General features: G+C 45.9%; 1 protein-coding gene across 1 annotated transcript; it reads left to right on the top strand.

Moving 5' to 3' along the window:
* The first annotated feature begins 30,633 nt into the window (after window positions 1-30,633).
* Window positions 30,634-136,630, top strand: SLC16A2 (solute carrier family 16 member 2). Its single transcript, XM_065411128.1, has 7 exons — window positions 30,634-31,090; window positions 116,008-116,152; window positions 129,307-129,769; window positions 131,196-131,339; window positions 134,278-134,506; window positions 135,990-136,166; window positions 136,584-136,630. Exons 1-7 carry the CDS (start codon window positions 30,634-30,636, stop codon window positions 136,628-136,630), a joined length of 1,662 nt encoding a protein of 553 aa, XP_065267200.1.
* The last annotated feature ends 7,549 nt before the right edge of the window (window positions 136,631-144,179 follow it).

The following is a 144,179-nucleotide window of genomic DNA, read 5'->3' as shown; positions in this document are numbered from 1 at the left end:
TAATGTTGCAAAGCGCTGCTGCTCTGGGACTGCTCATTTCATATGAGGAAAAAGGGAAAACAAAACCACCAAAAAGGAGGAGGAGATGGAACAAAACCAAAAGAAACAAAACTAACAAGGAAACAAAATAATTAAAATGAAACTAAAGCATTGTAGGTAAATTCACTTTCTTCTCCCAAAAAGAAACAACACACAGAGAGAAAAATTACAGCCAAATACTCCACCAACCCTCCCCAGCCACCACCTCCCCAAAGAAATTAGCGGATAATCATCAAACTGCAGAACCAACTCAACATGCTGATGATGATGTACAGATGGGGCTTCCTTGAGAGAGGAAAAGGGACATGGGGCGCATTTAGATATTCTACCCATTGCTTCATGCTTCCTTGTTCCCACCAGACAACAATTCACCTCTATGTATGGCCCCCACTACCAGAGTATCTGAGCACCTCACAATCTTTAATTTATCTCCACAATCCCTCTCTCAGGTAGGGAAGTAGTGTTATCCCCAGTTTACAGCTGCCACAAAGAGCCTAAGTGATTTGCCCAAGGTCATGCAGGAAGTCTGTGGTAGAATAAGGACTTGAATCTGGATCTCCCAGGGTACTAAACACTGGACTGTCTTTCCTCTTGGACTCATTTGGTTGTCATTTATTCTTCTAGAATGGTGCCTTCCAGTTTCTGCTGGGTTCTGTTCTGAACAACTCCAGCGATCGCCCCAGAATCCTTTGCAGTGGTTGCAGCAGGGCTTCAAAGGAGGTGTTATAGCACTCACCACAGCAAATGGCGTTGCACACCTGAGATCCCAAGGCACTCCCATCATATGACTGAGCAGAAAAAATAATACCCTTTTCTGAGGGGTCCTGGGGCTGAAGCACTACAGGTAGAGAGAATGGTTTGAGACTGGCCTGTTGGAGATTGACTGTCAAAGTCCCAGTGCTAATCCAGCACTAGCCCCTTACATATGGTACCAAAGTAGCCTGCACCTAAGCTCTTCCCTGACATGAGTGCTTAAAACAGGGGTGGGCAAACTTTTTGGCCTGAGGGCCACATCAGGGTTCCAAAACTGTATGGAGAGCTGGGTAGGGAAAGCTGTGCCTCCCCAAACAGCCTGGCCCCTGTACCCTATCTGCCCCCTCCCACTTCCCACCCTGACTGCCCCCCTCAGAGCCCCCCACCCATCCAATCCCCCCTGCTCCTTGTCCCCTGACCGCCCCCTCCCGGGACCCCACCCCCTATCCAACCCCCCTTTCTCTCTGTCCCCTGACTGCCCCAACCCCTATCCACACTCCCGCCCCCTGACAGGCCCCCCAGGACTCCCACACCTGTCCAACCCCCCCCCGTTCCCCGTCCCCTGACTGCCTCCCCCAAACCTCCGCCACATCCAACCGCCCCCTGCTCCCTGTCCCCTGACTGCCCCCCGGGACCCGCAGCCCCTTATCCAACCCCCCCACTCCCCGCCCCCTTAGCATGCCACTCAGAGCAGCATGTCTGGAAGCCATGCCGCTCGGCCGGAGCCAGCCACACTGCTGCGCTGCCCAGCAGGAGCTCATAGCCCCGCTGCCCACAGTGCTGGCGGCACGGCAAGCTGAGGCTGCGGGGGAGGGGGGACAGTAGGGGAGGGGCCGGGGGCTAACCTTCCCAGCCAGGAGCTCAAGGGCCGGGCAGGATGGTCCCGCGGGCCATAGTTTGCCCACCTCTGGCTTAAAACCATCCAAACCACAGCCATCTAAATCAGAGGAGAATCTCATTGCTAACCAGTTTCTCAGAATGACATTTGTCTACAGATTATAGGTAATAATAAGCCTTTTGCATTTCTCTAGCCCTTTTCATCTGAAAAGCTCAAAGTGCTGGCAAATTTTAATTAGTGAAACTTCACCACCTCCCGGTGAAGTAGATAAGACAGAGAAATCAGGCACAGTTCAGTTAAATGACTGACCACAACAGAGCTCAATATGGAGTCCAGGAGACATGACTCCCAGCTTCCTGCTCTAACCATTAGATGACATGACCTCTGACCAGAGGCTGAATTGATACAGTGGACCTGTTCTGTATTCCCTTTTTTCCTTTGCCCCACAAATAAATGTCTCATGGGCAGGAGCGGCGCCAGGGTTTTTGGCGCCCTAGGCGGGGGTCCTTCTGCGCTCCCAGTCGGCGGCGGCAATTCTGCGGTGGGGGGGTCCTTCCCCGCTCCCGGTCTTCGGGGCACTTCGGCGGCGGGTCCTGGAGCGAGTGAAGGACCCGCCGCAGAATTGCCGCCGAAGACCCGGAGCGCAGAAGGACCCCCCGCCGCCGAATTGCCACCAAGGGCGGCAAAATGCCGCCCCCCCCAAATCCTGGTGCCCTAGGCGACCGCCTAGGTCGCCTAAATGGAAGCGCCGGCCCTGCTAATGGGGACATCCTGACCAAGATGTATTGTATCGGCCAGGGGAATAGACCAGATAACTCAATAAGTTTTTGTTATCTTGGGCTATAAATCTGTGATATGTGCAACATGTTCTTTGCTTTAAAAGCTGCTGAGTTATCGTGAAACTATATTTTACATGAGGTTTGTAAAATTCAGTGTGATTTCTCTTCAGTTCAGTCCATTTAAAAATGGTTAGATACAGGATTCTAATTTTAAAAAATTCGATAATGTGAAGACAGCTAAAGGCATTAGCTTTCTAGATGTACAGGCCTCTGATGGACTGACGATGACAGCAGGAAAAGTGAAGTGCATAAACATTTGCAGCCTTGATTACAATCAAAAGCAAGCACAGTGATTTTCAGAGTTGCTTTGTATTCCAGAACATTCATTCTACTGCGTGTTCATTTGCTGCTACACCATAAACAAACTGTGGGTGATTTCTGCTGGAACCTTTCAGGGGAGGTGGCTATTGTTTGGTTGGTTGGGTTTGGGGTTTTGGGGGATGGGGGGGTCCTTTTTTTTTTTACCCTGTCACATCATCTGCAAAGGAGAGGTTACCCCACAAAATGAAGGGGCAGTCAATGTAGAAACAATGAAAGGAAACACTGTTTCATGCCAAGAGAGCTCAACCTGTGCAATTTGCAGATCAAATCAAGAATTGGGGCTGGATTTTATAAAAGGGTTGACTAATATGATGAGCAATAATATTATTCAGGGCATTAGCTTTATGAAATGCTTGGGAACATTTACCAACCTAGGCACATCCTTGCTGTATCAAGCTATGCTTGATAATTACGACAAATGCTTAAGGTATTTTACTCACTCATCAATAGTAAAATAAATTCTCACCCTGACCATGTGAAATTTTGTAATACTGCTTTAATAATGTTTATAGTGATGTAAACGCAGACAAAGGAAGAGTAATCAAAAGCTGATCGCCACAGGAAGGAATTTCTCTCTGTCAGGGCTGGCTCCAGGCACCAGCTTAACAAGCAGGTGCTTGGGGCGGCCAAGGGAGAGGGGCGGTACCTGCGGCAATTCGGGGGCGGCAGGTCCCTCACTCCCTCTAGGAGCGAAGGACCTGCCGCTGAACTGCCGCCGCCGATTGTGGCTTTTTTTTTTGCTTGGGGCAGCAGAAATGCTGGAGCCGGCCCTGCTCTCTGTAGTGTGCAGCATTGTACAATTAGCTAGATATATGGGACAGTGTTTTACACCTTCCTCTGAAGCATAAGGCATTTGGCCACTGCCAGAGGCAGGATGGTGGACTAGGACAAACGCCTGACTTTTGTACATAAAAAAGATGTTACAGCTCAATATATCTTACTAAATAAAGCAATAATGTGCAATGCACCCCTCATTTATAACCCCCTCTCCTGTGAATGACTAGGACTGTCATATGCCCATTGGCACAAAGAGGGGAGGAGAGCTAAGAAAGTGCAATGCTGCCATCCCTTTTTAGAATCCATCTCACCACATTCCTGAATCCAAAGAGAGGCTGCAAACAAAGGCAGCTTTTCAAAAATAAAACACAACCTCTCCCATGTTAATGACAAATCAATGTGAATGGCAAAGTGTGGCCTTTAGCCTTTATAACGGCCAGCACCAAAGTCTCCGTTTTCATCAAAACCTGCAGATGTTTGTTAGGAGAAAGCTCCTATCACATGTGGCCACTGGATTCAGGAACCAGGATTAAATTAGCACATAGATAAAAGGGGATATGAATGGCTTGCAGAGGGGAGGAAAGGTGCTGTCCTGAATAGGGATGATTTCTGGAATTGAGGCCAAAACATCTGAGCCTTGTCTGAATTACAGCATCCCACATTGCTAACACTCAGGAAGCTGTATTGATGGCGAGTTAGGAATTCAAATTTTGCTGGCACAAATAAGGTCCTTCTGTGGAACCAATTGCACTGTCTCATTCTCTAGCCTTGGCCCAGTGCTGCTGTGTGCCTTGGCTGCCCACCTTGCAGGTGAGGAGTTTTTAAACAAACCCAAATATTTTTGCTGATTTGTAATTTTATGAAAACATTTCTCTCCATGGCCATTGACGGAGAACCCCACTTTCTTGCACAAAAGCTAATTTTGAAGGCTTAACTATCTGACCAGGTCCATTTAAATCTGAAGAACTGGGGTTCCACATTTTAAATCCAGAGTAACTCAATTAAGACCTGGTTTACACTAGGAATTTTCTTCGGTTTAGTTGTGTCTCAGGGGTGAATCCCAACCTAGCCCCCAGTGTAGACCACTGCTAGATTGCTGGAAGAATTACACCAATGTGAGTAGGAGCAGAAACGGTGGTTCTTCTAATCTATTCTGGTTCTTATACCACCTTCATCACTGGGGTAGAAGGAAAACGTGTTCATTTTGTTGTAGAAAAGTGTGTGAGGTGATTTATACTGTAACAGTATTTTGATCTTCAAAGAAATGCTGTTTCATAGAGGGAGATCCAGGTGAGATGCCTTTTGATGTTAATTACAAACTTTGCTACTGTGGTGTTCTACTTGTGGGACAAACATTCTAACCAGCTCAAATGATTTTTTGGTGCATTTGAGAGAGGAAATATATTACACTACAGATAAACACTGTTTAGTGCTTCTTACGATGGAGCTATTAGTTACATAAAAATGGACATGTCGCCATAGCAGAAAAGAAGTACAGAAAACTGGGGACCCCTAATGACAACATATCAGCTTGCTTATACACAGATAAGTAACAGGATCATCGTCTAAGCCCAGTCTATCCAGGTAGCATAAGAAAGTAGACAGTATAAGGATGACTGGTGTGTGCCAAACTTCTTAATTCAATCACAGGATGTTTTGCCCCTTTGCTGTCTGTTGTTTGAATGTAGCTAACTGCAACAGGTCACCATATGTCCCCCTCCTGTGCTCCCTCTTCTTTGTGCTCCAGTTTGTGTCCCACTGTCACAGAATTCACCCTAACCACTGAATCATTGTTATGCATGCATAATATCCTGGCTTACTGTGTGTGTCATGTCTCCTGCTAGTAGCTGAGCCCAGGGACTGTAACAGCCTGACTGTTTTCTTACAGCTCTCCTTTAGTTCAAGTGAAGAGACCTGTGTCTGTGGTTTAGAAAGTCCAAGATCCTATCCCTATGGATAACTATGGTGCCTGGGTGCATGCACCACAGCTCACTCCATGTGGTCTCTTGCTCTCTCTTTTTCAGTCCCCTTGCTGTCTTCCTAGCATGACCTGGACTGCGATGCTTGTGGAGGCTGGGGCTTCATCACCATGATGCTCTGATGCCCAGCTGCTGGTCTCTTCCTTTGCCATGCTGTCTCCTCATTGTAATTCCTACCTCTTGCCCCTGCGTGCACTATAAGTGTGTATTACAGTTGCTTGGGACAGCTTTGGAGATGCATGTTTGCAGGGATGAGGACATGTGACCCAGTTTTAGCCTTCCCCTGCCCTTTTTAATGAGACCTCACCCGCTTTTCTGATTGCAGGCAATGCCCATGCACTTTCATTTATGTACTTCTCTCCACGCAGGCAGAGCATATCAGCACTGTATTTGCCATGTAGGATGTGATACTTTCCCCTGGGATGGAGGTCTCTATGCTGTTTGGACAATGGAACTGAGCCCACTTGTGCCAGGCCTGAATTTGGCACTTTGCTACCAGGATGCACTGAATGGATTGTTTGTCTTCTAAGATTTGATTAATCCCAGTGCAGATCTCAGTAATTCCCATGGTTTTCAATGGGAGTTATTGGTGTCCTGCCAATGGGAGAATCTGGCAGAGCCCAGAATTCAAGCAGTCTTAGGGCTCTGCCCCACCCTCATCTCTGTCCTCCCCGCCCCAAAGCCTCTGCACCCACACGAGCACACCCATTCAGTGCCAAACATTCAGCTTGTCTCTATTAATACACACTCTGCTGCCTGGATTACAGGCAACTACTTGCAGAGCTGGAGAAGGAGTAATACTGATAAATTGCTCAGAGGCATTTGACCAGAAATAGTGATGAAATTCTTCATTCCATTGCTCATCTACTTACTTGTACTAAATCTGTGGATCAGGCCCGGGCTTTGTGCTACATGAATGGAACAGGCTGCAGGTTCTAATATGTTCCCACCCACATTCCATCTGTGCACTTAGAATTGTTACTTCTTTCTTCGATGGGGAGTAAGGGATAGTTCTCTGCACACATGTTTGATTGAGACTCGTATTTATGGGGCTGTTCACATGTGCAGAGCAGAAATGTTATATACATGCTGCTGTGGAGTCAATAAGATGCTAGAGGACAAAATGAGTGACCTAGTGACACACTTCTCTGTTAGGCAAAAGCAGTACTCAGTGCTAAAGAGGTCTGGAAAGAAGTGTTGGGGGTCCTATCATAATCTGGGAGCAGCAGCTTTGGTAAGGGCTCAGAGTGCACCCCTCAGCAACCCAGCTTGACTTTTAATTATTATTATTTCTGAGTCTGTGCCCACTTCATACCCCACTTCCACTTTAAGCATGGGCTGTACTATCCCGTTTCTCTGTGCAAAAGGAATGGGAGTGGGGAAGATTCCTTTATGGATGTGGAGTCTAGAGAGGCAAATGCTGAATCACATCACTCAGAGGGGAAAAAAATTTCTAACTTGGTTTTATATTTAAACCTCACAAGACACCAATCTTGCCACCTTCGGCTTCGATCTCCCAAACTTAGCAAGGCTAGGATTGACATATAGTTAGAAAGAAGGCAAGCCCTGATGGCCCAGGCAGCGGTACTTCTCCCGCTAAACCAATGTCCCAGTGAGGGGCAAGGAGGTGCTGTGGTAGTGGTGCAATAACTTCTCAATGAGATCCAGAGGTCCCAACCATTGACCACAAAGATCCTGTGGCAGTTTATGCAAGAGTTGGCTCAGGAGTCCTGAGCATTTAGAGTCTGCTTGTAGTTTCAATAGGACACGGTGTCCTTCTCCCCCTGCCCTATACTGATACACAGTCCAGGAGAAGGAAGACACCATCTCCTACTGAAACTGTATCAGAGTACACTGTTGTACAGCGTAGCTGTGCACTATTAATCAGTCGTATCCACCCTCAAGGTTACTCATTTTAGTGACAAGTGATTTTATATATGCAGGACGTGATTTTCAGTTTAGTAACACTCAAAGGCATATGCAATGGTGCTAATTTGTGTTTACAGTTACTGGCACTGCATGCACAAGTCTGGTAATTGCACATGCAAATGCACCTCATTAGCTAATTGCTCTGACAGTGGTAATTGCATATATAAACTGAGTAGGGAATTGTCCATTCATTTTATGTGTGCAGTACCTAAACAATCTCATATTAAGCCCACCAACCATAAAGCCCTTTGGAATCCTTCAAGTGAAAAGGTAACATACACATGTAAAATTATTAATAATTATGATGATGATTATGGGATGTGTAGTAGAGCTTTTCAGCTCCAGGTCACTGGTATAGAACGTTGTGTGTCAGTTGCTACCTTTCTGCCTCCTGAATGATGTCCATTCCCCTCCTCCTCTTTTTGTTTCCTCTTTCTCTGATCACTCTGCCATCCCCACTGAGATAGATAGCTCCTTCCTACTTCTCTACCATCCTTGCTGACCTGCTAGATTAGATCTGTCACAGGTCTTGATATAAGGCTTTTATGGAAGTCAGTCAGGTCCCCATCATCCACTGTCTTTTGACTCTGACTTACTTCCTTTAAAAGGACTATCAAATTTGTAAGGCCTGGCTTTGCTTTTGCATGCGGTCCTGCTGGATGCCTTTGATCAAGCTCTAACTCTCTTTGCGCATCTAGATCCTCTCTCTGGGAAACATTTCTGATCCATTTGAAGCTATTGAAGTTGAACTTGTAGTTTCACAGATCTCTCTCCTTTAAAACATAAAGTTAGTGGGTAAAATCCTGGCCCCATTGAAGTCAGTGGCAAAGCTCCTATCGACTTCAATGGGCCCAGGATTTCACCCAGTGAGTGAAAAGTGCCAGAATTCAGTACTAGAGACTAAAGTCTTCCCTCCCCGCCCCCCCGCCCCCCAATAGAATTGACATAGCCAACAAGGGGCCATCTGGACACTAGGGAAATTACAACTCATAATTTACCACTGGTATAGCTCCAACTGTGGTTGAATGGTATAACTGTGGTTTAGATAGGCCTCCAAGAGGCATCCTTAGAAACACCTGAACTCCATATGCTTTACAGCTTCCACCATGCTCCACCGGAGGAGTAGTGCTGGTGGTGAAGTACGGCTCCTAACTCATGAGTGACCAGCAGACTCAGCAGGGAATAAATCAGCCTGAAATGGTGTGAAGGGAGCTCAAGATTTTTGTTACAAAACTGTTTGGGCCAGAGATGGCTTTGATTGGCCAGTTATTTTGAATCACAGCTACCTCTCGGACAGTTGAAATCAGAACTTAGCCGTCTCCTCTGATCCAACTAAATGTTGTCAGAAAAATAATTGACTCTGATCTTCCTCACCAGGTAATTTCTGGAGTGCAGTTTCTTGTGAACCTTGGCACATTCTGGAAGCACCCCGGAATAGATGGAAATGGTTGTGTCAGAACAGCACACATTGTCACAATCCGCCAGTACCACTACAGCCAGGTCAGTAGTTGCATGGTCACCGACCTGCCTGCAAAGGGGAATTGAAAAGCCTCTCTACCTTTTCACTGTGCTTTCTATTTGCCATTTGGGAAACCCACAACCACACAACAACAACAATATTAGGGGACAGATTCTCAGCTGATGTAAATTGTCATAGGTCCATATATATATGGCCACTATGTTCAAATTTGGGTGCTTAAAGTTAGGCACCTAAATCCATAGTTAAGTACTTAATCAAACAAGGCTTGATTTTCAGAGCTGCAGAGCACCCACAACTCTCACTGAAATCCATGGGATTCAGCACCCCTGAAAATCAAGCCATCACTTTGGGTATCTAAATATGAATATAGGTGCCTAATTTTATCCAACCGAGTTTGAGAATTTTGCCCATATGTTCATTATTTTAACAGTGGCTCCTTAACAAAAGTAGTGTCTTCTTTGCAGCTGGCCTGCAAAGGACCCATCATCTCTCCTGCCCTCTGATTCTGTTCAGTTCTGTTTTCATAGTGGAACTGCTGAAAGACCATTAGACTATTGAGGCAGTGCTTGGAGCCTGAGAAAGCCCCCCTGCAGGTTAGGCAAAAAGCCTCAGGTTGAGCAGGTTTGGTGATCACCTTCACTCGTAGTAGTGAAAAACATATATTGCAGCACCCACCTTATTTTACGTACATAAACCCTACATCTGTGTGTATTACACATTTCACAAAGCAGTGTCTCAAAGACATGTATCAACATTAATCTTGTCTCTTGCCAAATGTATGCGTCTTTGTTAGAACCATGAATGAGATCAGGGTCTGCCCATAGCACATTTGTACTTTTCTATTTGCATCAGCAAAAATAGCAAACTCTGACCCCTTGTCCAAAGGCCTAATGTCCTGTTTATGCATTTGAAAAACGCTTCCATGAAGGCCTTGTCCGCCTGAGCAGGGAATTTCCTGATTTTGGACTGGAACAATCCATTTCATTATTTGTTTGCTTGAGGAAGTGCTCTTGAGAAAAAGGCCCTCAGCGAAGTACACACTGAACTCTCTACCTTCCTCAGGGGAGACATTTCACTCCAGTAACTGTTTGGGAACACTCAGATTGCAGTGAAGTGCGTCACTTGCTAGCAGCCATTCAAAGAGACAAGATAAAATGTGCTCTCGGGAACATAGGAAATACCTGCATGGGAACAATCCCACTGGGCATCCAGTCCAGAATCCTGTCTCTGACAGGTCTATATCAGATGCTTCAGAGGAGAGTGTCCATACCACATCTTCCATGAAATCTTGGTCTTAAAAGAAATGGTGCTGCCATCTTGAATACCCAAGTCTGGGAGCCTCAGCATGAGTAGTGAAGATCTGCAAACCTCTTGTGCTAACCGTACATGGTTCTAGTTTCCAACCTCTTCCCTGCACTCAAATACCAGGCTGCTTGTTTCTCTACAGTGATCAACAGTGTACAAAGTCCAGTCTACATAGCACCATGTTTGTAACTAGACCAGGCCTGTTTCCGCTCCAGGAACATCTGTTTTATTAATTCTCTCTAAAACTAGGCTGTTAACTCTTATTCTGCTCACTGCCTCTGCCCACGGCATTTATAAATTACCTCCTGAAGTATACAGTATAACCACAGAGTTTACTTGAATTTGCAAGTCCAGCTTCATTAGCTGTGAAGTCCTCTGTGACACTATGTGCACCCAGATGCCACAGTGAGCAGAGCCTCATATATGCAAATAACAAGAATAATGAATGAATTACACTGTGCACCATTTCATACGGTATTATGTGATATTATTTAGCTTCATTTTTCCAATGTGTCTTGTTCTGGAAGCAAAATAATGGTCCATTATCAGATATACATAGAGGGCCAGGTTATCACAGATACATGCCTGATATAGGCATGCATCTGCCATGATTGCACACACAGTTCAGGTATTAGTTCATGCAGGTGGCTTCTAGGGCACCTAACTCACCACTAGTGCAGGCAAATGCTATTCACACCTGCACTCACAGCTGTTGCATGCACAAATTAGGCCACGTGCATAAACATTGAGTGCATGCAGCTTTGACCATCTAACCCATTATATATAGCCAATGTGAGACAATAAAAGGAACGTGGTCTTGATAAAAATTAAGACATATAAACAATTTTATAATAATACATATAAACACATATGTACATACAGATAATGCAATGATAGATGCACATGTAGATGTCGTTTACAGAGAGAAAGCGTGAGAAAGAGAGAGAGAGTCTCCTTTTTTGCTGCACGTTTTTGACTGAGTAAGAGCACAGTTTAGAAGGGTGGCTGGGCTGGGTTGTGGATATCTGTTTTGAAAAGGGATTTGCCAGAGGCAAAGATTGTAGTTTGCTGCGCTGGGATAAGAAGGCTCCATAAAGGTCTTATGAAAATAAAATCAATAATAATACCTACCCCTTTAAATCTGCAGATCTCGTTAGAAAGTGAGTGTAATTAGATAGTAAGTTTAATTTCCTTTGTTATAAGTTGAGAAAACTGAGGCACAGAGAGGATACCTGATTTGCCCAAAGTCTTACCGTAAGTCAGCGGGCTGGAAATAGAGCAGAGGACCTGATTCCCAGACTGATGTTCGCCTCCACTGCCTCCCAGAATGATGTGATTTTTGCGTACTTATGGCCTGATTGTACTGTCATATCAATTAGGCTAAATGTCTTCCTGTGTTTTGATCAGAAGCTTTTTTTTGGTTGTTATTCTAATGCCAATCGATTGTCTTCGCCCCACCATGGTACAAATAAAAATATTGCAAGGAAATGTTGTGTAAAATGTGCTCCAGGGCTGACAGCGTGTTTAAAAGTTTCACCCCCAAAGTGTCTTTCTATTGCTAAACGTCACATCCCTGAAGAATGGGATTGGCACTTAACTGGCAGTGGAGTCAATCCTTACACAGTGTCGTCAATTCTTATACAGTGTCACTAGGTGGCGCTACTGCAATATAATAAAAGCAGGCCTTGCACTTCAGCAACAGCAGTTGGAGTCCAAAAACACATACTGACGGGCCGGATTCTAATTTCATTTACACGGGTTTAAATGTGAAGGAACTTCACTGACGTCAGTAGCGATGCACCAGTGTAAGTGAGAATCAGGCTCTGTGGCCTGTTTTCTGCGATCATGCATTTCGTATAGCGAAGTGCAGCTACTCCTGCAGCAAAGATGTGAGTTTAGTTAGTAAATAACTGTAGGCATAGTAAGGACCTTGGTGCAGTGAGGTCAGTTTTTAGACCTGAAAGCACCCTTTGATGTATAGTTCTGCCACAAGAGATCTACTGCATAAATGAGATGTGTTGATCCTACATAGGGTGATCCGATAGCAAATGTGAAAAAGCAGGATGCTCTTTTTTGGGGGGGGAGGAGGGGGATAAGGGGGGGGGGAAGAGAGGAGATAGTTGCCTAAGTAAAAACAAAGCCTACCCTAACCCTAACCCTACATCACCGGGAAGCCAATCCCAGATGAAGTTTGTGTTTGTGGCCATGTTCTATCTAGCCACAAAGCTTACAGATCCCAGCCAGCGTCCTGATGTCACAAATGTCATGTTGCAAAGCATCCACATTCTGGGACCCCCAACCCTGGACCAAGGGCGGCCAAGGAAAGCCAGATCCAGCGGGAAGCACTTGCCAAAAACAGTCCTGCACTCCAGGAGAAATATTATCCATTATTATTGACAAATCCAAAGTCTCCTGACTCAGTTCACCAGACTTGAACTTACAGCCGGATCAGACGAGTTTCATGTCCTGTTACAGATGGACTGCTGTCTAAGGGGCTGGTACTGTGAGCTACTGAGCACCTCCTGCACGGTGATGGGTGCCCTCACCTCTCATTCAATTACTTCCCTGGGAGCTGGAGAACTCAGCACCTTGTGACACTGGGCTCTGATCTAGCTTTGGCTGCGGGGTAATTTCCGATCTCTTTGGCTTTTCCAGAAAACTTATGTGAGAGTGTAGACCCTATGTCACACATTCTAACTAGGGTTAGCTCTGCTATATGGACGGGTGGGCAGATACCTACAGGGGCAGCAAACTGCTGAAGGACTGTTCATCAGTGGCACAAGCTGGGACTGGATGACAGGGGATGGGTTACTCGATACATTGCCCTGTTCTGTTCATTCCTTCTGAAGCATCTGGCACCAATCACTGTCAGAATACAGGGGCTTGATCCACCATTGGTCTGATCCAGTATGGCTGTTTGTATGTTCTTATGCAAGGGACAGACATTTCCTAGTTTGCTTAGCACGGCAGAAAGTCCAGAGCCGGCGCTGACTGTACCAAGTCTGGTATATGTTTTCTTTGGCTGAATCATGTGCTCTTTACAGATATAAATCATGGTGATTTGCTTTTCCTCTCTGCCTAATCCCCAGGCCATAGGAGCAGATGCTCAGGATTCCCTTTGGAGTTCCAGAACAAGTGCATACACACAGCTCAACCCAGATCCTAAAGATACACTTTCTGTTAGTGTCAAGGAGATTTACATGTGTTAATTGCACCCAAGGGGTTACTTCTGGTCTCTTCTTCACAAGATAACAGGTCAATTATTCTTTTCCAACGTATTTAGTTTTACATTAATTATAAAGTGTGGGTGAGAAGAACTGGATTGACAGGCCTGCGTCCATGACTTATTATATAGCCCTGTGTGCCACCTATTCTCTAAGAAAGGGAGTTGACTAACGTCAGTACTGTGTATTATTACTCTGATTGACGAAGAAGCCATATTAACACGTGTGTGTAGATGTAGAACACACCTACCAAAGATGGGTGAGCAGATGTGACTCATCCAAGGTCATGCAGCAGATTAGTGGCAGAACCAGCTACAGAAGCCAGTTCTCCTGATGCCAAGCCTGGCACTCTATTCACCAATGTAGGAGTTGAACCTGGACTTCCCTACACGTTGGAAGGATAATGGATTTAGGTCCAGAAGGGAACACTATGATCATCTACTCTGACCTCCTGCATAACCCAAGCCACAGAACCTCATCTGGTAATTCTTGCATCAAACCCGTCACACTTGTTTGAGCTATAGCATATCTTTTTGTAAAATAGCCAGCCTTGATTTAATCCACACATTTGGAGATAAGTTGTTCCAGTGGTTAATTAACGACCTATAATGTGTAGGGGGAAAAGCTGCATGTTCACGGGGAGTTCAATTTGTGTGACATATACTGGAGGTCTCATACTGCCAGTACTAAAACATCCTTGGAATTTCTAAGTATTATAGATGACAATCTCCTACCTCAAAAAGTGTTTCATCTAACATGGGGGGATTCTATATTAAACCTCTTCTTGACCGACAAAGAGGAATTGATCACAGAAATAAAAATTAATGGCAACTTAGATACAAGTGATCATGGCTTGATCACATTTATAATGTGCAAACAAAATAAAACCCAAACCAGTGATATATATACTTGGTGCTTTAAAAGGGCCAGTTTCACAAAGCTGAAACAATTATGAGTTAGATCAGCTGGGAGGAAGAACTTAATAAGAAAAATGTGACTGGTAGTTGGGAATTGTTTAAGAACACTTTATTAGATGCCCCAAAATCCACAATCCAACAATTGAAGAAGGCTGATTTAGAAGTGAAGTGAAGGCAGCCATAACATTTTATATATATATAAAACAAATGGAAGAAACGGGAAATTGAAGGTAATGAATATAAATCAGAAGCTAGGAATTGCAGAAAATTGATAAGGGAAGCAAAGGGACACAAGAGGAAATCTATAGCCAGCAGAGTTAAGGACAATAAGAAGGAATTTTTAAAGTATATTAGGAACAAAAGAATCCTAATAAGGGTATTGGTCCATTACTAGATGGAAATGGTAAAATGATCAATAATAATACAGAAAAGGTAGACGTGTTCAATAAAATATTTCTGTTCTGTATTTGGGAAAAACAGATGATGTAGTCATAGTATATGATAACAGTCTTTCCATTCCACTAGTATATCAGCAGCTACTAAAGTTAGATATTTTTAAAGCAGCAGGTCCAGATAACTTGTATCTAAGAGTTTTAAAAGAGCTGGCTGAGGAGCTCGCTGAACCATTAATGCTGATTTTGCACTAAGTCTTGGAACACCAGGGAAGTTATAGAAGACTGGAAGAAATCTAATGTTGTGTTAATATTTGAAAAGTGTAAATGGGCTGACCTGGGTAATTATAGGCCTGTCAGTCTGACATTGATTTCAGGCAAGATAATGGAGTGGCTGATATGGGACTCGATTAACAAAGAATCAAAGGAGGGTAATATATTTAATGCAAATCAACATGGGTTTATGGAAAATAGATCCTGTCAAACTAACTTGATATCTGTTTTGATGAGATTACAAGTTTGGTTAATAACCGTAATAGTGTTGATTTAATATTGACTGATTTAAACTTTTTCAAGGCATTTGACTTGGTACCACATGCCGTTTTGATTAAAAAACTAGAAAGGTATAAAATTAACATGGCAGATATGAAATGGATTAAAAACTGGCTAAATAATAGGTCTCAAAATGTAATTGTAAATGGGGAATCAACATCAAACAGGTGTGTTATTAGTGGGACCCCACAGGAATTGGCTCTTAGCCCTATGCTATTTAAATTTTTATTAATGATTCCTTTATGGAGTGACTGGAAGAGTAAATACAATCCCAAGTAATTAATGATTTCCATTGAAATGCCTTGAGATTATCATCATTATCTCTATAATCTGATTTTTATTGTTGTTATATAAAATATTAATTTGTATTTTTCCCATGTCTCCTATGCTCTGTCATTAGAGGTCCTTCGACCTCTGGAGTAGCTGTGGTACCTAGATCTCATGGAGACACTATCTTATTATTAGAGAAATAAAATGTAGACACTTTGAATGGTTGCAATGATGAAAGAGTGTAGGGGCAGGGGATGGAATGAAACTGACCAGACTGCTCCTGCTCTAAACAAAACTTTGCACTCATGCATCTTTGTTAGAAAAAAAAAATCAAATTTCTGAAATACTGTCAGAAATTGCCCTTCCTAATGTATGGCATTGAAAATATTGCAGCACCTGTTAGAGAAGGGCTTCCTCTGGCTGATTAAGATTACATGATAACTCCACTACACACAGAGAGAGTTAATAGGCAGATGACATATTTATTCAAGAAATACAGCCAAGTTACTTTTCATTTGCTTTAATATTTATTTATTTTTACTTATTACTTTCCATTGCTCAGACACTGGAAAAATAACATTTCCGTCCCTCCCAGGCTTTGGCCCTTTGATTTTTGAACAGTGATGTTTTCCCCCATATGTTTCTTTTAATGGAGCCCAGACAGCCTGGCTCTGCTGCATTTACTTCTCTGTGTGTCAATATCCATCACTGAGGAGATTAGCACAGCTCCCCCTGCTGGCTATACATAGGAGAGCAGACAATATGGTGGCCTGTCTTTTAAACGTTTCAGAGTAGCAGCCGTGTTAGTCTGTATCCGCAAAAAGAACAGGAGTACTTGTGGCACCTTAGAGACTAACAAATTTATTTGAGCATAAGCTTTCGTGGGTTGCATCTGAAGAAGTGGGCTGTAGCCCACGAAAGCTTATGCTCAAATAAATTTGTTAGTCTCTAAGGTGCCACAAGTACTCCTGTTCTTTTTGTCTTTTAAAGGGGCCTCAACCTCATTTGATTAAAGCCAATTTAAAATTATAGCAAAATTAGAAGTTCTGTTTTTGAAAAGTTGGCCCTATAAGTCCTGCTGAACAGTGATTGCTTTTTCTATTTTGATTATTCGGTAATAGCTGTGGGTTAAATCTATATGAGCAAAATTCATCCTTGGGGTAACTCCATTGCCTTTAATTAATGTGGGAAAGACTGAATGAACCCAAGGCTATATAGGGTGCCATTTTCCAAAGTGTTCAGCATTGGCCTAGCTGAGCGCCTATCAAAGTCCAATAGCGGAGTGCTTTTGAATGTCACACCTTTAGAATCCATAGGACATTGCTTATCAGAATCAAACACTTTTAAGTTGTCAGTTTGTTTTGGCCAGATTACTTGGCAGGCTCCCTTTAAAGTTGCCTGTTTATCTGATAGTAAAGACAGTTGCATCAAAATATTACTGTATAATCTTGTGAAACCTGAATAAAATCAGTGCCATTTAGAATTTCTCAGGAAATGTAAATGTATTAGGGTATCATTAGTACACATTTTATTTATGGTATATGGATAGGGCAATACAGCAACACATTACCTTTCCTTTAAAAGTAAAGGCGATCTCTCGATATGTTCAGGCCTTCAGAGATCTAGTGTTCTTACTGGTATTTTTATTCCTGCAGCTCTTGCTCTCTGAACTCAGTGTTCCAATGCTCCTGCCAAGGAATGCTCTATCACTGTTTCTTCCCCCTCTGCCCCTGAAATCATTTACTCTACTGAGATCATGTATTTGTTGTCTTTGTCAGGCCAGATGTCGTGGCTGTTTTAAGGACAGCTGAAATCTAAAGAGAAAAGCATTGCTAATGACAGTCACGGGGGGGGGGGGGAGGGGGAAAGTAACCCCGTGCAAGCATGTAAATTTCTCTGCTGGTAGCCACTTGCTAACGTAATCAGTTTCCAAATGCTGACAACTTGTGCTGCTTGACCAAATGCAACATGCTGCTTTTGATGTCTGGTCAATGCAACTCTATTGCTGGGATAAAGTCGGAGTGCCAGGTCACAAGTCTCTGCTGCTTCAGTGAAAATGAATTCATGTGGCAAAATGCTGTTAGGCTTCCTAAGAGGTTTGCATAAGACGTTCCTATGCAGTCACTTTTCATTTCTGAAAAACAACCAACCAACCAATGTATTTTTGTGGCTGCCAGTAACTTGGTGTAAGAAGAGGTTCTAGTAACACGAGAAAAGGTGAAATTTCTGAAACCAACGACAGTGGATCCACAGCACTGCTCCACCCTAGTGACTGTAGAATGACTGGAGAACTGCTTGCCTTCTGCATGCCTCTGATAGCCACGATTTGCCACCATTCTTCAGGGACTTTTCCTGGGTCCGATCCAATTCTCACTGAATGCAATGGGAGTATTTCCATTGACGCTACCATGCAGGAGGCTGGCTCCGTAGCAGAGGGGTTCTTTTTCAGCACCACCCTTTCTCAAGTGATAAAACAAAGGAAGCCAGTAAGAGTCAACGTGTAGCTACTGGGCTTGCTTGGTAAAGCCTGAGTTCTGGAAGCTGCTGTCACTGGGAAATCCTAGTGAGACAATGGCTGATTTGCCTCAAGATGAATATCCACTATGCCGATAGGTGCCAGTACAAAAACCTGGATAGACAAACCCTCCACCAACACTTTTAGTTACATGTGGCATTTAATGATACAGCTCTTAAAGGGACACTGTCAGGCTAAAAACATGGGTAAAATCCTGGCCCCATTGAAGTCAGTGGCAATGAGGCCAGGATTTCACCCCATGTGTTTAAATAATGTTCTTTACTTGTGTTATTCATGACATATTATTAGATTATTAGAAGCAGAGAGCTTTCAAAGTCTCCTATCCTTTACGTAGTTCACTTAGCTTGGTCAAGGAAAATGGACTAGTTGGTTTCCCTTCTGTTTTTAGTCAGTTTAATTTTGTGATTCTAGCGCACTAGCTCAAGGCCAAATACTGTAGGGGGGTATTTAAATCCAAATAAAAACAGTTTTTAATTTTTAAAAAAATCTTGGAGACATGGAACTTTGCTGAAAATATCAGAGTCCTAGCTCTATGACCTGCTCTGTAGGCCCCTCCATGCAGGAGACAGCCCATCACCTCACCGTCAGGTTGACGTGATTCTGATCTTCAAAGTCTTCAGTGGGACCCAGCTACGTAAATGACTGCATTACTCTCCACCATCCACTAAGACAGCTGTCTCTGGGACAATGCAGCTCATGCCCATGAAAGCTGGAAATAAAAAATACTCCATTGAAAGGGTTTGGCTGTGAAATGAGCTTCCAGAGAAGATGAGGTTAACCCAGTGTCTGGCCACCCATAGGGCATGCAGCAAGACCTTCCCTTTTGATAAAGCCAGAAAGATTTAGACAAACAAAATATAAAACACATAAACCCCCCTAGGCTGAATCAGAGCCTTTTATAACCAGAGAAGGCTCCATGAAGTCAGCTTGGGAACCCTTTATGCAGAACTCATTTACCTGAGCAGGTGATGGGTGCTATAGAAAACCAATAGGTTATGGGTGGGTGTGGGGGGGGGGTGGGATTCCAAGGACAGCCACCAGTGGAAGAATTCCTGATTCAGATCTGGGGGAAGCTGCGGAAGTTAGATTACGACCAAGGGCACTTCACAGATGCCTTGATCTTCAGCAGATCCCTCTGCAACCCCCATGCCCCTTCCCTCACAAAATAAAGAATTTGGAGGATCTCCTCATGAAGTTTACCTTCCCCTGGGGGGGTCTTCTCCCACACTGCTTTTTACCAAACACAATTTTGGCCTAAATTAGCCTGCCCTCAAGGTCAGTGGAAAAGAAGAGTATGATGTTACTGGACATAATACCGTAATGAAGGAGAGCATCTATTTGTAGGAGCAACTTTTAATTTGCAGGATTTTTTTTTTTTTTTTTGGTTAACTTCAATTATAAAGAATTTAAGCAAGTTTCCCTTTTTGATTTGGAATCACCCGGGGAAAGAGCATGGTGGTTACTCTAGTATTGGTCTTCAGGGAACTCAATGTCACTCATATTTATTCTTGCTTTTCATTACATGCACTGTACAGCTGGAAAGTTTGTAGCATTATTCTAAAAATGTGGTGAGAGAATGTAACGGCAATTTTAACATCCATGGAGAAGATAATCATTTCTCCATGGAGCTACTAAGTGTCTGTACAGAACCTAGCACAAGGGAGCCCTGGCTGGTACTGTAATAAAAAATAATAAAAATGTATTCCTAATTCAAATGTGTTGGCACCCGTTGTCTCCAGCATCATCAACCCTTGCTTTGGGATGTTGCCTCTTTCAGGGTCTACCCTAATTTTAAAGCAACAGTATTTTTATATATAACACAATGGGAGGGGTTCCAGGCACAGCAGTAACTCCTTTGATGTGATATTGGCCAAAGAAGCTCACTGGTTATTTGGAAGCCTATTGGTGCAATAACATTGGCAAACAGCCCTGGTACCACTGTGGCAGGCCTCAGGAGAAATGATTCAAAAGCAGGTTGAACCTACTTTTGCAATGTGGCACCGAAACAATGGGATTGTTTGCAGCTTGAACTCTAAACAGAGCGCCTATTTTTATCATAAATTCTTTCCAGGCCAGCCACTTACAGTCAATTCTGAGCAGGTCCCATTCCATCCAGCGGAGGATGCACAAACCTTCTGTGCACAGACATGTTACAGTGCAAACATGGAGTTAAGAGCAGTCTACAAGTGGGAAGGGGATAAAACTGAAGATCCTAAAGCTGGGAGGCTGACAAAAGATGGGGTTCACCATGAGGATTCTACAGGGAGAAGGAATTCAGGAAAGGGAGAAGATTATCTTTGCTTTTAAATACATTTAAATATAAACTGTGGAGCAAAATGGGAGTCTGCAGAAGGGCTGTACTCCTGTCCTGGATGTCAGCAACAATGCCTTGGTGTGCTCTGTTCAAACTCAGTCTGATTGTCTCACACACAAGCATGGTTCAAGAGCAATGTAGGAACAGTCAGGAATCTACTTCTGACGTGTGGGAGAAAGCAGCCTGTAATGGAAAGTTTATAAGATCCAATAGTCACCGATTTGCAGGCTGGTGGAATGACAGCTCAGCAAGCAAGCAAACAAACAAACAACACAGCAACAACCAGAAAGAGAAGCTCTTTAAAAACCCAAATCAAGGCAAGGTCACATAAGCAAAACAAACATTTCCCCAGCTGGGGGATCATCCCACTCCTTAGAACCCAGTTAGTGCCCCATGTCTCCTCTCTCTTCTGTGGCCCTGCCTTTGACTATGCCTCTGCCAGGGAAGGAAACAGGGAAGCAGAGCTGACTCTGTGTGCACTGGAGCAGATAATGCCACTGCACCCTGCCCCAATTACTTTTCCAGACATCTTTACTTAATAATCCTGGAGGTAAAGAGAGATCATTATGGGGCTTGGACAGATATCATTTTAATCTGATAGCAGTCTGATACGGACACAAAAAGTAAGGCAAAGAAAGCATAAAGCTTGGCATACATTGAAATATAAATAACTTGAGGCAAGCGGGCCTGAAGACCTACTTTAATACTGACACCCTTTGTGTGTAATTATTTAATAAAGGATAGAAATGGGAGATACTTTTTAAAACTAAATAAATGTAATGCCAAGCACATCCCCAGCAGGTTTTAATCAGCTGTAATGAATCTGTGGTTGCACGCTGTGACAAAGTGGAAATGCTCTGAAATATTTGTATTATTCCTAGGCATGCCTCAGTTTCTCTCCATACTTTGCATTGCTACCCAGTGGGTGCAAAAGGGTTAAAAAGCTGCCCTTGAGGCAGAGCAAGAAACATGATAGGTGTTGTGTCTGGGGTGGACTGAATGGGTTGTTAAAAGACTGGCAGAAGCCGACCTATATCAAGGGAGGGTCTGCAAAGTCAATGGAAGCCCCAGTGGAAACTACTGACACTTACCCACGGGAATCTCCGGCAGGTGGAATCTATGAACTCAGCAAAGGTCTGCAGGAGTTGGACATGGGACAGAAAGTTTCAGCTGGCCAGGATAAGCGTTAGCTTTTCAAAGAGACTCAGCAGCTCTCACCTGGGACTGACAGAGAGATGGAGAGACAGAGCAAGAAATGGATTCCATGGTAGCTTGGCTAGGTGACGCACTGGCTTGGCTGGAATGGACTATATCTCAACCTGTATGTCTCTACGCTAACCTAACGACTTCCCGCTGCAGTGTCCCAGTTGAACAATAAATCCTACTCTGTACTGAAAGGCTGCCAGGTGTCACTGCAAATACTGAGGTGCATTGGTCCCTGAAGAGTGTAAAAGTCTCTGACCAAGAGTCTACCACAGTTGGGCTCACTGGGCAGAGCTCATGGTGTGAAGTAGGAATGCTGGAGCCCAGAGGCCCAGTCTCAGAGGTGTTGAGACCCTATGGATCCATGACACATGCATACGGCCATGGGAACACATCACATTGTTTGTGCTTAACAAATAAACGAATAATGTTAATAACTCAGGACCATAGGATCCCAAAAGCCCAAGCCCTTAGAACCAATACATAACTCCTTTAGCTCTGGTTAAGCATCAGGCTCTTAACCTTGCAAGGAGCCAGCCACTAGAGGGATACATGACCACATGCTCTCAGCTCATGTATTACACAAGTTCACAAAACTTTTCCATTTTAAAAGACGCTGACAAGTTAAAAATCATATTTTAAAAAACAACAAACAACTAAATCAACATCCTGTGTTACATTTTGCCCTCTGTTCTATTTCTTTACTTTCTGCTCTTCACTCATCTTGGACAGTGAAAATAGATGCAGAACTGCCACTTTTGTTTACAGTCAGTTTTGCTTTATGGCTCTCATCCATAGTCCAAGTCTGAAATGTTTTGGCTGCAAACACAGCAGGGGAATGCTTGAATCCAAACATAAATCTGTTTTCACTGATTTTTGTTTGTTTGTATTCTTTTCCTGGAAAATGTTTCTGGTAAGATTATGTATCCTAAAACTTTTGCCTAACAAAACATGAGTGTTTGCCTGTGTCTTATGGTGTCTCATAAAGATATGGAAAATAGTGTTATATCCTAAGTATACTCACAGCTATCTGTATTGATCATGAATGCAAGTACCTCTTCACTTGGAAAACTTAGCACCACATGGCTACCTTTCACTTAGGGTTGGGCTAGTTAGGCCCTGATCCTGCAAAGGGATATCCAATCCCATTGAAGCCAATGGGACTCTGTAAATGTCCATATTTGGGGATCCCTTTAAAATACTGGGATGGTAGGCCCCGATCTTGCAAATGGCTCCATGAGGGTGGACCATGTGGTACTGGGATCTGTACCTTTAAGTGGTTTAGCTTCTCAGATAGGAAGTGTGTAGGATCAGTGCTGCAGAACCCCATCTTCAGTGATACAGAGGCAACTGGAACTGCATGACAGAAGCCAGAGGATCTCTTTCAGGCTTCTTGGGCCCAGAGTGATTGCTGGACACTACATGGTACGAGGAATAAACAGAAATTAAAGAAAATAACTGGAGTGGAAGACTGGAACTGCTAACGGCTACATCAGAGCTGAAACTCTGGAAATAGGGCAGACAACTGGAAGACAGTTAAATAGCGCTTCACTCTGTATCTGCAAGCAATGGGTGCCAGTGAAAAGGAAGCCAATCAGAAGGCAGCCTTATTTCTGAGATAGCAGGTTCTGATGCACTTGATGTGTTTAAGAGTCTTCAGTTAACTCAGGAACAAGAGGCTAACCACGAAAACTTGTAGAGTACAGCACTCCAAGCAAAAATGAAACCTATTCAGAGCTCAAGTATCAGAGGGGTAGCCGTGTTAGTCTGAATCTGTAAAAAGCAACAGAGGGTCCTGTGGCACCTTTAAGACTAACAGGAGTATTGGGAGCATAAGCTTTCGTGGGTAAGAACCTCACTTCTTCAGATGCAAGTCAGAGCTGTGTTTTTAACAAAAAGGTACAAAAAGAAACTATAGACGATATTGTGACTGATCTAAGGCTAAAGACCCAAGACTACTGGGAAACCCAGATATAACTCTTGATAAGGCAATTAGAATTTGCCAAGCAATGTAAGACACCCAGTCCAGAATGAAGCTTATGGCGGGTGGACAGGATTGAGATACTAGATACTCTGATACTAGAGACAGGACTGAGAATCCAAACAGCACAAGAAAAGGGACCCAAGGCACAAAGACATGTGGTGCTCAAAGGCCATGTCTACACTAGCGAACTTACAGCAGCACAGCTGTACTGATGTAGCTGTAAAATCGCTCGTGTAGCTGCTCTGTGCCGATGGGGGAGAGCTCTCCCGTCAACATAATAAAACCACCTCAATGAGCGGCGGTAGCTATGTCAGCAGGAGAAGCTTCTTTTCACACCTCTGAGCGACGTAAGTTTTGCCGACATAAGTGGTAGTGTAATCATGGGCAAAGTCAAGGAAGAACAGCCCAGAGCACCGCACACACTGTGACAACCAGTACTAACCAGGGCGATGCCTGGCATATGAGAAAAGATGGAAGAACTGCAATGGATTACATCACTTTACAAGAGCTTGCGAGCACCAGCAGAGCCGGCACATAGTGGACAAAGAGGATGATGACAGCAGCTCAAGCTCAGATTAATTTTTTAGAGGGGCAATGAACAGACAACATTGCAACAGATGACTGGACTATCATGCTGAAAGCAAATGGGCCATTTATTGATTTTAAGTTGGACACAGGTGCACAAGCCAATGTGGTGCCAGAAACAGTGATATTGACACTGAAAGAAAAGTCACAGGTAGTGAAAGGTAAATGGGTAAAACTCAGGGCTTACAGTGGTGAGGTGATTCCCACTAAAGGAATATGTAAATTCAATGGAGGGGTAAATAAACTGGAAAAGATACAATCTGTAACAGTATCAGGGAAAAGAGCATCCAGTATTAGGTTAAAAGCGTGTCAAGTCCTTGCTCTCATCAAGAGAGAGCACTCATTGGTGGGGCAGGGGACCAAAACAATTGAGGAAGAGTTTGAGGACATCTTCAAGGGGATAAGGAAGCTCTCAGCAGAGTACAGAACAGAGCTCAAAGAGACCAACCGCCCCACCCTTCACACATGTGAGAAAGTTCCTCTCATCTTAATCCATTTATTCATGTCTGAATATTAGTGTCACTGTAGTTGAATTTTTGGAAGCCTTCATGATCCATCGCTAATTTTGAGCACTCAGCAGTGATCTGCTGCACACCATTATTCATCTCCTCGCTGGTCATCTCCTACTACGAAGACTCTCCATTCCTTCCATAATAACTTTCTCAAGGTTATTTCCATCTCTACATCTAATGTCACTAAAGTACATAAGTTTGCAGCTGCTGATTTCCGGCATTAGAGTCTGCTTCTTTCCAATAATATTTCTAACATAGACATTCATCTTTTTTTTTCTGTCCAGAAAATATGCAAGAGTCTTTGCCAGCACCATATTTCAAAAGCTTCAGTTTTCTTCTTGTCAGCATCATTAACTTCCCACAATTCACATCCATAAATTGCTATGGAAAAAAATCAGCTTTTCACCAGTTGCACCTTCATGCATTTTGAGATGTTTCGGTTTTCCACACTTTCCTAAGGGAAGGCCCTAGCTGAGCCAGCCATCCCTAAAAAAGAGGATGAAAAAGAGATGCCAGGTCATCTCTTTACGCTGGGAATCATAGAACCAATAGAGTGGGTATACTCGTTGGTCATTGTAAAAAAAAAAAAAAAAAAAAATGGCCCCCAAAGAATTAACTAATTATGTAAAAATGGAACATTTCCCACTCCCTACAAGGGGAGAAATTTTGGAGGAGACGGCTAATGCCAAATATTTTTCTATACTGGATGCTTAAGCAGGGTTCTGGGTGGCACCCTGAGAAAAACAGTGCCCACGTCCGTGCACACTCAGCACTCCCTGTTTCCACAGACTGCCATTTGGGTTGCTTCACCAGAAAACACAACAAATTTCTGATAGTAGAGAGGATACTGAAGTCTACACAGCTGCTGTTTTGTTCTGGAGAAAAAAAATGAAGCGCCTTACCAGAGGGTCCAGGCAGCTCTGGAAAGAGCAATAGCTGCTGGACTAAAGCTAAACAAACAAAAATGTACATTCCATTGAACAGAAATAATGTATGTGGGCGAGAAGCTAACACAGCATGGTATAAAGGTGGAGAACCGTAAGGCTGAAGCCACCAACAACACGCCTGCCCCAACAGACAAGGAAGGGGTACAAAGATTCCTCTGCATGGTGAACTATGTAGGGAAATTTGTGCCTAATCTAGCTGCTCAAACCAGCAACCTGAAAGTGCTACGGTGCAAAGACGTCCAATGAACATGGACTGCAAATTTTAATAAAGGATTTGAGAAACTGAAGGACTTAATTAAAGAGGCCCCAGTCCTGAGGTACTATAATGGGAAGTGCAAAACTAAGGCTACGTCTTCACTACCCACCTGAATCGGTGGGTAGAAATCGATCTCTCGGGGATCGAATTATCGCGTCTCGTCGGGATGCGACAATCGATCCCCGAATCGACGCTTGTACTCCCCCAGCGCAGGTAGGAGTAAGCGCCGTCGACGGGGGAGCCGCGGAGGTCGATTTGCCGCCGTCCTCACAGTGGGGTAAGTCGGCTCGGATACGTCGAATTCAGCTACGGTATTCGCATAGCTGAATTTGCGTATCTTAAATCGACCCTCCCCCGTAGTGAAGACGTAGCCTAAGTCGTCCACAGATGCCTCCAAGGAGGTATTAGCACGGTCCTCTTACAAACAGCATGGTCAAAACAGGAGACTAATGGGTGACGTATCACAAATGCTAACAAAAACTGAGTGTCATATGCTCAAACAGAGAAGGAGGCTTTGGACTCAGGCCATGGGTGTAAAGAGTTGAATGTCTTCATTTATGGCAGGCCTGTGTTAGCTGAAACTGACCATCAGTTACTTATTGCCATTGTCAAAAGAATACAGAGATTATTTTTTCTGCTACAAATGTATGTTTTCCAAATCAAATACATATCTGGGAGAGATTAGGGGGTGCAGATACACTCTCTAGAGCATTTGACAAAAGTGCAAGGGTGCAAAGTCCATAGCTAGATTTTGTACATGTCAATCTGATTAAAAAACCTGTCCAGTCTCAGACAAAATGTGGTCTGTGATTGCCAAAGCAACAGCTCAGGCTAAGACCCTGCATCAAGTGATTAAGGCTCTTAGCATAGGGTAGCCCCTATCACCAATTAAGGGGGGAACTCTCAGGCCTAGATGGGATTTTGTTGACACCATCTTTGTTTAAAGATGGTGATCCCTACGGTGTTACAGAAAAGTACAATAAAAAGGATACGTGAACATCATTTAGGGATTGACAAATCTAGGAGAAAGGCTAGAAACATTGTATATTACCCTGAAATAAACAGTGACACTGAGAAACCTGTCAAGGCTTGTTACATATGCCAAAAATAAGGCCAAGTCAAGCAAAAGAGCCCATTGTGGTAGCTCAGGAAAAACTGGCCCTCTGGGGAAAAGTAGATGTAGATTCGTTTACACTGATAGGAAAAAACTATGTACAGTACTTATTCTAGATTATTATTCTCACTTCTCTGAGATAGTTTTACTCAAAGACACTATAGCTAAATAAGTGATTGAGCATGTCAAGTCTGTTTTTATTAGACATGGTATACCTCACATAGTAACATCTGACAATGGGCCACAGTTCAGTGAGCATAAGTTTAAGTCAGGGGTTCTCAAACTGGGGGTCAGGACCCCTCAGGGAGTCGTGAGGTTATTACATGGGGGGTTGCAAGCTGTCCGCCTCCACCCCAAACCCCACTTTGCCTCCAGCATTTATAATGGTGTTAAATATATTAAAAAGTGGCTCAGAGGCTTGCTGTGTGAAAGGGGTCACCAGTACAAAGGTTTGAGAACCACTGGCTTAAGTAGTTTGCCGTGAGGTTTGGGTTTAGACATGTAAGCGCTAGCTCATCGTCCCAAGTCCATTGATTTGGTGGAAAGTGGTGTTAAAATAATAAAGCAACTACTGAAAACGATTGCAGAGTCCGAATGTGATCTGTACTTAGCACTGTGAAATGAAACACGGTTTGTCACCTGCAGACATTTGTTTAACAGAAAACTGAGAATGAGAATGCCTGTAATGATAGATGCAGTGTAGTTGTAGCCATGTTGGTCCAGGATATTTCGGAGACAAGGTGCGTGAGGTAATATCTTTTATTGGACCAACTTCTGTTGGTGAAAGAGACAAGCTTTCAAGTTACAGAGAAGAGCTCTGTGTAAGCTTGAAAGCTTGTCTCTCTCACCAACAGAAGTTGGTCCAATAAAAGATATTACCTCACCCAACTGCTATCTGTAATGATAGACACTGATAAAACCAAACAAAAAAAGCAATATGTTTTGAGATCCTGGGCGCTGCTACCACTTCATGAACATGACGCAATATCCATGATGTCACATGAGGTTGCCCTTCAGTCTTATGATTTTCACCCCAGACAGACATATGCTGAGGGGGAATGGGCAACACCTTCTCCTGCTTCCAGAAGGGAGGGAGGGAGAGAGGGGCCCTGAGTTTTCTGTTTTGCCTGAAGGGCTCAGTTAGGCAACAACCAGGTCATGACAACAAAGCTCCAGGACATAAAACTGCCTGAACAAATGGACTGGTATTTCAAAGGAGATCCACATGTCGAAGCAACAGTGCAAAGCACTTCAGAGATCAACTGAAAATTTAGTTAGTAGGTTGGATATAAGTATTTGAAATTGTGTATTACACAAGGTTTGTTAAGTGTTACTATTATCAAGTTTTGGCTGGGAAAGGAAGCTGTAATGTATTGGGGACTGTATCTTTAAAAGGTTTAGCTTATCAGACAGGAAGTCCGGGGGAGGAGCACTGCAGAGGGCCATGTCTGTGATGAAACAAAGGCAGTTGGAACTGTGTCTGTCACTGTATAAGGAAAAGGCTCTCACCCAAGCACTTTGGGCCCAGAGTGCTGAACACTAGAGACCTGTACACGTGCTCTGTGTCCAATGAAGTCTGTGCTGGTTCATGGAGCCCATATTCACTTGCAGGATTGGGGGCTTAGGTTGGTAAGCTCACTGGCTCAGCCACCTGTCAATTTAGGGATTTCTATGTCTACATTTGCCCTACTATCTAGGCATGGGAATGAAGATAGGGTCTGCTCCTGTGAATCCTTATACTGACTAGTAACTTTCCTGATGTGAGTAGTCCTACATCATGTGTGAAGCTGTTTGCTGTATCAGGCCTCTACAGGCCATGAACACCCATGTGGCACTGTATAGAAACAGGCAAAATAATAACAATCACTTGCTATGAATCCAGCAGCCAGTACCTTGTGCCTCAAACCCATCTCCTGGGCTGGCCCCTAACACACCTCACTTGCCCTCGGTGCTGCAGCCTCTCCGCCGGCCCCACGTGCCAGGGGTGGGAACTGGGGCTCTCAGGGAGGATTCAGCTGCACGTAGTGGGGAAGGCACAGTGCCCTGCCCTGGCAAGGCACGGGTCTCTTGTGGTGAGGTAGGGCATTTACCTAGCTGGCAGGAGCAGCGAGTTATATGGGCCCATGGTGCCCATGCTCCAGGAATATTCAGGGTCCGGGGGCCCAGCTCCACCAATGTTTGGGGCCTGGTCTCTTCCCCGGCCCCGCCTGCCGCCCCAATGCGATTCAAAAGGGTCCCCAGGCTAAGGCGGCTTCCTGCCCGTCCTCAGTCCACACCACGCCTGGAAGTGGCCAGCACGTCCCTGTGGCCCCGTGTGTGTGTGTCTCTGCATACTGTCCTCGCCCTGAGCGCCAACTCCGCAGCTCCCATTGGCCAGGAACTGCGGGAGCTCTGGGGCGGTGACTGCAGGCAGCAGCATGTGGAGACCCCTTGGCCCCACAGCCTAGGAGCTGCTGCCAGAGGGGTGTGCGGGTCGCTTTCGGGAGCTGCCCGAGATAAGCGCCACACCCCAGCCCAGAGCCCGCACCCAACTCCCTCCCAGAGCCCAACCCCTTACCCCTCCCAAACTCCCTCCCAGAGCCTGCACCCCACAGCCCCTCCTGCACCCCAACTCCTTGCCCCAACCCAGAGCCCGCACCCAAACTCGCTCCAACTCCCTCCCAGAGCCTGCACCCCTCCCACACCCAAACTCGCTCCCAGAGCCTTAGGCAGGTGTGGGGGGGGGCGGGACTTGGACCCCTTCTGGGCACCACCAAAAGTTACACAAACCTGCCGCCCCTGCCAGCTGGCTGCCCTGGGGTGGCGGGGGGAGTCTTGGCAGCCCGAGCGGTGGCTCCGGGCCCTACGCCGTGCAGCTCTGCGCTCCACCAACAATGCCCTGATTGACTTCCAAAGGGGGCGGCGCCGGGCGGGCGGGCACTGCCAATGAACTGCCCTAGGCAGGGCGCTCGGTCGGAGACGTTTGCGGGCCGGGGCAGCTGAATTACACTCTTGGGGAGGAAGGGGGCGACGGTTGTTTTTAAAGCCCGTCTCTTCCCCCGCCCCCCCCCCCCAGCAGGAGGTGGGCGGGCGCAGGGCTCCCCTCTGCAGCCTGGGGGAGGGGGAGCGGGCCCCTTTGCTTTCTGCGTGGGGATTCACCCGGCGGGCTGGGAACACGAGCGAGCGGATCCCGGGGCTCTGCGCGCGTGTGTCGGACGCAGGTCGCCCGCCGCAGGGACACGCCGACTCCTGCGTTGTTTACCGTGCGAGGGGAGGCAGGAAATCAGAGGTGGGGGAAGCTGGGTAGAAGACCCGCTTCCCCCTCCCACACCACGTGAAAAGCAAGGTCCAGGCGCAGAGTCGGATCCGCCCGGCGGGGGTCTGGACCCGGCCGGCTGCTGAGCCCGACCCTCTCTCCGCGCTGCGAGGGCGGGGAGCGCTGCGTCCGCGGGGGCGGAGGGCTTGTGCACCGCGGCTTTCCCCGCCCCCCTCCAGTTTGGGGCCGGTCCCCCTCACGCACTAACCCGCCTTGTCTCCCTGGCCTGCGGCAGCCGCCGGTGAAGGGCGCTGCGCGGCGGCGCCCGGGAGATGGAGGAGGATACAGCTGGGGGAGGAGAGGCGGGGAGGAGGCACCAGCCGGCGGCGGCGGGCGGAGGAGGAGCAGGCGAGCCGAGGGATGACAGGGGGAGCGGAGCGGGAGGAGGAGAGGGCATGTGGGACCAGCTGCTGGACGGGCTCCGCAGCCGGGATCAAAGAGGCAACGGCAACGGCGAGATGGCGCTGCACAAGCAGGAGCAGGCGGTGTCCGAGGCGAAGGGGCCCAAGGCGGAGGAGGATGGCGAGGCAGCCGGGGCCAGGGGGCTGCAGGGGCCCGGGTCGGGATTCCAGCCTCCCGAAGGCGGCTTCGGCTGGATCGTGGTCTTCGCCGCCACCTGGTGCAACGGGTCCATCTTCGGCATCCAGAACTCCTTCGGGATCCTCTACGTGATGCTGCAGAGCGACCTGGGCGGCGGCGAGAAGGACCCCACGCTGGAGTTCAAAACAGGTGAGAGGGCGGCGGGGTCCCCCTCCCCGAGACTGGCCTCTCCCCGGCCCCGCTGGGCTCTGAGCGGCGTCTGGGGTGGCAGAGCCGGGGAGGGGAACTGATGGAAGGTGGCTGACTGAGGGATAAGTGGCTTGCACAAAAATCACCCCGTAACCAGATCTAAGGTCTTCCTGGGCCTGGCACCGCAAAGGGAACTGTATGTAACTTTGTCTGGTGTCAGGGACACACACACGGCAGGGGCAGGGATGCCCTAGAAACGCCACTGTGAAAGTATCTTGTTTAAATAGGAGACATCAGATTGTCTGCTGTAGGAGCAAGTTCCAGTCCAGGCTGTCACTCCTGCAGTGCTTCTGCCAGCATCGGTGCATTGGGAACTCCCCTTTTTGCTGCTTGGCTTTGGTTGGTTTATATCAGAACCTGCATGCTGTTTAAATCTAGGTGTCTCCTTGCAGCAGATGTAACTTGGGGGAGAGGGAGGAAGTTTGGGTTATAACCTGTATATTGCAACAAAGAATCCTGTGGCACCTTATAGACTAACAGATGTATTGGAGCATAAGCTTTCTTGGGTGAATACCCACTTCATCAGACGCATGTATATTAAATGTCTTCCATTCCTGCAAAGATATCCCCAGGGAGAGAATCATGAAAACCAAATCAAATAAGAAAGCTCCATTGCTGTCCAGAGTGAAACAAACATTTCCAGAAAGAGGAAAGCTTGGAAATATTTTACTGGGGGGCATAGGCAACATATGAAGGTTGCATAAGTGTTTGCATTCTGACCCTTTGTTTTGTCACTGGTTTAGAACTTCCACCTTTGGACTGAATTACCAGGCTTGTTCCTTTCCCAAAGGTGAATCTTTTTGGAACGTTTCAGTGCAAAACAAAAAAAAATCCCCTGAACAGTTTAGGTTTTTTTGCAGCGTGGCGGAAATGTATATTTTCTGCATTTATATTAAAAATATTCTGACACTGTACAGTCAAATAGTTCCAAGTTATCACAGGAGCACAGGAATTATTACTAGCTTTCTTCTTTCTTAAAAAGGAAAACAAAAAACATAACACAAAACCCTGCCTAGGAAGTTTTATAAAAAAAAAAAACTGTTAAGAGACTATAGGATTGCACTAAAGCACAAAAAGGTCAAAATGATAAAGTTAAGATTGCACATGTAACATGCCTTGTGCATATCCACTATGTGACTGTAATTAAAGATGATTTCTCAAATATAACTGTATTTTACAATCTTATGTGCATCTGTGTAGAACAATGTGCATGCCAATTAAGCAGACTATTAAAACAATTTATATGAAGAGTGCACCATTAACTGTTCTTACACAACATACTACAGAGTAAAAGGGAAACTTAACTGACATATAGGCCATCTGATTTTTTCCCCCCCAGCTAAACAAGCTTTTTAACTGCCTCCTCTGAATTGCACCCCAGGCAGGCTGCTGACAAACTGCCTTGGTCCTGTAAAAATGCCTGTTAGTAATTTTAGTCACTTAAATTCAATAGGGATACTGACATAAGAAAAATTAGTAGCAGGATGAAATGTTTGCAGGATTGCGTCTTCTAAAGATAGAAAAGAGCCTGTACCTAAGTCAATGATTTATTTGTTTGTATTAGGGAAGCAGCTACAGGCCCCAGCTGAGATTGTGGTTGTATTGTGCTAGTGACAGTCCCTGTCCCAAAGATTATAATCAAATAGACAATACATACAAAGTGTGGGAGAGGAAACAGACTTAGAGAAGTGAAATGACTTGCCTGAAGTCACACAGCAGGTCAGTATCACAGCTGAGAATAGAACCAGATCTCCCGACTCTCAGTCTGGTGATCTATCCTCTAGAACCAGTGTTTCTCAAACTTTTTAATACCAGGGACTCGCTTGTTGCCTTCCTAAACTGTGTCAAGGAGATCTGAGGGACCGTCACTGGTCCATGGACTGGTCGTTGAGAAACTCTGCTCTACCACATTGCACTGATGTGCTAGATAGATTGACAATGAATGTACAGGAATGAAAGGAATTACAAGATGCTACACCTCTTAGATTCTAGAATTAACAGCATGATATTGTTGAGAAATAATATAATCATGTAATTAAAGATGGTAACATAGTGCATATCCACATGGCGGCAGAGTTAAAGATGTATGGACAATCTTAGCATTGTCACTTCTAGGCTATTAACAGTACAATGTTAACATGGGTTGTCTTTTAAATTGTAAGTGGTGGAATACACAATGCATCTCTGTGTTTATTCTTCAGGAAATCAACACTTAGTTATCCGTTTCCTTCTTGTGATCCTATCAACAAAACCCAAGGCACAGTTTTAAAAGAGATGATCTAACTAAGGATATTGAAAACTTACGTGATAAAGTGATAAAAACTCTGCCATGGGCATGCGGGAGTAGGCCCCTGTTTCTTCTAACATGTGAGAGAGGGAGAGGGGGAGAAAAAACAAACACCAACCTTACACAGGCATATAGAAAGAAAGAAAAGCCAACATAGGCGTCCGAGTCAATCCAGTGCTTTGTAATTAAATTGCCTATATGACAAATGTGAATTTTGGTCTGTGTGCTTAGCGAAGAGACCGTTACTAATGCATATGCTCTGACCTGCTAGCTAATGTTGCTGTTATATGTTAGTATGTCAGTTCTCACTTGCTTTCCGATCACTGGACATGTACGTGGTACACTACGTACTAAACGTGTGTACGAAATTCTAGCTTTCAGGTAGAAGGGAATGACTGCCCATGTGCAATGGAGGATTATTTATTTATTTATTCCTCTGTTTATTTAAGTCTTGGTATTTTGGCATTTAAATGTACAGGCTCAGAGAGTCCATACACCTGCAATTCCAGCAGCCTGCTGAGGTCCCTCTGTGCTCAGACCTGAAGCTGGGACTCCATGGGTCACGGGGAGGCACGTCTGGATAGGAGTGGAGATGGAGAGCAGCTACTCTGCTTGACATGTTCTACTCTATGCTTGGATTGCTTCGATGAATTACACCTGCTATCTAATGCTGCTAGAAGCAGCACTGAGTCTGGCCCATAGCTTCACTTCCCATCCCTTCTGACAAGGGAGCTGTATGGGACTACCTCCATGCCACCCCTCCTCCCCCATTCTTGGTTTCACAGACCACCTCCGCCCCTCCCCACTTACAATTACATACTATCCCTGTGGCAACATAATCAGGAAAGAATTTGTAGCTGCTTTTGGATTGCTAAGTGTTATGGCCTTCCTGAAAAGAATCACACTGTCTATTTATGCTCTGCATTTCATCTCCCTTCTCAGCTGGCATGGTGCTCGGAGCTGGAAACAGAGCCAAAAGTGTGCGACTTGACAGCTTCCCATAGACCACCAGCAAGTACTCCACAGACCACAGTGTGAGAACCCCCAATAGATTAAGTACAGAACTAAGAGTAACTCCTGCACTCTAATCCAGCTCTGACACCGTGTCACGTTGTGGCCATGAGCAAGTCACTTAACCTCTCTGCCTCAGTTTCTCCATCTGTAAAATGGGGGCTAATACACACCTATCTTGTAGGTTTTTATAAGAATGATGTAATATTTGGGGAGCACTTTTAAGTTGGAAAGGCAGAATAGTATTCCAGCCAAGTTATACTCCTGAAAAATAGGGCTTATATTTATATTTAAAAGGTGCTAACTCAAACTAAGCAATAGCAGCACAGGCACATGGCTGTATTTATCAAGGTTTATTTCTTGTTTGCATTGCATTCTCTTGTTTTTGATTTCATAAAATGTAGAATCCTTGGAGCTCAAATTTAGGGTCAGGCTGTAAAAACAACCTTCTTTCAACAACACAGTGAATGCATATCTCCTTTGTTTAAAGAAATATACTGTTGAGCATATGTAAACAAGCAATCCAATGATGATCAGCATGTACTGCTGTGAATATCCAGCACACCCCTTGGCTACGTGCAGCAGGAGACAGGACTTTATAATGAGCCACATTGGAGGTTTCATTTTGTGGAAGGGGAGGAGTATTGTAGAGAAAAATTGAAGCTAGAGTAAAATCTTTACCCAAGGGAAGAGCAAAAATCAGTCACTTCTAGCAGATGTGGCCTATAAGGAAGCATGGAGCAATAGTGTACCTTTGGGATACTTGAAAATGATAACGGTGATTAGACAATCTAGTAAAAAAAAAAGCCCTGGTCCTTATTGGGTTTATTAAAGACTCCCTAGCATGCATCATGGGAGTGACTGACTCCCATTGTGGCCTTGGCTGAGTCTCCTCTCAGTGCCTCGGTTTCTCCTCCTGTAAAAAGGGAACAGTATTCCTATATCTCTCACAGGTATTGTGAGAAGGATTAGTGAGTGGATGAAATGGGGATTCCTTTCCCATGGAAATGGATGTTGGGGCAGTGTCTTAATGCACTAGCTTTTCCCCTCTGGAGAAGCAAACCTAACCAGAAAAGCAGTTCTTCTAAAGGGTCAGTGTGCACTGGGTCTTCAGGAGCCCTGACTGACCCATTTTAGATTGGAGGCTCTTAAACAAGAAGGGAGGTGCCTAGCTTTATTTAAATCCGTGACCCATTTCAAAATGTGACAGCTAAGGAAAATTAGACTAAAAGCCCAGGCCAGTTCTGGGTTCTGCAGGTCAGACAGGGATGCCCCACCACCATGGGCACAGTTGAGGCCGCCAAGAGTTCCCAGCTGGTGGCAGCCAAGCACAAGCAGTGTCCCTGATATGTGGGGCAGCAGGGTGCATTGGGCAGGAGAGGCACCTGTTTCCGTTGCGTTTAATGAACACAGAATGTCAGTTGTGCGCATTGCTTGTGCTTAACTTCAGTTCAAACATCCACTGAGGATCTGTTGTGGAATAGCAGGGAACCTGCCTGTCTGCCTTTCTGAAAGTGTGTCTTGTTTCTATAAATCCATTGTAGGTGTTGCAGTTTCAGGGATTTAACAAGAGCTGGCAAGGCAGCTAGAAGGACTGCATTGATTTTTTTCTCCCTTTTTATTTATTAAAATCATCTAGATACAGATTAACTTTATTTGCTTTACATTTTATGTTTCATTTGCCTTGAAATAGGAACTACAAGCACTTTGATAAATGGACTGTAAAGTTTGTCTGGTTTCTCCATAGCGCTCCCATAAGTGCCTCTGTAGCCTATTCCTCACAGCAGTAGTTCCTCAGTGTGTTGTGCAGCAGTCCTCTGACTGCCTTTTTGTACAAGAGATGGGACTATTTTGCCGCTTTGTCCAAGAGTGGAAGAATATCCACTGTTACACCTCTGTGCAGAGTCAGGCTTCTGATTCCAGAAGGTCCTATAGAGACCAAATGGTGTATCTGAGTAAAAATGGAATTAAATACTTAACCATAGTGGTTCTTGCTCAGAATTAAATTGATCCCTACATTTGTGGCTGGGGAAAAGACTTCTCCTAGGATATACTAGCAGGGAACTTTGTGGGGCTTTTCGGGTACATCATTGAGTAGGGATTGCTTCTTAAAATCAAGAGTGCATGTTCTACACTGTATAGTTTCTGTGATCATGTTGGAGGAATGTTCATCCTGTCTTCGTCTTTTATGTTTAAGGCAGGATAGGGAATGGATCACCCATGAATAACCCTGCTTTGGCTAACAAGATGGATAAGGTGTCCCGATGGGCTTTTTTTTTTTGTCTGGAAGGCTATAGGGCTTGTCATTGTTAGTTTTTTGTTGTTGTTGTTGTTGATGTTTTTAATCTGAATTCCCCATTGAGATCTATGGGGATTTCTGCTTAAAAATTGATGCTGTGTTATGTCCTCTAATTCCTAGGATAGGTAAACTAGTTTGTCTAATCCGTCCTGCTTTATCAAACCTGCTGTGTGGAAGGGACAAACCAGGTGCATGTTACTGATAAAAATGGATCAGGGCTTCATCAGAACAGAGAAACCGAGCTAAGATCTTAGTTCGGAGAAAAGTTTTAGTGAGAGGAGAAAACGTAGTTCTAACAGCCAAACTGTTTCGGTACTGAGAGTAAAAGAACAAGGAGCAGAAAGTAGGAACTGACTCATCTAATACATACAGAAAAGCTTTGCATACCTCATTGTGGGGCCCTGCTGGCTCTGTGGGCTAGAAAGGGAAAACCCTAATGATACAGTGAATTCCGGGAGGTCATTTTTGAAAATGCACCCAAGTAAATTTTAGCAATATTTCATTGCACTGATGACTTCAAACCCTCTTTCAGATCCCTCACTGTACAGGGCTGTGTAAACTGCAGGAACAGTGTCAGAGTCAAACATCTGTCATTAAAGCACTCTTTATTTGTTGTGTAAATCTAAATTTAAAAAGAGGCTTCTATCCAAGACTCCGGGATTTAAATTCAGGAACTGTTTGGGGGGAGAAGGGGGGGATTTTGTGGTGATGTTTTGTGGGCACTTCAACCAAATAGGAAAAACTAAAGAATATTTTCATGGAGGTGTGTGTATATATATATATATATGTGTGTGTGTGTGTATTCTCTGTGAAAATATTCTTTAGTTTTTCCTATTTTATTTCATTCACACACACACACTTTAATGTCTTCCTTTCTTTGCCTATAGCTTAGTCACCCATTAGGCTAGTAAACCTATGACTTACATTGGGTGACAAAGAAAATAGCTCCATTTAGGGTATTTGCTAACATCGCAAGCAGGACATATAAGCCATTGTTTCACTCCTACTTAATTCTGATATGAAAAAGTAATTTAAATTTCAAACATTTGAAGTGTCCCTGTGACAGATGATGAAAAGTAAACAGACTTTTAGTAAATTTGTTAACACAAGGGATTAAATTTGATTTTAATATCTAGGACTTCTTATTTTTGTTGTTGTCCATATATTTCAAATACATTATAGAACCTGGGCTTCAGGTTTTACACGTTGTTTCTTAAAAAGGTCTTATCTGTCCTCTCCTGAAGGTGGCACTGTAGCTGTTGATGTGGAACAGTTTTTCAGATGGGCTCATTTCAGATGGACTTGACATCTTATATTAATTGCTCTAAGGCTATTGTATAACCATTAGACTTCTGTCTGCTTTTCACCCATGGGCCTCAGAGCACTGTACAGACTTGAACTGATTACATTTCCACATCCTATGCTATAAGGTAGTAGCATTAGTCCCATTTTACAGATGTGTAAACAGAGAGGGGAAGTCGCTACCCTTAAGTCCACACACTGAGTCAGTGGATAGAATCCAAGTGTCCTGATTCCCAGGATGATCTTCTAACCATCAGATTACATGGCATCTCCTAATGATTCTCCCTAGCAATCCTATTGCCTTTCACAGTTTTCTCTATGTTTTTTGTCTTCTCCCTCTTACTAATATTTCCCAACCTCTTCATATAACTCCCACCGGATTTTTTTTTTTAACCTTCTCCTCTTCGCTCTCCCTTCTTAATCCCCCATTCTTTAATTTCAATTTTCTTGAGGTCTGTCAGTGGTTCTGGATCAGGTTGTTAGTTGCCCCTGCTGCAAAAACAGCAAAAATAATTAAGAAAACTAGATTTTTAAAGTTCGGTTTTAAGAATCAGAGTTTATTAGGAATGCATTAAGAGTTCTCATTAAAAATTATTTTTAACCACAGCTGTGAGTTCTTGGTTCTTTTGAGGGGTATGGGTTAGCCTTTGGCTGTACCTTGCATCTATGCTTATCCTCTTGGAGTGTAAATGGAATGAGTAGACACAAATCTTTTGAATTTGATCAGCATAATGGAGGATATTGCCCTTTGGTTGCACTTCATTTGACGTTCCCGTGAAATAATCTCAGGTGTAACCTCATTGCAGCAATTGGAATAAAGTGAAAAGCTTTAAAACGTCCCTCTTTATTTTGCAATAGCTAAAAATGCAAATATAAAACTAAAAGAACAAGACACAGGATTAATACGAGACTTTAATGATAACAAGCAACCTTGTATGTAATAATTAATGCACTGCAGCATGAGAGAGTTGAGGAGTAGGTTGCACATAGACAATTCTCAATTACTAGATTAACAATTCTAATAAAGAGTTGTTTACTCTCAAGTTACCTCCCTCAGATAGATATAGATATATCTATAGATAGATATATCTATATATAAAAAACTTCAGTGCTGATGAGAAATAGACAGTGTTATTTAGAAATGCATATTGCAATGCTGCCAACTCTTTCAATCTTATTGTGAGGCTCATGATATTTGGTGTTCTTCTTAAAGCCCCAGCTCTTGGAGTCAAGTGATTATGTGAGAAGCTTATCTGTCATTTAAAACAATAGTTCTTAGCTATCCTGGTTGTGGAGAAAAGCTAGAGAATGTGATCTGAGTGTACCCTAAAATCTTGAAACTATAAGGGAGACAAAAAGGACCCTGGTATTTATTTATTTTAAATCTCATGATTTTTTTATGCCTGACTCACAATTTTTGAACACTTGGCAGTGTTGGTGTTACTTGTTGGCAGTACCAGTGTTAGTTCCAGTCAACAAAATATAAACATCTCCTGCTTTTTAGTAAATCTTCCACACACACCCCCCCATACCCTTCCCTTTTTATATAAGCCAACTTAAAGCCTGATCAAATTATTAGACTCTGAAAATGGTGACAGCCCACCACTGGGAGCACCCTGCCTCTGGCTTTAATACCCTCCACTCCAGTGGTGAGACTGGACTATAGATAGGAACAGAGAACCCTATGCACAAAAGACCCTGTTTTTCTGTCTTTCTCTGCAGCATGGAGCACGGGTCACTTGCAGGTTTAAACTAGTGTAAATGGTGGATTCTCTGTAACATGAAGTCTTTAAATCATGATTTAAAGGATAAGGACTTCTGTAACTCAGCCAGAGGTTAGGGGGCTATTACAGGAGTGCATGGGTGAGGTTCTGTGGCTGCCATGTAAAAGACCTTACTCCCAAAGAACCCAGTGAAGTTATTTAACTATCTTCAGAGTATTCTCCTTTTAGATTGGGTGGTAGAAACCGGAGGGCCTGATTCTGGTCTCATTTATACCGGTGTGAATCCAGAGTAACTCTAGTGAAGTAAATGGGATTTACTGTGGTGTAACTGAGAACATTGCCTGTCTCTTTTTTTCTTTTGGAGTTGGCTTCCTGAGAGTGATTAATGTAATTTTGTCTGCCTGCAAAATTGTTACATTGCTTTGTTCTGGATGCATCTTCCTGTTCAGTGGCCAGGAGGATTTTATAAGTCAACACTTTCTCCTTGTAATAACGGTGACCTCGCAAGACCAAAGTACTGGGCCTTGTTAACCTGATTGCGTGTGAATGCAAAGCAACTAGAGAGCCCTGTGCAGAAGGCTGTGATCATTGGAAAATGAGAGTTGCAAATCCCAGAAACTCCAGCCCTAAGAAGACCTTAAAGCTACATACGGGGAAAAAGAGAAGGTTTGAATTCTAAGTCAGCCAATCTTCAAGAAATAATACTTGGCACAGAATTGTTACTTGCTTCTCTTGTGTGTGGGTGGCATAAATTACTAAAGGGTGTGTGGTTTGCCTGATTAATCTCTTGCTCAATACAAGCTCTGAACTGTATATCTAGTTTAAAAAGCCCAGGGATGTTGGAAGAATTCAAAATATCTGCTTAAAAAATGTTGTCTGTCTTCAAGCTTTACCAACCTAGATAGCCCTGGCCTACCCATGAAATCCTGTAACTTTGTGTTCTAGTTCTGAGTAAGTTAGTTTCTTAGTATCTCAAACAAGATAGTACCAGCTGTTCTCTGTAACCACAGATATTGATAGAATCTGAAATTTTGATATTGGAAAATTGATTTATGTAGGGTATAAATAATTCTCTAAAGCCCTGACATGAATTCCTAAAGGGACAGGATAACACCAAGCCCTAAATTTTGCTGCTTTTATTTTAAGTGTTAGGAGAGAAGAAAAGCCAATTAAAAAAATGGGGGAAAAAACCTATTTTCTAAAGTTCAGTGAAAACAACTTTAACCTTCCTCTGGATTATTGTGAAGCTAAACACAACCGTGATGTGCTTGTTACTGCATGAAAACTGGAAAGTGAATTTGAATAGAGCTAGCAAGTGAAAGATGGACAATGAAATTAGACCTGTTCAGTGAGAAATGTCAACAATTAAGAGCATGACTTGGGTATCAAAATGACAAGCACCTTAGAAATACCTTAAATAATACTATTGGGGAGCTTGTATCTTGATTACTGGGGTCAGCAAGCGGTCTGGAGTCATCATAATATAACTGTTTCATTGTGCCTCAGTTTATTCATCTTAAAATGGATTTCACAGCGAAGCTTTGAGACCTAGGGTATGTCTACACTGCAATAAAACACTGGCTGGCCTGTGTCAGCTGACTCAGGCTTGTGGGACTCAGGCTACGGGCTATAAAATTGCATTGTACACTCTCAGGCTGAAGCCTGGGCTCTGGGACCCTCCCCCCTTACTCTGTACAGGTGTGTATGCAGCGATGCTGGAACTAGGAGTGCAGTGGTTTCCATCATATCCAGGGTTTACAGTTTTGTTCAATGGCTTTCCACATCCCCATTATAAAAATTGTTCCAACACCACTGTGCATGCACTACACAAGGTGCAAAACAATAGCAAATTATTAGGCCTTGTGATGTTAAAGCTGCAGTGTTCCTTCCTTGAAGGAAAGGTGCAGGATAAGACAAAATGTTGTTGTTGTTGTTGTTATTATAGCATCAAATGATCTAAGAAGGTTGAGTTAGTGCCCTAACATAGCCTTGCCAGCTGGTTCGGGGCTGAAGGGCAGATGTCCCCCTCTACCTGTAAGAGAAGGCAAAACCTATTTAACCCTATTGCAGGCCCTTGAGAGGAAAAAGGGTGGAGCTACTTCCAATCAAGTGAAGATGTTCACATATACCATGAGAGTGTTGTCATGTTCCTGGTGACTTGTAACTGTTTGTTAGGGGGCAGCATTTCTAATGGCGACTGGCAGATTGTATCTTTGTTTCTTCCCCATGCCTTTGATTAATACATGATTTGTAACTGCACCTGTGCTAGCAATCACTTTGTGTGTTATGCAATGTCCCTTTGGGAGACTATTGCCATGCTGCGGGCAGGAGAACAATATGAGCCAGTTTATACACAAGTTAGGGGCCTGCTACTTCAGACCCATACTTACACGGATAGGCCCGCTGAAATAACTGAGACTTCTTGAGAAGGTAAAGGTTTGTAGGATCAGACCCTTGGGCACTAGGCCTCAGAGGGGGTAGGGGATAGGGAAATAGCCACCGTTTACATACTGGGAAACTGAGGCACAGAGCAGTAAGTGACTTGCCCAAGATCAAACAGTGGGAGAACCAGGAGTAAACCCTAGGAATTGCAGCTCCCACTCTTGTGCTCGGTGTGAGACAACGCTTCCTACAGACTAGTAGTTAAATGAAATGTTCCATATCTGAGCCCTTACAGCTGAGGTCTTTTGGCACTGAGGCCCACTTGTTGTCATCAGTTTATTTTAGCATAGAGAGCAGTTGGAAGTGGGAGCCTGCAGGTGGGGCAAGAGAGAAACGTGTATTGCTAATCAGAGGTCACAAGCATTGCTACTCTGTCCTGAAAGCATATTTCAGGTTAAAGGCCTACTAGGAAAATGGTGAACATGGTTTACCAGTGAAAATGTCCAGTACTACAGTGTGTTTAAAGATCTGCTCAACTAATCCTACAATGGCATAATAAATTACTGTTGTGTCCTTTAAGCAAGGCCTGTACCCTATTCTCTTTATTAGTCCTAAATGTTGTGCCAAGAACCCTAGATCTGTGCGCTTGGTTCCTGGGTGGTGGGGGAGACTTGTAATTGGAGGCTTATACCTAGCAGAGCTCTTATGTTTACTAGCCAGGTGCTTTCTCCAATAGGTGTTGGGCATACGAGAAGTGGGATGGACTGTGCGTGGCTAGAGTGGGGGTGAATATGGGGCAGTGGACCACTTTCTAGTGTTTCATTTTCATCTTGGAAAAATAATCTGGTTTTAATTTTAATGGCTTTTGACTGCCAAGCCAGTTTAGATCATCATGTTCTGCGTCTCTCACACACAGACCAGTTTAGGCCATCCCCAGGGTCTCTTCCTCTCTATCTGTTAGAGAAAATGCAGGTCACCCAGAGCTGCTTGCATATTCTGCAGTCCCTCAAACCTGCCTCCCTCCTCTACTGCCTCTAGCCTTCTGTCCTGTTGTCCTCTGCAAAGAGCAGCAAACTCTCAAGTACAGAAGCATTGACTGCAGAATGGAGCCATCCTGTGGCACAATCCTGGAATTATGCAGCATCTGAACAAAGAGGAAAAATGCTTCGCATTTGGTTGCATAATCAAGTAGGGTGTAGGGCCTTGCCTCTAAGTCAGAGGTGGGCAAACTACGGCCCATGGGACCCTCCTGCCTGGCCCCTGAGCTCCTGGCCCCCGCTGTCCCCTTACCCCCGCAGCCTCAGCTCACTGCGCCGCCAGCGCAATGCTGTGGGTGGCAGGGCTGCGAGCTCTTGCCAGGCAGCACAGCTGAAGAGCCGCGGCCTGACCCAGTGCTCCGTGCTGCGCGGTGGCGTGGCTGGCTCCAGCCAGACAGCATGGCTGCCTGTCCTGGCGCTCTGGGCAGCGCGGCTGTAGCGTTGCCAGCCACTGGTGCTCCAGGCAGCACGGTAAGGGGGCAGGGAGCAGGGGGGCGTTGGATAGAGGGCAGGGGAGTTCAGAGTGGTGGTCGGGAGCAGGGGTGTGGATCGGGGTCGGAGCGGTCAGAGGGTGGGTAACGGAGGTTAAATGGGGGCAGGGTTCCAGGGGGCAATCAGGAAGGAGAGGAGGGGTTGGATGGGGCAGTGGGGGGCAGTCAGGGGCAGGGGTTCTGGGGGTGGTCAGGGAGAAGGGGTGGTTGGATGGGGCAGAGGTCCCAGGGGGGCAGTCAGGAATGAGAGGAGGTTGGATGGGGCAGCAGGGGGCAGTGAGGGGTTGGAGGTCTGGGGGTGGCCAGGGGACAGGGGGGGCGGATGGGGCAGGGGTCCCGAGGGGGCCGTCGGGGCGAGAAGCTTGGGGGGGTTGGCTAGGGGGTGGAGGCCGTGCCACACCTGGCTGTTTGGGGAGGCACAGCCTCCCCCAACCGGCCCTCCATACAATTTCAGAAACCCCATGTTACCCCTTGTGTCCTCTGACTTTGGCTATGATTTTGTTGTGATCAGGCTGGCAAGCTTGCACTAGAATTGACATTTTCATGGCAACTTAATAAGATCTCCTAATCCGTTGTGTGTGGTTTTAAAAAAACAACAACAAACAAACCTAAACCCCACCCTAAGAAATGCAGTGTAGATGAGCATTGGCACTGAAGTTTTTTTCTTTTCCTTGGGGGTGCTCCACCCCCGAGGCCCTGCCCTCGCTCTGCCTTTCCCGCCCCCCTCCCCGAGGCCCCCACCTGCTTGCTCCTCTCCGCCCACCCCAAAGCCCTTCCCACAGCTGTGGCTGGTGGGTGCTGAGCACCCACTATTTTTTTCCATGGGTGCTCCAGCCCCCAGAGTGCCCCCAGAGCCGACGCCTATGTAGATGAGGGCAAGCTCTGGCTCAGTGGGCTTTTAACGGCTTCCTTGCCTAATGGGCATGTGATGGGCTGTAGGCAGAGGAAAATCATAGTTTGTTTACTGCCATTCACGTCACAAACAATGATGTTACAAAGCCAATGGGGAGCTAATCCCAATAGGTGATACTTGCTGCTAGCTGGTGTATCTTGCAGAATTTTGAGTATAGGATTGAGACAGTACCCTTTTTATCAGCAGACTCTAGATTTAGTGATGTGGGAATTTTTTTTTTACCCTAGTGACTGTCTTATATATTGTTGCTGGGTAAAGATCCAAATGTCAATGGCTAGAATGACAAGGTAGGTGAGGTACTGTCTTTTACTGGACCAACAACAGTGCATTTTTTTCATATGACCGCTCTGTATGTGTGTTTGTTATAACATAGAACGTATGTTATAATAAAATCTATATCGTTTATACAGAACAAATTCTGATGCTTATGAACCTCAAAGTTGGAAAACTCATCTTAATTAATTGCAGATTCCTTTGTTTCCTTCAACCTAAGTGAGTTATCGCTTATTTTGTTGTTTTTTCTTTTTTCTTTTGTGAACTCCTGATTTCATTACTCTTGTATTGTGGTAGCACCTCGGGGCTGCAGCTCCATTGTGCTAGGTGCTGTACAAAACATAACAAAAAAGAGTCTCTGACCCAAGGAGTTTGCAGTTATAGTTATGTCCCTTGGAAACCTTTGTGAACTTGAAGTTATATACCTGTGTTTATAAATGTATAGCTGCATTTTGGGGAGGGGTGTTATATATATACACACACATCATCTATGTATGTGGATATAATCTATATGCAGACACACGCTATGATTTTATGGAAGGGTTTAGCACCCAAAATTCCAGTTGAAGTACATGGAAGCTCTAGATGCTCTAGGTGCTCAGTACTTCTGAAAATTAAGCCGGTATAGTATATGTGTATACATAGCATGTGTGTGTAAATGTTGCACACATTTTCCCTCATCCCAGGTTTTTCTTAGAGCAATCTCAGACAAACTACAGTATGTACAGTAAATCTAAATATTTTGTTAGTAGACTAGAGGGGTGACTTGCTTTGCTGTGGGTTATTTCTGTTCATCCACCCTGAGTAGGTTGGGGATTTGCAAAACCCACATTAAGTATGTTCTGAATTGCCGTAACATGCTTTCAATTGTAAGCGTTTCAAATATCACACAGTTACCTAGTATAACAGGTCTTGCCAGATGCTGTAAACAAGCAGCTCATTAAAGGGATAGCAGCACAATTTTCCAGCGATGTAGCATGGAGTCTTCCTGCATGAAAACTGTGTAGATCTAAACAGAGCAGTGGATCTCATTTCACTTATTTATTCTTCCTCCTTGTAAGGTCCCCTGCAGCATAGGTGCTGTCCTAGGATTGGTAAGAATCCCTTCCCCTTTTACAATCCTCCCCCTCAAGGCTCAGTCTCCAGCAGCTCCTTTCAGAACCTGTCTGTGCCTTTCCCATTTTAGTGGCTGTACAAATGTACATAGGATGGTGCAATCCCCGCCCTGATCAGCGTACTCCTCTTTCAGCAGTGGTCACTGCTGAGTGATGTGACTTGGATGATCTCCCCATCCTAGCCCTCATGGCTCACAGGCTGGTGGTAGAACATGTTACTACCACAGTGTGCTCAGCATGGGAGCAAGAGCCAGGTCTATGAATCAAACTTGTGTGTGCTGCTTATGTGGTAATGCACTGCACTGGTACCTCTAGGCCAAGCTATTTCATTGTGTTTAAATGAACTGGTGTACTGGATCAAAGCCCTTTCCTTGGGAAAGGGGAAGGAAGGAGCGTTTTGCTGAGAAGCTGGTTCCAGGTGGTAATCTATTAAAGATGACGCAGTGTTGCAAAAAGCTGCCTGCACTGCAGGGCACGGGGAAAGGAGGAACGTGGCATATAACCCTTATAGCTGTTAGCTAGGTCTATGCAACTGAGTGAGCACCTTGATTGTGTTTGCATTCCGCTGCCTCGCTCCCTTATGGTAAAGTTCTATGGAGTTTTAACGTGACCGAAACAAATAGGTTTCTATAGAAATCACTGCTTCCAGGAATACTTGGCTAGTCCATTCTTTAGTTTGAGGTAGTTTGGTGTTCAAATAGTCTATACTGGGTGTTCTCCACATTGCATAGCTCGCTGGTGCTTGTTTAACGTTTCCTGCATCTGGAACAGTGCCTTACACCGAGAAAAAGAAACAATAGCACTCTCACAATCCCTGCAATGAAATGAGCGTTTCCAAATGCCTGTGTAATTACCTAGCCCAGTGCTTGTTGTGTGCTATATAAATCGTACTCTGGTGATGGTATACACAATAGAAACAGAACCCTCTTTTGGGGAAGCCATTTCCCCTGTCCCAGCTCCTCATAAAATTGGTTGCACAGGCAACCTTAACCCTGGCATTTCCTAACTATTGAGTGCTTGTCTTTGCAACATGAATAATGTTCTTTTAACAGTTTTTTTTTTTTTTTTTGGTGTGTAATTATTTATATTACAATAACACCTAGAGTCCCACCTGAGATTGAACTGTATTGTGCTAAACATGCAAATTACACATAGGAAAAGACATTCCCTGCCCCCAAAAGCTACAATCTAAATAAACAAGACAGACTGAGGAAGTAATAGTATCCCTTTTATAGATGGAGAATTGTAGTACAGAGAGATTGAGTGACTTGTCCAAGGTCAAGCGAGAAGCCTGTAGCAGAGTTAGGAACCAGGCTTAGATCGTCTGGTTCCAAGTCCAGAGCCTTAACTGCAAGACCATTCTTTCTCTCAGGGTATGTCTACACTACGAGAGTAGTTCGATTTTACTTAAATCGAATATGTGGAATCGATATTACGAAGTCGAACGTGTGTGTCCACACTAAGGACAGTAATTCGACTTTGTGAGCCCACACTAACGGGGCAAGCGTCGACATTGGAAGCGGTGCACTGTGGGCAGCTATCCCACAGTTCCCGCAGTCCCCTCTGCCCATTGGAATTCTGGGTCAAGCCCCCAATGCCTTCTGGGGAAAAAAATGTGTCGAGGGTGGTTTTGGGTAACTGTCGTCATCCAACTGTCACTCCCGCCCTCCCTCCCTGAAAGCGCCGGCGGGAAATCAGTTCGCGCACTTTTCTGGTCAGTGACAGCGCGGACGCCACAGCACTGCGAGCATGGAGCCCGCTACGACCATCGCTGCAGTTATGGCCGTTATCAACACCTCGCACCTTATCATGCACCTTTCCCAGAAGCAGATGCTGAGAAATCGGGCGAGGAGGCTACGGCAGCGCGGTGAGGACCTGAAGTCTGAGAGTGGCACAGACCTGTCACAAAGCACAGGACCCCGCGCCGAGGACATCATGGTGGCAATGGGTCATGTTGATGTTGTGGAACGGCGATTCTGGGCACGGGAAACAAGCACGGACTGGTGGGACCGCATAGTGCTGCAGATCTGGGATGAATCACAGTGGCTGCGAAACTTTTGCATGCGGAAGGGGACTTTCCTGGAACTTTGTGAGTTGCTGTCCCCTGCCCTGAAGCGCAAGGACACCCGGATGCGAGCAGCCCTGAGTGTCCAGAAGCGAGTGGCCATAGCCCTCTGGAAGCTTGCAACGCCGGACAGCTACCGGTCAGTCGCGAACCACTTTGGCGTGGGCAAATCTACCGTGGGGGTTGTTGTGATGCAAGTAGCCAACGCAATCGTTGAGCTACTGCTCTCAAAGGTAGTGACCCTGGGAAACGTGGAGGTCATCATAGATGGCTTCGCCGCGATGGGATTCCCAAACTGCGGTGGGGCTATAGATGGAACTCACATCCCTATCCTGGGACCGGACCACCAGGCCAGCCAGTACATTAACCGAAAGGGCTACTTTTCAATGGTGCTGCAAGCACTGGTGGACCATAGGGGACGTTTTACAAACATCAACGTCAGATGGCCGGGCAAGGTTCATGACGCTCGTGTTTTCAGGAACTCTGGTCTGTTTAGACGGCTGCAGGAAGGTATTTACTTCCCGGACCACAAAATAACTCTTGGGGATGTGGAGATGCCTATAGTCATCCTCAGGGACCCAGCCTACCCGCTAATGCCCTGGCTCATGAAGCCCTATACAGGCGCCCTGGACACTGAAAAAGAACTCTTCAACTACCGGCTGAGCAAGTGCAGAATGGTGGTGGAGTGTGCTTTTGGACGTCTCAAGGGGAGATGGAGAACCTTACTGACTCGCTCTGATCTCAGCGAAACCAATATCCCCATTGTTATTGCAGCTTGCTGTGTGCTCCACAATCTGTGTGAGAGCAAGGGGGAGACCTTTATGGCGGGGTGGGAGGTTGAGGCAAATAGCCTGGCTGCTGATTACACCCAGCCAGACAGCCAGGCGATTAGAAGAGCCCAGCGGGACGCGCTGTGCATTCGGGAGGCTTTGAAAGCTAGGTTCCTGAGTGAGCAGGGTAACCTGTGACTATTAAGTTTGTTTACAGAGAAGCTGAACCTGCTCCCGTTTCTTTACCCAGTAAATGTTCACTATCCTCTCCAGTTACATACCCCGTTCACCCCGTTCACCCCCTTCCAACACACGTTTAAAAATAAAATCACTTGAAATTTGTTAATGAACATCGTTTTCTTTATTACTGTTTTCGCGGGAAAGTGTTGAACCTGGGACGCAGACTGTGGTGGGGAGCGGGTGTAGTGTAGTGATGCAAAGGACGCTTCTAAACTCCAGGAATGACAGGCTCCGCACTGGTGGACTGGTTGTTTCAACGGAGCCTGCCACCCCTCCTGTTCGGGACTCTGTGTGTGGGGGCTATGTGACTTTGTGGCAGGGGGAGGACGGTTACAGATCCCCTGCTGCGTGGCTCTGTGATCCAGGATAAGGACCGCTGCATAAGATCTCTAACCGCCCTCCCCCGCCACAAAGTCACATAGCCCCCCTTCCCCCCCCAAGAACATGAAAACCACCTCTCAGACTGACCAGGGTAACTAGTGAATGCAATGTGTGTGTGCCCTGCTGCTGAACCTGCCCCCGCGTCTGTACCCTGGTAAAGGTGACTGTCCTGTCCAATTACCAACCCCCTTCCCCCCCTTCAAACAGACTCTCCTCTAAAAGAACATGATGGAAACAGTAATGAACAGAAACGTATTTTTTATTAGCAACTACACATGAAACTGGGGGATGAAACTGGGACGGGGGCTTCGGTGAGGCGGGAAGGAAAGGACTTATCAAATTTTGGGGAATGAGAGCCTTCTGGTACTTGAGCAGTCTGCAGGGGTGGAGTGAGAGTTTTCACGGACTCTGCCGCCCCTCCTTCTTGGGACTTTGGGTGAGGGGGGTATGGGACTTTGTGGCGGGGGAGGGCGGTTAGAGATAGACTGCAGCGGGGCTCTGTCCTCCTGCCTCCGGTCCTGCAGAACATCCACAAGGCGCCGGAGCGTGTCCGTTTGCTCCCTCATTAGTCCAAGCAGCGTTTGAGTCGCCTGCTGGTCTTCCTGCCGCCACCTCTCCTCCCGTTCCATGTGTGATCGGTGGATTTGGGACAAGTTCTCCCTCCACTGGGTCTGCTGGGCTGCCTGGGCTCGGGAGCAGCCCATAAGTTCCGAGAACATGTCCTCCCGTGTCCTCTTCTTCCTACGCCTAATCTGCGCTAGCCTCTGGGAGTGTGATGCCAGGGTAGTTCGGGAGACAGTCGCAGCTGTGGGCTGGGAAAAAGGGAGTGAATTCCTCAGAAAGATAAATTTTTGGGTGAACAAAGAACATAGTCTTTCTCTGTGAACAAGACCATGCACAGCACCTATCACATGCGCACTCAGGACAAGGTCGAATTTTCGGCCTTCGCATTCAGTGCCTGGGGTCTTGCAGTGCAGATCAGACAAGCGGGACAGGACAGCGGAATTTGGGTAACAGGCTGACATGGTAAGCCGTAGACTTGTGGCTGCTTAAAACTTTAATAATAGCACTGGCCTCCTTTCACGTTCAAAGCAATGCCAGTCCCTGCTGCCAGCAATCCAGCAAGCATGAACTCTGCCCCTGTCCCACCCCCTCGCGGCTGTCCCAGGGAAAGATCCCTGTATGCTGCTCCTCTCCCGCCTCCACCGCGTGGCTCTAAACCGCCGGTTACAGTTCTGTAAAGGAACAGGCAAGCAGTCCCAATACTAACATTCCCCTACCTAATTCAAAGCAGGTCACCATGAGCGACATCACTCTGATGAGGATTTCAGAGACGGAGAAAGAACGGATGCTTCGGGAAAGCCTGCAAAGACCAGGGCAGTATGCCGCCATGCTCTGCAAGGCAATGATACCCGATTACTTGACTGTCTCCTGGCGCGGAAACGTTTCCTACCACGGAGGACCCAATAAGGCCGCTCTCCCCAGGAACCTGATGCAAAGGCTTTCCAATTACCTCCAGGAGAGCTTCGTGGAGATGTCCCAGGAGGATTTCTGCTCTATCCCCGGACATAGAGACCGGATTTTACTGTAGCTGCACTGGCAGGGACTAAACAGTAGAGCGCCTAGGGCAAAACAATCATGCTAAACCGGACATTGTTAGATTTTTTTTCAGTAGTTGCACTGCCAAGGACTGAAACGTGAAGCGCCTAGAGCAAAGTAATCATGAAAAACCCATTGTTAATATTGTTAATATTCGTGTTCTGTTAAAAATAAATGTTTACATGTTTAAAACACTGACTGATCCTTCCCCTGATTCTGTGTCCGGGTTAACGCCTGGGGACGGTTGGTAGGGACTCTCTGTAAGGGTGATGAAGAGATCCTGGCTGTCGGGGAAATCAGCGTTGTAAGCGCTGTCAACTGCCTCGTCCTCCTCATCTCCTTCCTCATCTTCCCCGTCCGCTAACATGTCCGAGGAACCGGCCGTCGACAATATCCCATCCTCAGAGTCCACGGTCAGTGGTGGGGTAGTGGTGGCGGCCGCACCTAGGATGGAATGCAGTGCCTCGTAGAAACGGGATGTCTGGGGCTGGGATCCGGAGCGTCCATTTGCCTCTTTGGACTTCTGGTAGCCTTGTCTCAGCTCCTTGATTTTCACGTGGCACTGCGTTGCATCCCGGCTGTATCCTCTCGCTGCCATGGCTTTAGAGATCTTCTTGTAGATCTTTGCATTCCGTCTTTTCGATCGCAGCTCGGAAAGCACGGACTCATCGCCCCACACAGCGATCAGATCCAAGACTTCCCGATCAGTCCATGCTGGGGCCCTCTTTCTATTCTGAGATTGCATGGCCATCTCTGCTGGAGAGCTCTGCATCGTTGCCAGTGCTGCTGAGCTCGCCATGATGTCCAAACAGGAAATGAGATTCAAACTGCCCTGACAGGAAAAGGAATTCAAATTTTCCCGGGGCTTTTCCTGTGTGGCTGGTCAGAGCATCCGAGCTCGGACTGCTGTCCAGAGCGTCAACAGAGTGGTGCACTGTGGGATAGCTCCCGGAGCTATTACCGTCGATTTCCATCCACGCCTAGCCTAATTCGACATGGCCATGTCGAATTTAGCGCTACTCCCCTCGTTGGGGAGGAGTACAGAAGTCGAATTTAAGAGACCTCTATGTCGAACTAAATAGCTTCGTGGTGTGGACGGGTGCAGAGTTAATCCGAAGTAACGGTGCTAAATTCGACATAAACTCCTAGTGTAGACCAGGCCTCAGAGATACTAATAAAGCACAGCATTAGTTAACTAAAATGTTAATTTGCTATTGTTGATACCTACACACCCATTGTTTCTTTTAAAGGTCACCTAGTCTAACAAGCCTGTGTTTTTTGTTTTTTTCAGTCTGTCACACCCACAAGACCTTACCCCATCTCTCGGGTTGTTGAGCTGAGTGAATGGAGCAGTAGATTGGTTGTGTAGAGGAGAATTCTCTTATGCACCCCCCAGTATAACATCATTTGTGAATTATAAAGTGACCATGAGTTGCTGCATAACGAGCAATGCAAACTCTTACTATTTGTTTGGCTCCAGATGAAGAGGGAACATCAACAGTCACAATGTTCCTGATCACTGGCCAACTAGTAATCCATGTATTTTAGTAAAAGCACGTTTATTTCTTAAGCTTTATGTAAATAATGGAAGCTGTGAGCAATAGGGGTTGGGGAGAAACTGGTCTAGGGACTAAGCTTACTTTAAAGTGAAACACGCCAAGCTGCTAAGCCTGGGGAGAGCTTAATTAAAGTTGAAGGAGAAAAACTTCCAAAAAAATATTAGGTACTTAAACGGGACATTTTTGTTCTGGGTTCAGAAAGTTTCCTGTTGGTATCGGCTTTAATAAAACCAAATAATCTCCAAGAAAAGCAAATTGGAACTCTTGAAGAGGCACTTTCCAGATGAAAATTTGTAACACTGTTGCTAGTAACACGTTATTATTGAAACAGAATTTTAACACACTAATTTATATTCATCCTTTCACACTGTTTCTTTGCTTGGACCTTGACCTTGCAATAAGATGCACACAGCTAAGAGCCCTGTGCCAGACCTCAGTGGGTCTCCACATGGGGGTAGGGCTCCACCCACACACCTCTCATTGTAGGATTGGGGCCTTGGACAGGTAAGTAACACCAAACTGAGGAATTTCACTTCCTGGTTCTGGTACGCTAGCCCAGCGTTCTTGGATTTGGGTTTCCTTCAATGCTGGAAAATGTTAAATGGTCTTTTGTTCTGCAAGTGATTTTTAGTGATTATTTAAATATTACTAATGAAAGCATATTTATTAGGTATTGTAAATTTAACACACACCAAAAAAAACTTTCATTTTGATCTGGACTATAGTGGTAGTAACTGTTTAATGTGCTCACTTCCTTGGATATTTCCAAAGAAAGAATTTGGGAGGTTTTTAAAAAAACAAAAGGCGGAGAAGGGATCCCATAGAATCCTACATCCTGAAATACTTTGTTTCCAGCCTACCTTTGAGTGGAAATCAGCCACAAAATCATTTTTATTTTGAAATTCAATTTGAAGAAGCTCTTAAACTAATTGGATGCCATGGAAAAACCGCACTGTCCATGTACAAGTAGATCAAAGATCCTTATTTCTCCTCCTCCTTATAGTTGGAGCTGTGGTTTCTCTGGAGTACACTTCCTACAGCCTGCATAGAAGTAGGGTGACCAGATGTCCTGATTTTATAGGGACAGTCCTAATTTTTGGGTCTTTTTCTTATATAGGCTCATATTACCCCCCCAACCCCCAGTCCCGATTTTTCACACTTGCTGTCTGGTCACCCTACATAGAAGGCTGTCATGATGGCAGCCCTTTATAGGCCTGTTTGCCTCTTCTCTGTGTTAAGGTACATACTTTAGCTGCAGAGGACTTAATTTCTGGACTCCAGTGGGTCTTAATGTTTTAACTAGTCATTATTGATTTGTCTTAATTAGTGTGTGTAAATTGCCAGGCTACTTACCACAATGCCCTCGTACCATCTGTGCAGATGGGAAGTTGCAGAGGTTTTTTGGAGCCGCAGAAGGGGGTCCCCAGGGTCTCAGGTAGGATTATCAAATCTAGCTAGTCTTTGGTCTTTGAGTTTGGGACTTCAGGGTTAAGGTTTGCACTGCCTTGTTTGGGAAAATGGCGAGGAAGTGTTGTTGGGGGTTAGATGAGGGGTACAGGTGGATTCAGTGTACTTGTCTCAGGGGCTCGTTAACCATGCTCATTACAGCACATGAATGGGGGAAATGACTATGCTCTACCAGAGCCAGCTCCTCTTAATGTAATTTATGTGAGAGTTCAGTTAATCCAGGCAGTCACTTGGAATGTACAACGCTAAAGTGAACTAATCTTATTTTAAAAAAATATACTTTGTGTGTATATATAGATTTTCCTTAGGAGAGTCTTCTCCTTTAAGAGGTACGGATGGCCCAGATTTCCATAGCAGCAAGGAGCTATAATTTATCTTGGTGGGAGGGAGATTGTACAGTTACTGGATTATGGATAGAGTTGGGTATTAGAAGATCGCCTGGTCAGAGCCATCCTGCCACCCGTGGGGAAGGTTGCCGTGAACTCCACCATCCCCAGAACCGATAGCCAATTGTGACCATGCCTTCCATGACCTCTGAGACACAATCTTAGCCTTAGTCATGAGCTTCAAAGGGCTCTTAAACAATGTAAATCCCCCTCCCGCAGTTATGCAAATACCCAGCCTTCTGAACATAAGCGGGGCCAGACTGGGTCAGACCAATGGTCCATCTAGCCCAGTATCCTGCCTTCTTCCAGGGGTCAATGCCAGGTGCTTCCGAGTGAACAGAACAGACAATTAATGAGTGATCATCTACTATCATCCAGTCCCAGTTTCCGGCAATCAGAGGCTAGGGACACCCAGTGCATGGGGTTGCGTCCCTGACCATCTTGGCTAATAGTCATTGATGGACCTATTCCACATGAACTTAGAATCATAGGGCTGGAAAGTGCGAGAGGTCATCTAGTCCAGTCCCCTGCACTCATGGCAGGACTAAATATTATCTAGACCATCCCTGACATGGGTTTGTTTAACCTGCTCTTAAAAATCTCCAATGACGGAGATTCCACAACCTCCCTAGGCAATTTATTCCAGTGCTTAATCACCAACGAGGACCAGAAGAAGATCGTCATGGTGGACATCACAGTGCCCTTTGAGAACAGGACCCCTGGCTTTCCATGACACCCGATCTCAAAAGCTGGAGAAATACGCCCCTTTGGCTGACACCCTGAGAGCTAGGGGCTACGAGGTTCAGACTCACGTGCTGATCATTGGAGCCCTGGTCGCCTGAGACCCCGGTAACGAGCGAGTGCTGAGAGAATATGGAGTCGGTCAACGCTACGCTTGGCTGATGCAGCAACTCATGGTGTCAGACGCCATCAGGTGGTCGAGGGACTTCTACATAGAGCACATCATCGGACGTCGGCAGTGATGGAATGAGCTGGAGTGCCGATGAGAAGCGCAGTCGGGAAAGTAACTCAAATACTTTCCTGACGCACTGGGTTTTTTTCTAAATGGACAATGAATCCTAAATTCTCAATTACTGAGGGACAGTCTTCATTCATTGCTATATTTTGCTTTCCACCAACAACTCTCTGTATAACTTTTTTCATGAGTAATGTACCTGAATACTTGGATGCTAAATATCTAAACTGTGTTCTTAAATTCATTCACTTACATTTAGGTTATTGCTGATTATGCACTATATGTATCTTATGAGTTTAAAAACAAACTTGGTATTTGTGGATAATCTAAGCGCTATACCCAGATGTACAGACACTCTTTTCTCAACCTGTATGTTATATAATTTTAACATTAGCTTTAATAAAAATTTTAAATTTGTTTGTATCAACAGTTGTGCTCAGAGGTTCAATTTGGGACCCTGTTATGCGGGGCAGCACAAGGACATGTGCTCAGAGACAGTCTCTCTCTTGGAGAACTTACAATCCAAGGCTTTGATTCAGGAAAACATCCCTCTGCAGCAGAGTGCATAAGTCTCGCTGAAGTCTGTGCAACTTATGCACATGCTTAAAGTTAAGTATGTGTTTAAGTGTTTTCCCAAATCAGAGCCTAAATACAGGCAATACATGACAGATGGGTGTAGAACAAGAGAGAGAAGACCAAGGTGACAGTCATAGAAATGCAAGTCTGCATACATTGTACACCAAGGTAATTTGGAGCCTTGATAGTACTTATTCTATTTTTAAATATGATAAGCAAACAAGATAAATGACTTGCTAGCGAGCCCACTTGCCTGTTACATCCTGTACTGGATACACACCCCAGTCAGAGTATAGTTTATGGAAGTTTGCAGTGATTCTAGCACCTTTCCTATCCCACTTTGCCAGTTTTTATTTTGGTGAGAAGACTTAATTGCATATTAGTTCCCACCTTAATGTAGTTCTGGCTCATTCAAACTCCTGCAATCACCCCAGTGAAATGACTTTTTTAATTGACTTTTAGATGGCTGGTGATTTATTTTTTTTCTTTTAAAGTCTCCTGGCACTGAACAATTTTCTACATTCTACTCTGTTCCTGCTTTACTTTCTGAAGTCAATTTTTCCATTCCTCAGGGAGATGTTTATAGGATTTTGGAGGTGTTTTTTGTAATAGATCTGCAGTTATCGCACACAGAGAGCTTGCAGGTTCAGGCTGTGAACAGAGGCAAGTTACAGCAGGATCTATTGTAGCCAGAGCAGAACTATGCTGTCTATCATTGTTCGTAGTAGGGATGTAAAATATTAAACAGTTAAACGATAAGTATTAGTCTTACAGTTAATACATTGCAGTTAACTTTTAAAACAGATTGGTAAAATAATTCCATGACATTGTAATACCTAATGTGCACATGAAAAATGCCGCAGCAATACCAGCAAATATGTAGCAATTGTGTTTTGAGAATTGGGTTTTAAGTGTCATTATTTTATGTGGGACTTATTTTCTTGCCTGTGTATTTTTCTACATATCATAGTGTATGTGGAACTATATTCCGCATTGTTAGAACCATTTCTTTGGAACTGATGTCATACTTTGATAGCGTTAAACCTTTAGACAACATCAAGCAGGTTATCACGATATTGGTAACTACTTTTCCAGAGCAGTAAGCAAAACCCATAGTTTGAAGATGGAGCGATCGAAAAGGAGTAATGCTTGGAATCATTTCACAAAAATAACAGAAGACACCATTAACTGTAAACTGTGTAATACAGAGCTGAGGTGTGCAAACAGCTCTGGAGCAATGCTGAACCATTTGAAGCTGAAACGTCCCTCCGTTTCATGTGACAAAGAATGCAAAAATCAAACAACACGGACTGTGTTTGTTTCTGACTGTTCAAAAAAATGCAACACACAACATGCCGAAAAACTAACAGAGTTGTTATGCACCATGATCACTACAGATATGCTGCCTGTAAGTGTCGTTGAGGGTACAGGTTTTTGTGCATTGATGAGTTTTGGAGAACCTGAATACCATGTGCCTGTGAGACAGACTGTAACCCTGCAACCAGAGAAGTGCTATGAAGACTGTGTGAATCTCTCTGGGAAAAATTGGAAAATGCCGTTAAAGTAGCTTTCACCACTAACTGCTGGACAGCAGTAACTACAGAAAGCTACATGACTGTCACTTGCCATTATGTTGAAAATTGGGAGCTTCGATCTGCAGTTCTACAAACCGAAAGTGTGGCAGAACAACATACAGTGGAAAACCTTGCTGAAAAATTAAGCACTACCATGGAAAGATGGGGTCTGGCAGGCAGTGTCTTGGCGTGAGTACACAATAATGCAAACAACATTGTGCTTGCCAACACACCAAGGTATGTTACATGGGAATCTGTCAATTGTTTTGCCCAGACTTTGCAGCTAGCCATAAATGATGGGTTTTCTTCAAGTAGTGTGGATCATGCTGTTGCAGCTGCAAGTAGACCAGTTGCACACGTCCACCACAACACCGTGGCTGCAAAAGCACTCGAAAGAAAACAAACGCAGCTTCAGGTTAAGCGACACCATCTGACCCAGTTGTGTAAAACTCGCGGGAATTCGGTATATGACATGTTCGAAAGACTCAGTGAGCAAAGGTGGGCTATAACAGCTGTGCTTTCAGACAGCTCTGCAACAAAACAATCTGCTGCCCGAACGCTTCAGCTGCAAGATGAGCACTGGCAATCATACCTCACCAATCTATTAGAATTCTTTGAGGGGGGTCAACAAATGTGTGGACATGGATGATCCAGTGGATAGAGCGTACTTGGATTTTCAGAAAGCCTTTGACAAGGTCCCTCTCCAAAGGATCTTAAGCAAAGTAGTCATGCGGTAAAAGGGAAAGCTTGGAGTGTAAACATAACCTCGGAAAATGAACAGACGACTAGAGGTTTGTAAAAACTCATCATATAGCTAAATACTCTGAGCATGGACTAAGCTTGAATATGTTACGTAGGAAATACTTAATGCCCACCAGGGTCTCCTCCAATGCATTATCCTAGGTGTAAATCCGAAAGTGGTTCCTTGCTTGGTATACTGTGTCCTTAATTGAAGCTGACCTCCTCTTGGTCTGAGGTTATCAGAACTCTGCAAAAAGTCCCTAGTGCCCAAATTCCTTTTGTATTTGTGTTCCACAGCCTTCACATGTGAGAACTTTGCTGTTGGCAAGTAATGGGACAAGTCTATTGATGGGAATTTTTTATATTGTGAATCTATGTACAATGTATCCACTAGTAGTAGTAATTTTCTACTTGAACAGTGGAAGACTGTTCGTTTTCCACTTCTCTCTTGGCAATCAGAACTAATACCCTAATACCTGTTTGGAAAAGATCCTTCCAAAAAAACAAAATATAAGACTGTGTTCATTTGAGAAACTTCTATAGGTCTCCCACATTTGATTGGCCGGAGATCCTTCAGTCCCATGGTGTAAATGAGGCAGAAGGGAATCGGCATAAACTGAAGTGTATTGATTTTTATTTTGACAACGGCTCAGTGAAAGTTAAGGAAGCATGCATGATGCAGAAAGAAAGTTCAGAGCCACCAGTGCCACTAAAAGAGGATCAGAGGTAACCAGCCCAGCCTTGAAAGTGTGTGAAGCCAACCCAACCAGGATATGGGCTGAATCACAGTGTATCCAAGGTGGTCTCCTGTGGAACCCTGACCGGATTTTAAAGCTGCTCGCCTGTAGTGGAACCCATAAGAAACAACTGTGACAGTTCCACTACCTATGCCTGGCTAGGGGTGAATTCCCCCTTGGGTCACAACTGCCGCCCAAGGTGAATGTGGTTGGATTATTTAATTGTGAAATGATTTCACTTGTGCCATGATGTATGGAAACAAAGCTGTATCATTAATTTCTTTCTGTCTACTTGTCCTTGTGGTAAATTCCAAAAATCCAGTGAAAAGGAACTTTTTTGGGTGGCAGGAAGAATGGAATGGGGCCGTCCCCTCCATTTTAAAAACAAAACCCCACGACCAACAACAAAAAACTTACTAGACAAATATAGTGGCCAAGTTCTGCCTTCATTTGCTCCCCTTCTGATCACTCGGGTTGTACAGGATGTAATTCAGGCAAAATTTCCCCCTATACTTGTAACTTTCTATGGAGACTGGGGTGAATAAGTTGTCCACCCCATAAACCAAATCTGCACTAAAGGCCAATCAGAATGTTTGTATTAACTGTCTAGCGATCAACCTTCATGCTTCTGCTGCCTCAAACTGCATAAGATAAGATAATTACATCGTTATTTAATCCTTGAGTAGAATTAAAAAAATAAAGTAATTGGGATAGAACATTGCCAGGGGATAAATCCATCCAGCCTTTTAAAAATAAACTTGGCTGGGCCTCCACGTTTCCAAGTCTGTTATCCCGTGGCAGTGTTCTTCCCATTGCATTCAGGCTCAGGCATGCAATGAGTGCTCGCTCGTTCTTAAGGCTTCTCTGTCCTTGTCATTGCAGCCAAGTAGCTTGCAGAAAAACGAGAGACGTGCAACCTGCTCTTGGACCGGATAGATTTTTCAGAAGCACCATCAACAAAACAGGAAACTTCTCCTTGCATTCAAACAAAGTTGATCCGAAACCAGCTGAAATGAGAGGAGCTAGGAGTTAAAGGGACATTGCTGACCCCTTTCTTTATTGCTTTTTAATTTGTTTACTTGGCTCTCCATTGTCTATAATACCATCTGAGTAACTTGAAAATACAGTTTCCTTCCCCTCCAGTTATTCCTGTTCCACTTGGCAGGCATTGTTGGGTTTCTCCCTCTCCGTGTGTGTGTGTGTGAGAGAAGTTAGTGCTGGTACAAAGACAACCCTGGAGAATTTGTCCACAGTACAAGGTTCCCCAATCCTTACATTACCCTGAGAACGCACCTCCTTCCTGACCTGCGGAGTCTCCAGTGCCCATTCAACCCTGGTCCCTGGGACAGTCCAAATAAAACAGCACAAACTGAAAGGTATTTTACCTGCCAGCACCAAAGTTTAGGATTCTGGGCGTCTCCTGCAATGCTTGACGCCACCACTAGCTTCCTGCCAAGTAGGGGCCTGCGTTCCTCAGACTGCTTCAGCTGATCGTGATTCCGCTAAGGCTGTACTGGGGGGAAAAGCAAAACTTGGAACTCTGGTCATGGCAGATAGGTAAAGGAAAAGTTATTCTTGAACTAGGTCTTGTTTAAGACCTGACCTGAAACTGTGAATCTGAACACACCCAAGCTCAGGGAGACATCACACTGAATCAACACATACACCCATTTTTCAATTCAAATTTAAAATCTATTATTTTAAAATAGCATTTCCTTAGTTCCTTGAAAGTTGAGAAATTGGAGGGTTTTTGAGTATTCTGGCTATGTGGCTGGTAGAGAAGCCTGTGACGCGGCCAGTGTGGCTCTTTGGGAACGCAGCCCTCTGTGTTTAAGGTTCAAGGTATCCTTTTAAAGAATAACAAAATTGGCCGGCAGCAGAGACCACGCTGAAGCAGCGTGACTGCCGTGGTGAGAAGGTGCTGGAGGGGAGAAAAAACCACCCCCTTATGCAAGGACGCATTTTTGTGAGTTTAAGAAGAGGTGAACAGTCTGCTGTGTCTCTCTTCCCAGCTTTTCACGTAAAAGAGTTGTGGTCAACTTTGTGGAGTGAAATGGAGATTAAACCACCTGCAAATGTCTGTCAATATATTTCTGCTTACTGATAAATGACCACAAGTCATCAACATCCCTGCTCTCAAAGCATGCACAGGCGCTCCACTTAGCCTAGGTCAGTGGTCGGTCTCCAACCTTTTCATATCCAAGATCACTTTTTTAATCTAAGGGCAACCCAGGATCTTCCCTGCCCCACTCACTCCATCCCCCCACCCCTTCTCTCCATCGCTCGCTCTCCCCTGCCCTCACTCACTTTCAATGGGCTGGGGCAGAGGGTTGGTGTTCAGGGAGGAGGGGGGTTGCAGTGTGGGAGGGGGCTCTGGGCTGAGCCTGAGGCAGGGGTGAGGGGTGCAAGCTCTAGGAGGGAGTTTGGGTGCAGGAGGGGGCTCCAGGCTGGGGCAGTGTGTTGGGGTACAGGAGGAGGTGCATGGTGCAGGCTCTGGGAGGGAGTTTGGGTGCAGGAGGGGCTCCGGGCTGGGGCAGAGTGTTGGGGTTCAGGGTGCAGAAGGGGATATGGGGTGCTGGCTCCAGGAGGAGGCTGGGGGTTGGGGTGCAGGAGGGGGTTTGGGGTGCTGGCTCTGGGAGGGGGCTCAGGGTGGGGCTTGGGGTGCAGGGGGGGTTCGGGGTGCAAGAGGGGGTATGGGGTGCCGGCTCTGGGAGGGCCTCTGGGATGAGGGTTGGGGTGCGGCCTCCTGGCGGGCAGCACATACCTCCGACGGCTCCTGGCCAGTGGTGGGCGCAGTGAGGCTAAGGCAAGCTCCCTGCCTACCCCGGCCCCACACTTCTCCTGAAAGGGGCCAACGCACCCCTGTGGCCCCTTGGGCGTGGCGGGGGGCACATGGCTCCGCACACTGCCCCTCTCTGTTAGCACCGCCCCCGCAGCTCTCCCGGCCAATGGGAGCTGCAGGGACGGTGCTTGCAGGCAGGAGCAGCATGCGAAAGGATACCCCTGTCCCCCTGGGGCCATGGGGCTGTGCTGGCTGCTTCCGGGAGCGGTGTGGGGCCAGGGTAGGCAGGGAGTCTGCCTTAGCTGCAGCCACACTACGCTGCTGGACATCATGATCGACTGGGAGATCCTCTAGGATCGACCAGTTGATCACGATTGACCGGTTGGTGACCACTGGCCTGGATGAAGTGAATATCGAATGGCTAGTGAAGCTGTAAAGGAAGGGAAGCTGCCAGGGGGGCTATAGATGAGCGGAGGTGCTGCCAGGCAGGAGTGGTGCATTTGGCATTGGTGGTTGGGGGATTAGAACAGCAGAGGTACCTGTGGGACAGCATTGAGATTCATCTGCAAAGCCAGGGGTGGGGAGCCGAGGACTGGAAGAGCAGATCAGGACTATGGTGCACTGGCTGAGCTGTACTTAGGGAAACTTACGCAGCACCTGTCTGTGCTGTGTCTGGCGCAAGCTAATCGCTGGTACTGTTAGCCCCTTGCACTCTTAAGACTTAATTCACTCCTAAATTAAGTTTAAACCTACGGGACGTTTTGGTTGTTGTCTCTGTCTAATCATTAGCATCAGACCCAATCGGCTTTCTTCGTACAAGCAGATTAGGTACATACCATGCTATGGCACACGGGAATTTCAGCTGTAACCAGGGTTTGTGAGCCGTGTGTGTTCTGCACGTGGATGTGTTGCTAAACCCTCCATAGGGGGTGTGGGGAGAGCTGGCAAATGCAAGAGTCTGTGCAGAGACGTTTCCTCCCATAAACCTTCTTTGCCTAGGCAAATACTCAGACAAAGGACTCCGTTCTCCCCCAGCTGTGCACATGGCTGTTACCAGGAGCCCACGTGTGTATGCAGGAGGAGAGGTCTCTCCCAAGCCCGCCTGCAAACAGTCATCTGTGTGCTTACTTTCCATCAGAAACCTTCGCCCAGTCAGCAGGGGATCTGCGAATATCCACCTATGCCTTGGAGCAGTAAATGTCCCTTACAAATGAAATCTCTCCTGTCAAGTACCTGCAGTGCAATAGGAATTGAGAGAGAGAGAAGATCCAGTTGGCAAAATATGAGCTGCTCTCTCTTTTTTTTTTTTTTTTTTAACCAATGCATGTTCATTCCCTCACATACACACACTCTCCCTGCATTTGTGTATACCTCTTCCCCACCCATCAGGTGCTAGAACACACCAGAGTCAGAGGCACTGTAACTAGCATACAGTGCATTCCTTCATTCGCTGGCTGCTGGGAGGTGTCTGCAGCTTCCTCTTGCCACTGTTCAGCAACTTGCAGTGAAAGAGGATGCCCTGTTAACATTTTATCACAGCTCCAGTTTCTGGTTTATTCACAGAAAGGTTGGGGTCTGGAAGCCAGGCGCTCCAAGTGCTTAGCACTGACTTTGATTCCTCTGTGGTCCTGGATATGTCATAGATTTTTTTGCCTTGGTTTCCCCATCTGTGAAAAAGAGGGGAATACTTGGATCCCAGAGGCATAGTGAGGCTGTTCATAGTTTGTTTTGAATATGAGAGTTAAGAATTCATATCTATTCTGGTGTAACACAAAGCAGCAAGTGCACCACCAACCTCACTGGGTAACAGAGAACTTACTGATGCCCCAGTGGAAGACTTTCTACCCTGCCAAAGGAATGATTATTTTTGAATTCTTTGGGTCATAGACTCTGGAAGTTCCCCTTTCTGAAGAGGCTCTGGTGAGCGCACTGTGAAAGTTATTGAGAGTCACTTGACGGTTCATTTTCCCCCCCCCCTTTTTTTTGTGCCTCAAGGTATTTGAGCAAATCAGACCATAGTGATCATATGTGTGGGACAGCGGTGCACATACGTTCCCTATTCCAGCCTGACTCCATGCGAACACACATCAAAATCTTTGACATAAGAAATCTCATCTCCATTCTTCGTCTCCCAAGATGTCCGGTTTCTCATACAAATCCAGCAAAAATAACTTTGAGCATTTTACTGTATATTTAGTGCTAGCCAAAGATGCTGAGTTGACAGATCTGGAGACTAAAGTTGTCTGTTCATCCACAGCATACTTATAATGTAGGCAGAAGTCATGCACTTCGCTCCCACTTTCACTGATCCTCCCATAGGCCACACCTGAGTTAGAGCTGAAGGAGAAGTTAATTTTCTATAGCCCAGTATTCTTGGCTTCTCTGTGAAGACAACCAACGAGAGCTCTAATTAATAGTGCTGAATGGGTTCCTATAGTGCGGGTCATCTGAGAATCTCAAAGTGCTGAACAGAGCTGGGTAAGTGTTATCCACATTTAAAGATGGAGAAACTGAGGCACAGAGAGGCTGTCCAGGTGATACCGAGTCAGTGATGGAGCTAGGAATAGAACCCAGGTCTCTTGGCTCCCTGCCCAATTCAGTTGCTTGACATGGGAACAGGCAGCCTAGACACTCACTCCATTGGAAATCAGGCCTTTAAAAAGCTGTTTGTTTGTTATTATTTGTATTGTTTGTATCATAGCACTGAGGGGTCCTAGTCACGGACCAGACCCCATTGCTTTAGGTGTTATACAAACATCAGTAATGTTTGAGCTCTTTGAGAAATCAAACAAGTCTGATTATACCTTGATCAGTTTTGTGTATTTCTGCTCCTATCCATGCATGTTACCCAAGCATTAAATAAGAGTTTGGTGCATGTGCTGGGGTCAGACTCAGCTGTTCCTTGCTCTACCTGCCTTGCAGAACGTGGCACTCAGAATGTTTTAATTTGTGTTCTTAAAATTCCCATGTTCTCCTATGTGACCAGTTTACTGGCGTGGATCAGAAGCTGAATCTATGTGGTTTAGACTGGCTGTTAATGTGACTTACCTTATTTTGCTTAGGGAAGGCCCTTGTATTGGCCTTGCCTCGTGTCTCCTGGGTGTCCACCTCCCGATCCGTTCCCCACGAGAACAGAAAGCAGCCAGTAGATTTGGAAGCGGGTGAATAGTGGCTGGCAATCTTGCCATACGGATCACTCAGGGTTGTGCATCTGACACCTTGCACTTTGAAGCATCCCAGGAACTGCCAGCCAGCCTAGAATGTTAGAGGTATGAGCCAGTGTCTGGAAAGATCAGCATGGGAGTGCCTGTGCACATATGGTGTTGTACCGTTACCAAGCTGGCTGAACATTGATATTGTTAATAATCCCATTTAATGGCTCGGGGACCTAATGCGCCAATCTGGTCGATGATCCGCTTCTGGGGCTCCTGCTTTCCGCTCAGAAAGAAGAAGAAAATTTGTTTTCTATTGTTGTTGTGCAGTTTGGTTTCCCAGGCTATGTAGCCAGCTGGTGTTTGTTTCTGAAAGATGGGATGAGGTAGAAAGAACACAAGCCATAAAATTTCAGGGTACAATTCAAGATGCTGATCTACTTCTTGCACAATTCTGACCCTCGCTACTTTAATAACTGCCTCCGTCCCCATACCTCCTTGTGACCATCAGAATCCGCTGATGTGTATAATTATTGGCATTCTCCAGATTTGAACATCTGGGGATTGCTGGCAGGATATCTTCATTGGAGAGCCCTCAGCTCTAAAACTCACTTCCCTGCCTGGTCCGATGGCAAAGCCAGAATCTTTTGACCTTCATGGAATCTTTTATTTACTCAGGCCTTTGTCTGGAGGCTTGATTTTTGAGGGTTAAGTCATTTTTTTTTTACATTGGTCCATTAATGTTCCATTGATAAAGATTCCCAAGCCCCAGGGATAAGTGTGATTCTTGCATTATAAACAAAATGTCCATTAAAGAGACAGTCCAAAGCCCTTGACATTATAAGGGCATTCTCCGTGAAAGCCTTCTAATATTCCAGATCCATCTCTTTTTTTGTTTGTTTGTTTCCAGACATTGTTATACCTTTTCCAAAGGCAATCTTTGCAGAAGCCATAAGTTTAATTAAAATAAATCAAACCAATATTGCTTTATTCTGTGGCACACAATTGGTGTTTGTTCTAGAAATGAAATTAAATGGTCACTTCGGTGTGAAAAAGATGGTGAGTCTCAATTTTTTTAAGGGCCATTAAACTCTGCCCCCCTTCAGTCCAGCTATCTGCCCAAAAATTGACTCCGATTCAAACAGCCCTAAATTTGGGAAAGCCCAGATCCTGATCTCAGCTTTGTGGCTAGGCCCAGTATGTAAAGTTAAAAACAAGATAAGCTCCTGGATCTGAACACCTATTAATTTTGATTAAGTCCAGATCTGAATTATTTATTCTTTTATATATTTGCATTGCAATATCACCTAAATTCCCCAGCCCCACAGCACTTGCCATTGTACAAACACATAACAAAAAATGATTCCTGCCCCAAGGAGCTTATTGTCTAAGTATAAGAAAATGGACAACAGGTGGTTACGATAAATAGATGGGAGGGCACACAAGGTAACAGTGTGACCGTTTTAAAATGCTCTGGCTCTTGCATATGTGATTATCTATTAGAAATAGCCGTGTCCCAGTAAATTGAATGTTTCCAGGTGTTTGTTTAAAACAAACTCCATTTCATTAAGTTCCTGATTTCCCCGTGCAGTGATAAATGAAGATTGAAATGGATGGGGGAAGCTCGTAATCCACCAGCCAAGGAGAAGGGAAGCACTGATTGTTGTTTTTTCATAAGTTTTAAGGTTGGAAGGGACCACTATGATCACCTAGTCTGACCTCCTGTGTAACAGAGGCCTTGGAATTTCACCCAATAATTCCTGCTTCAAGCCCTTACACCAGTGGTCCCCAACGTGGTGCCCGCGGGCGCCATGGCATCTATGTGCACCCGCCTACTGGCCGCCGGACAAGCGGCAACGTCAAGAAGCGGTGCCGCTGAAATGCCGCTGATTTTCGGTGGCATTTTGGCGGCGACGCCTCTTGATGACGCTGCTTCTTGGCGGCATTTTGGTGGCGATGCTTCTTGGCGTTGCCGCTTCTCGGCGGGCATTTCGGCAGCTGCTTGTCCGGCAGCCACGCTCCTCGGCAGCTAGTCGTCCGGTGCCCGCCACACAGAAAGGTTGGAGAACACTGCCTTGCACTCTAGCTCCACCACAAGTTATCTCTAAACATCCATTCTAAAGGATTCAGTTGATGGAGAATCCATCTCCTCCCTGGATATGTTGTTGCAGGGGTTAATACCCGGACTGTTGAAAAGGTGTCTGTCTTTATTTCTAGTCTGAAATTTGTCTAGCTTCAGCTTCCAGCCATGCCAGCTGTTTATCAAGGAGGGGGAGATCTTTTCTGCTCTAGGCCATGGACAGGAGCTGTTCTCCTCTTTACTTGCTCATATGCCCCCCTTGTTTTCTCCTTCCTTTGGCTTTTCATTCCCTGGCCATAGCTTGGTGTCTCTGTAGTCTTTCCACAGCCCATGTTTTTTCTCTATTTTCCCCACTATGATTTTCATATTTTCATGGCTCTCTATTGCCAAGAGATGTACCAGAGATGCAATTCCACTGCCTCAAATGACTTCTGCATCATAAATAGTTGGTGCACAGGTGTTGGTGCTCTCAGATTTCATACTTCTGCAAAGACCCATTTAAAATAAAATATGGTTGAAAGCTGCCTACTACTTCTAGTTGTCAGCTTTGTTTCAAAGTACTCTACCTCATTTGGTTTTTTTAGAAATAACTACAATGAAAATGTCCCTTTAACATGAGAAGTTGAAAGCTGCTGAGGTAGAATTTTCAAGGCAGTGACCGAGGAGGGAGTCCTGTTTGGAATCTCTCTTCTCTTTGGGGCCAGGTCCTGGTTCCTGAGAGCCTTTTCAGGTTCCAGTGCTGCTGATATGTACATCTTGGATCTATATAGGGTGACCAGAGGTCCCGATTTTATAGAGACAGTCCCGATATTTGAGGCTTTGTCTTCTATGGTGCCTATTACCTCCCACCCCCGTCCTGATTTTTCACACTTGCTCTCTGGTCATCCTAGATCTATATCTTTCCCTCACAAGGCATGAAATCCTGGCCCCATTGAAGTCAATGGCAAAATTCCCATCAACTTCACTGGAGTGAGGATTTACCCAACGACTCTTCCTCCTCCTGGCGGGGATGCTAGCTGCAGCAGAAATTGAGGAGTTCTTGCAACTGGCACGTGAGACTGGGGAAAGATGTGATTTGTTTTGTAATGCTTTCACAGTGCCATGAACTAAGCCCAGGCATTGGACACAAGCAGTTTGGCATACATCAGCTGTAACTGTTCACCTGGGGTTTCACCCCATGAAAGCTGTGGTCCCTAAATACTGTCTAATTCTGCTAAAATCATTTCTGTGCTGAAAGTACGATGTTGAGAAGCATACGGGAAGTCTCTCTAGTTTCTCCTTTTTTCTTTGTCTTGCAAGTCAGAAGATAGTGTAGTGATTTTGAAGTGTGTTTGTGTACAGTACAAACAGCAGACATGCATAGATCTGTGTGGGAATTCATGTCCTCACCTGTGTTACTAATAACACTTGAGAGCCTCTCAGAGTTGGTAAGACAACTCCCACCTGTTCATGCTCTCTGTATGTGTGTATATATATCTCCTCAATATATGTTTCACTCTATATGCATCCGAAGAAGTGGGTTGTAGCCCACGAAAGCTTATGCTCTAATAAATTTGTTAGTCTCTAAGGTGCCACAAGTACTCCTGTTCTTTTTGTGAAAACTCACTGTATTCTAAAATTCCAGTTTACTCTTTGCGATTTATGCTGTCTCATTTCTTGCATTTCTCTCAACTTGGAGTCAAATAGACAAACCAAATTCACTTTCAGGTTCTCATGTACTGCCATAGTGCAATTCTGGAGAAGTTTGTCTTAAAGAACACATATTAAGGAAGTACTTTACTGAACTCAGGTTTGGTAAATTCAGGTTTTGTAAAAAGAAATGTTGAGGGCCGATTTGATCTACCACTGGCCCTGAACCAAAAAAATGGTTTTGTGTTTGTAAAATTAGAATCTGGACCGCTGTAGAAGGAAGATGAAGAAGCACTAAGTGTAGACAAGTCAAGCCAGGGTTTGCAGCCATTGAATGGATTAGGCTTTACCTCGATTACAAGAAGGGGTAAACTTCAATTAGTCCAGTCAGGATCAGTGCTGGTGTAGCTACACTGAGAACCGATAGGGCTATTCCTGAATGTAGACACAGTCTAATTCCAGATTGCACTCAAAGCACAGTGCCTCTCTCTCTCTGATGCCCTTAGGTAGCTCAGCAGTTACATATGGAAATACAGTTTTTCTTCGAGTGCTGCTCCCTATATGTATTCCACTATGGGTACACATGTGCTCCAGGCACCCCTAGTTAGAGAATTTTTTACAGCAGAGTCCATGGGTCCACGCATGCGCCCTCGCTCCCTGATGACGTTAGCCGAGGAGAAAAAGGGCAGAGCGGATGAACTGCCTCTCCAGTTCCTTCTTACTGCCACATGGCTTGGGTCAGAACCTCCAGCGTCTGGAGCTTTGTCTTCCTTTATTCTTTGATCTGTACATATATTTTGTGAATTATTTTAGAATTTTATCTGTTAGTTTTTAGCTAAGTTTGATATTGAGGTACCTTGTCACAGGTACTGGACTGTGCCCAGGAATCCAGGCTTCAAAATCTGTTCCTCTTGCCCATGCTCCTTCTTGGTCAGTGACGATCATCAGTGCTGCCTGTACTGCTTTGGAAGCTCACATCTCGGCAAGCTGCAGTATCTGCTGCTCTTTCCCCAGTCGGACCCATGAGCGGTGGGAACTTCAGATGAAGAAGCACCTAATGGAGAAGGCCATGAGACCGCAGTCAGACCCAAGGTGGGGGACACCCTGCCATACATTGACCTGACTCAGCAAGGAGTACTTGTGACACCTTAGAGACTAACACATTTATTTGAGTGTAAGCTTTCATGGGCTAAAACCCACTTCATCGGATGCATGCAGTGGAAAATACAGTAGGAAGATAGATATAGATAGATAGATATATACACACACAGAGGACATGAAAAAATGGGTGTTGCCATACCAACTCTAATGAGAGTAATCAATTAAGTAAGGTGCGGTATTATCAGCAGGAGGAAAAAAAACGTTTGTAGTGATAATCAGGATGGCCCATTTCCAACAATTGACAAGAAGGTGTGAGTAACAGTAGGGGGGGAAATTAGCATGGAGAAATAGGTTTTACTTTGTGTAATGACCCATCCACTCCCAGTCTTTATTCAAGCCTAATTTAATAGTGTCCAGTTTGCAAATTAATTCCAATTCTGCAGTTTCTCATTGGAGTCTGTTTTTGAAGTTTTTTTTGTTGGAGTATTGCAACTTTGAGGTCTGTAATTGAGTGACCAGGGAGGTTGAAGTGTTCTCTGACTGGTTTTTGAATGTTATAATTCTTGACGTTTGATTTGTGTCCATTTATTCTTTTGTGTAGAGACTGTCCGGTTTGGCCAATGTACATGGCAGAGGGGCATTGCTGGCACATGATGGCATATATCACACTGGTAGATGTGCAGGTGAACGAGCCTCGGATAGTGTGGCTGATGTGATTAGGTCCTATGATGGTGTCCCCTGAATAGATATGTGGACGGAGTTGTCAACAGGCTTTGTTGCAAGGATAGGTTCCTGGGTTAGTGTTTTTGTTGTGTGGTGTGTGGTTGCTGGTGAGTATTTGCTTCAGGTTGGGGGGCTGTCTGTAAGCGAGGACTGGCCTGTCTCCCAAGATCTGTGAGAGTGAGGGATCGTCCTTCAGGATAGGTTGTAGATCCTTGATGATGCGCTGGAGGCATCTGATAGGGAGTCAGTCCATCCCTTCCCTCAAAGAGGACTGCCAGATCTTCCTCCTGACCCAATGGAGGAGGAAGATTATGAACCATATCCAATGGTTCCACTGGTACCAAAGAGATGGTCATCCTCCTCTCCAGATGAAGTAGTCACTCCAGTATCTCCATTCATCTCACCACCATCTCCATGCCCATACGCTGTTCCAGGGACTGCTATGTAGGGCTGCAGATGAGCTACAGATCTCCCTGGGGAAAGTTCAGGATCCTCAGCATAAACTCCTGGACATCCTCCAATCCTCCGGCTCCATCCAAATAGCGGGTCCTGCTAATGAAGCCATGCTTGAGCCAGCTAGAACAGTCTGACATGCTCCAGACACTTGCTCCCCTATCCCAAGAGGGAAGAAAAACTTATTTTGTCCCAGCCAAGGGGGTGTAATTTCTCTTTTCTCATCCTGCTCCTAACTTTTTGGTTGTCCAAGTTGCCACAGAGTTCTAAACAGCAACATTCTAGATGTGCTCTGGTTGATAAAGAGGGTAAACGACTTGATTTATTGGGAAGGAAGATCTTCACTTCTACTAGCCTGCATTTTAGAATAGGCAATTACCAAGCACTGATGGGTAAGTATGATTATCTGAACTATTCCAAATACATGAACTTCATTGACAAGCTTCCACAACTGGATATAGCTCATTTTCAGGCCGTCATTGGAAGGCAAGTTGGTTGCCAGGACCACTCTTCAATCAGTGGTAGATGCAGCAGATACATCTTCAAGGATGATGGCTACTGCCATTCCGATGCACCATGAATCATGGCTTCACACTTCAGGATTTCCCAGGAGGTCCAGAACACTGGAGGACCTGCTCTTTTGATGAAATTCACCTTTTTAACCAAAAGACAAATGAGTCCTCATACATGCAAAAGGACTCCAGGGCCACTCTCTGCTCCTTGGGAATAAATACACCTACCCCAAAGATAAAATTCCACAGGCAGTCTCATAGACTCATAGACTTTAAGGTCAGAAGGGACCAATATGGTCATCTAGTCTGACCTCCCGCATGATGCAGGCCACAAAAGCTGACCCACCCACAACAAAATCCTCCAGCCTGCGACCCCTGCCCTATGCTGCGGAGGAAGGTGAAAAACCTCCAGGGCCTCTGCCAATCTACCCTGGAGGAAAATTCCTTCCCGACCCCAAATATGGCGATCAGCAGAACCCCGAGCATACAGGCAAGATTCTACAGCCGGACCCTCATTTTACCCGCGATGGCACGTTAATGCTTAATTGACTAAAATCACGTTATCCCATCAAACCATTCCCTCCATAAACTTATCAAGCCTAATCTTGAAGCCAGAGAGGTCTTTCGCCCCCACCGTTTCCCTCGGAAGGCTGTTCCAAAATTTCACCCCTCTGACGGTTAGAAACCTTCGTCTAATTTCAAGCCTAAACTTCCCCACGGCCAGTTTATATCCATTCGTTCTCGTGTCCACATTACTACTGAGCTGAAATAGTTCCTCTCCCTCCTTGGTATTAATCCCTTTGATATATTTAAAGAGAGCAATCATATCCCCCCTCAGCCTTCTTTTGGTTAGGCTAAACAAACCAACTCCTCGAGTCTCCTTTCATACGACAGGTTTTCCATTCCTCGGATCATCCTAGTGGCCCTTCTCTGTACCCGTTCCAGTTTGAGTTCATCCTTTTTAAACATAGGAGACCAGAACTGCACACAGTACTCCAAATGAGGTCTCACCAGCGCCTTGTATAACGGAAGCAGCACCTCCCTGTCCCTACTAGAAATACCTCGCCTAACGCATCCCAAGATCGCATTAGCTTTTTTCACAGCCACGACACATTGCCAGTCACACAAGCCTAGACCGGTTCAACAGTTTTACCACCAATGGCCTTATGAGCCAATGCTTAAGAGGCAAAGAATTCAGAAGTCCTGTTTCCCCGCACCTTCTGCGATGACATCATCATCCCAACCCCAGTCCCAGCTAAACAATATTTTTTAAGGGAGTTTGAGTGCTGCAAACCAATGATGCCACTAACTGCTGATTCCCATGCACCCTTTGGGGATCCTCTAGCACTATTTTCCCACATCTGGAATGCAATAACAACTGACAATTGGGTACTAAACATCATCCATTCAGGCTATTCAATAGAATTTACTTTCCTGCCCCCTCCAAAACCCCCATCCCCACTCCTTTTCAGTGGCCAGTCTCGAGAGGAGATTCTCAAACAAGAAGTAGAAGCACTCTTACAGCGAGGAGCAATAGAGTGGTTATTTTTCAGTACAAAGGAAAGGGTTTTTAACTCAACATACTTCCTAGTATCCAAAAAGAAGGGAGGCAGAAGATCCATCTTTGATCTCCGCCATCTCAGCCGCTTTATTCACAAACTGATATCTTGCATGGTCACACTGGCATCTATAATCCCATCCCTGGAAGGGGGCATGTGATTATAGCTCCTGATATGAAGGACGAAATACTTTCACATGGACATTCACCCTGCCCACAGACATTTTCTCAGATTTATGGTGGGATCCAACCATTTTCAATACAGAGTGCTCCCATTTGGCCTTGCTATCACCCGTAGGGTCTTCACCAAAGTCTTCTCAGTAGTAGCATCTCAGGACATGGTTTTTGAATGGGTGTCAATGTCAAGTCTAGAACGTTCATGCTCTGAAGCTGTGCAAAGAATCCTGACTAATAGTAGAAAAGGCTCCACCAGAAAATACAACTTAACCAAGTGGAAGTGTTTATCTGGGCGCAGCAAAAACTTATATCCCCAGAAGCTGCAGTTATTCTCCGTATTCTGGATTGCCTTCTTTCCCTCAAAACAGTCAGTCTTTCTATCAACTTTTTATGGGTCCACTTGGCAGCAATCAGTGCATACACCCAGCTTCACATGGTTACTCAGGTGTTGCTCACCAGGTTCTGGAAGGGTCTAATCAGAACCTTTCTGTCAGTAAGGAAACATGCTCTGCAATGGGACTTAAACCTGGTTCTTTCGGTGCTCACTGAGCCTCACTTTGAACCACTCGCAACATGTTCCATGTCTCTCCTGTCCATGAAGGTTGCATGCCTGGTAGCCATCACCTCAGCCAGGAGGGTGGGTGAGCTCAGAGCATTGATGGCAGGTCTGCCTTACACCATGCTCCCTAGAGACAAAGTTTCATTGCGTTTACGTACTAAGTTCACCCCCAAAGTAGCTTCAGAGTTTCCCCTGAACCAGTGAATCCACTGACCTGTATTTTTTTTCTAAAACCACATGCCTCCGGAGGAGAGGAGAGTTCAGTCCCTCGCCGTGCGACAAACCTTAGCCTTTTACCCGCAAAGGACAAAGCCAATCAGAAAGTCTCCCAGACTGTTTATCGCCATAGTGGAAGGAGTTAAAAGTCAAGCTATCACCTCTCGGAGGGATCTCAAACAGATCTCAGGCTGCTATCAGGTGTCTAATCTTCCTCCCCCTCATGGGCTGAGGGCTACAAGAGCCCCAAGTGATGTCAATGGCATCACTCCGAGAAGTGCCTCTATTTGACATTTGCAAAGCAGCTACATGGAGTTCCATCCGCACATTCGTGAGACATTGTGCTTTAGTACAGGGGTCCTTCGCTGATGCATCCTTTGGGATGGCAGGACTTCAAACGTCTCTGCCACCTGCATCCTTGCACCCTCCTCCTCCTACTTGAGTCTGGCTTGTCAGTCACCCATAGTGGAATATACATATGGGGACCAGCACACGAAGAAGAAGAGAAAGTTACTTGCCTTATAGCAATGGTTCTCCGATTTCCCCCCCCCCCCCCGCCCCCCAAGGACCCTTTTGGCATTTGGCTAGATGTCCTGGGCCCCTTTCATTTCCAGTACAACTGGAATGCCCCCACATGGGAGGTCATGCTGTGTGCAGGATGCCATTTTGTTCTCAGTGGTGGTCTCCATGCAGCAAAAGTGTCCCCGGCTCAAGAGGCACATAACACACAGTGGGCCCCAGAGGTCTGGGTACCCCACCTGGGGAACCACTGCCTTATAGTAACTAGAGTTCTTTGAGATGCATGGCCCCTATCTATATTCCATTACCCGCCCTCCTTCCCTTCTGCTTCGGGTTGTTCTTGGAATCATGGTAGAGGTGGTCAGTTCCCTCTACCCTTTATCTCCTCAGTTGGAGGCTCAAGGAAAGCGAAGGCGCATGCATGGAACCTGCTTTCAAGAATTTTCTGACTGCCAATTCCTGGAGTGCATGTGTACCCACAGTGGAATATAGATAGGGACCACATATCTCAAATAACTTCCAGTTACTGTAAGGTAAGTAACTTTCTCTTCCTACTTTAGGTACAAACTCTCTGGGACAGGCACTATCTTTTTGTTCTGTGTTTGTTCAGCTCCCAGCAAATGAGTGGGGCTCCTAGGCACTACCGCAGTACAAATGATAAAATACTATTCATAATAAGGGACTGTAGCGAGGCGGTCTGGCTCCCCGCCGCCCCAGAGGGGGACGAGCCTCCCTGGACACCAAAGTGGGCAGAGCCAGCAAACCCTGCGCCCGCCCCTCAGAGGTCAAGGCGCAGGACAGGAAGTATAAAAGCCCAGAGCTCACTTGAAGCTCAGCCACCGGAGAGACCAGACGCCTGTGGTGTAGCTCTCAGTGGGGAGACCACAGCGGTCGGCGGCCGAACCGAGGACTGGCCAGACCAGCCAACGACTGATGCTAGCCCGAGCCCAGAGACGCTACCAAGCCTACCGCTCGCCTATTCCCCTGAGGAACCGCCAGGCCTACCGTTTGCCAGTTACCCCGAGGAGCTGCCAAACCAACCACTCACCAGCTACCCCGAGGAGCTCATGGTGTGTGACCCCATGGAGGACGCCGTCCGGACCCAGGAATCTCTAGAGGGGGAGGTAGGAAGTAGCCCGGGGGGAGCCGACCCGAGCCTGGCTGCAACACTGCCAGAGCCAATGTCAGTGTTGCGGTCAGGATCCCCACTGACACAGCAGTGGGTCTTCTGCCGCTGCTAGGGCCCCAGACTGGGACGCAGTGGAGTGGGTGGGCCTGCGTCCCCCCTGCCACCCACCTCGCGGGTGGCTGTCTCCCTCTCTCCCCGGCTGCTCAGAGCCAGGAGCCTGGGGATTTGCTGTTGAACCTGTTTGCTCAGCCCCTGCCTGAGGGCCTGAGCTCCTGACTGTTGCCCTGCCCTGCCCTGCCCCAGGGCCTGGGCCTGCTCATATTGAACCTGTTTGCTCAGCCCCTGCCTGAGGGCCTGAGCCACTGACTGTTTGTTGCCCTGCTGACCCAGGGCCTGGGCTTGCTCATATTGAACTGTTTGCTCAGTCCTTGCCAGAAGGCCGGAGCTGCTGACTGTTTGCCGCACAGCCAAGCTAATTCCCCGACACACCTGACCCCAGTAGCGAGGCGGTCTGGCTCCCCGCCGCCCCGGAGGGGGACGAGCCCTGGCCGAACCTCCCTACAGGGACTTTCAGAAATTATTGCCATGCTCTGAGCTCTCCTTGCCATCCCAGCTGTCAGGGCAGAGGTTTGCTTTCAAGGCAAGAACACTTTTGTGTGTGTGATAACATTCGACAAGCAAACCTGCCAAAAATGACCAGATGTCCCGATTTTATAGGGACAGTCCCGTTTTTGGTGGCTTTTTCTTATATAGGCACCTATTACCCCCCACCCCCGTCCTGATTTTTTTACACTTGCTGTCTGGTCACCCTATGCTGGGGAAGGTAGGGTGACCAGATGAGAGGAACAAAATATCAGGACACCGGGGGGGTGGGGGGGGCAGGTCCGCCGGCGGGGAGAAAAAAAAAAAAGGCAGAGTGCTGCCGGCGGAGCAACAACAACAACAACAAAAGCTGACTGCTGCCGGCGGAGTGAAATATCGGGACAAATTGCGTCCCGACTAGAGATCGGTCAGGACACGGGACAAACACCGAAAAACCAGGATGGTCCCGATTTTATCGGGACGTCTGGTCACCCTAGGGGAAGGTGAGAACTAGACCTTATACTCACCTGCATTCTTGCCAGAGAAAAATGCAAACAGATTAATGATGTCTTTGCGTAGTGTTTTCTTATCCAAGAATTCTTCACCAACTCTAAAACGCAGCCACCAAAGCAGCATTGGAGAGGACATTTTTTACTCTGAGCAAAACGCTGCTCATATGAAAAGTATCATACGTGTTACAGGGGATCTGCATAGTTGAACCTGCTGCTTATGCTAAGCCATGCAATCCCCTTCTGACTTGGAAATGCATCGCACTGCAAACGTTTTAGGCTTAGAGGCCTAAACAGTATACCAGTTACAGCTGGATGAAGCTCACACAGACATTCCTTGAACTACAGAGCAACTTTTTGGCAAGCTGCAGACACTAGTTTTCTCAATCTCCTACTTTCCCATGCAGGCCCTGTAGAAGTCAATCTGATTCTTCTCTCCACGCACTTCCATAGGACATTCCTCAGGAGGGTTGTGACCTTTGTGTTGAATTGACAGCATTGTCAACCATGGGTTGCTCCATTAGCTCAAGTGTGAGAGGCATGCTTTTTTGGAACCAGAAGGCCAGAATTCTGGACCTCTCCCCCTGTGTCTGCGTAATTCCATATATCTGCTGACTTGGATTGATTACAGGACAACATCTAGGGTCGAGAAAGGGTTTGATTGCTCTGTCTGTGGCCAGTGCAGAGTCTATGGCCCCTGTGCTGAGACTGCCAACAAACTAGCTGCTTTGTAGCAATTGTAAAGGCATCATTTTTCTTTCATAATGTGGCCACCCACCCATCCCCCTAGGAACTGGACTGAGGCCTGGGCTACATTGAGGTTTTTAGCCACAAGTGCAGCTTAACCCATGCATCCTAAGTGTAGATGAATTACACCAGTGCAAGTCACCACTTATGCTAGTGCAGCATATCTGTGCTTGGGGTTTGCATGAGTGCCGCTCTATCAATGTATAAAAATCCCAGCATAGGCGAATCCCTGAGAGACACCCTCCTCTGACACCCCATTCACTACATCCATAAACCAGCAGCCAGCCACGTGAAATGTTAGAAATTTCCCCAGTTCCCCAACCTCTCTTTCTGGCTAACCTTGTGTGCGCAAATGCAATTTCTCCCGCCTAAACCTGGGCTGTCAGGACCAGTCTCCGGAATGAGAGTTACAAGGTAACAGCTTCTTTTCTCTGGCTTTGTGGTGTGTGTGCGCATCACTGCTGCAGCTGCACAAACTGGCCATCTGGAGCCCCGTGCAAACTGAGATGCAGCTCTTGATTTTGGTGACTCAATACCGTTCCCAGTCCTCCCTCCCTCCCTCCCTCCCCCCCGGTGGACCCTTGTGTGTCTCTGTTGCTCGCCCACGCTTCCTCTGAGGTGAGGGGGGCAGCCATTTGCTCTCTTCTGGATGGGCTTTGGTTTCCTAACTGTCTCTTTCCTTGATATTGCATTTCCTAATTTCCATCACACGTTGCTCAGCTCCCAAGAATGTAGTTGTTAAATAACTCTGCTAGCGTGTGTGCGTGTGGTGTCTTCTCTCCATTTTACACAGTGCTGCCTGAAACACAGTTAGCAGTGTCGGCCATACAAACCCTTTTAAATGAAAAGTGCTCCATAAAAATGTGGCAAGGGATGACTTTTATGAGGTGTGTTTGAGGGGGCTGGTGGAGAAGGAGAACCTCTCTGAAAAGATGTTAAAGCCAGGAAAATAGGACAGAAAATAATGAGATGTTGTAAGCATTTTCAGTGTTTCCTTTAAACTTTTTAAAAATCCATCACTTATTGCATTGCTGCCAACTGAAATGACAGCAGGGTAGCTCTGAAAATCTCAGAATGAGGTTTATCCTCCGAGTTAGCATTTTAACAATCAGGGTCCCAGTTCAGCAAAGCACTTAAGCATTCAGCTTTGCTGAGTCGGAGACTAGGTGGATCTGGTGGGTTTCTTGCCTTCCTTTAAAGTAACCAGCACTGGATGCATTTCTGGGATTAGCTGGAACTTTTATCAGCTCCAGTATGGCAGGGAGGTTGGATGGTAGATTGTGTGGACTGATGATCTCCTTTGGTATGGCTGGAGAAGGGAGGTGGGGCAAGATGGGTCATTGGTCTATTGTGGTGCAATACATTGTGGGGTGGGCGTTGGGGAGCAAGGGAGAATCTCACTTCACAGCAGAGTCCACTGTGATCCCGCTGGGCATTGGTTTTTATCATGACTGAAGCATGTTTATGGTCTCTGCTTCCTAAATGCAACTCCTGTGTCTGCAGTAGAAAGAGGGAGCTGGAATGGCCATAGACTCTCTGGCTGTAATTGTGTTTAATGGGCTTGTAAGATCCAGCCCATGAGGAACTCTCTCAGCATCAATCAAGGAAATGAAAGAAAAGCCAAAATCGGAACTATTTATCCCACTTTCTTCTCTCCCCTGCCACCCCCGCAACCCGCCTGAACACTGGGGACTGATCAAATGGAATCCGGATCTGAGCATGTGTTGGGTTTTGCATCCCAAGTCTATGCACTTAGGATTGTATTTTACAAATGTTCTGTGATAGACGTGCTCTCAGAAACCTTTCATTCAGCCCTGTTTTTCTGTTCCCAGTATCCTGGGCACCCTTTTGAACACTGAATCCAAAGGACGGAAAGGCTGTGTAGCTTGTTGGCAGTTCCTCTGTAGCTGGGCTTATTTCACGGTTGATCATTTTTCTTTTGAAATAAGCTCCATTTTGAGGCAAGATAATTCCAGGACAGTTTGGTACAGGAGAAAGGAGCTAGCCTGTCGGACAGCCCTGGAGATGAAATCCTCTCTCCAACCACAGAACTGAGACAGCCCGAGCGGGGGCACTGGCAGAGTTATCTCCATCCACCCACCTGTGCTGCTCCAGCACCATGATACTTTAGCCATTTGCTTTTAGGCTTCCCTGTTAACTGATTCAGTCATGTTTTGGCATCCATCTTCGTTCCCAGAGGCACTCGGGGGCGGCTCCAGGCACTAGCGCAGCAAGCGTGTGCCTGGGGCGACAAGCCGCGGGAGGCGTCCTGCCGGTCGCTGTGAGGGCGGCAGGCAGGCGGCTTTCGGCGGCATGCCTGCGGGAGGTCCGCCGGTCCCGCGGCTTGGGCGGCAATTCAGCGGCAGGGACGCCAATGGCGCGGCACCGGTGGACCTCCCGCAGGCATGCCGCCGAATCCGCGTGACCAGCGGACCTCCTGCAGGCACGCCACCGAAAGCCGCCTGACTGCCGTGCTTGGGGCGGCAAAAACCATAGAGCCGCCCCTGGAGGCACTGGAGTCTTGTGACCTGTGTTTATCTTAATCACATTCTGCATGTGAGGCTGCAGGAACATTACAAATGAAGGGTTTGAGCCACATCTGTCTGAGGGTCACTGGCTCTCCTCCGTGCCCACCTGTTCTAGTCCTTCTAGCCCTTTTGCAGCACAGCACTTCAGATAGTTTTGCTTAGGACTTGGCCCATCTCCTGCCTTCATCCCTATTTTCCTGCAGCAGTGACAGATGCAGCTGAAAGCTGATGTCTGAGCCCTGGGCTTCTGTCTATGGGTAGCTGCTACGCAGAGGGCTATCCTTATTACAGTGGTCTAAGTGGTCTGCTGCATTAAGAATATTGGCTTTGGGTCTGCCTTAAAAACTGGGACCTCAGTTAGGACCATGTGTGGCCCATAGACCACATTTTACCTACCCTTTATCTTTCTTGGAGTCATAGACGGGAAAATCTTGTGCCAGCCCACTACAGTATAGACCGTAGGGAACTCTGTGATTGGCCCCTGGCCCTTGCATTGCTCTCCTGAGCTACCTAACGTTCAAAAAACCCAGGAGTCTGGATAAATACTCTGTGCTGCAGTGAGAGTCAAAGTAAGCACCAACAACCCAGGCCTTGGAACGCACCCGTGTGGGGTATTCCTTGTACATGTATGTGGGGGAGTGTCCGAGGAAAGGTACGTAAGAGCACCCATAAGAGTGATTTTAGAAATATGAGTAATAATTAATAATAGCCCCGTCAAGTGAGCGCTTTGGAAAATTTGGTGACGGCTCTGCTGTTGGTGTGATCCCAATGCACAAAAGGCTGGGGAGTTAGAACTGGAGACTGTGTGTGAAGCGTCAGTGGAGTGGAAGCTTGTTTGAATTTTTCTAGTGCTCCATGAACAGTGCTAGGCAACAAACACGCTGACCCACTTTTGAAGGAGGATATTTTTGAGCTCTTGTGCTGTCGCTGCTGTTTTGATTTCTGCTCCGCCTGGGAGCGCACTGCTCATGGAGGTGTAAACATCCTGCAGTTGGGCTTCGTAGTATCATTGTTTGGTATGATTTTCTGGTGCCTCCTCTATTTTGATTTTGTTATTTAAAATTACCAACTTGCTACTTCCGACTGGGGTTCTGGCAGTAACTTGGAGTGAGGGATCCATTGTAAAAGTCGTAGATTTCAAGGCCCAGGACTAGCAAGGCTGAGTATCTCTGGGCCCTAAAATGTTCTCTGCTTCCTCTCCGATATTTGTAGCCTGTTCAGTGTGAGTGCCGTGGTGATCAAAGAGCTGGTGTGCTGTGGGGTCAATGGAAAGACTCCCACTGACCTGTGTGGGCTTTGAATCAGGCCCATTGTACATGGTAGCCCTTTTCACAGAGACAGCAAGCTTCCTCTCCTCAGATTCACTGCTGCTTCTTCCTCTGGCACACCACCGCTCTTCTGTGCAAGCCCAGCATACAGCTACACCTTCTCCTCTAGGCCAGATAGCAGAGCCACTAAAAGCAGGCCCAGATGGCTGATTGTTCCCCTGGCCTAGCTCCCCTCCTATCCACTTGCCTCTCCCAAAGCAGCACCCTTATGTAACACATTCATGTGTTGCACACACCAGACACTTACTGTAGAAATCACATGCATGTGGGGAGCCAGGGCTAGACGGTGTTCTTGCACTCTGGTAAATGCAGCCTTGTTCTGAGGATGTTCAGCAGAATTGAATCAATGACTCCACGTTGCTTATGCTAATTCAGTTCTGCTGACATTTTGCAAGCTTCTGAACTACCAAAGGAAAAGTTGGAATTCCAGAGTGGACTGAATCCTTCCTGGGAGTCCCATAAGACTGTGTCCCTAGTCCTTTTTAGTTGTTGTTTTTTTTAATTTATTTATTTATTTATTTATTTACAAGTATGTCTGATCTTGAGCAAATATAGCAACAGCAATAATTCCATGTTCAGAACTCCAGCTAATCAGCCAGGTCATGACTTCAGCTTCAGCCAGCAGTAGTGTCTCCCTCCGTCCTCTTCCCCAGTTCTATATTTATGCTGGTCTTAACCCCACCCAAAATGCACACTAAAAAGTCATTTTGTGTTTGGCCGGTTGTCCTAGGTACATTCTACCTAAGCAAGGGGCTGGGCCTAACAAAAGGAAAGTATTTGAAAGACACTTCGGCTTCTTAGCGACCAAAATCCTGCGCTGCATGGATTGTTGCCATAGTTGTTCCTTGCTTCTTCCAGGAGGATGAGGGAGTTGGCACACATGCGCGCACAAAAGCCTATGGTTAAATAAACCCCCTTAATCTCTGGAGATGAGCAGCATCTATTTGGAGACCTCCTGCCTCTGCACTGACTTCAAATGACCCTGCTGGCTCTGCAGGAGCTATGCTGCTAGGAACTCCCCCTACCACAGCTAACCATTCACCACTCCCCAGAGGTTTTTCTGTGTCCCAGAAAAGAAAGTGGCATAAGTCATTGTAGACTTCATTGCAATTTAGACTAGCGTCCTCTGCATCCAGGTTGAGGGATGGAAGACAAATCTAGTAGAACTTGACTGGGCCACCTTCCCTTGCCTCACCTCATCTGTGGAGATGGAACCTTGCAGAGAGGTTTCTATGGCTTTGGTGGGGAAAAGTAGAAACATTCAGCTGAAGTGGCATTGCTTCTCTCCTTCCCTTGCAGCATAGAGGCAGGGGCACAGGTTCCTTTCCACATGAGGAAGTTGAGGGGAGCCTGTGAACCAAAGATAATGTCTGGTATTTTTATTTCAATAAGTTATTAGCTTTTATTTTTTACCTCTGGTACAACAATGCAATATGTTTATTGGGCCCCCCAGTCACCCAGACAGAATGTCTGGTCTTTATTGGCCTACAGAAAACTTTCTTCTTGGTGTTTTACTCCTTCCAATTTCGAAGAAAAAAAAAAAAAGCTGTTTGTACAGTGGAAGGCAAAGTAAGTTTCTTCCAGGGAAGCGCGTTAACATTTGGCACAAAGCAAAACACTTCAGAGCGTAATGACTTTCAATCTGCCCTTAACTCACCTCTAGGGTTACCATATTTCAATACTGCAAAAAGAGGACACTCCGCCCCTTCCCCAAAGTCTCTGCCCCCGAGGGTGACCAGATCACCCAGGTCAAATATCGGGACGCGGGGCGGCAGAGCAGAAAAAAACCAACAAACCCCCCCCACCCACACACACACACACCATTCCTCCTCCCTCCGCAAGCGCTGGAGAGAGGCCCGGGAGACGCAGGGGGAGCGCGGGGCCGGGGTGAGTGAGTCCGGCCTGGCCCCGAGCGCAGGCAGGACTCGGGCGGTACCTGGAGGGAGAGTAGGGGGGCGGCCTGCGGGGCCAGGCGGCGGCTGTTCTCCCCCCCGGGCAGCCGGACTCGGCAGCAGTCGCTGCTGCAGCTCCCACTGCCGCGGGGGGAGGAAGCGGCCAAGCACGTGGCGCTCGGTGGCTGCGGCTCTGGCACCCGGGCCCGAACCCCCCGGGCCTGCTGCGCCCAGCCCCTGGCCAGTCGCGTCTGGGCTGGCTGCCCAGCTGGTGCAATCCCGCGGGCGGCCCCAGCGCGGAGGCATCGGCAGCCCCATTCGTTCCCCTGCGAGACCCGAGCAGGACGGGGGGGCTGGGGCCTGCTGACCCACTCCGGGGCCTGCTGCCCCCACTCCGGGGCTGCCTGCAGGATTGCACCAGCTGGGTCCCCGCAGCAGGCCCGGGCTCAGGGGGTTTACGTCCTGGGCGCCAGAGCTGTAGCCGCCGAGCACCACGTGCGTGGCTGCTTCCCCCCGCGGCAGTGGGAGCTGCAGCAGCGGCTGCTCCCGAGTCCGGCTGCCCAGGTGGGGAGAATGAACAGCCGCCGCCTGGCCCCGCGGGGAAGTTGCTTCGGCCCCCGCCGCCGTGGAGAGCAGCGGGAGCCGGGAAAGTTGGAGCCCGGGGAGGAGGCGGTCCCCTTACCATGCCTCCCTATTTTCCCGGACATGTCCTGCTTTTTGGAAATTCCTCCCAGACGGGGATTTGAGGACCAAAAAGCCGGACATGTCCGGGAAAAGCCGGACATGTCCGGGAAAAGCCGGACGTATGGTAACTCTACCTGACCAAACATTGCAACACAAAAGCTGTTGGCTCATCCTGCCCCATCTGTGTCTGATTTTCTTTGACTGATTGCTGGTTTGATTTTGCAAATGCTTACGTCAAGGCTCTCTTTCCCCTGAATCCTCCCAGACTCTTCTTACACCCATACACCTCCCAAACCAGGCCCCATGGACCACAACCAGCCCAGGGGCAACAGGCATGGGTCCCCATCCACATCCCACCCAGCTAAGGGTCAAATTCAGCCCCTGCTGCCTGGTTTGCATGGGAAAGCAAGCCACTGGGGCAGAGGAAATCGGCTGCTGCTCTGGGTAAGTCTCTGTAGTAAGGATGCAAGGGAATAATAATAAAAAGAACCAACGGAAAATATCAGCTGTCAGCAGCCTGGGTCCCAGCCAGTGTGTTTGCTAGGAGAGATCAGAAACACTTAACATTGCTGCCTCCCTTGGTTTCATCCCCCCTGTGTTCACCTAGGCTGCCTGAGCAGTTCCAGGGCCCAAAAATGGAAAAAACGTTCCTGCAAGAGACACAAGGTTGTCATCGTGCAGCCTGCTAGCCCTGTAGAGTCGCACCCTGGCTAGACCAAGTCCCAAGAAAATCAGCAGTTCCTTGCTGCATGGTCCATGCACAGACAACTCTCCCTTCTCCCACTGACAGGGGAGGATGTTTAGGGCTGGCTCTGGACAATGCCCAGCCAGGCTGAAGTTGCAGCTTACATAGGAAATGGTTCTTTGTTTCAGTGCAAGGAGTTGCAGAGGCAAAAGTTCAAATCAGCAAAGTTAAGCAGAACCTTTCGCTCGTGGCTAGCTGGCTTCATCTGCAAAGCACTGTGCAGACACAGGCCTTGATTTATCCCCTGGTCCTGGCAGCTTCTGCCCCGGGGGACCCAGATGTGGAGCCCCCCCAGGGATGGAAAGTCCACCTGGGGATTAGGGCAGTAGTTGGACAAGGTGCTTGCAACCTTAGCAGCCGCACAGTGGATGGGGCTGATCAATGAGGAGGTACTTCTGCTCCCAGTCACTGCAGCAGCGGGGGCAGCCTGGGCTCGGTGCCTCTCCCAGCTCCAGCAATGGGTTGGGGCAGCCCAGGCTGGGGACTTCCATCCTTCCTCCCCTGCTCCAGCTGGGACTCAGGAATTCCACGCACCCCTCCCCAACGGCCAAGGCAGCCCAGGCTCCGACCAGGCTGAGAACAGACTGTCTTCCACCCCAGCCGAGGCAGCCCGGGATCGGGACTTCTGCCCTGCCCTGCCCTGCAGCCCTGTCCTCCTGCTGCCCCAAACTCCTACCGCGGCTCCCCGGGCTTCCTCATCCTGCGTCTCCTGGGGGCTTCCGCTCCTGCTGGCTGCAGCGAGGGCAGCGTGGGCTCAAGAATTCCACCCCCCTCCCCCTTCCCATCCCCCTCCCAACAGCTGAGGCAGCCCAGAGGCTCCAGACTTCTGCTCCCTGCTGCTGCCCGGGTTCGTAGGTTCTGCATCTTCCTCCCCGCCCGGCAAAATGCCAGACATTTTGAGCTATTTAAAAATTCCTCCCGGACGGCAATTTAAGATCTAAAAAGCCGGACATGTCCCAGGAAAATCCAGACCCTGCTCACCTCACTGGGTTTAGATATTGCATGGGTCTGGGAAAGTAACTTTGTGTGAGCCCTACATTTACTCTGGAGGCTGCAATCCTTGGGCATTGTAGGGTGGGCCAAGAACCTTGATTTTGAGATATTTGATTTTATTGGAATGGCATTGAGAACTTTCTTCTGATCCAGTACCATATCCATTTTATTCCTCTCATACATTGTGACTATAATCTCCCAGAACAGCTCTAGAGGTCAGTATGTAGAAAGAATATGCTATAAACTACATACTGTGGAAATGTTCTGGTACACTGCTGGTACATACAGGGCCCAACTAAATAAATGGCTTTATAGATGACTGTCAGTGGAGATAATCAACCATTTTCAATTGTTCTATGGATGACCAGCATCCAAGGTCCGTCTGCAGCAGCTTCAGATGTCTGATGACAGAGTGTGCCATAAAGCCTTCAGTGATGCTTTAACCACCAGCCAAAATGCAGGATCCACTGCTGAAAAATTCAACTTTAGGTTTCATCAGCCTAGAAAAACAGAATCCTCTCAAATGAAATTTCTCATCTTGCATCAGGTTTTAAAATGAAAGGTGGGTGGTTTCTAACAAACAGAGGAATAAGGTCAATTACTTCATAATTCAGCTTCCCCATTCTAATCTGTCCACAGTTCTGTCATGAACACATGGCATCAAAGGGGCATAACCTGTTTTCTTGTTTCAGGAAATATCTTCTTTAATTTCAGTATCTTCTTTAGTTACTGGGCTTTGCTTAACAGAATGGGACACTTCCCCAGGAACCATGTTCTAAGACAGCAGTTCTCAAACTGTGGGTCACCAGGGCTGGCTTAGACTTGCTGGGGCCCAGGGCCGAAGCCCGAGGGTTTCAGCCCTACGGGTTGGGACTCATGTTACAGGCTCCCTGCCTGGGGCTGAAGCCCTTGGGCTTCAGCTTTGCACCCCACTGCGGCCTCCCCCACCCCCGGGTCAGTGGGGCTCAGGCGGGCTCAGACTTCGGTCCCCTGTCCTGGGGTCATGTGGTAATTTTTATTGTCAGAAGGGGGTTGTGGTGCAATGAAGTTTGAGAACCCCTGGTTTAAGATATGCATCTTAAGTAATGGTAGGGTTACCATATATAACAAATAAAAAAAGAGGACCCTCCACGGGGCCCTGGCCCCGCCCATTTCCCCACCCCAGCCCCGCCCCAACTCCGCCCCTTCCCCACCCCAACCCCGCCCTAACTCCGCCCCCTCCTCCCTCCCACTCCCAGCCACGCGAAAAGGGCTGCCCGAGCGCTACCGGCTTCACGGTTTGCCGGGCAGCCCCCAGACCCTGCGCCCCCGGCCGGCGCTTCCCCAGCGCAGCTGGAGCCCGGGAGGGGAAGCGCCCAGCCGGGGGCGCAGGGTCTGGAGGCTGCCCGGCAAACCGTGAAGCCGGTAGCGCTCGGGCTTCGGGCAGCCCCCATGCCTCCGGACCCTGCGCCCCCGGCCGGGCACTTCCCCTCCCGGGCTCCGGCGGCGCAGGGTCCGGAGGCATGGGGGCTGCCCGAAGCCCGTAGCGCTCGGCTCTTAAACAGAGCCGAAGAGTCAGGGGAGGAGCAGAGCCGCCGCGGCCGGAGGCTCTGCTCCTCCCCTGACTCTTCGGCTCTGTTTAAGAGCCGAGCTGCCCGAGCGCTACCGGCTTCGGGCAGCCCCCATGCCTCCGGACCCTGCGCCGCCGGAGCCCGGGAGGGGAAGTGCCCGGCCGGTGGCTGGGGTCCGGAGGCAAGGGGGCTGCCTGAAGCCCATAGCGCTCGGGCAGCTCGGCTCTTAAACAGAGCCGAAGAGTCAGGGGAGGGGAGGAGCAGAGCAGCCGCGGGAGGGGAAGTGCCCGGCCGGCATTTTCCCGGACATGTTCGGCCTTTTGGCAATTCCCCCCGGACGGGGGTTTGATTGCCGAAAAGCCGGACATGTCCGGGAAAAACCGGACGTATGGTAACCCTAAGTAATGGAACAACAGGAGATTAAAAATCAAAGGATTATTTTGATATCCCTGTGATTTCCCCTCTGGATAGAAACTTTAAGAATAATATCTAGGTCTTGTATAGTGCTTTTCATTAGTAAATCTCAATGTGCTTTACAAAGGAATATGATTATCTCTATTTTATAGATGCATGAAGGTGAAGTGACTTATCCAAGGTTACCCAGCAGGCCAATGAACAGAGCCAAGAATAAAACCCAGGTCTCTTTAAACATTTGATTACATATTGCTCCATACATACAGCAGCAATCAGACTTGGTTGATCTATGCTCCACTTCTTAATGCCAACCAGATGTCAGACTTGGAGTGGACTTGTGCAGCTTGAATTCCCAGAGTTTGGTCACCATTATGTATTGACTGTAGCAGCTTGGAGCATTTTAAAAACCTTTTCCCCCATCTGCCCCCCTTTCTAAAATGGTTTGGTTGCCTATGATCAGAGTTCAGTTGTATCATTGCAGCAGAGCTGAGGTAGAATACCACTTCCTGTTCCAGGGAATCGACACAAGCCCATCAGCCCCCCCCAGACCTCCCTACAGTTGCAACCAGATTCAACTCCAAGGGTTTGTCTACACTGCACCTGGAAGGTGTAATTTCCAGTATGCCCATGCTAGCTCTGATCAAGCTACTGTGCTAAAAATAGAAGTGTAGTCATGGCAGTGCAAGCAGTGGGAGGGGCTTGCTGCTCCAAAGATAATCCCTTCCCAGACGTTAGGAATGTGCTTGGGTGGCTAGCTCCTCCCCCTTCTATCTTTAGTGCCCTAGCTCAATCAGATTTAGCAGCTGTCTACTCAAGCTGGAAATTACACCTTCCAGCTCCAGTGTAGACACACCCAGTGGTGAGCTGGAGCCGGTTTGCACCAGTTCACGCGAACCGGTTGTTCAATTTTGAAGCAGTTTTATAACCGGTTGTTAACCCGCTTCCCTGCGAGGAGGGAGCGCTGCGGCTTCAATGGGCTCCGGCCGGGAAGTGATGTAATTCCTCCTCCGGCCGCCGGGGGCGCTGCGCTGCGGGAGCCATGTGGGCCGCTGCCTGGCCCTGGGCACAGGCCCTGTTGCTGCTGCTGCTCCCCTGGCCCTGGGTCTGCCGCTGCTGCCTGGTGGGTCCCCGGCTGCTCTGCTGGGCCTGGGCTGCGTCCTGCTGCTCGGGCTGCTCCGAGCCGCTCTCCCCGTGAGTACCCACCACCCTGTCTCCAGCCAGCCCCGCATCCCCTGCTTGCAGCCAGCTCCTGCCCTGCCCGCCCGCACCAGCCCCGCACCCCCTGCCCTGTCTCCAGCCAGCCCACATCCCCCGTCTCCAGCCAACTCCACACCCCCTGCCCTGCCCACAGCCAGCCCCGCACCCCCTGCCTCCAGTTAGCCCTGCCTCACGCCCCTGTCTACAGCCGGCCCCACGTCCACTGGTGCCCTGCAGTTCCCAATGATGAGGGGGGCAGGGAGCAGCTGGGACTCTCACATGTGCACACACACACCCAGGGAGTGGCGGGGACCTACACATGTGAAACGGAGCTCATTTCTAGTTCAGGCCCATCTTTTTAAAGAAGAACTTTAGGTAGGGTTAACATACATCCGTATTTTCCTGGACATGTCAGGCTTTTTGGTTCTTAAATCGCCGTCCCGGGAAAATACGGACGTATGGTAACCCTATTGGTACAAAAAATACATACTGTGGCACATCCCTTAAATCAGAACTTTTTATAGGGAACCGGTTGTTAAGATTTTGGCAGCTCATCACTGGACACACCTTGTTTGAATCTCATCCTTTTCAAGCCTAAGGCTCCATGAACCTAGTTCTTGCATGAAGAATGAGCAGCCTCCTCTCCAAATGAACTCAAAAGCTTTTGCACAGGCCTAGGGAGCATTCCTCAGCCAGCTGCAATCCATGCACTGCTGGTGTTGCAGACGGAGCCAGGAGCCTGCATGTAACGTATGGATACGTGCAAGTTAGTGGATGTCTGTCTTGTTTGTGAAGATGTCTTGTTTGCCCAGAGGCAAAGGAACTTTAAAGATAATTGACAAAGTTTGAGAAAGGTCTCATTTGAAAGCAGGCTAAGGCAGCTGCTGTTGCTATGTAGATTTTTCCTTTCGTTATATTTTCTACGTAACAGATTGTATCTTGAGGAGAATTGGGGGCTCATTAGTCTTAAGCAAATAACTTACATAATTAAAAGATTTCAATGGAAATTATTTTGGGGGGAGGGGTTGTATCTGTTTAAGAGTTTATTAGGAGGGGAGGGAAGGAAACAGAGACCACTGTGTGTCTAACCCCTTAGCGCTGGAAATTGGGATGTCCCGTTCAGATTAGCTGCAGTTCTGAGAGGAGCAGAGCTAAATTCACTTCTTACTTTAATGCTCCTTTCCCAGCAACTTCTGCACTCCCTGCAACCTGCTCTGAACTAGATTCCTCCCTTTTACACACATACCACCTCCTCCATTACCAGTTGCACTAGCTGAAATGTGCAGCCCCTCCAAGAGAGGGGCGCGCAGCAGGAAGAATTGTCTGAGTAGGCACTTTTTTTCTTTCCTTTTCTAACTTTGGGACCTGAGGAATTTGTGTATAAACCCCATTCCTCTTACTGCTGTCATCCATCTTCTCTGCCCTTCAGAAGCGCCACAACATCCATAGTTTCATATTAGGAGGGGAACAGAATTGAAAGCCTCACTCTCCATTTCTTCCTGAGAATTTTGTTTTTTATTGTACATTCAAAGTTGCTGCAGTCACACACTTGCTAGTAATCGCCCCACTATTTAATTCATGACGTTTGTTAGGAATTTCTGCTTGAGTGCGCCACCTGTTTACCCCAGAGTCTCAGTTCAAAGTCTTGCTTCCACTGTGGTCTCGTTCTCTCAGTGTTATCTTTGTGCAAAGGGGATGTGACCTAAGGAGCAGAATAGGACATGGGGAGTCAGGGCTCTCTTCACACAACACACAGTCAACCTGTGAAACTCATTGCCGGGGACGTTGTGAAGGCCAAAAGTGTAACCGGGTTCAAAAAAGAATTAGGTAAATGCATGGAGGAGGGGTTCAACAGTGGCTATTAGCCAAGATGGACAGGGACTTAAGCCAATGCTCCATGTGTCCCTAAACCTCTGCAAGAAGCTGGGACTTGGACAACAGGATGGATCACTTGTTAAACGCCCTGTTCTGTTCATTCCCTCTGAAGCGTCTGCCACTGTCAACTGTTGGCAGCCCGGATACTGAGCTAGATGGACTATTGGTCTGACTCTATATGGCCGTTCTTATATTCTGTACCTAATTCCGCCATTCAATCCCTCAGTACCTCAGTTTCCCCATCTGTAAAATGAGGGTGGTAATAACACTTTCCTAACTGACAGGACTGTTGCAAGGCTTAATTTAATGTTTGTAACACACTTTTTGAGATCTTCAAGTAAAAGGTGCTAGAAGTGTTAAGTATGTCAAAGGTAATTTAACTCTTATCTTTTCCCTTGGCCCCTTTATATAATTAAAAAAAAAAGAGCAAGCGATAGTGAGGGGACGGAGAAAGACACCCTATAGAACAGAAGTGCCCAGCAGTGACTGCTGTGGAGATCATTATTTACAAATATGTCCTGTTGCTTCATTTTTGGTTTTCAATCAAAGGGAAAGGTCCTTAGAAGGAGAATCCTCAAAGAGGTTGTGTACCTTAGCTTTGCTTTCAGTAGGTTTTTCCATCTTCGGCCGCTGTTGGGCTGTCCCTGCTTCACCATCGTGTCTCTGCTTCCACCTCTCCACCTTTTACATCTTCTGCAGATACTACTTCAGTTGTAACTGCCAGAAATACCCCTCCCCCCAACTGTCCACCCCAGTAGTCTTACTGCTGGTGCTCCCAGTCCTGTCTTGCTGTTCGGTTTAATGGAGAATTTCCTGTTGGTTCTTATCTGGCACAAGCAGTTGGTCTCCTATTGCTTCTTAGCGCTCAGGGTTATTACCCTGGATTCCTCTAATGATCCTTTCCAGCACTATGTCGTAGTGCACCCAGCATCTCCAGCATTTGCTGGTATGTCACGAAACTCTTGGTACTTTATGTTCTATCGAACGAAGGAAGCACTAGGGTCCTGCTCAGAACAATACGTGGCCCTAATCTCCTGGGAGCCGGTGACCAAGACAGCTCCAAAACAGGAAATGATATTTTCGATTCAAATGTGACCGTTCAGAGGGGCGGATGTTTGGATGGAGACGGATGTTGTTTTGGGGGCAGCCCCCGCTGACAAGGGCAAAGCATGTCAGTGCAGCTGAGACAGAATTCATAAATCCTTAAAGGTATTTTCTGTAGATCGAGATGGTTTCAGGGGAGCTACTATCAGAGTTACAGAGAGAAATAATCTTGGAACGATTGTCCATAGGTCACCCCACGGCCATAGTGACAGCAGGGGTGGAATTTAGATCCACTGGATCCAGAAGGATAGGTTATTTGAGCTAAAGGAGGATTTTTTTAACTGTTAACAATATAGGGTGTATGACATACAGTTGCAGTCCTAGTTCCCTCTAGTAGATGGCAATGGTGCATATACACACTAACATTTATATAGCTTTTAATACACCGCTACCTTGATATAATGCGATCTGATATAACACGAATTCGGATATAACGCGGTAAAGCAGTGCTCCGGGGGGTCGGGGCTGCGCACTCCGGTGGATCAAAGCAAGTTCAATATAACACGGTTTCACCTATAACGCGGTAGGATTTTTTGGCTCCCGAGGACATCATTATATCGAGGTAGAGGTGTATATGTGGCTTTCATCCAAGGATCCCAGAGCACCTTGCAAAGGGGAAGTAATTCTGTGCCCATTTTGCAGAAAGGGTGTTGAGAAACAGAAGTTAAGTGACTTAGCCAAGGGCAGTCAGTGGTATTGATAGAAGTAATCTAGCTGCCCTATAACTGTCCCCAGCTCTAACCACTAGACTCACTGCCTTACAACAGAGAAATAAGCACTAAATATTGTTTTTTCTTGTCGCAGCATACAGGCCCTTGTCGGGGATCAAGACTGTTGAGCTGGGAGCTATACGTGCATGATAAAAGTAAAGACATTTTCTGTCCCAAGGATTTTACGGTCTTTGCACAAGACAATTAGTGGATACAACAAACAAATGGGCAGGGACTGGTGAGAAGAAGGGAACAGTGAAAGGATGATGTTGAGTATAAGTACAATAATTTGCAACAGAGATGCTTCCGTCCTCTTCCTCCCATCTCAGAAACAAAAGCTTCTCTGTAGCTGGAGGAATACAGATGTTTTCAAGTGGATCTAAAGAGTCTCCCAGCTCCTCCTCCTCCCCAAACCGAGTGATGCTCTGGCACATTTGTGCAGCTGAGCAATCTGGGCTCCATCCTGGCAGATGCTGGGTTGTTGGCTAGGTGAATATTAATAGTTCAGCTACAGGAGCTAATCTACTGGTCCTCTAGGAAAGAGAGAAAATTAGGTTTGGGGAGGATTTGTGAAGTTCACATTTACTATTTGAGGCTTGAACTACGAGTAACTTTAAAACATGTTCCCTTCTTGCAGAGCTACATGACACTGGGAGGGTAAAGTGTTTTCAGGCAGCACAGAAGAATGTTGTTTGCCAGCTAGATACTAATGTTGTCCCCATCTATCTACTTCAGCACTGATGTCCCCTTCCCACTGCTTGATGGTAGGCCCTTTGCAACCTGGTACAGGCTTAGTGATCTGCTTACTCTGCATGGAAAAAGTTGGATTTTGGTTTCTTTGCCCACTCAGTCATACACCAATGTACCTGTTCAGCTTCAGAGAACTTCTGGAAACTGCTACCAGACTGCTGGACTGTTTAGCTTCCCAGACAATCCTCGAAGTGCAAAACCGATTGGTCAAAATTATTCTGGTGACGTGCTTGTCGTGGGGTGTGTATCTAAGCAGGCAGATCAACTCCCAAACAAAATTTGTTTGACATCATTGAGGGGGAAAATGCATACGGGCTTTTCTTGTTTTGGGGTGGGTGGAGCTGCACTGTTGTCAAACCGAATTTAGATTGGCAGCTCAGCATCTGAAGTCCCTCTTTCTACAGAATCCACACAGTACAGACAGAGCAATTCCAGCTTCCCCATGCTGCTCCATCAGTTTGGCTGCACCATGTCCTAGAAAGAACTGCCTCTGAACAACCCTTCTCACCCCACGCTCTCCAAATTTGTCAGTGGAATATTGGTACATGCTGTTGGCAGTTCCAGGAAATGCTGAATGCCAGTAAAGGGGTTGGTTACCACAGAAATTCAGAGACGTTCACATTGTGTAAGCAAGAAACAATCATGGGAGGGTGCAGGGAATGGCTTGTTCCAGCAGTGGCAGGGAGGAGTGATATTTTGTTTTAATTGTGCTTTCCATTGAAATCACATCTCTAATCTCATTCTACTGGCTTGTGGACATTAGCTGTGTACTTAGGCTCTGACTTAACTGCCTTAATAGAGCCTCTTGAGATGGAGGAGAGTCATTTCTCTTTGGGCAGTCCAACTGCCCAGAGCTGCAGCTCTTCTGTATGCAAGTCTGGCTTGGTACAGGACCTCGTTTGGCGTTTCTATTGGTGGTTTCTCTCCTCTTCCTATACCTGATCCTTCCAAGTGCTCCTTCCCTTGGGGAGGAATCAGAACTTGTTGGTGATGGAATGTCAAGTCAGGTCATGCAGTATTTGGCCATTATGCTCAATAGACCGAAAAAACCTGTTTTTCTTTTACTCTCTACCCAACAATAATGCAATTTGGGGATGGAAGGTGGTTTATTTTTAAGCCATCTCAACATCATATATTAGTTCCTTGCTTTTCTCATTTTGGGCAGGGTCAAGTTGCCATCAGGAACTAGCTACTAGAGCAGATCTAACTCATGAGCTCGAGAACAACCTCTCTTTATCGGCATCCTAATGTGCACGTTACTGGGGCTGGGTCCATAGGTGGCTGCTCTGCTAGACGGGCTGGAAGGCAGCCTCTCCTGAAGCCAGTGAGGCACGTAATTAATCAGAGGCTTTTTGAAGTGCTTTTTTCTACAGTGCATGTATTGGAGATTAGCACAAAATAAACTCACTCCCCTGTTTCTTTTTCTTGCCTTCAGTGCTGCTGAGAAGTGTGTTCTGGTGAGAGGAAAATAGCGAAGTTGAGAATCACGTTGTTTGGGATCACATTCTATAATATTTTTTTGAAAAGCCAAACCAGGTAGACTATTACAGAAGTGTGACATTTTTTACCCTGGTCACACAGCATTTGTCTCCTTGGCCAAATACTTCAGTAGCACATTGCTGTAGTCGTCATATTAGTTTGTTCATTCTGTTTTGGGTAACTTTTTTTAAAAAAAGATTTCTTAAAATATTAGTTATTGGAGAGAGAAACAATCCCTGGAATGATTTGGAATAAACCTGAGTTACATTGAGAGGAAAATTCTGCATTTCTTTTTTTTATTATCCTGACCTCTCTTGAGATGAGCCAGTGCGCTCTTTGTTGTACCACCATCAAAGTGGTGGTTCTGCTTGATGCATCATTGCACATGTTTGGTGACGGGTGGCTGATGTTAGGAGAGTGGATGCAGATGGGGTTGCAATGGATGCCAAGTTTCCAAAGAGCTTTTGTTCAAGACTAGGGTGGACTATCAGCATGCACAAGGCTATTTTAACTTGAAAAAGGCTAGTTTATAATTACCAAGACACATCCTGCGTGGTCCTGTTCTTCTGGAATGGGCAACTCTTGAAACAAGGGGTGTTTGTGCAACAAGGGGTGTTTGTCTACCCTGCAGAGTTTGAGGATCCTGTTTTCTCCATGTGACGGTCCTTTCTCAGTGGCCTCAAGCTCGAGCTGGTCAGGAATTTTTTGATGAAACATTTTTATCAGAAAATGTTGATTTGTTGAAACCCAAACTTTCCCCAGTAATGATCAGTTTGACAGGAAGGTTTCTCAGGACCAGGATGGAATTCCTCATCCAAATAAGAGCGATCCAGTCCAGAATAGCCAATAGCCCCTCTTCACCTGGGATTTGGGAGATCCAGGTTCAAGCCCCTGCTCTGAATCAGGCTGAGCAGGGACTTGAACCTGGGTCTCCCACATGCGAAGTGAACACCCTAAACACTGAGCTGTTGGCTATTCTGGGGTGACTGTTTTTATGCAAAAAACTTCCAGAGGCCTAGTTCTCATTCTGATGCAGACTGAAAACAAATTTCTCATTTTCTGACCAGTCCCATTCAAGGCATTTATGGTCCAGGTCACTTTAATTCCTCCAGTGCGTTCTGCTTCCACACTCATCCACTCTGGACTGACCTCTAATTAAAACTCCTGTCCCACTGCATTATGGATCTCCTGGAAATTTTTGAATGGATTATTAGGGGGGATCTCTGCTTTAGCTACTCCAGAGCCATGGCTAGGAACTAGGAGAAGATCTTCTCAGGGCATTGCTGCATTCATGACTTTGGAAACACAATAAAAATATATGGGTCGGGTCTGGTCTGGGCCAGCAAGCTGCCAGGTTGAAAATCAACTAGGGGAACTACATGCTCCTGGTCTACACTTAAACATTTCACTGGCATAGCTGTGTCAGTTAGGAGAGGTGATTCGTTTTTAATTGGAAGAGCTATGTCAGTAAACACCCTGTTTTAGATGTAATTAACTGTGCTTATTCCAGTATAGCACTTGTCAGTCAGGGGAACCAGAATAATCTATACCAGCATAAGCACTTTTATACCTATGTGACTCTGCTCTCCTAGAGGGATTTGCTGTAGCTATACCAGCAAAACCTTCCTAGATTATATAAAGCCATGATCTGAAAGAAGGCTTTCACCTTCCAGGGGTCCCATTATATGTCTACGTGAAAGAAAGGATTGGCCAGTACCTGAGCAGTGGAAGAATTGTCTTCAGAAGAGACTGACCCACATGTGATTCCTTCCTTCTGTTCTGTCTGATTTTTCTCCCCTCCCCGTGGGAGAAGGGTTTTTCTCTCCTCCCCCCCCCCCCCAACCGCCCCCTCAAAATTGATTGCCACCTTGTTGGCATATGACAGGCATAATTTATGAGTGTGAGGAGGGTTTAATGAAAAGCAAGGGCTCGCTCTTCAGTGCCCTAGATCAGAAAAGCCACCTTTCCCCCTCCTTTTCAGCATGCATTCTACTGTGCGATAGAGAGTCAGGTTGTTTGGGTTTTGTGTCCCTCTTAGGATAATTTGAGTTGACGAGAGCTACGGTAGCTGTGGTGCAAAAGAATGTGGGACCTAGATGAAGGGTCTGTTCTCTCTCTTAATAGCAAGAGTTTGGCAGGGAGTGAAATCTCGCTGTCTCTTCCAATTTGGAAAAGTGTATCAGTTTGCACTCGGTCCTCTATCTGGCCTAGTTAGCACCACCAGCTAAGGCCAAGTGTCTGTTGTGCTGCTGGATTTTGTGATGGGGGCAGTTGTCTGTTAAGAACTACACAGAGGCTGTTGGTTCATTTCACGTTGGCCCCCAGTGTCACTACTGACCTGCGCTGCATTTGAACCATTGACCTAGAAGTAACAAAGCTCCATTTTCTCATTGACCTGAGAGACGCATCTTTGATTTTCCCTGATGTGCTTCTGGAACGAAGCCATGACTTTGCTTTTCTGGCAGACTGTCACAAAGAAAAAAAGGTTACTGTGCATCAAGAGAAATGCTAAGTGGCTGATTTAGGTGAGACCTCAGGCAGTAAATGGAAGGGGGAAAGTCGGTTCTGCTGTTTCTGGGTTTACATCTACTGTGTGTAAATACGGGTCCTAGAATGAGAGGCAAGGCACAATGTACAAATCAACAGGAAGGATTATTCCCTGTGCTTTTACATCTGAAGGCCTCAAAGTGCTTCACAAAGGGAGTAGCTATAATTTTGTCCCCATTTTACAGATGGGGAAAACTGAGCCATAGGGAGGTTAAAGGTCTTACCCAAGTTCACCCTGTGAATCAGTGGCTGGGCTGAGATTATGGCCTGGTCCTAGGCTTTAACTACTACACCAGACTGTCTTCTTGCAGGGTTTGTCATGCGTTCTAGGTGGGCTCAGCCAGAAACCACCGAGACTAGGAGCTTGAGATCCAAAACCAATAAAGATATCAAGCTGCTTTTTAAAGACTAGCTCTCCCGCCCCGCCCCCCCCCCCCCCCCCGCTCTTTCTATCTCTCTGCCTCTCGTCCCACTATCCCTGTCCTGCCCTTCCTACCATCTTCCCTTTGTTTTTGCAAATACATAACTCTGCCCCACTGCAATAGCTTTTTGGGCCCAATGGTACTTCCTTAATAAGTGGGTTACGGAAGGGGGAAATTTTATTAAGATGATGTTAAAAAAAATAGTGTACAGAGTTTGAGCATAGAAGTTTCTGGTTATCAGGGAATAACATACAGATTATAGAGGGTGCAAAGTTTGATTTAAGATAAGGTGGCATGAGGAATACATAATCTGCAATATCCCCGATTGGGGGTAAACGGTTGATGGGTCAAAGTACAGACATTGAGATATGAGGGTATGAAGTTCATAAAGTGGCTATGTTTGGGTGTGGATTATAATGAGTGGATATGATGATGAGGATGGATTGACCCTCATTTGCTGAGATTTAATGTTTAGGGAGTTTATGGTTCCAGTTCATATGATCCAACGGAGAAGATCACTTGGTCCCTTTCTCGTAGTGGGAGAACGATGTCACTCTGGCTCACGCCTCCTGGTACTGTCGGTGGCCGGTGATGTGCTCGATGTAGATGTCCCTGGACCATCGGATGGCGTCTGAGACCATGAGGCGCCGCATGAGACATGCGTAGCATCGACCGATCCCGCAGGGGGGGAGGGATAGCTCAGTGGTTTGTGCATTGGCCTGCTAAACCCAGGGTTGTGAGTTTAATCCTTGAAGGGGCCACTTAGGGATCTGGGGCCAAAATCAGTACTTGATCCTGCTAGTGAAGGCAGGGGGCTGGACTCAATGACCTTTCAAGGTCCCTTCCAGTTCTGTGAGATAGGTATATCTCCATATATATATATATATATATATATATATAGGTCCGCAGCACACGTACATCCAGCTTGAAATTGCTAAGCAATGCAGGTAGACAGGAATATGTGGATAATCAGTTCTACACAATGCACTTTGGACATGGCTGTTTACTTTTGTTTAAAGAAACAATCAAATATCAGATGCTGGAGAACAGTTAAGAGATGTGGCCAGGACTGAAGACAACTCGGGTGTTGCCCTGTTGTTTCTATGCAGCATTATTCCTGTTTTTCCGGGTCACCTCTCCTCCCTGTGTTGAAAAGGCAATCTGAGGAGTCTTGCTATTTCTGCTGCTCAGTAACACCTGCTTGTGTAAGAGCTAAATGGTGCTAAGGAAGGAGCAGTAAAATAGTGGGACGTGTTCCAGAATCCCCCAGTTGTTCACTGTTTCCTGCTCGTCTGTCTCACAGCTGTCCTTGCTCACATGCAGTCAGAACTAGCTCTTTTCAGGCCAGCCGATTGCACTGCTGTGCAGTTTCCAGTGCTAGTGCTCTTACTAGATAGGCTAGCCTGGGCTGGGACTGCTGAGAGACCGCATAGTCAGTTGCTGCAGAGAGGGTACTTGTGTAACTCAACACTGCCCCCTCTGGCCTGTTCAGTAGCAGTGTGTGTGTGTGTGTGGGGGGGGGGGGGGGGTTAATTCTCCAAGGGTGGTGGTGAGCCTACAATGTAACACTGGGATTAACTAGAGTTAATGCATTAACCCATGGAGTTGCCCAGTAACTATTAATTGCAGCAAAGAAGGGCAATCCTGCCATCCATTTGGCATGCAAACAAAAGCAACCATAAGAGAATCTCTGGGCTCAAATTGGGAGATGGAGGACCCCCCATGGAGAGGAGGGTGAATGGCAATACTCAGACATAAGTGTCAAGCTAAACCATGTCCAGCTGAACAAAGTTTATACAGAGCTTTTAGATTAAGCACAGAGATAGCAGGTTTATCATAGTCAAAGGGCGATGAAGTCTGTACAGGTCATCACTTTTTAAAGGCTGTACCTTTAAATAATCAATAGGCCATCACCAGGGGTTATTGCTGACTTGGACTGTTGTGTAAGGATAGGGTCAGACAGCAGAGTTAATTATTACTGCGGCATGGTTGGCTCTAAGTCCTGTCTGACTTTGGCAGTGGGGGCAGCTACTCCAAAGGGCACATGCTGCTGCTGAGCAAGCACACTGGCCTCTGAGGGGGACAGGTACAACCCTAAAGCTTCGAAGGGTACGTCTACACAGCAAAACGACCCCACGGCAATGAGTCGCCGAGCCTGGGTCAGCTGACTCAGGCCTCAGGTACGGGGCTAAAAATAACAGTGTAGCTGTTCGGGCTTGGGCTGAACCCTGGCCTCTTAGGCCCTCCTCCTTCGCCATGTTTCAGACCCGGGGCTCCAGCAGGAACCTGAATGTCTACACTGCTCTTTTTAGTCCCATAGCACAAGCCCCTTGAGACTGAGTCAGCTGACCCAGGCTCTGAGACTCACTGTTGCGGGTCTTTTTTTGCTGTCAACGTACCCTAAAATTCTAGCTGAACTTCAGGGCCCTTCCTGCCCTCAGGGCACATTCCACTGAATAACATTGAGTTCCTGTAAAATACCATTCCCTTCCTGCAGGACAGGTTGGCATCAGCCATAAGGCTCCATTCCTACAGGTACCATGGTCGGATATGCTAGATCTGGCAGTCCTGCTGTGTGATGTGTCGGTGTCTGATTCTCATCCTGCTGATAGTACAAAATTTACCTCTGCCGATATGCACAGCTGCCCCCATAGGATTCTAGAATGAGCTTGTCAGGTGGGGTCGAACCTTTTTAAGCAGGTGGATTTTGCAGTCACAACGCACATGGTCCAGGTGCATGTGCTGCTCTTTAGCTTCTGCTTTAGACTCTGCTCACGTAGTTCTCCTGGTGTTGGATGCCAGCTCCATTCCACAGACAGACCTTCAGAGAGGCTACGTTACTAGGGCCCTGGTGAATCTGGGTACTTTGATCGCAGCTGCTAGAGAAATCATTCTTCCATAGTGGAAGCAGTCATTCTAATTCATTGTTCGTTGTTGGCTCCGTTCTGTCCTTGGGGCATTCCTACTCGGAATGTGTGCTTCCAAAAGGAAGAGGTTGGAAACATTTGGGGGGAAACATGAAACCCTGCTGATGACTTTGAGAACTGAAGCTGATGAGAAAACTGCCTTATTTCACAAATCATCAGTGATGTTTTACTTGCGGTGGAAATGTGCTTAGTACTACGCAGGACACAAACGAAATCAGGTCCTGTCCTGACCCCAAAATGTTACAGTATACAAGGCAGAGCCAGATCAGAGCAGATAACAGACCTAGGGGGCTGTCTTAACTGAGAGCAATCAATATTTTTTCAGTTTTCAACACCATCCTATAACATGGTGGAGAATTTTTCATGTTCACAGAAACTTGGGCCCATAAAATTGCAATGGAGAATTAGGGGCTGCTCTTGGAAAATCTGGCCTCAGAAATTCCTCCCTTTTCATCTGCCTCATTCTCTTGCTTGATTCGTTCTGCAGCGTTTCAGTTCAGTGCTCCTGATATCATCAGTCCATCACTGTGCAAGTGAATGATGATGTTGCCAAAGTCTGCACAGAGAGGAAGTAACTCAGTGAGTGAATCTCCTTGGGGGAGCAGTCTGCTTAGAATGGAGATGTCTACTGGCTGGGTGATCAGAAATGATGGGAAAGGGAAATAGTGGTAAAGAGCATGTGATTCAAACACAGGACCAGGAACCTGGACTGTCGAATTCTGTTCCTGCTTCTGCCACTAACATGAGAGAAACTCCGGTGCCCAAACTTGTGTCTCTCAGGTCCCCATCTGCTTCACACAGGTACAGCAAGGCTGGTGAAGCTCTTTGAGATCTCTAGTTAGCTGGAGCAACAGAAGTTCCCCATATTATAATACATAGTATATAACTCAGTGTCTTGCAAAAGACGATATTCCTGTCACTGTTCTTGACTCAGGCGGTGGTTCTTGTATTTTATTCTCTCTCAGGGTATATTTTGAAAAGGGATTTGGGAACAGTGGGAAATAACAGGCAGAGAGAGAATTAAATGCAGAGTTTAATTCTTTAAATGTATGCACATTTGAGAGTGTGTATTTGTGCCAAGATAGACTCAGTCAGGAATAAACATGATTTTACATGAAAGGCTCATTAAGGATTTGAGTTCAGCATGTGGCAGAAGGGCATTTTTACCAATTAAAGTGGAACTTTTGTGTTTTTATTGAATGTTGTCATGGAGAAATGCGGTCTAGGGCTGATGACATTATGGGATATGTTCAGCAGGACAGCAAAGTGAAGAAGCCATGCACTGTCCAGCTCTAACCCGCACCCTTTATACCCCGTTTGTGTGCGGAGATTTCGGTTTTTCAGACTAAAGTCAGGGTTGGTGAAATGTGCCAGGATAACAGCCCTGAAAAGTGAAGGCCTCTAGTTACCATGAGGACAGGTACATACTGGCAGCAGCAGCACTAGAAATGTCCCAGCATCATGGTTCATTGTGCTCTGGACAAGCCACATCTAAGGGCAAAAGAGTAGTTCAGTCTGCGTAGCTTGTTCGTTATTAGCCCTCTGCTGAGATTCCCAGTTGGGGGTAGGGGGAAAACAGGGGGAGTTGTGATGTGTGCATGAAGGACCTGATTTCCAGGGGCAATGAGCACCCGCAATTTTGTTTGAGGTAAATAGGAGCTATATAAATCCGGTCCCAGGAGCTAAATGGAGACACCAACACACTTTGCATTTAGGCCACTGATCAGTGGTCCCTTGTTAATATGTTTGTCACTTCCACCGTGGGCTGGATTCAGCCTAGATGTGGACAGTTCTGTATCCCATTAAATAATAACAAATGCATGGGTGCTGGAACTAGGGGTGCTGCTGCACCCCCTGGCTTGAAGTGGGTTCCATTATATACAGGGTTTACAGTTTGATTCAGTGGCTCTCAGCACTATATCCCCCACTATGCAAACTGTTCCAGCACCCCTGAACAGATGCGATTGAGAAGTGGGAGAGCAGTGTTGCAAAGAGCATACATCCTTTTGTGGGAAGTGTTCCAGACTCCCAAGCCTAGAATGTGTGGCTCTGGATAATGGGAGGATTTTGTGGTGCCCGGTGGATTTGAGCCATTGAGTTTTAGAGAGATTGTGCTCTAACAGTCATATGGAAATTCATGTATATGCTAGAAAACATATTTACACTCGTAACTCCTGTTTGGTTTGTCGAGTAACTTTATCAGAGCAGGTTCACCCCTCACGTACTAAAGTTGAGACCAAAGGAAAACACAGAAAATGAAATGTTAAGTCCCTTAATGTGCAACCTCCACTCACCTCCAAAAAACACACTCTCTCCAAACAAAGACCTGTTGGCTTGATACTAGAGCTGTGCAGAAATGTGCATAATGAAAACCCAGCCCACGTGAACAAGGAGGCTTTGCTCTGCAGAGGAATCATGCTGCTCTTCATTGGTTTTGATCAGTTTCAGGGGGATTCAGTCTCCATGATCTTTTTGAGTCTACTTAAAGCTCAGAGAGAATCCCACTGCCCAAAGCTACCAAACCTAGCTTGGTGCAAGACAGTACCTCGGGTTTCCACCCCAAGCCATAATTCAACTCAGACTTGAGCCCGAACAGTATTTTGAACTAACGTGGGTTGATTTATAGTTTTGGGTTTAAACCATACGAGCTGTGGTTTGGGCTGAATTTCTCTTTGGGGCTTTGGTCAAACCTAAAACTCGGAGAAAAATTCAATGTGTGTGAACCTCATATGAAAAGACCTCTGCACCAGCCTCTGGCCAAATGAAACCACTGAGTTGTCTACATCTTTACTTAAGGAGGCCACAGCCTTGCTAATATTGGGAATTATTTCTCACATACACTGATATCCCTTAATTAGTGGTTAACGTAGGCTGAAACAGGAGGGGGAGCTCTCATACTACAGCCAAGGAAACAGGGAGTCAAGACGGAACAGTGTATGTCCAAGCCATGAAAAGGGAGGGAGCTCCCCCTTATTTTAATCTCTTTGGTAGCTGGGCTTCACCTCAAATTCCAGATCTGGGCTGTTCAAATGCCTGGAAGTGCAGGGATTTTCACATCTGTGGGGATGATTTAGGGTTATCTCTAATTATTTCCTGCATCCTTGCGGTGGCAGAGATCAGGGGAAGAGGCAATTTGATTTCTAGAAATATAACTGAAACTAATATAGGCTTCTCGGTTCCAAATCCGTAGGCTCCTGCAGCAGTTAAACATAGACAAATGGTCCTGTGCTTGGAGGATATGTGATGCACACTTGATATATTTCAGTTTCTGGGAAGCAGTTTAATAATTCTGTTTTTCATAGGACCGTGTAGTGGTGGTGATAGCTAAAGTCTTTAGTGCGTTAACACCCCTTCTATGGCTTTCACATTCTTCCTTAATCTGCTGTAATTCCTCCAAGAATGGGACATTGAAAATAGTTCTTTAGTCCTTCTTGGTCTCATGCTGACTTTCAGCAAGGAGGGTTGATTTGTTTGTTTGTCTTGCTCAGGAACAAACTAACAAGCTACAAACTAACAGCATGGGATGTTTGTAGATTTGAGTCAAAACTGCAAGGAAAAAATCCAATCAAATCCATGATTAGTAAACTGGCCATAATATTAATTATCTGTACTATAATAGTGCTTGGAGGCACTATAAATGGCTTCCAGGAGTTTCTGAAAACTGGTCACCTCAATTTTGGTCCATATTTTCCCATTGAGACCTCTGGTTTTAAGATGGGGGAGTCACAATTTCAGGGCACCTGAACTTTGTTGTTGTTGGCCTGAAACTAAGTTGAAAGTTTCCTTCCTGTACTTACAAGGCCTCATCAGTGTGACAGTGACATGCTGAGGTGCCCCAGTGTATGGTGGGCTGGGATCTTTTGTATGGAACGTGAGTGGATTAGATCTAATGAATAAAAGAGATGTTGATGAATTACTTAGACCCAAAATGTGGGGTGTTTATAAGCTCTGTGTGCATGCCTGTCTGCTGAACTCCAAACACGACAGCATTGTAAATGGGAATCAAAAAGTGAAGCTGACCAGATCATTTTCACTGGCCAACTGTATGTCTGTGTAAAAAGTAATTAGCCAGCAGCTATAACACAGAGTAAATGTTCATGCCAGTTTTAAATGGCAGATACTACCAGTGACACATGCAAGGGCATTTCTGTTTGTTAAATAGGATTATTTATCTTGTCAGTTCCCCTTGGAGACAGGGACTGTGCCTTCCTCTCTGTCCAGTGACAAGCGCCCACACTAAGCAATGAATCAATGCCTGGCTTTAAGCTGCCACCTGTGGCACGTTGTCAGAACCAGATGGACTGTGTGCCTCTTCTTGCGGGTTTGTCATCCCCTTCTCACATCCGAGAGTATCAGTATGCCTCTCTTCGAGGAAAACCATGCAATGGGACCTCCTCTGCTTACTATGCTTGGGGAAGCTGGGTCTCTAGCTTCAGTTGTCAGCTAAACAAATTAACATTCTCTTTGGGCATTAAATAACAATGGGAACTTCCCCAGGGTGGGACTTGGGGCTTCCCTTACTAATATGAACGCTCCCCCTAAAGAGCCTGGATCAGCTCCCACTGCAGCAGGCTTTGCATTGAGCCCTAAGCGCTCTTCATGTTTTGCTTTCTGGGAAGGCAGATGACGTGCTGAAGAACATCACAGTACTGCAATAACCTTGCTATTTTTTTTAAGGGGAACAAGATGAAATAACGATTAGAAGTCTAATGCTGATGGTGTTTAGTTTGACAGTTGTTAGCTAAACAAAGGCATTTTATGGTTCGTGAATTTTGATGCCTCATTCTCCAGTCCAGAAGTGCCAAGTTGTATGAGATCCCAGGCTCACTTTGTGCCCTGATCTCTATAAAGATACAATTAATAAGTTGCTGGAGCTCCATCTTTCTTCCTTAGAGTTCTCTGTGTTTAAACTCCAGCATAAGAGCTGGCTAGTATCTCCAGAGGAAAAGTACATGGCTTAGGTAAGTGCAGGAACGAACCAGTGGTTAGACTTCATCGTGCACTGTGCGATTACTGGGAGATACGGTTTTTAATGGTATTCAAGCAGAGCTGTGGGGGAGGGTCATGGGAGAGCCAGGCTAAAACATCAGTTTTGAAAGCTAAGTGAGTTTGGCTGGAATGTGATTAGAAATGCAGTGGGTTCTTTTAAAGATCCACTTTTAAGCCATGTGTGTAGCTGCTGAGTGGCAATGATGAAGGCTGCTCTATCCTCCCAGAACGCTGGGATGGGACAGGAATACGCAAGTAGGAGAGGAGGGATGGGCTTATGGTTGGGGTTCTAGGCTGGGACTTTGGAGACTCAAGTTCAGTTCCCAGCTCTGCTACAGACGACCTGCCCAAAGTTACACAGGAAACTTGGTCTCTCTATGCGTCAGATAATACCACTGCCCTACCTCACATGAGGATGAATACATTAAAGACTGTGCTTAGATACTACAGTAACGAGGCCATGTAAGTACTTTAGATAGGTGAGACCATCTATTGAGGGGATATGTTCAGACTCCAGTTATAATGGTGCCATTTGCTATGTCACACTGTGTTAGCTGATTCTGTATTAGAATAGTGTGCTGCCTTCTTGACTTCTGTGGAGAAATTATTTTAAAAGGGCCCAAGTATGGGAGGCCTGTTCATCCACCTTTAAGCCTTAAAAGTGCACAGGGAATATTTGGTGGGAGAGGGGAAAATGCATTAGAAAGTAGAGTTGCAAATGACATACAGCTATTCCACCATCCATGCCTCTGTAAATACAGAAGCCCTTCAATACGCAACAAGGGAGGGGATGATCCACTGTTGTACAAAGAAGGGAATTTTAACAACTGCAGAAGTACCACAACACCCACTGCTGAAATGCAGAGGTCAGCAGAATAAAACCATGCGTGATGGGTACACATGTGTTGGGCTCAGGAGATGACCATCATTACTAGCTGGGAGGTGATGATACAATGCAGTCGCCGATGATAGCATAGGATGACCAGATGGGCATTGCACCCAGGAAGCAGTTAAGCCATGCTCATTTTTTGCTAGATATATTTGTGGTTGCAGTGCTGATCACTGACCCAGTGATCATGTGAACATGGCTAGTATAACACCATCTGAGTTTGTGTAGCTTGCACGTTTTTTCCCCTGACCATATTGTCCAAATTGTTTCTTTATTGCACATGCAATCTGTGCCATAGGTAGGGCATTCAGGTTTCAGGTGTAAAATACCAGCAATCCTTCATTTCCTCCCTTTTCCTACTGGCCCTTCAGATTTGATTGTATCCATCTGTTCCAGCAAGGCTGCAAGCTACCATACAGTGTCAGCAAGGATTCTGGTAGTTCTCCAGCAGAGTCTCTCTCTCTCTCTCTCCCCGCCCCCCTTCGCGCCCCCCCTCCCCCCCCGGCTATGAGGAGAGAAACAGATGTGGTAAGTCACACTGAGTTAAAAATGGATCCACACCAAAACTTCAGATCTGAGCACATCTGAACTTGGAAGACGTTTGAATGCAGACCCAAGCTTTGCACATCAGGTCCAAATAGAAAACACATAAGAACGGCAATACTTGGTCAGACCAATGGTCCATCTATCCCAGTATCCTGTCTTTCAACAATGGCCGGTGCCAGATGCTTCAGAGGGAATGAGCAGAACAGGTAGTTATCAAATGATGGGTCCCCTGTCATCCAGTCCCAGCTTCTGGCAGTTGGAGGTTGAGGGACACTCAGAGCATAGGGTTGCATCCCTGACCATCTTGACTAATAGCCATTGATGGATCTCTCCTCCATGAACGTATCTGATTCTTTTCAAACCCAGTTACGCTTTTGGCTTTCACAACATCCCCTGGCAATGAGTTCCACAGGTTGACTATCCATTGTGTGAAGAAGTACTTCCTTATATTTGTTTTAAACCTGCTGGCTATTAATTTCAGTGAGTGACCCCCAGGCTCCTGTGTTATGTGAAGGGCTAAATAATACTTCCTTATTCACTTTCTCGACACGATTCAGGATTTTATAGATCTCTTATCGCATCCCCCCATAGTTGTCTCTTTTCTGAGATGAACATTCCCAGTCTTTTTAATTTCTCTTCGTACGGAAGCTGTTCCATACCCTTAATCATTTTTGTTGCCCTTGGTAATTTTTCCAGTTTAATATATCACTGTTGAGATGGGGCAATCAGAACTGTATGCAGTATTCAGGGTGTGGGCGTAACAGGGAGTTACATAGTGGGATTATGATATTCCCTGTCTTATACATGCTGGGCCTTGTTACCATGGGGTGCAAAGAGATTCGTCTAAGCTTTCAGGGTCCTTTCGGACCCAGGCTTTGTACGTCAGGTCCATCTCTGCATTGAGAACGCCCTGGAAGGAAAAGCCCATTCTAGTCAAGACACGGTGCTGCTGTTTCAAACTGCAGCTTTTGATTAGGGCTATGTTTGGAGCCCACTTAAATGGTTTTAGTGATTTCTAGTGGTAGTACCAGATTGACAGCCCTAGAGATGGAAGCCATGTAACATGTACTGCATAGGCAGCGGGGGCAGGCGGGGGGCCTCTAGGACTGAGAGTTCACTCTTCATTGCCCATTTGATCCTTCACCTCCCTACTGAGACTGCCAACCCATACGGGCACGGCCAGTTAGTGCCAAAGGGTGGGGTTGGGTTTGATGATGTCTGCTAGAAACTGGACTGATTTCCTCTAATTCAGTGGTTCACAACCCACGGGCTACTTGCAGCCCAATCAGCACACAGCTGCAGCACACGTGACATCCTCAGGGCAATGCAGGTAGTATGTATGTTGTGTGGATGGAACCCACATAACACACAGAGAGCTGCATATGCAGCCCACGATGGTAAATGGGTTGAGAACCACTGCTCTACTTCATTTCATAGAGAACACCGAGCAAACAGCAGAGTGCCACTACTTTGGGTTATGACTTTCTGGGGCTTGCTACAGGTGAAAAGGTCCATCCAGATCTCATTACCAGTGCCTTGAACTGCCGGCTTTCCTTTATACATTAAAGTACAGATCACTTCATCTATTGAAACCTGTGTCGACAGTAGTGTCTTTTCCCTAATATTGGTTGCTGTCACCAGTTTGACTACATCAGGAGCAGCAATGTAGGCATAATTCCAAGTGATTGTTGGCCTTTCAGCTCTGTGTCCTCCTCTTACTCTGCAGAGAGCAGGTAACATGACACAGCACCTAAAACATTGACAGCTGCCAGCATCTTCTTAACGCAACCCTGTCTACCCAGGGTGGTTCTGCACTGATGGAGGTAAAAGTGGGAAATTTTAGGACAAGCTTTCAAGTGTGGACAAAGCTTGGGACAGGATCTGAAGTCACCTACCAATTCTTGAGCAGTCAAACTCCCATGCTGTGGTCAGAGAAGGAGGTCTCTTCCCTTTGTTTTTCTCTGGAGATTAATTTATAATGAATAAAAAGACTAGATTTAGTGCACCCCATGGCATAGTATTAATGATGTCTTTCTGAAAGCTTTGAAAACAGTGAGCTCAATACCAGAGGGAATTTGGATCCTTGTCTGTAAATGACTACAATATTTTTCCTTTGTTTCCTGTCCTGGAAAAATCATTTAAGACTAATTTTCTATTGTGCAACTTGCTAGCTTTGCCCTGTGCCTGTTGCAGCTCCATTCCTAGAAGCAAGAGCTGTTATATTATTGAAAGCCTGATTCAATTAAGTCAGAAAATGGGGGATGTGCACCTTTTTTAAAAGTGGTTTTTCCTTTTGGAATAGATGGTTAGAAAGAAATGGAGAAGAAACAGCGTGCCCTCCGTATCATGTGATTTAGAAATCCCCTGCAGATTTAACCTGCGGAGCAAGCTTTGCCTTTTGCTGTAGCAGATTTTGCTTGACGTTCAGCTCCCTGTCTCCTGGAGAAGAATGGGTTTCGTGATTCCTGTTAGCAAACGCTTCAAACACAAAAATGCAGAGCCTGTTCAAAACCACCCTCTTGATCATCAGTCCCAGGAATGGATGGACCCTGGAGACTGAGCTCACCTCTCACTTTGCGAGGTGTTAACTTCAGGTCAGGATTGAGTCATGTTGGCATGTGAGGGGGGGGAGCTTGCACGCGAACTGCTTGTCCTGTACCTTGCCTGCTGCCATGCACCCCATTCAGTTGCTCACTGCAGATTGTCTACGTTCCCCCTGGCTCTGTGGTGATGCTCTGTTTGCACCCTGTACTGGGTCCATTTCCCACTCCATTCCTATTAGCTTCGATGTGGGAAGGAGCTTTTTGGAAGCTGTTGATGCTCTTTTGGCTGCTGCATTGCCGTTCTGTGGTTTGAAATGCAGAGGGCCGCTGGTGGGACTGTTTCCACTGCAGTGTTCTGTAATGCTGCCCACTCTCCAGATTGTTGGAGGATATCCCCGCGTGTTCCTTCTCCAGCTCCATATTCGGGAGAGATCTCATCTAGGCGCGCTGTGATTTACCCACCAAACACCCTGAGCATCAATCTAAGAACATCCCACCTGCTGTGGAGAAAGTTTGGGGCTGCCTGTGAGGGCAAATCACAGCACAATCAGCTATCCACAGTCTTGCTGCTGTTCTCTTCCCCCTGCAGGTGATTTTTGCCAGTCATTAACCTGCAGGCTTGGACAAAGCAGCAGGCATCTTTAGCGAGGTAACTTTTAAAAGAATTCAGCCTTTGGTACTCTTTTCAGTGAAAGTCGCCCCCCACGTGGCTGCTGATTTATTATCCTCAGGTGGAGACTATTGTGAAGGTTGAGTAAGAGCGTACAGACGTGATTTGCTTTGCGTGTAATTTGATACCAGATGCATCAAACTCATAGCCAGCAATTAGAACGTGACAATATGTTGGTTGCTGACTCTACCAGCTGCAGAATTGCCAAGCCCACATGTTAAAAATGTGAGTCGGTCCCCAAAAGATCATTTCATTGGTTTAATTTTTTGAGAGAGAATTTTTGTATTGGTTGCAAAGGCATCCTTTTGGCTGGGTAAGGGGCAGATTTTGACCAAAAATTTTCATCAGGAAAACACATGCTAGGCCTCGTTCTCATGCGGTGTTGGGGATCAGACTAGAAACTGTCAGGATCCTTTGTTTAATGAACTTGCGTCCATGTGCATTGAACACTCCGTTTCAGCTCTTTTGTATCTATTCCATTGCATTTGAAAGGCCAAGAGACACAAATGAAAACTTCTTAATATATTGAAATTACCTTTGTATTCCCATAAAGCATGTCCCATGTCACACAGGGGGCTTTGCAGGGACACGACAGCTTACAAGGTTCTGCCTGTCAGTAGAGCACTGTTCTCTCCACTGCCTTCGCGCGCACACTTTGGTAATATCAGTCTTGTTTTCAGATGCTCACAGCGTGTCTGTTGGACTTGGAAGATTCTGAATGCCCACCAGTCAGGTCTTTCTTCTCTCCAAAGGCTGACTCCAAAATAAACCCATTTACCATTTATTCCAGTAAATGTTTGAGCCTGAAAGGCCTTGAGACTGATCCAGTCTTAACCCAATTCCTGTCCAGATTTTGCACAATACTTAAATAAATTCCAATCTAGCTTTAAATTGGGTTTTGTCCAGTTTTTGTACAACATACATCATGCTCCACTGGAACATGGTATGTTGTTGATAAGATTCCATTAGTGTCCTGAGGATTGTGTTTATTTTACATATATTACCCGATGGATTCTGGGGGTGGGGTAAGAACTAAAGGCCTAATCCAAAACCCACTAAAGTCAAAAGCAAGACTCCTATTGACTTCAGGGGGGGTTTGGATCAAGTTCTAAATTCACTAAGATTCTTGAGAGCTGCCAAGTGAAATCCTGGCCCGTACAGCAGACTAATAGATCCCAGTCTAGTTCCCACTGAAGTGCAGGATGAATTTCCTGTTAATAGTGCTGCACTGGTCCCTAGAGATCAGCATTTCTAGGCTGCGGTGACCCAGAGCACCAGAACAGCTAAGACTCCACGAGAAGCTTAATTCCATTGTGGAGAGTTAAGATGGCTTTCCAACGGTCCGTTCTGCTTTAGCTCGTGCAGTAATGACAATGGACAGATACAAACACAGCACAAGAGCTGGTCTAGTGGCATACTAACAGTTATGTTACTAAACAATGTGCTGGACATTTTTTTTTTTTAACTATTTTTTTCCATCATCTTTGACCTTTCACCGTGACTATCCTCTGACCTCTTGCTGAAATTAACAAGGCAAAACCGCCTTGGTTGTTGGACCCAATAGCCATCTTCAATTCAGTCGTTGCCTATTGAAATGGAGGGCTCTGCTCTACTTCTACGCTCCTGTGCATACCAATCCTGTGACTGTAAAATATAAGTTAACCATTAATCCACTTGTCCCTATCCTCATTTGGTGTTAAACACAAACCAGCATTAAATAGGCCTCAAGATTGGGAGCCAGCAACTTCTGTTCTACTCCCAGGGGTGTCATTGTGATCTTGGACAAGGCACTTAACCAGTCTCTCCCTCACATTCCATGCCTGTGGAATTGAGATAGCAACAACGCTTCCCTGCTTCACAGGGACGTTGTAAGCATTACCTAGTTAATATTTGTAAAGCACTTTGAAAACAAAACGCACCCTGGATGTGTTAATTATTATTATTACCTATTTTATCTCACTGTTATGCCAGAACACTATTTTTTTCCCTACTGCGTGTGGTAAGCAGTTTCTCTAAGGTGGAATAATAGAGTAGGGGAATTTTTTGTTACAAATCTAGTATAAATTTTAGTTAAACAATGCCCCCCTTCACAAGTTACAATTTTTAGAACTTCAAAGCTGAGGCTGCTGATTCTCCTGGTTGAGGTTTGTTTTGAACTACCCATGTGAGTCTGAATTTTGGGCAGGATTTTTATACCAGTTACGCATGTATAAATCTGGAGTAATTGAGATCAGAATCTGGCCTATTTAAATGTAATACCTGGTTTTCTGCTTGCATTTCCATGTTTCTCAGATTCATTTCCCATAATAACCACAATACTCAGCAAACTTCAAACATGATGGGACAGTCAAATGTTTTACTGGCTTGGCTTAAATAGAGGGAACATTTCCAGAAATATATTCTCCAATTTAATGAGCCTTTTTCATTCTGGCTCTTCCCCTCTGGCCCCCCACCCTTTTTGTTTGGATGGCTCTTTGGAATGATGCCGTCTAATCCTATTAGAAGTACTTTCGTTACACTGTGCACCTTGTTTATAGCCAAGAATATTGGCTATAGAGGGAGGTCTCTCCTTCGCTCTCTCTCTTTTTTTAATTTTGTTTTGTTCCAGTGCCAGATGGGAGTATTTTCAGGCTGAAGTGAGTCTTGGAGAACTCCTGCTGTGCCTCAGTTATTCTTCCCTTAAAGGATTTTTCCTCCATCTCAATTTATTGTCAGAACACTTTTTTGAATAAAGTGGTTCTTGAAAAGCTATAATTAATTTGAAAAGGCCAGCTGTTCTCAGGCCTGAGAGTGCCTCTTTGTGTCGAGCTTTTTAGGAAAGAGGAGGGGATTGTTGGGGGGGGGAGGGGCTATCTTTAACTTTCTTTTTGTAAGGGACCTGGTTATTTTTGGAAGCTCTCACAGTTATAGAAGGACCAGTTGTATTGTACTTCTTTGGGTTCAGTTGTATGCTGGGGTGAAAAGATTTGCAGAGCCCTCACTGCAGGTGCAAGCAAATCCTTACATGCTGAATACTTGCTGAAGTTTGGCTTGGAGTGTAACTGGGACCACTTGTGTAGGGAAAGTTTCTTGTTCAGTGGTCAGTGTTACAGTCTTAAAAGTTGCACTGTGGAGTCTGCTGCCCAGAAGTACATGACTCTGGAAGCTGCCATAAAGAAGCTTATTTCCACCAGTGCAAACCACGGTGATTTATAAGAGATCTTTCAGTAGTTTTAAGACCTATATTGCTGCATGCTATCATGCTAATGGATACTACCCTGCATTCAGATATGGGTATATAGAAGGTACTCAAAACTGTGCACTTACTGAATTCCTGTGGTGCTCAGGAAAGATCATTCTACGGCTGTTGATCAAATACTACAGTTCAGCGTTGTGGAAATTATTTATTTTCTCTTAAAAACACTTAAGAAATTCCATTTAAAAATATTAACAATACAAAGTTAAGCACTCAGAAGTCAGAAAATGCCAGTGTTGTCCGCACAACCTTAAGTTTGCCCCTTTGTGCAGCTACTAGATCTCCTTAGCTGGTGTAAACTGGTGTTAAGTGCATTGAAGGAAATTGAGCTACACAAATTTACACCAGCTGAAGAGCTGGCCTGTTGTCTTTAATTACATAATTGTACATTGTATCTTCTTCCTCCCCCCCCCCCCCCCCCCGGACCCCTGTCTCATTCATTATACAGGTTGGCTAATGAATGAGGCAGGGGTTGGTGTAGAGACTACTGGAAAGGAGACCACATGGTCAGCAATTAAAAGTACAATTTGTTAGGTCTGTTTTGAACAGCTGTTTAGCTCATTGCACACCATCTGACCTGAATGTTGAGGTGCTGCAGAAAGAATAGCATGTGATTATGTAAATAAAGACTCTCATAGTTCATATTCATAAGGTGTCCTAAATTAAAATTATTTTGCTCTTTTTGAGTGCTTTATTTCGCAGCCTTGTTGTTTTATGGACTAAGACATATAATACCAACCTGATTGTGACTAATTTTGTATCCCATTATACTTCTTTTGATAGGTAATTCTATAAATAAGAGCAGCCGTCTGCGTTTACACTACCTAGAATAAAATGCCAACTGCTTTCAATCCTTATGCATAAGCTAATCATCAGCTGAGGTCCAAAAGAAACTCCCCTCCCCCGACCAAGGATTGTAAATATTATACAGTTATGTGCATTATCCAGTGGCTGTTGATTTGTGCCAGAGTGGCAGTTTCTATATTCTCTTCCTTCTTTCCTCAGAACTCTGTGCTCCAGACAGGAGACCTTTTCACGCAAGGGTTAATGTATTCTGCAGTGTATTTCTTGTGTGGTTCTCCTCACCATTTGTGGATGGAGGATTTTTTTTTAATATGTTACCTTTCTATATCTTCTCTTTTAAGGAAAGAATGGGTTTAAAGAGACCTTTAAAGACATCAAGCCCGACAGGCCCAAAATCTTTTTCAGCAGCAAAACCTTTTAAAAAAAATAGTAGTTTCCTCCAGATTTGTGTAAAGAAAGATGGAAAATAAAAGGCCTTCCAACAGGGAATGTGAGGCAGTGTTAAATCCTAGGTCATCATGGTCCTGGTCCAAAGTGTACTGAAGTCACTGGAAAAATGCCCATTGACTCCAGTGGGCTTTAGATCATATCCCTGACAAAAGTCTTTCCTATGAAATCAGGGGCGTTGGATTTGTTTTGTGATAATGGTCTTGTTCACGCATCTAATATGGCTTTGTGCAGGTAATGTACATCGCCTTGTCCAAAACAACGTGCATTCCTTGGAACAAAACACTGGCAAGAGATTTGTCAGTGAGCACAGCCCCAGACCGTGTGTGTTCTATTTTATTACTCTTGGACCAAGCCAACATCTCTTGGTGGGGCTCAGATCTTGTTCTCTTAAGTTTTGCCATTTTTCTGTTTTTTGTTTCTGGTTGACATGTAATTTGAGTGTCATTTAATTATTTACTAGCTTATGTTGTTTAGAAAATTGATGTTTGCTGCAATTAATATCTCTCAGTTGTTTTATGTAGGGTACATATTGTTGCTGGAGTAGGAAAGAACATTGCAATGAAAAGCCACCCGCAATGACATCAGAAAACCCTTATGTCCTGCAGGGAAGTTTAGAAATCTCTGGCCCTTTAGGAAAATGAGTATTGATGGATAGTAATTGTAGCTAAAATATAGGGCTGAAAGCCCTCTGCCTTCAGCAAGGTTCCTAGGAGTTGAGGGTGCTTAGTACCTCAGGATATCAAGCCCATAAGTGTCAGAGACTAGGAAGATCTCATGTTCTCTCCTGGGTCTACATGTTTTTCTTACCAGTCCAGAATATCTTACGGACAGAAATCATAGCAGTGAAGACCTCAGTATGGTGACTATAGGACAAGCTAGAAAAATGGAGCAGAATCTGGGTTGCCTTACTAGAATACATAAACCCAGCAGAGGTGGATATAGCATAAAGCTAGGCACACCTCCCTCACACAAACACCTACTTGTTCTGTCCACACAATAGGTACAATGAGGTCCGTGACAGTGCAAAGTTCTGTACATGCCAGGCTAGCATGCCTCAGCTATGGCCAGAAGAGACTGTCTCTTGAGAGAGTAGTGCAAGGATTGGCTGGCTGTGCAATGGAGATGGGCCACTCTACTGAGACTACCAATAAAATCCTCCCCCCACCACTGTCATCTGCTTTGGTCTCTCTTTCATTGGCATATTGTTTCCATAGCAGTTGCTGATCTTCACCTCCCTTTGTTTCTCTCCCTAGCGCTGGTTGGAGCCCTGGCCATGGGGATGATTTTCTTCTGCTCGCCTATTGTGAGTATCTTCACTGACCGGATTGGCTGCAGGACGACAGCAGCCTCGGGGGCAGCCATCGCTTTTATTGGACTCCTTTCCAGCTCTTTTACAAAGTAAGGCTGAAACTTGCTTGAGGTGGCATGTAACTTTCTGGCAAGCTTGTTTTTGACAAATCCGGTGCTAGTTTATTGCTGCCTTTTGGCAAGGATCAGGTGTAGTGGAAGAGGGCGCTCTCCCTGCGCTTGCCACAGCCTGCCTGCACACAGTGAGTTGCTGTTCAAATTTCATCCCCCTTCCTGAAGTTTTTCTTTATCTTTGTCTTAAGGAGACACACCTTATCCTGAATTTCTTTAGAACTTGGCCGTGCCCAGGGTTTCTCCCTGCAGGTCTGCTCCTATATCTCTCCTCTATCAGAGTTCTCAGCCTTTTATGCTCCTGAATTGGAATTTGAGACCTTCTGGTCTGATTTGCAGAGTGTCAGCAGAACAGCTTTGCACCTCCACACACGGTGATAGAACCTGAGGTACTGTCACAATCAGTTTAAAGGGGACCCAGTCCGATTCAAAATCATATTTAAAAAAAAATGACCTTAGATACTAAAAGTGAATTAACGTTTAAAATCAAACCTGACCCAAGTATGGCTGAAGTGAATAGCTTCCAGTGGAGCATAATAAACTGGAGATGTATAGAGACTGAAGCCTGTCTTTTTATCACCAGTCACAATGGAATCACAAACTTAATTTGCATGGGTTTTTTGGCTATCTGCAGTAGAAGGAAAATCAGGAATGTAAATGTGTTTTGAAGCAGAACATATTAGTCCGTTGGAATGTCTTTGTGTCTGCAACATGCTGCTTTAAAAAATACAGTAGTGTTATTAATTTTTTTGGCGCTTTTTAACTTCTGTGGTTTTCTGTCAGGACACAATTTCATTAACATTATAAAAATGTTTAGCAGGCTATGATGGTACATTATACTGCTTCAGCATCACAGATTTTCAGTTTGTTTGTTTGTGTGTGAGAGAGAAATTGATTATATATTAAAACAAACCCATTTGAAAATTGTTTAGTTTTAATTAAAACACTCCCCGTAACTGTTTAAAACCATACTTCTGTGAAAGGAGGTGACTTGTCTGCAGCATTCCATTTCACCACTCCCCAAGTGGGAACCCTTGACAGGAGGGGGCAATGAAGATAGCTGAGGCTCAGAGCAGCTGCTTTTATGCCCAACTCTTCAGTCTCCTTTCTGCTTTGGCATGGGAAAGGGCCCCAGTGGTCTCCCCAAGGAGACCCTTGAAACAGACATTTTAAAAAGAGGAGAGAGCTCTCCATGGGAAATTATGCCCCACAATCTTGATGTCTAGCTGAACATCAAGGTGCTGTTCAGCTAGACATTGAATGTATAAGTGGAGGCGTGCATTACTGGCTTCCTAAACAGCACCAGACGATGGAGTCGAGGCACCACATGTTGCCAAAAGTTCAGTGGCTGGTTGGTCCCAGATCAGTGCATTGAGGAATTTTGGCCTGAATTTTACCCATTTGTTGATATTCCCCAAATCCTGCCCATAACTTGGTTTTCTACTAGCATGCTCCTGTATGTGCATGTACCCTCTACTGTGTGGAATCGGAACTGCTTCTTAGTGTGTCATAGAGCCTGTTCTAATAGAGACCTTGTCTACGCTGGCAAGTTTCTGCGCAGTAAAGCAGCTTTGAGCGCTGTAACTCCCAAGGTGTACACACTGCCAAGCCACTTAGTGTGCAGAAATTGCGCAGTTGCAGAGCTGTGTTTAAATAAATAAAAACTCCACCTCGACAACTTTCTGCTCCGGGGCTACAGCGCCACGGTGCCAGTGTAGAGACCCTGGTCTATTACAGCACTGCAGTTGGCCTCCGGGAGGTGTCCCACAATGCCTGTTCTCGCCTCTCTGGTCATCGGTTTGAACTCTACAGCCCTGCCCTCAGGTGACCAATCATGAGCCCCACTCCTTAAATTCCTTAGGAATTTTGAAAGTCCCCTTCCTGTTTGCTCGGTGACTCATGCAGTGGTCTCAGCGCATTTTTCCAAGTGACCATGTCTGCTCCACGCACCAGGCAATCCCCCGCTTGGAGCAATGCCGAGCTGCTGGACCTCATCAGCATTTGGGGAGAGGAGGCTGTCCAGTTCCAGCTGCGCTCCCGCCATAGGAATTATGATACCTACAGACAGATTTCACAATGCATGACAGAAAGGGGCCATGACCAGGACACACTGCAATGCAGGGTCAAAGTGAAGGAGCTGTGAAATACCTACCACAAGGCGCAGGAGGCAAACTACCCCTCCAGTGCTGCGCCCACAAGCTGCTGGTTCTACAAAGAGTTGGACACGATACTTGGTGGTGACCCCACCTCCACTGCGAAGGCCATTGTGGATACTTCAGTGGCTTGCATGTCGGTCGAGAGTGGACCGAGTCAGGAGGAGGAAAACTTGGACAAGGATGTGGAGGGGGACCCAGAGGCAGAGGACAACTCGGAGATCAGAGATGCATGCAGCCAGGATCTCTCCTCTACCCCGGAGGAGGCTAGCCAGTCACAACGGTCAGAGCTTGGCAAAGCACAAACAGGAGAGGAGGCCCTTGGTTAGTGGCTTTGATTTGGGGAAACGCTGAAGCGAGTTGTTGGGGGCAGGAGGGTTGCAGAAAGCAGGCTTGTGTCTGTATGATGCGCATACCACCACATGCCTAGTCTGAGCGGCGGAACAGGCTGTTGATTGACTCCCTCACTTCATGGAAATCTGCCTCAGAGATCTCCACGAAACTTTCGTAGAGATACTGGGCAATCCGCTGCCGCATGTTCTTTGGCAGAGCTGCTTTGTTTCTTCCCCATTAAGGGTATCTTTCCCGTGCTACCCTGCCGTCACTGGAGGAGGGGATCATTACTGCACACAGGCGAGCCGCATAAGGACCAGGGCAGAAGCTGCAGTCGTGGAGAAGACCCTCCCTTGATTCCCTGCTCACCCTCAGCAGCGGAATATCTTCCATAATGAACGCAGCCTATGGAAAATGTAGGGACAGTAATGATTATAAGGCCCTCCCTACAGTGCTGGCTCTCCCCAAGAGCCATGTGCCCAGTGTACAGTACGGTCCTGGGACACTGATTTCCCCTGCCCCCGTGGTTACTCACCATTTTGGGGGTCTTGTGGCTCATGTGTGCTTGCCTGGGGTCAGCCAGTTAGTGACAGGTACGTGAATACTAGCTGTGTTTTTAAATCACTGAATCTGTGGTCTGTGTGTTGCAAACAATACTGCTTCTGTAAAATGTAGCATTTTGGCTTCATAGATATGGCCTGGGGAGCCCAGCCTCCCTCTTTATCGCTGGCTGAACGGCTGCGCAGAATTAGAAAGAAGCCACAAAAAACTAAAGAAAGGAGTTTCTGCGTGAAGTCACAATGCACTCCGTGGCTGAAAAACAAGAATTGAAGGAGTGGTGGTACAGCGAGAAAAGGGACCGAAAGACTGCGGTGCGCCAGAACAAAGCCACGGAGCGGCTCTTAAATGTTATGGAGCACTAAGTGGACACGCTCCAGGCGCTACTAGCACTGCAAACCGAACAGTTCCGCGCCTGCCCTCCCTTGCAGCCGCTGTCGCAAACTCTTTCCCATGCACCCCCCAGACACCGCCAACACACTTATCAACCTCCTGACTCCAGTCTGTACCCTCTGCATTCCACTCCTGCCCTGTCACAGTCCAGTCCTGCAGACTCCCAGTACCCACTATACTCAACACCCGTCCCTCTGCAGTTTAGCCCTGCTGAAGTACAGTACCCGCTGCACTGTACTCCAAAGGGCAAGGTTGCATATGATACCTGGACATACACAAATCTTTAACCACCCTGGGACCCCACTTCCTCCTGGGACCCTCCCTTCCCCCATCCCCGACAGTGCTGATGTGTTTTTTTGTTTGTCTCTCCCCTCCGGTTGTTGTTTTTTAATAATAATAATTGTTTTGATTTGAAAGCAATCTTTATTCCATTAATTGAAAGCAAACAGAACTCTGCAAAGCAAGAGGCAATTTTCTTAAACCTTCACAGTGTATCATCTGCATCAATAACAGTCACCTCCTAGCATTACAAGCACTGCACTCCCAAGCATAGCAACAAATATTAGTGGCTTTCAGCTTCAAATTGCTGCCTCAAGGCATTCCTGATCCTTATGGCCCTGTGCTGTGCCCCTCTAATAGCCCTGGTCTCTGTCTGTTCAATTCAGCCTCCAGGCGCGGAGCCTCAATGGTCCAGCCCTGAGTGAAGCTTTCACCCTTCCCTTCATAAATTATGGCGCATACAGCATGCGGTTATAAGCATAGGAATATTGTCGTGGGCCAGGTCCAGTCTCCCATATAGGCAGCGCCAGCGGGCCTTTAAACAGCCAAAAGCACACTCAACAGTCATTCTGCACTTGCTCAGCCTGTTGTTGAACCGCTTCTTCCTACTGTCAAGGTTCCCCCTGTATGGCTTCATAAGCCATGGCATTAAGGGGTATGCAGGGACTCCCACGATCACAATGGGCATTCCGACTTCCCCTATGGTGATCGTCTGGTCCGTGAAGAAAGTCCCTGCTTGCAGCTTCCTGAACAGACCAGTGTTCCGAAAGATCCATGTGTCATGCACCTTTCCAGACCAGCCTGCGTTAATGTCTTTGAAATGCCCACAGTGATCCACAAGCGCCTGGAGAACCATAGAGAAATACACCTTCCGATTAAGGTACTCGGTAGCTAGGTGGTCTGGTGCCAGAATTGGAATATGCGTGCCATCTGTCGCCCCTCTGCAGTTAGGGAAGCCCATTTATGCAAAGCTATCCACAAAGTCCTGCACATTGCCCAGAGTCACGATCTTTTGGACCAGGATGCGATTAATGGCCCTGCACACTTCCATCAACACGAATCCAATGGTCGACTTTCCCACTCCAAACTGGTTAGCAACTGATCAGTAGCAGTCTGGAGTAGCCAGCTTCCACAGTGCAATCACCACACACTTCAACAACAACAGGACAGTTCTCATTCTCGTGTCCTTACGCTGCAGGGCTGGGGCGAGCTCATCAAACAGTCCCATGTATGTGGCTTTCCTCATCCGAAAGTTCTGCAGCCGCTGCTTGTGATCCCAGATGTGCATGACGATGTGATCCCACCACTCAGTGCTTGTTTCCCGAGCCCAAAAGTGGCGTTCCACTGTGGTCAGCACCCCCGTGAATGCCACAAGCAATCTCGTGTCGTAGCTACTACACATAGCGAGATCAATGTCGAACTCCTCTTGCCTTTGTAGTTTAAGGAATAACTCCACTGCCACTCGTGACGTGTTAGTGAGAGCGAGCAGCATATTGATCAACAGTGTGGGATCCATTCCTGCAGACCAAAGATGCAGAGCGTGCAGTACACAAACCATTGAAAGATGGCGCCAAATGCGGATGGAAGGGGATTGCTGGGATGCGAAGCAATGCATCACGGAGCATTGGGACAGGACCCAGGATGCCCCGTGACCCCCTCCGCCTTCCCACAACTCTTAGTGGCAGAAGAGAAAGAGGTGCTCTGTGGGATAGCTGCCCAGAGTGCACCACCCCAAATACCGATGCAAGTGCAGCAAGTGTGAACACACTATTGCACAGGCAGCTGATCTTGTGAACACACAACAGCGGTTTCCCTTCAGCGTTCTCTGAGCAATGATGTAACTGCCGGCGATGTAACTCTGTCAGTGTAGACATACCCAGAGATTCTCTCTGGGAACATAAGCACCTTTGCTACCCAAAACTACCTTGTGGTGGCAAAGCAAGAACTCGGGTCTTCCTGCTCTAAAAGGATGAGCTGCTGCCTCTTGATATGGAAAACACTGAAGGACCAGCCTACAGGAAATGTTGTATTCTATTTATTTATATTCTGGTGTGTGTATGTGTACACTATTTCCAGTGTAATGTCTTCCATGTCTTGTGTAGCACCCTGCACCAAGGGAGCCCTCCCCCTGCCCCCCATGATCTCACTTCATGTTTAAAAAAAATTTCAAATAAAACTATGCTATTTGAGAAGAGAGCCTGATAAATCCTATGGGGAATGCTGTATATGAATGCATGGCAGTGGAATAAATAGAACTGAAGTGCAGTTGTGGATTGCTTCAGAGAGAGACAGCATTTTACCCCATCATTTCTTTTCCTCCCAAGTACTTCTACAAAAGTTTCAGACTTTTTTTCCTTCACCGATAAAATGTTTGTACAAAGCAAAGTAACTCTTCAGACTAGGCCGCTTTTAGTTTGGGGTTTTTAAAGAAAAACAGATTCTTTCCATTAGGAGCACTTCAAAGGTGAAATGCATATTTCCTGCTTTCTCACTGGTGGTTTAAATTCCTTCAAATATCTTATAAGGATAAAATCAAAGCCTTCTACAGCTGTGTCGCAGGGAGGGGGGCCCTTTTTATTGGACTGCCTTAGGCAAAGTCTAACAGAAGTCAGGGGAAGAGTGGTGCAGCTTAGCAGTTTCCATGTGCTCCATCAGGATTGTAAAGTCCAGTTCTGAAATTTGGAACTTCCAGCTTCCTCCCATAACAAGGGGATTTTTTTAAATATAGCCACACCAAACAGTTTCAGGTGACATATGTTGTAGATTATATGCACATATTGCAGTTACTACACTGAAACAGACCAATGGTCAGTCTGCTGTAGAATCACAGAAACTGGAAACAGTAAAGAGCTGCTAGACCATCTGCCTATCCGTGCAGAATTGTTCCCTATTGTGCTTTGTCCAGGCCAGTTTTAAATGCCCCAAAAAATGGGGGCGGGAGGGGGCTTCCATCACTCTCTATGGCAATGTCTTTGACTGTGGGCAGTGTCCTATGTTAGTTCAGAGAAAGGTGTTTAAAAACACTGTAATGCACAAAACTGTGCAGTATTAGGGTGGTTTTCACTTTGTTTTGGTACTCACAGCAGAGAGGAGAATCAGGATTGAGTTGATTTTTATAAATCCGACCCAAGCCTCCCCTTTTTGCAGATCTTTGTTTTCTGCATGGAAAGAGACACCCACTCCTCTTTCCCCTTAGCAGCCCTAGGGAATGAATGTACCAGTCACTTGCTATCACACCTCCTTGCTGAACAAGCCGAAATGTTACTGGGATGAGTTTTAATTCTGTGATGTGTTTCTCGGGCTGTACAAGAGGGAAGGAGGGAGGACAGTCCTCACAATCAGATGGTAAAGAGGGGACAGGCAGATGGATAGGATCAAAGAGGAATTGACTCAAACCTTGGTCCATCCCTCGAACCAGAACTTATTAACATTTAGGGAACATTGTGTTCCCATTTTTTTCCTCCTCCCCCATTTCCATGGGCCTCTGCATTTTCTGGTTCCCACTAACGAAATATCAGTGCTGAGATAAGAGTTTCAACATTAGGGATGGGCCTGAACTAGCATCCCAATTCTGAACACCTATGAACGTGGTAGCGGTTCAGCATCTGGATCCAAATTTTCCATATGCCCCTACCTGGGCTGATCTAAAATGCCAGATCCAAACATCCCTGAATTTTAAGGTGTTTGAAATCCTAGTCCCTAATTTTGCAGTCTATTTCTGTCCGGGGCCACATACTCATGAAATATTGGGAGTTCTACATGAAAACTGTTAAATAAACAGTGATTTCAAAGAAAAGCTTTGGGAGGTTGCCTTAATTGCACTGGTCTACAATTTTTGAGAAGTTGTCTGCTTCAGAGATAAAATGTGCTATTTATTATGTATTTTGATGTGCTGAATTCAAATATGACAATTAAAACAACTGATTGGCTACTGTTTCTAAGATATTTAAGTTTTTACATTTTATGTCTGTGTATATTGTGTAGATAGTAGAGTTTTAATCATACATTGTAAACCTAGGTCTTTTCATGTGTTTATGGTTGCTTTACATGATAATATTTCACCTGTCCTGTTTATGTAACACTTTAAAAATCAGCAAAAGGGTTATATAAATAAAATTTATTATGAAACAAAAGGCAAAAAACTATTATGCACATAGTTTAGTCCTATTCAGTGTCTACTCGGTGCTTCTTGGCTTGTCTCTTGTATTCATTAAATGGAGCATCTCTTGTCACTGTCCAGCAATAGAATGCAAGCATTGATGGGCTCCATTTGCCCTGATAGCGTTTCTCCATTGTTGCAATGTCCTGGTGAAATCGCTCGCCGTGCTCGTCGCTCACTGCTCCGCAGTTCGGTGGAAAAATGTAACTTTAGTGACATGTTGCAACCAAGGCTTTTGTATCCCTTGAGGAGGTTTTCCACCAACAACCTGTAGTTGTCTGCCTTGTTGTTTCCGAGAAAATTTATTGCCACTAACTGGAAGGCTTTCCATGCCGTCTTTTCCTTGCCACGCAGTGCATGGTCAAATGCATCATCTCGAAGAAGTTCACGAATCTGAGGACCAACAAAGACACCTTCCTTTATCTTAGCTTCACTTAACCTTGGAAATTTTCCACTGAGGTACTTGAAAGCTGCTTGTGTTTTGTCAATGGCCTTGACAAAGTTCTTCATCAGACCCAGCTTGATGTGTAAGGGTGGTAACAAAATCTTCCTTGATTCAACAAGTGGTGGATGCTGAACACTTTTCCTCCCAGGCTCCAATGACTGTCGGAGTGGCCAATCTTTCTTGATGTAGTGGGAATCTCTTGCACGACTATCCCTTTCGCAGAGAAAACAGCAGTACTTTGTGTATCCAGTCTGCAGACCAAGCAAGAGAGCAACAACCTTCAAATCGCCACAAAGCTGCCACTGATGTTGGTCATAGTTTATGCACCTCAAAAGTTGTTTCATGTTGTCTTAGGTTTCCTTCATATGGACTGCATGATCAACTGGAATTGATGGCAAAACATTGCCATTATGCAGTAAAACAGCTTTAAGACTCGTCTTCGATGAATCAATGAACAGTCTCCACTCATCTGGATGGTGAACGATGTTGAGGGCTGCCATCACACCATCGATGTTGTTGCAGGCTACAAGATCACCTTCCATGAAGAAGAATGGGACAAGATCCTTTTGACGGTCACGGAACATGGAAACCCTAACATCACCTGCCAGGAGATTCCACTGCTGTAGTCTGGAGCCCAACAGCTCTGCCTTACTCTTGGGTAGTTCCAAATCCCTGACAAGGTCATTCAGTTCACCTTGTGTTATGAGGTGTGGTTCAGAGGAGGAGGATGGGAGAAAATGTGGGTCCTGTGACATTGATGGTTCAGGACCAGAAGTTTCATCCTCTTCCTCTTCCTCATCTGACTCAAGTGAGAATGATTCTGGTGCATCAGGAACCGGCAGTCCTTCTCCGTGGGGTACTGGGCGTATAGCTGATGGAATGTTTGGATAATGCACAGTCCACTTTTTCTTCTTTGACACACCTTTCCCAACTGGAGGCACCATGCAGAAGTAACAATTGCTGGTATGATCTGTTGGCTCTCTCCAAATCATTGGCACTGCAAAAGGCATAGATTTCCTTTTCCTCTTCAACCACTGGCGAAGATTTGTTGCACAAGTGTTGCACCATATGTGTGGGGCCCACCTCTTGTCCTGATCTCCAATTTTGCAGCCAAAATAAAGGTGATAGGCTTTCTTAACCATAGTGGTTATACTGCGCTTTTGTGATGCAAAAGTCACTTCACCACAAACATAGCAGAAGTTATCTGCACTGTTCACACAAGTACGAGGCATCTCTGCTCACTTTGGCTAAACAGAAATGTGTCCCTTTGCAAAATCAAACACTGACAAATAAGAGAGCACGACACTGTATGATTTCTAGAGCTGATATAGGGCAATTTGTTCAGCAGAGTGATGTAAGCTTCGTTATGATTGCATCATCCATGACTTCTAGGAATAACATGATGCAATTCATATCGTGTATGACGCAATACCAGCTTCAGATTGCATCATTCATTGTTTTGCCTAAAAAGCAAGTACTGTCCAAACCCAGTCATAGATTTATTCATAGATCCAGTCAAAGATGTATTTTAGTCATTTCTGGTTTAAATTGAGATCCCTTCCCTTTATAACTCACTTATCCTCTGCCATTCCCAAGTCAAGGGTCGTATATACTGACCCAATAGCATATCTTGAAAACTAGAGCCAATCAACAATTTTAAGCATCATTTTTGTTCTCAGTGACCCAGAATTAGTAAAGTTTGACTACATTTATTTCAGAAGCATTTTGGCTGTAGAGCAGTGTTGTCAGGGTTTTCTTCCCTGTTCTAGCCCAGTAGCTGGCATACATTGTGGCAGTAATAGTAGTGGAGACTTTCAATTATGGCTTTCAACAAGCATTGTTACACTATTAATTAGTGGGAGGCTGCTGCGGCTCTAATGGGCTCTCAAGACGAGATAAACATCGGCTGTGTTTAATCTTCTTTTTATTCAATCTTAGCTGGATTTTGTTAAGCAAAGGCAGGAAACATTAGAATCAGAAACATTTAATATTCCAGTGGAGCTTTTCCCTTCCATAGATCAGGCCTCACCTAGCAACCCTTCTCTCCCTAACTTCTGCCCTTCTGTGGGCTGTTTGGTTTGGAGGTGTTCTGGAAGGGACAGATTTCCCTAGAGAGAGAGAGAGACACCCTTTTTCTACCCAGCTTGTACCCCTTGTCTTCCCCTTAGGCCTACATTTCAGTGATCTTCCTTGAACAGAGGATGGGTTATCATTGCTCCTATATCAGCCAGCAGGATCTCTGCTGCTGGGCCACGTGAACTGCTCTTTCCCCACGGCTGAGCAGCCTACATAGTACCACTGCATTGCTGTGAGCCCAGGGAATGAGCGATCAACCTTCGAATCAGACCCAGATGTGTTAGCGTGGGAGCACTTTATTCCCACCAGGGTCACCAATCTCTCCCTTCTCATCCCCTCCCTCCACTACCCAGTATGTGCATTGTGAAATAATCATGCGATGTCTGCATCAAAGTCTTTCATGTCAAATGGTTTCTCCTCCACCAGTGTGTTTTAGAAATGGAATTTTTGCCCTGTGCTGTTACTGTTTCCTTTCATCATAAATATTGATAACCCAGTGAGGGATTAAATCATGGTTGTTGGTTTTTATTTTAGAGGATGGTTTTTTTTGGTTTTTTTTTTTTTACTGTTACTATGGTAACTCCAGAGCATTTTCTTTAGTGCTTCCAATTTTTTTGTCAAGAAATCTTCTTTTCTCTTGCTTTCTGTGGCTGCTGCTTTTCTTTCTAAAATGTTTTCTTGTTGAGCAGTTAGGCAGGTTTCTGATACAGGGAGAACGCAAGCATCACATGTTGTCATTGAGCGGATTCTCCTCTTAATATCATTTTGCCTTTAGTGCTTTCCATCCCAAAGGACCCCAGAAGCACAGACTGTCTGTACCTGCCAAGAACCACCTGCAGAGCCAGACACTTCTCTGCAGGAATAGAAACAGTCTTTGGCACCAAAATCCCAGGCCTCTACCATATGGGCTAAAGGAGAGCTTGTTCAGTTGGGAGTTGTAAGTCTGGGGCAGCCAGTAGAGAGCAAGGTTATTGTAAATACTAAGCTGATGAAATATACCCCACTTCTAAAATGCAACCACCTCTGAAGAGGACAGCAGCCAGCTCACAGCAAGGAGTTGGAAAGGAAAGTCCTGGACAAGGATCCAGAGGCAAGCCTCTGCTCTTACACATCATTCTACAGGATATTTTAACACCTATGCAGAGCAGACAGGATCTGTGGTTTTAACGTCTCCACTCCTTCCAAACATGAAACTTGCTCCAGAGCTAGAAACCATTTTATCTCAGCTAAGGCTGCTAGCAGTGGATAATTTGGGGTTATGAAAGTGGTAGGGAAACCAGATGTCCTTCTAATGTCTGTATTCCACTTTAAATGGCTCAATCCCAGACTGCAGCGGCATTTGTGTGTTTTGTCAGAGCTTTGTCCCTGAAGCAATTGTGCGAAGGGTAAGGGAATGGCTATGAAATTATTACTCATCAGTGCACCCTACTTCTGAGGTTTCTCTGATGTGGTTTGGTTTTGGAGGAGCTTGAAACTTGGCTTTCGTGAACGGTGGTTTGTCTTTGAGTAAGTTAGTGTAGCAATTACATCTTGCTGCACTAGCTGAGGAGACGGATTTGTAATGGAATTAATGATATACTTGTAAATATTTTCTGATTTCCCGTTGCTCTGTTTCTTCTGAGCAGGAATCTCCTCACCTGCTTTATTACTAGCAATTGGAGATCTAAAAAATTTAATAAACTTTCATCCCAAAGGACTTGACACATGGTCTATAGGGCAATCATTTCACTCCCTACTAACATGCAGCCACCTCTGGAGTGGGTTACAGCAGCTGCTTAATAGCTCACAATAAAACTTCAGGGTAGAATTGAAGAAAACAATATCCAGTTGAAATTACCAGAGGATTTTAGAGCACAGAACTGGAATTTGGGCAGCAATGCTCATGTTCTCTTCTTGAAGCCAGAGGTTCTTTTAACCATTAGCAGTCAGGGCCTCCTGTTTTTAAATTGGGACAGGTTGAAAATTTTCAGTTGGAACTGGGTCTTTTTATGGAAAACTGAATCTTTGGCTAAATTTAAATTTTTTGCAAAAAGTTTCTTCTTTCCGTGGAAATTTTTATTTTTTTTTTAATCAAAAAACCAGATGCCTGAAAATCACAATATTCCAATTCAGATATGCTGCCATAGTGCCTCGTGGGAGTTGAAGTTCAGTTGCTTCATGGGACCATTCTCCTCCAAAGCCAGACTTCATCTCCCATGAGCAGGGGCGGCTCTATGTATTTTGCCACCCCAAGCACGGCAGTCAGGCAGCCTTCGGCGGCATGCCTGCGGGAGGTCCTCTGGTAACGGATTCGGTGGCATGCCTGCGGGAGGTCCGCCGGTCCCGCGCCTTCGGCATACCCGCCGCCGAATTGCCACCGAAACCGCGGGACCGGCAGACCTCCCGCAGGCATGCCACCGAAGGCAGCCTGACTGCCGCCCTCACGGCGACCGGCAGCCTGCCCCCCGCGGCTTGCCGCCCCAGGCACGCGCTTGCTGCGCTGGTGCCTGGAGCCGCCCCTGCCCATGAGATGTAATGGGCCATCTGTAAAATGGAGATAAACCTTGCTTTGTCTATCTAGGTTATAAACTCTTCAGGGCAGCAACTGTCTGTTCCTATGTATCTGTACAGTGCCCAGCACAAAATAGGACCTGACCTTGACTAGAGACTCTAGGCTCTATTGGAAGATAAATAATACACAGCAATATCTGTTACCCTTTGCAATTTTAACCAAGGTGGTGTTGTTTTTTGCCAATAGGTCCCTTGAAGTCCGCTATTTCACCTATGGAATCCTCTTTGGATGCGGCAGTTCCTTTGCTTTCCAGCCCTCCCTGGTCATCCTCGGCCACTACTTCAAACGCCGTCTAGGCTTGGCGAACGGCATCGTGGCTGGAGGGAGCTGCCTCTTCTCAATGTCCCTTCCCTTCTTTTTGAAAACAATCGGGAGCACCATCGGGCTAGCTCATACTTTCCAAGTTCTCAGCGCCTTTATGTTCATCCAGATTCTCTTGTCTCTGACTTTCCGGCCCATCTTGCCACCTTCTTGTGACTCTCACCAGGATAGGCAAGATAAACTGGCCAGCCGGAACATGAAACAGCAGTGCGGGTCTCAGATGCGGAAGTATTTCAACATGAGGGTTTTCCGGAGACAGACGTACCGAATTTGGGCTTTTGGGATTGCGACAGCCGTCCTGGGATACTTTGTACCTTACGTGCATCTGGTGAGAATATTCTAGGGGAGATAGAGGTGACCGCATGGGGGGCGGGAGGGGGGAATTATTTGTATCTCTGTCTTTTTGCAGCAGGTCTCATCCTCAAGTGTAGGCCCTTGCTCCACCCCACATCTTGGCTGTGCTCTGAGTGCTGTTGATGGGCTTCAGTAGGAACCTTATCTCCAGTACTCAGCAAGAGGGAGAATCACCACAATGTGGGAGAGATGCAAGGAGGTGAGGGGAGAGACTAAGGATATGGCTCCTTCCTAGAGATTCTAAGGTGGTGGGTGCCAGGCTGAAGGACCATTCCACAGCTCAGACAGATGGCTCCAGAGCCCCCTGAGCTATGAACAGTCACACCCAAGCATGTTTCCAGCTAAAAAGTCCCATTGATTAAAGTGCTGTAATTGCATGTAGTGCTTCACAAAGCCTCTGACGATACATGGCCCCTGCTCCAAAGAGCTTCCACTCCACCGTAGGGAACTCCCAATAGATGGCTCAAAATGGAGCAGGAGCTCAGGCCTAGGGAGCTATGGGGAGGCATTATGGGTGAGAAGGTCAGCACAGGGAGGCTTCAGGCAAGAAATGGGTTTTTACGGAGGAGTGGGAGGACGCTTGGCACATGTGAAGTGGGATGATTTTTCAAACGTGAGAGGGGATGGGCCACGCTGAGAGCAGGGAGGTGAGAGGTGAAGGAGGACACAGGTTGAGAGGAAAACAGGAATAGATGGAGCTGCGGAGAGTCTTGACGACAAGAGGGTGGAGTGCGGTGCAAAGCTTCTATTTGAACAGAAATAGCAAGAGGCAGGAGCCAGCTTTGGGTTGTGTCACTAATAGAGCATTCTGATTGGCTGAGCCTCCCCATGGACTTCATCTGTGTAGTAAGTCGTGGCAGGTACGACAATTACCACATGCCACTGAAGTAGACTTCGGAGTCGGGAGGCTGAGGGACTTTAACCCCTTGAGTGCCTAGGTTAGAGCACTTGCTGCAGTTTATGAGAATAGGTTACCAAACTGACCCATCCGGCTCAAGCAGAGAACCGCCTAGGAAATGTAAGAGCCACCACGTAATGCATAACTTAGGGCCGTGCTGTTGCCTTCGTGGAATTGAAGCCATAATAAGCGGTGAGGGAAATAGGTCAGTGCAGTGACTGGACATTACCGACAAGGTGGGCAATGGTGGTAGCCTGTTACGTAAGGGCTGCCATTATGTTTGGTGCTCTACTGTGGATCTAGCATTATGCAGCCGTTCCCTAATACCAATTAATCCCTCGAGGGGAATTTTATACATGGTTATAATTAGTACCCAGAAATAGACATTCCTCTTAGAGATTCCTGTTTTAATGTTTGACAGTCCCAGCAAGTCCATTTTTGGTGTGTGTAATTAATAGGTTTATTGAGTATTAATGTCCTTCTTTTCCTCCCTGAACCCTAGATAAAGTATGTGGAGGAGGAGTTTAAGGAAAACGAAAAGGAATGGATTCTCTTGGTTTGCCTTGGAGCCACATCAGGGCTTGGGCGCTTGGTTTCTGGCCGGATTGGTGACTGCATTCCTGGACTGAAAAAGATTTTCTTGCAGGTATGCTATGCCTAATCCTCGCAAAAGTGCATGCTAAGAATGACAGTTTTACTACCATGGGATGATTTGTCCATACAAATATCAGTACTCTGCACTTAGCACCTTTCATCCAGGGATCTCAGAGTGATTTACAAACAATTAACCCTCCCAACCCCTTGAGAGGTAGAGAAATAATATAGGACTAGAACTCAGGCAGTCCTGACTCCTAGCATCTTTCCCTGGCCACTAGACACACTGCCTTCCTCTCTGGATTTTGTGAGCACACCATTAAAATCAAGTGACTGATCCATCAGATAGCTCTTCTCAAGGCTTCTTAAAAGGCCTTTCTCAAGATTTGGGTATAGTCGCTCTGTTTTTCCTTGGAGAGGATCCCATGGCATCATTGGGTTGACAGTAGGGGGTAACACTGGTGTCCTGTTCTGTATTCCTTATCATAATTTAAAAAAAAAAAAAACCACCACCCTGGTTCTGATAGTGAAGGACTTGTCTACGCCATGTGGCAATGTGCACAACAGGGGTGTGATTTCTAAAGCACACTAACATGTTGAGCACTAATTGGTCTGTGTAGCCCCTGCTGGTGTTCACTTAAGGTCCTTACTGCTCTTTAAAGTGGTACTGTCAGCAGGGTCTCCATAGACCCAATTAGTGCACAACACGTTCGTGCGCTTTAGAAATCACACCCAATAGTGTGCATTACTGCACCGTGTAGGCAAGCCCCGTGACTGACTGTGAGCTGCTGCTAGGTTTGCCTTCACGGTACCTAGCTGTTTCATTGGGATAACTAGAGTACGAGAGGCCCTACACAAAACTATATTCTCCTCTCTCTTTCAGTGTCAGATTCAGCCCTGGTATAAGAGGAGCAACTCCCCTGGCTTCAAAGGAATTGCTCTCACTTATACTAGGGCAGAATTGAGCCCTTCTAAGCAGCATGGGCTAGAGTCACAAAAGGAGTTAAGTGCCTAAATCCCAGAAACAGGCCCAAATGGGATTGACAAAACCCCCGCTCAGGTGCTGCTGAACCCTGTAGGCACCTAAACTCACTTAGCATCTCAAATTTTGCAGTAAAAGTGCCCTGAGCGCTTCTATTTCTGCCTCTGCATATGCGTGTTGCAGCCCTAAGTCCCAGAGCAGTGCACAGCCTTGGGAGAGAGGCATTCCTCCACCTACTTCGCCTGCAGAGCCCAATCCGGTGCACGTGCGCAGAGCCCACCTACCAGATCGGGCCCCTATAGGCAAGCTTTCACAAAACTGCTGGGGAAATGGGGGAAGAGGAGAAGGACCTCCCTCTGAACTTCTATGCCCAGTAGTTAAAATACTCACCTGGGACGTGGGAAATCCTGGTTCAAGTCACCCCTCTGTCTAAGGGGAGGAAGGACTTTGAACAGGGATCTTCCATCTCTCAGGTAAGTGCCCTAGCCAATGGGCTGAAAGTTATGAGCCCCCCCCCCCCCCCAGTTTCTTGCAAAAACACCAAAAGAAGATTTGCAGCTGAGAATCCCAAGTAGAGGGAGGTGCCTCCCTGTAGTCTGAATTTAGGCACTAACTCCCTGAGGGGGCGGGGCTTAGGATACATCCTTTGCCTTGGCACCTCCCATTGGCTCGCTTAGGTGGAAAGCCACCTAGTTTACTGGCTTTTGAGAATCCCATTCCTAGGAGCCTAACTCAGGCTTTGTGAATCCCAGTGATTTTCTAGGCACCTAAAAGTTAGGCAAGTCAATGCTGAGTGTAGCACCGTCTACATTCCTTTGCGAATCTAGCCTCACGTGTAATGTCAGGTAGATCTGCAATGTGGGGCTAAAACATCTTTGTTCCTTATTGCCCTGGTATAGGTGTGTTGCCTCATTTCTGTTAGATTTTCTTTCTCCAAAAGCTAAAACCCTGAGTATCATTCCTGCCTTTTCTTTCTATAGTTTAGGCAGGAAAGGAAATACTAGTGTTATCTTTCAAACTAGATAGCTTTACCAAGACTAGAGGCTTGCATGCAGTTCCAAGAACCAGGAGGTCTAAAAATTTATTCTTGCAGCTGTGGCAAAGATCCTACAGCCTGTAAAAAGGTAACCAAATACAATAGGCAGTAATTGCACCCTTTTAAAGTCACCTTAATGAAAGCCTTTGTATTGTGTAACTTTATTAACACTTAATAAGTTTGCTAATATGCTGGGCTTTTCTTCTCCTGCAAGTTTTTTTCCTTTTCATTATTTCCACAAACTCTTCATTCTCTGTAGTTAAGTGTTCTCTTTAGGTTTCTGGGCCATGTTACCTCAAGCATGTGGCATAGGGGAGGCAAAGTCAGAGCCTAGGGCCAGATTTTCTAAGGTATTTAGACTCCTACTGGCATTTTCAAAAGCGTCTACGTGAGTCAGGCAACTTGCATAGATTTCAATGAAGTTAGGTGCTGAATCTGCTTAGGTGCTTTTGCAAATGCTGTGAGGTGCCTACCTGCATTTTTTAAGTGCCTAAATGCCTTTGGAAATCTGGCCCTGTTGGATAAGTAGTGAGTGTTCCAAGGCACAGGGTAGGTGGGATGCCTGGAAGCAACATGTCAAGGTTAGGAGAGTGGCAAGCAATTGAGCAATTCAGTTGGAAGCAAATATCTGGGGCAGTCAAGAAGGTGTGGCCATTCCAGAGAGTGTGTGGGGTCTGGAAGAGAGACAGGTTGCTTATTGGATGTAGTACTTGGCAAGGTCAGTCCAGACACTTGTAGCCAGAAGGCTAGGGAGCTGGCAGTGGGTTCCTAAATTATTTGCATAATTTCTCCAACAAGCTCTCTTCTCTTAAAAGGAAATGCTCTCAAGTCACCAAGGAAACTACAGACTGGAACTATGGGGAATAATATTCTGCCTCTGATGTCCCTGCTGCCCTTGGACTTGCATTAGGAAGGCATGATTTTGTCGTCTGTCACAGTTATCTTAGTGATGTCTATACTTTGCCTCTTCAGGTTGCCTCCTTTATGCTTCTGGGCCTCATGTGCATGATGATCCCTCAGTGCCAAGCGTTTGAGGGGGTCATTGTCGTCTGCCTCTTCCTCGGACTTTGTGATGGATTCTTTATAACCATCATGGCCCCCATAGCCTTTGAACTGGTTGGACCCATGCAAGCTTCTCAAGCCATTGGCTATCTCCTGGGACTTATGGCCATTCCAATGACAGCTGGCCCACCAATAGCAGGTCAGTAACCATCAGAACGTAGGGCCCTAGGATTTAGTTAGAATTCTGTCTTAAGTTTTTTGCATTAAATTATTGGAGGGGTGATGTGTTGTTAGAGGAGTAGGATTGTCACCTTCATCTGTTCTCATATTGTGTGATGCAGTTTCTTACATTTATTTGATCCTGTATCCACTTTGACTTTGGCTGAAATATGTCTACAATTAGCCCTGTTTTCCATTATTTGATTGCCAGCAGTTTTCCCTTCTGGCAGCTGAATAATTGAAAAAATGAGCAGAGGATGATGCATTTTCAAGGCAATTTAGTCAAATTTTTTAGCACAATTAATAACAAAAGTGCCCAGAGTTAGTGAACATTCCAGTAATCTGGCAGAGAGCTGGACTTAAAGTTATGTAGGTGCCACTTATGAACTGCTCTCATATGACATTTAGGGTTGGAGTTTTGCCTGATCAGCAAAGGATAAGGCCCTAAATTGAGTCAAATCTAAAGATATACGCTTGGGCCCTGATCCTAGAAAGACTTGGATACATATTTAAGCCTGGGAGTAGTCTCAAAGTTCTTAAAATTGAATGTGTGTGTAAACCCTCTGCAGAACAAGAAGAGCATCTGCAGTTGCACTAGCTAAGCTAAAAAATTAATGAAGGTTGTCAATCCGTAGACAGCTGGGCACAAACTGATCACCAGCTGTTTTCAGGAAGAAACTCTGGCTGTTGCAGAATTATAAGCCTTATAGCACTATTCATCAGAAGCATCCTGAACTGGGTCTATCAGACACAGGAGTAGGTGTCTTTCATTTATACAATTCCTATGTAGGAAAATTCCCAGCAGCCCCTTCCTAGTGAGTTTCCAACAGCCCTAGAATGATGATGGCAGTAAATTCATCAATCTCAGAAGCCTGGCCATCTCAGAACTCACTGAACTAATAGAAGTGCAGAGTTATGACTGGGTTTGGAGGGATTCATTTATAATTGGTACATGTCAGTAGCTGTTCATTTCTTCCCTAACCAAAAAATTAACTAAAACATGCATCAGCAAACCAAATATTACAAAGGAAGGAAGTTAAGAACGAACCAATTGCACTTATAGATTGCCGTTACCCTCTTTGCTTGTCATATTTGTTTGGCAATCAAGTATTTAAGAAATTTATCTGAAATGTCTGATTATTAAATACCTTGACTTTATTTTTGGGGTGAATCTGAGATTCTACCTTCAGCTCTGATTTAAATAACAATTAGCATTTGAGATTCTGATTCTTAAATTTCTTAGTGTGAAAATGCCTTTCTGATACAATTGTTTACATACCAGTGGGGAAGATCCCACTCTGTGGAACTAAACATCGATATTATTCCATGCTTTAAATATCAAATCCCTCCAAGTCTAATTTATGATGGAGTTGGAGAGAAACTAAGTTGTCTCCTCTTTTGATTTAGGAAGCTTAGATTAGCCATCATACTGAAGCAACAACCAGTGTCCTTCTGTTTTTCAGGATACCTCCATGATTATTTTGGGAATTACTACCTAGCCTTTTACTTAGCTGGAGTTCCCCCAATTATTGGGGGCTTGGTCCTGTCTGTTGTTCCTCTGATCCATCAAAGAATGCTCAAGAAGCAGCAGATGGATTCTGGCAAAGACAAGATGTTGGTTTCAGAGACTGTCATGAACGGTGAGCTTCTTCCAGGCTGTCCTGCCACTGAGGCGCACGTATAAAGCCTTTCCCCATGCAGCCATCCACACCCAGACACACACACACGCGCATTATCACCACCAGCATCTTCTCGCTTGACTGAGCACAGGCCCTTTTCTAAAAGGAGCAGGACCCTCCCAGATTGCAGATGAGTGGCACCAAATACATAAAGAAGAGAGTTCTCCTAGTTCCAAGCATGAGCTAGCGGAGCCGTTTTTCAGGATGTTTTGATTTGAAAGTTGTGTCTTTCACCAGCACTTTTCTAAAGAGAATTCTCACTAGAACTCTAACTCCGTTTTCCCCCAAATTTTCTGTTTGTCACAGCAATGGTTTACAGTTAATTAAATGCCTTTAAAACAGGCTGTATGTGGAGCTTGTTAACCCTTTTGATTTTAGTTTCAGATCCATCCCATCACACAGCGGTGTCAGTGCTGCTTGGATGATGCCTTGGAGTGGGATTCCATTCCATGCCACCTCAGTTTAATCTGCAATTAACAAATTCTCAGACTGTTTTTTGATCCCATGTGAAGGCAAAAGAATTCCAGTGGGGGTAATCTTTGTATCTTTTGTGAGAGTGCTCTGTCTCTCCCTGTCCTTCAAAGAATCTATCTTTGAAGCTGTCAGCATGCTTTTATGGACCATCAGTTAATCTCGGTAGTATGGTCTGCCAGCAGACTCGAATTCCTGCTATTCATGTTAATGTATACTTGCTGTCCCATGTTAATGTACACCAAGAAGGGAACAGCCCCTTACTATCTAATCTTCTACCCAAATTGGCTGAGGACAGTGAAGGTAAGTTAACACATTGGCTACTTCAGATGTGAGTTTCACTGGTTTCAACACTCCTGTCTTTCCATCTGTTCTTGGAGTATGCTGCATTGCAGTGGAAGAATGCTTCTGACCACTTGCTGTGACTCAGTGTATTACTGGTCCCCACCAAAGGTTTAGGGCTTTGGGTCACTGCAGGAAAAAGAGAGGGGGCTGATAAAACAGAAAGGCAGAAAAGGAAGTAAAAAAAGAATGATTGGCCTTGCGCAGCTACTATGGATGGCTAGCTCCATCCATTCAAGCTTACTGCTCTGAAAGCCAGGAATCTGTACCATTTCCCAGTGCCTCAATCTGTCATTCATCTCAGATTTCTTGACCAGTAACTAAATTAGTAGGCTTCCAAGCCATCCATTGCGAGGGAAATTAATGGGGGCTGTCTTAGGATGCTGTAATCATTAAAATACTAAATTTGCAAGGCAACAAAATTACTAGCATTGAATCCTCCAAGAGGAACAGTTAGTCGGAGCTGAGTCCTGATGTTTACACAAGTCAGCATTGGCCTGAGCCATCCCCGTTGGTTAACTCCTCTTTTAGTATTATTTTTTTAACTAAGTTACAGTATGTGAGTTAGTTTTCGCTCAGAATTCTGAATCCCCTAGCGTACCTGTAGGGCTGTCAAAACATGTGCTGTGTGAGCAGAGGGGTAATGCACTGCCGTGCAGATGAACTCACGCGTGCCTGTTCTGTATTACTCAACAATAATCAACATGTCAGTGTTACAGGAGCTGTGGGGAAAGACCGAACATTTTTCAAAAGCCACATGGCTCCTTTTTTAAAAACAAAAAGTGGTCTGCTGCAGCATTTCACTCTGTGCTCGTGCAGGAGCCCTGCAGTGGACCAGAGTGAGAGCTGGGTTTGGGAGGGGTGGGGATTGTGCAGAGGCCAGCAGTTGAGCTGGCTGGGTGTCCTAAGTGATTTGCATTGTGAGAGAGAAGCATTCTCTCTTAGGGCTGGTCTACACTGGGAGGGTGGGAGGGATCGATCTAAGATATGCAACTTCAGCTATGCTATTCGCGTAGCTGAAGTCGAAGTATCTTGGTTCGACTTACCTGACCGTCCTCACGGCAGCATGTTGACCGCCGCGGCTCCCCCGTCGACTCTGCTTACTCCTCCTGCTGAGGTGAAGTATGGGCGTCGATTCAGGGATCGATTTTATCGCGTCTAGATGAGACACGATAAATCGATCCCCAATAGATCGATTACTACCCACCGATCTGGCGGGTAGTGTAGACATGGCCTTAGTGCCACTGATGCAATATGTGACTTTTATTCTCTGAACATTTGTGTGCTGTGAACGGCTCTGTGCTTGATATAGGAAGAGTAGTGTCCGCTATCCAGCTGGATCGCTGCAAATCAAAATCGCCCGCAAGGCCTTGGTGACCTCTGCCCTCCTATGAGCCAGCAGAGAGAGAGCAAGTTCGGCAGAAATAGAGAACTCTGGGGTTGCATTGAATCTAGTTCATAGAATCAAAGACTTCAATACATCTTGATCTCAGAGAGAAAGCGCAATAAAAATAAATACAGCAGAAGTGAATTCACAGCATGGAATGAAGGCAAAATTCAGCACTGCACAGAAGCTAGTTATCACCAGGGCAGGGGGGGGGCAAATACAATATAGGGCTGACGAGAAAGGGAGCTTCCCTAGCTCCACGTTTATGAAACCAGTAAGCTGCTTGTTAACCAAGAGAAATGAGGTTCCCTGTGGATCTACCTCCAGTAGGAGCCCTGAATATCTGATAGGAAATCTGAGTCACAGATGATTTTTCTAGGTTTCTATATTGGTGATCAGTCAGTAGAGAGAGATATTGTTGGCCAAAAATGGAGAAATTGGGTCCTAGATGTGACGTGATTATACATCTACAAACTTTTTTTTTTTTTTTTTACAAGCCATGAACTTTTTTTTTAAAAATAGCTACCGTTAGAAATGTTACAGCAAAAATTTAACAGATGGACATACTATGGTAGCCTTTCTTTATTCTCACTGTGAGTGAAGAGTTCTGTAACCTTAAGACAAAACACTGAGCCATAGACTTATCCCCAGTCCATGCCTACAGGTCCTGTTGACGTTCGCATTGGTGGGAGTTTGGCATATGGATTGAGGGCTCAATATGCCCCTTTTGCTTTACCAGCGTTGCCTGTATACGCTAAGGTCTTGTGTTCTGATCTTTTGTAAATTTCAGTCCCTGTAATATCTGGAGAACTAAATGATATTTTGTAGCACTTACAACTTAACCCAAGCAAGATGTGTGTCTTTTTCCCCCCGTCCTCAAAAGATATGCATGCTTTTCTGTGACCTTATTTACTGTTGTTCAATTCACATAGTCTAACATACGAAGCAAATTTGCTAAACTGATTTCTTATTTTGTGATGTGTATGCCAGGAAGCAGGCGACACAGCAAGACTGGGCACATATCAGAGCCTGGGGAGATTGCGTCACCTGGATAGATGCTTGTTGAACAGGCTTGTACTTCATATCAGTGCCTTGATATGGGCCAGACTGTGATGCCCTTGTTCTTCTAATAGTCCCATCGACCTCAGTGGGATTTCACACTGGGAATTTTTTTATTCCATTGAAGTCAAAGGGACCATTGGCAGAGTAAGAGCATCACAGTCTGACCATAAATCTCCAAGGAGAAGAGGCGAAGAGGACTTTGCGTTGCAAATCCCTTCATGTCCTATGGGGGCGGGTGTATGTATGTCCTGCCGGGGTGGGGGGTGTCTTATGGGTGGGTGTGTGGGTGTGCGCGCGCGACGTCTCTACGTTAGCTGAGGGTTTTTTTAGCTTATTCTCAATTTTGGGGCTTTGCTATGAAGAGGTGGAAGGGGGGTTAATTTAAAAAAGAGGATATAACTGACCTGTAATAGTACAAGCAGTGCTGTCTCAACACCAGCTCTGAAACAGTAAACAGATGCATGTCAGGGTTCATAAGTAATTGACTACACATACTGATATCAAACAATAAGGCACTCTGTGTCGTCTGCAGATTAATTCTAAATAGTAATACTTTTCTAACTCCTAGGAAACCAATTACAGATAAGTCCAGAATTGTCTCAGAATTGCATGCCCCAATACTCTCCTTACCTGTAAAGATCTCCCATTGAGCGATAATCCACTTTCTGAAAACTCTCAAAGCACATGGGTTCTTATGTGCTAGAACAGGGGTTCTCAAACGGGGGGTCGGGACCCCTCTGGGGGTCACGAGGTTATTACATGGGGGGTCGCGAGCTGTCAACTTCCACCCCAAACTCTGCTTTGCCTCTAGCATTTATAATGGTGTTAAATATATTTAAAGTGTTTTTAATTTATAAGGGGGGTCGCACTCAGAGGCTTGCTATGTGAAAGGGGTCACCAGTAAAAAAAAGTTTGAGAGCCACTGTGCTAGAATATAACAGCACCATGAAATTATGATCCACTTCTTTAAGAAGGTTTTAGCTTTCTGTATCATCAGAGGTAACTAGTGTTCTCTGCAGGGTAGATGGGGAGTGCCATAGTAAAGATACACAAACTTAGTTTATCTAGATTTAGGGGGAAAGGGTGGGGGTTAGCAAACAGTAGTCTAACCTCAACATCTTTTCTGATTGTAGGCGTACTCTTAATCAATAATTAAGGGACCAAATTCTTCTATGGGAGAGATGTTTATTTGAAAAATTAGGGCAAAATTCTCCTCTCTCATGATCCATACATTGAAGCTAGACACTGAGATTTGGTGCTTTGGACAAAACAGATGAGGGTAAGAAAGCCAAACATTGGAGCAGCCTTATGCCAGATAAAGGCAAAATTCTGTTCCTGCATCTAACTGTAAAATAAGCCTCTCTCTTATAGTTTAGTAAATTGCTTACATACGTAATAAGGTATGTCAGGCAGCCTCTAGAAATTATTGCACACTATTGGTATGCAGTAGAGATGACGCTGAACGTCTGAGTGGGGTTAACCTTGTAGCAATAGCATTAAATTCCCAGAAATTCCCTGCCCTTGCTTTGTGCCCATTGGGAGTCCACTGTTGCAAAGCCAAACTATGACTGCAAGCAGCTTCTCCAGTGTAGCCAAAATGAAGTGAGATGCATGGGCTGCTCTTCCCAGTGCATTGTCTGGGGAGCTAATATGCTTGTGGTTCCTGCTAAGGACTAGGTTCTGAAATTCCTACTGGGACAGAATTCCTGTTTGAAGTCAAACTTGCCAGAGTAAAAACTATAGGATCATCCCCTGGAGTGCAGTGTGACTTGATCCTCTTGTTCAGGGTAAAGTCATACTCCAGCTGACAGCGAAGACTTAATCCTTGCTTGTCCATTGCTCTGCAATCATTGCTCTGCAAAGTGTGGCAGCCCTATTTGTTTTTTTTCTCATCAGTAGATAATTTAATAAAAGTATCTTCTTTCTGAATCAAATCAAATCTATGAATTGTGTCATCTCAGTGTGAGAGCAGAGGCCACCACCATGACAGCTTGAAATGTCTGTTTCCTGTTCCGTTTCGTTTGGGGTGAGGAGTTTGCTAGGTGAAGCCTCTCTAGCACCAAAGCAGTATTGACCTTGGAGTATTAAGTGATAGTGCACAGGCTGCAGTTAATGAAATTTTCTTCTCTTTCAGCGATAAAACCATGGGAAAATCAAGCAGGGAGGGGATAGGCTGTACTGTGTGTCACAATAGAGTTAGCAGTGGATCCAGAGAGAGCTGAAGACAAATGTATAATCCTATACTACAGTATGTCAGAATAGGACATGTTGTAGGGACACACCAGTTAATTGGAGTTTCCATTCTAAACCCTTACCTGCAAGATGCTCAATAGCTGCTGCTAAAAACTTGGTATATGAGATTTAACTCCTGCCACTCTGGGAGAAAACAGGATCCTAGCATGGATCAAAGGATAAGGTTTTTTTTTTTAAATCTGTTTGTTTATATGAAAGTGGGAAAATGGGGGGGGGAGGGTGTTACCATTTGTCGGTGATCTGGCTGTCCTCGGTATTTGCTGCACTCCATAATTGAAAAATAATTATTTTTAGAATTGATGTATATCGAATAAGGTTGGGACTTTCTACATAAGAGAAACTGTTTCATCATCAATGACATTGAGGTTTTATGTTCAGTCAGTTTTTTTAAGTTTTGTTTACCCTAAACACACATTAAGAAATGAAATTCAGTTATCCACATTCTTAAAACTGCCTGTGGGTGAAATCTACCCATTACAGGATCTGTGGAAAACCATACAGGCCATTTATATCCCATGTAAGAGCTTCAGAGCGTCTGGAGTCTTTCAGAAGCCTTCTGTGCTGGGATGAATTTCATCTTCAATACACACTGGTGGGCTAGAATGTCACTACCCAGTGATGACCCATTGCTTCAAGAAGTTTTTAGACCCATCCGTATTTCAGAGCTGGCATGAACACAGACTCAATGAAGGAGTCCGAGTTAAATACATACATACTTAATCTACCGTGAAGGAGTCAAATTCTGCTCTCAATTACTATTGTGGTGTTACCAATGTAAAAGTGAGTCACTGGGGTTGCATCATAATAACAGAGCAGAAAAAGACCCAATCTGTCTGTGTAGGTGAGTGCCTAGCACGTAACTGTGCTGAGGGTTGTCTGATTTGGGCATCAGTATCTTATACGAACCAGTCAAGGTGCCTGTGTTGTTGCTGCTCTGCATTATGCCTGACTTGGTCAGAGTGAGCGTTGCCACTGAAGTGCCTCAGAATGACCATGAGCTGAGCCAAAACCTCTGAACTAGATCAGAACTTCAGTTCTGGCTTATAATCTCTCTTGGGTGAAATCATAACACTAATTTAGGTAAAGTTATTGACAAACTAATTATTTGTATTGCATTGCTTGATTCTTAGCTTCACTACTTTTCATTGAGGCAGAATAACCTTTCCTCATCTAACTGGAAATGGAAAATATGAATGGGTTTAAAAGAGCTGAGGACATTCCCCAAACAAAGCAGTGCCTCATGTCTTCCCCCCCATCCTCTCCGCATTCATTCACTAGAGCTGATGGCCAATATTCCTCCCTAGAGAAAAACTAGCTTTCCGAAATGTCAAATTCTGTAATTTTAGGGCAACCCCTTCTAATTTCCAGCTGTCCTTTAACCTGCTGGAGGCTTTAGAAATATGCACTATACAAGTCATCCTTAAACATTCATCTGGCTGACAAGTCTGGGTAATACCAGCATTCTAAGGTTAAACACTAGTGGCTGTGGCTCTAATGCCTACTTGGTTCCTTTTTAATTTTTTTTGACATAGTTCCTTGTTTTTGATCCATTGCCTTGGTAAAATTGCTTATTGGGTCCCTAAGCCAGCAGATCAGACAGCACTAGTTCATAACAATTAAACCATAGGAGGCAGTTTCACACGTTATTTCCAGGGAAACCCTTTCAGAACTTGCTCACAGGGAAACTTCATTTATAAAGGAGCAAAATGGCAATCCCAAATTGTTCCAGTGCATAACAGTGCAAACCTCCCTCTATAGTGACAACATTATGCAGTGAGGAAATGATTGAGTATCAGAAGGTTCCAATCTAGTCAGCCAGAGCCTATAATATGGTTTGCATTCTGGCTCGGGAGTTACTTCATACACAGACATCCCAGCTCATCTTTGGGAGCAAGAGCATAGTTCTATATCTACTGAATCACTAGATTTGCCTCCCATTAATCATCATCGCTGGCATGACTTCCTGATGGCATTTGTGCACTTGAGACAGCAGGTGTCATTCTCCAGTGTGTTGCATCTAGTGGGGTCACATCTGTGCCAAGTTGGTGTCAGATGCCGCTGTTTTCATTGAGTGGCATTTGTGCAAATGGCATCACAAGTCGCAAAGCAGTGGCCCCGGTGACTTTTGTTCTAGTGACATTGAGATGGCCTCTGCACTTACTTTAGCAGAATGATCCCCATGACAGTCTCATTTTTGTAAATAATATTTAAGTCGCTTTACTGTTGCCGCCATGTATGCTTAGTCTCCAAAGAGCTGGAATACCGGGGACTCTAACCACACTCTGTCCTGTTGTGTTGGAGATTTTGCAGCCTTCTAAGCAGGCTTATGAAACTGAATCATCTCTGAAATAAATGTTTTAAAAACAAAACTCTGTGCTGTTTGTTTACCGTTCAGTAACCTAATAGTAGCCTGCCAGCTCCATTTACCTCTTACACACATAGAGCTTTCCGAATCAAAG

Source organism: Emys orbicularis, chromosome 9 (genome assembly GCF_028017835.1).
Source record: "Emys orbicularis isolate rEmyOrb1 chromosome 9, rEmyOrb1.hap1, whole genome shotgun sequence".
NCBI classification, from domain to species: Eukaryota; Metazoa; Chordata; order Testudines; family Emydidae; genus Emys; species Emys orbicularis.
Note: the sequence above shows the minus strand (reverse complement) of the source record. Positions and strands in the feature narration are given on the sequence as shown.

What these genes read in the sequence shown, in the direction of transcription:
- SLC16A2 (XM_065411128.1), top strand. Translation starts at nt 30,634, where the DNA reads ATGGAGGAGGATACAGCTGGGGGAGGAGAGGCGGGGAGGAGGCACCAG. An exon ending in TGAAAAAGATTTTCTTGCAG is followed by an intron (nt 131,340 to 134,277) that starts GTATGCTATGCC and finishes TTGCCTCTTCAG; the next exon opens with GTTGCCTCCTTTATGCTTCT. An exon ending in TTCAGAGACTGTCATGAACG is followed by an intron (nt 136,167 to 136,583) that starts GTGAGCTTCTTC and finishes TTTTGATTTTAG; the next exon opens with TTTCAGATCCATCCCATCAC.